At 37.9% G+C, this 116,499-nt stretch overlaps 6 protein-coding genes across 10 annotated transcripts; 3 read left to right on the top strand and 3 right to left on the bottom strand.

Moving 5' to 3' along the window:
- Nucleotides 1-10,492: 10,492 nt before the first annotated feature.
- On the top strand, nt 10,493-14,908 carry asnsd1 (asparagine synthetase domain containing 1). The gene is made up of 4 exons (XM_072396546.1): nt 10,493-10,568; nt 10,695-12,158; nt 12,391-12,572; nt 14,498-14,908. The coding sequence occupies exons 2-4, from the start codon at nt 10,746-10,748 to the stop codon at nt 14,742-14,744; spliced, it is 1,842 nt and encodes a 613-aa protein (XP_072252647.1). The 5' UTR covers nt 10,493-10,568; nt 10,695-10,745; the 3' UTR covers nt 14,745-14,908.
- Nucleotides 14,738-17,910, bottom strand: LOC140319029 (glucose-1-phosphate thymidylyltransferase). Its single transcript, XM_072396547.1, has 8 exons — nt 17,570-17,910; nt 17,292-17,381; nt 16,196-16,275; nt 15,995-16,110; nt 15,769-15,866; nt 15,387-15,455; nt 15,235-15,293; nt 14,738-15,048 (listed from the first exon to the last, which is right to left on the bottom strand). The coding sequence occupies exons 1-8, from the start codon at nt 17,759-17,761 to the stop codon at nt 14,928-14,930; spliced, it is 825 nt and encodes a 274-aa protein (XP_072252648.1). The 5' UTR covers nt 17,762-17,910; the 3' UTR covers nt 14,738-14,927.
- Nucleotides 17,911-19,754: 1,844 nt separating this feature from the next.
- sympk (symplekin) lies at nt 19,755-32,916 on the bottom strand. 3 transcript variants are annotated; one of them, XM_072396545.1, is made up of 27 exons: nt 32,827-32,916; nt 32,304-32,431; nt 31,891-31,956; nt 31,519-31,572; nt 31,330-31,403; nt 31,093-31,219; nt 30,729-30,978; nt 30,426-30,596; nt 30,096-30,335; nt 29,670-29,821; nt 29,442-29,592; nt 28,856-29,078; nt 28,623-28,773; nt 28,295-28,530; nt 28,119-28,200; nt 27,921-28,034; nt 27,692-27,839; nt 27,381-27,541; nt 25,771-25,879; nt 25,489-25,589; nt 25,316-25,406; nt 25,035-25,136; nt 24,761-24,948; nt 24,442-24,618; nt 24,255-24,344; nt 20,223-20,396; nt 19,755-20,121 (listed from the first exon to the last, which is right to left on the bottom strand). In XM_072396545.1, exons 2-27 carry the CDS (start codon nt 32,364-32,366, stop codon nt 19,954-19,956), a joined length of 3,663 nt encoding a protein of 1,220 aa, XP_072252646.1. In that variant the 5' UTR covers nt 32,367-32,431; nt 32,827-32,916; the 3' UTR covers nt 19,755-19,953. The 3 variants fall into 3 exon arrangements, with proteins under 3 accessions (XP_072252646.1, XP_072252644.1, XP_072252645.1); XM_072396543.1 differs by having other exon boundaries at nt 32,304-32,414; nt 32,722-32,894; XM_072396544.1 differs by lacking the exon at nt 32,827-32,916 and adding an exon at nt 32,722-32,748.
- Nucleotides 32,917-33,622: 706 nt separating this feature from the next.
- LOC140319025 (solute carrier family 35 member F5-like) lies at nt 33,623-49,510 on the top strand. 3 transcript variants are annotated; one of them, XM_072396542.1, is made up of 16 exons: nt 33,623-33,783; nt 34,127-34,267; nt 35,252-35,393; nt 36,573-36,722; nt 37,148-37,210; nt 37,291-37,372; nt 37,925-38,115; nt 39,206-39,287; nt 39,499-39,586; nt 41,624-41,688; nt 41,839-41,943; nt 42,118-42,277; nt 42,435-42,525; nt 42,872-43,026; nt 43,888-43,988; nt 47,114-49,510. In XM_072396542.1, exons 3-15 carry the CDS (start codon nt 35,259-35,261, stop codon nt 43,967-43,969), a joined length of 1,449 nt encoding a protein of 482 aa, XP_072252643.1. In that variant the 5' UTR covers nt 33,623-33,783; nt 34,127-34,267; nt 35,252-35,258; the 3' UTR covers nt 43,970-43,988; nt 47,114-49,510. The 3 variants fall into 3 exon arrangements, with proteins under 3 accessions (XP_072252643.1, XP_072252642.1, XP_072252641.1); XM_072396541.1 differs by lacking the exon at nt 34,127-34,267; XM_072396540.1 differs by having other exon boundaries at nt 33,623-34,267.
- A 6,131-nt stretch (nt 49,511-55,641) lies between these two features.
- On the top strand, nt 55,642-93,954 carry gpr39 (G protein-coupled receptor 39). The gene is made up of 3 exons (XM_072396538.1): nt 55,642-55,768; nt 55,972-56,824; nt 93,230-93,954. The coding sequence occupies exons 2-3, from the start codon at nt 56,041-56,043 to the stop codon at nt 93,730-93,732; spliced, it is 1,287 nt and encodes a 428-aa protein (XP_072252639.1). The 5' UTR covers nt 55,642-55,768; nt 55,972-56,040; the 3' UTR covers nt 93,733-93,954.
- Nucleotides 93,955-96,986: 3,032 nt separating this feature from the next.
- On the bottom strand, nt 96,987-113,555 carry LOC140319024 (ly6/PLAUR domain-containing protein 1-like). Its single transcript, XM_072396539.1, has 3 exons — nt 113,507-113,555; nt 111,162-111,293; nt 96,987-97,228 (listed from the first exon to the last, which is right to left on the bottom strand). The coding sequence occupies exons 1-3, from the start codon at nt 113,553-113,555 to the stop codon at nt 96,987-96,989; spliced, it is 423 nt and encodes a 140-aa protein (XP_072252640.1).
- Between the last annotated feature and the right edge of the window lie 2,944 nt (nt 113,556-116,499).

Below are 116,499 nucleotides of genomic sequence, written 5' to 3'. Positions count from 1 at the left end.
TCAGTAAACAAAAAAAATGTTGTGTACAGGATACATTTGGATGACTTGCATTTGTCCACCTATGTCAACAGAACAGAATCAGAGCTATAATTACAGACTGGCTGAGAGCTCTCAGTGAACACATGGATAGATATTTCCTTTTACTGCAGAATCTATGTTGATGCACATTAACTTTATAGAACATCTAATAGCCAAGTGAGACCCCTGCTGTATTATGTCATAATTGAAACCTCATGTCTATTCTCAAGTGGTGAGTTTTGAAATTTATTAGACTGTGATGATTAATGCCTGCACAAATGTTGTAGCATTGTGCTGCACCCAATACTGTCTGATTCTGTGTGGTTTTGATTCTATTGCGAACAAGCTTTTGACTTTAGAAGGATTTGCACACATGGTCTTGTTGTTTTTCAACTATGGTCAAACCCAAAAACATCCCTAACTGGTCCTTCCAGTTTTTACAGGTTATCACACGACAGCTTAAGTATGGCAACAAAAATGCACTCCATCAAGTTCCAGTTCTTGTTCAAACACAAAGACTGTCACAAACAAATTAAACTAAATCCATCAAAATGACATAAATACAAGTGGAGCCTCTTCGTTGTTTTAGAGTTCCACTGAACTCTTGTTGATTCAATGAGTTTTAGTCAAATCTAGCCCCGATGTACCACATGAGGTGAAATCTGAGTTCCGAATCTAAGCCATGGCATTTTAAAATGTTACAATACCAGTTAATATTAAAGAGCACAATGTATAACGCTTTCCAATATTTGATGCAGTCAAAGACATACAGCATACATTACAACACATAGTTTATATGTAAATTGTCTTTTTTGTTGTATTGTTTACAAAGTCAAAACAAATTTGAATATATTTTAAAAATATTTTTTTCTTTAATTGTTAAGTTGCTTTTATGAAGCTGAAAAATTGCTATTACTGGAAAATGCAAACCCCAGCCATCTCGCTGACTTATCAGGAGCTGAATGTCAAATGTTAACAGTGGTTGTGGACTGTATATAGCATCCACCAAAGGTTAGGTCCCTTACTAGACAAAATAAACAACTGCTCTGTCCTAAACCTTCAGGGGGCTTAAAGGCTCAACAAAGACTGAAATTAGGGAGAAACAGCTATGAATGTCTTAAAGATGAATACGTGAGATATGGGTATAGCCACTGTAAAGTGACCCGTTACTTTCAAGTGTTTAACTTCAATTTGCAATAAAACAGCATTTGTTTTTATATCTGCATCTTCATTAATTCACTCTTTATTAATTAATTATTAATTATTGATTTTACAATTACTTACTTGCTTTAGACAAGGCTAAGAGACAGAGCTAGCCCTAGTATTTTATTAAGCTAAGCTACCTACCCTAAGTCTGTTTGCTGTGGTGTCAGTTACAGGTATTATAATGGCATTAGAATTATGCCATATGACCCTGAGGAGAAAGACAGCTACAGTTTCCTAAAATAACAGAAGTTTGCTTTGAAACCTGTATTACTTAAATTGATTATATATTGAGCTTACGGAGCATTTTACTAGACTAATGTTCACCTCATCATTTAAGCACCAAATATACAACAATTTCATTCAAAGGTCACAGAAAGTAGACCAAATAGAAGATCAATGCAGTAATTCAATTGGTTTTGTAACTAATTTAATGTATAATTACTGAATAAAAAATGCAGCATTGTTGACGTATTTTTGTGTTCTTTATAAATTGTCCCGAAAACACCATACTGTATACATATAAATAAAGTGCAAACAGCAGCTTTTTCTTTTTAAGCCAGAGCTGCAACACATAGCAATGTTCTATGCTGTCTCATTGCATGAGGGAGCAAAACTGACTGCATTGAGTATCATAAGCACTTATTTTGAGCCAAGTGATAACAATAGACACGTCTCTCCTTTTGTCATCTATTCAGGGATCATAGAGAGCCTTCAGTCATTTGAAAATCTGCACACATTGAGCTGGCACAAACAGATTAGCAGCCTCACTATTAGTGGGTTGTGTGTCAGCCAGGCTCAGATAGCTGTCATCAGTGGTCAGACGGTTGCTCTGTTATTTTGTGGCCATGTGACCTGTAGGTATGTCTGCCCCTTTTTACAGCCCAGTTGTGGAAAAACATTCTGTGTTTACGTTGGCTAAATTTGTACTTCGAGGATAAAAATATGAGAATGACTTGCCTCCTGTGGCCTCACAAGTCACAGCTAAAGAGGAGATAGGGATGGAGGATCAGAAACTCACCTGAAGTGTTTCATATTTCATTTGTGCACTTCATTGTGCACTTAATGCATGCATGGGCTGAGCTCCTGGATGCTAGAACTGAAAAGAACTGAAAGGTATTTAAGAAAAGTGTTATTTGACATTTCAGGGAAATGAGTTTGAATGCTTCAGGCAAGGTTCCTCAGGTCTCCACAAATGTCATCAGGGTGAACACTGAGGTTACCAACTATATGAGAAACAATGATTATGACAACCTTTATTCATTTTTGGAACATAAAGAGTATTGTGGTCGTATTGTTTCTGTGGATATCTACCACTGCATTGGGGCCTAAGACGTTGATGTGTGCCTACCAACTCCACCAGAGAACAATAAACAGCAAAGGTCACTGTTTGACTGTGACGATGTGGCTACTGTTCCCAAAATAACAGCCTTTGCTGCCAGGAAAAATACAGCAAACATCTGACAGCTGTTTTAGATCAATACAAAATTTTAACAGAATAGGCTGCAGACCAACGTCACACTTCCCACAGGTGTGTTTGTCTGGCAAGTTTGACATGGGTTAGATAGACTGCTGTTGAGCAAAATCAACATTTGTGTAATCTGTGCCAGCTGTTAACTACTGCCAGGCCAGTAAATCTCAAGTGCTGATAAATAACTAAGCATGCTGTACCACCTGCAACTTCATAACTGTGTTTAGTGAAGACAACGAGCAAGTTTTAGTTTAGTGGAATGCACCTGGGCAGAATTCCTGTGTGCTAACTGAGTAAATTTCTCCCCTCTCTGAACAGCTTTTTAGCTAAGCTAGTGCTGTGCATCTGGGGATGGTGATAAAAGCTGACCTGCAATTTTTGTTCAAATTGAATATCTTGAGAAAATCAGTAAATTAAATTATTAATGTGTAAAAGGACCATGATAGGATTCAAATCACAAGCCATAACAACTGGTCTTGTTTTCACATTGTGAACTTGTTGACATGTGTCTGTGGGTGTATTTTGGAAAATATGCTGGAGGCGGTTTTGCGTAATTTGGTAAGTGTTTAAATATCTATCACTGTCAGCAGATAGGTTTGATCAATGCAATAGCATTGCAAATATGTGAGATAGTCAAGAAAATCTGTGTGCAGCTGAGATTAGAATAAAGATTATGTTCAACGATTGGTGTGGTCTGAAGCAGGATCACTTAAGAAAGGGGCTAAGATGGCACAGCACCACAGAGAACAACACTTGTGGTACGACATTTTTTTTACACCGTCAATTCAAAGAAAGCTGGGATGCAGTGCAAAATAAAAAAAGACAAAAAGTCTCAGGAAAAAAGCTGAATATGACAAGGGAGACCCAGGTCTGTTGAGTCGCTACACTTTTATATTATACAAGAATGGAACAACATCGCTAACCCAAAATTTCAGTAACTAGTCCGCTTGATTTTCAGATATTCACAAAATGATGTTAAAAAGAAGGTATGCCACACTGTAGTAAGCATGGCCCTGTTCCATCTTTTTACAGAACACTGCTGCCATCAAATTCAAGATGAACTTATATTTTACTTACTGTTTGGTATGGTTTCCATGCTCTGCTGTGAGTAAAACATTGGTTTATGAGATTTGCAAATCTTTGCATTCTGTTTTTATTTACATTTCACACAATGTCCCAATATGTTTTTGGAAATGAGATTGTAATTTTAAAGCATTTGCTATTCCCTGTATAAAGAATGTTCATTTGGTGTCAAATATAGTTCAGGTATTGGTGTGGTCCAAGATTTCCTGATCACCAGAAGAGGCCACTTAATGATAACTGTAGGCTTTTCTTTTTTTTTAAGTATTTTTATCATCTGAGTCATTTTTCAACTTTTATTTAAACATCATCATAGGGAGTAAATTTATAACTGGTTGTTACTTCAACTCACTGCCAGAAATGGCGTTTCCTTCACTATTCTTTTATGACAGCGTCGTCCCCTGGTGCATAATGAATATTCAAGTGGTGTTGACTTGGTTCTGGTATCTATCAGCTATTTTGTTCAGTGTGCATTTAATAAGAGCGAGACCAAACCAAAGTCTAGGTTATTACCTTTTAATTGCGTCGTGTTATATTTCTTAACAAAAGTTCGGCTTCCGTGACAACAGAAATAGTTTTATCATAAAATGAATGTAAAATGTTGAAAATTCATGTTGCATATCATATATCGCCGACCTCTAGGAGGCAGTAAAACGGGAGACGGGGGATGCTCGCGAGATTTCGGTGCGGCAGGATAGTTTGGTGGAGTGCGGTAAATTCAAAGACAACACGAGAGGAAAAAAGTGAAATAAGGAGTGTTTAACATCATCACTAGAGTGTAGAAGGTAGGTAGAAAAGTAACTTACGGAGAGTAGAGTGGGGGATATCGGCCGACGGCCTGTACAGGTCCGGTAGCGATATCCTAGCGCTACTTTTGGTAAGCGGGTGTAAAATGGAGGGGGATAAAGAGAGCTGTAACAATACGGAGATGAGTGAAGAGGAGTTTGAGATTGATAAAGAGGGTGGTGAGTGGGAGCAAGTAGGGAGAGGAGGAAGGGGTAAAGGGGAAAGTGGGAGAAAGAGAAAGAAAGAAGATAAAGATAGCGTAGAAGACACGGAGAGTGAGGGACAGGAAGATGAGGAAAGGAATAGGAAGAAGGGAAACCTTAATGTTGTAGTGAGATTTGAAGGTGAAGGGGGAGTTAAAAAAATGGATCCATTAAAAATTACAAAAATAATCAGAACACAAGTAGGGGAAGTCAAATACGCTAAAGTGTTAGGAGATGGAAACTTGCTAATCGGGTGCAACACAGATACACAAGTGGAAAAAGCTCGGAAAATGGTGAGTGTAGGAAAAATGAAAGTTACAAAAACGGTGAGAGTTGGAGAGCAGAGAAGTTTTGGATGTAAGGGAGTGATAACAGGGGTTCCCCTTGGAATCAGTATGAAAGTTGTAATAGAAAACATGAGGGTAAGAAATACGACAGTTAAAGATGTTAAAAGAATGACAAGAGGGCCTGAGAAAAAAGAATCAGAAACAGTGGTTATAGAATTCGATGCAAAAACGATCCCAAAAGAAATTTATTTTGGATTTATGAAGTATAGTGTTAGAGAATTTGTCCCAAAACCAATTAGGTGCTTTAACTGTCAAGAGTACGGACATATTGCTAGCAGGTGCACAGGGAAAAGAAGGTGTGCAAGGTGTGGAGGGGATCATGAATATGGGAAATGTGGGACAGGTGTGAAACCAAAATGCTGTAACTGTGGAGGAGAACATAGTGTAGCATACTGGGGATGTGAGGTTATGAAGAAAGAGATAACAGTGCAGCGGATGAAAGTGAATGAGAAAATATCGTATGCTGAAGCTGCCAGGAGAGCGGGAAAGGAGAATGATAAGCAGAAGCATAGAGAGAAACAAGTGGTGACGGATGTTGGGCAAGAAATTGAAAAGAAAATGGTGGAGGAGAAAAAAAGATTGGTGACATTTGTAGCAGGGGTCATAAATGCGACTGCAGATGTTAAATCTAAAACCGAAAGAATACAAATCATAGTCAAAGCAGCAGTGCATCATCTGGGTATGAGAGGGATACGATGGGAAGAAGTGAGAGATGAGTTAAGTGTTCAGGCCAGTCAAGATTCATCATGTATTGGATAGTATTAATAATAATGATAATCCTTCAATGGAATGCAAGAAGTCTAATTGCTAATGGTCAGGAATTTAAACAATTCATATATAGTCAGCAGGAAAAACCAGACATATTGTGCATACAGGAATCATGGTTAAAACCAAATTTAGATTTTATTATCACAGGATACATGGCAGTCAGAAGGGACAGGGAAGAAGGGGTAGGAGGTGGGTGTGTCACGTTTGTTAAAGAGGGCATTCCTTACAGGGTTATCGATATAGGAGTTGAGATGGAGACTATTATAATAGAAATATGGATAGGGAAGAGAAAGTTGGCAATAATAAATTTTTATAACCCATGCAGGAAGTTGGATATAAAGAAACTGGAAGAAATGGGGGGCAAGAGCAATGGAAATACAGTGTGGTGTGGAGATTTTAATGCTCATAATACATTGTGGGGGAGTGAGAAAAATGACAGTAATGGAGAAATAGTAGAAGAAATGTTAGATGGACAGAATCTGGTTTGTGTGAATGATGGAAGAGGGACAAGGATAGATGTAAATACTGGGAAGGAGTCGGCTATAGACCTGACAATAGTGACCAATGTATTAGCACCACTGTGTGACTGGAATGTGTATCAAAAAGGGACCATAGGAAGTGATCACTACCCTATATATAATAAAATAAATATAGAGACAGTACAGGACACGGAGAGAGTAGGGGGAAGATGGCTCTTAGAAAAAGCGAATTGGATAGAGTTTACAAAGGAAAGTGAAAAAAATCTGGATCGGGTTAATGATAATGTGGAGGTGGAAATGATGGAGAGGGACATAAAGCAGGGGATTATATCAGCAGCAGACAGATGTATACCTAAAAGTTCAGGGAGAAAGAAAAACAAGTTAGTACCATGGTGGGATGAAAAATGTAAACAAGCAATAAAAAGTAGAAATAAAACGTTTAAATTAGTTAAAAGGTACCATAACTTTCAACACATGATTCAATATAAGCAAGCACAAGCAATGGTAAGGAAAACAATAAGACAAGCAAAGAGGTCGTATTGGAGGAAATTTTGTGGATCGATTGGGAGCAAAACTAAGATAGGAGAAGTATGGGGAATGTTGAGGAAAATGGGTGGGGATAGGAAGGATTGGACTTATCCAGTCCTGAGTTCTGGAGAGGAAGTGGCTATAACTAATAAAGAAAAGGCGGAATTAATGGTTAAAACTTTTGTTGCGGTGCACAGTTCAAATAATTTAACTGAGGAGGGAAGAAATGGAAGGAAGAAAAAGAGAGACGAATACAGGGAGGTGTTAATAAGAAAAGAAAGTAGAGAAAACGAAATAGATGTACCATTTACAATTAGAGAAATGAAACGAGCAATAGAGAATACAAGAAGGAGTGCGCCAGGCAAAGATGGGATATGTTACACTATGATCAAACATTTAAGTGAGGGGGGATTAACAAAGATATTAACATTATTCAATAAAGTCTGGAAAGAGGGGAAAGTACCACGAAGTTGGAAGGAGGCAATAGTAGTACCAATTAGGAAGCCGGGGAAAGATCATAGTAAGACAATAAATTACAGGCCCATAGCACTAACATCCCATATAGGTAAGATAATGGAAAGAATGATAAATGAAAGAATGATGTATTATATAGAAATAAGGGGATTGGTAACTAGACATCAGAGTGGGTTTAGAAGAGGTCGGAGCACTATTGATCCAGTAGTATGCATTGAAGATGATATAAGAAAAGCACAAGTAAATAGAGAAACAGTGGCAGCAGTGTTTTTTGATGTGGAAAAGGCATATGACATGTTGTGGAGAGAGGGATTGCTAATTAAAATGCATCGAATGGGAATTGAGGGAAACATGTTTAACTGGACTATGGATTTTTTAAATGAAAGAGTTATACAAGTTAAAATAGGGTCGGAGGTGTCAGAGAGCTATGTGGTAGAGAATGGCACACCGCAGGGGAGTGTGATAAGTCCAACGCTATTTACAATAATGATAAACGATATATTCGACAGTATACCAGCAGGAATGGGACGATCTTTGTTTGCAGATGATGGGGCATTATGGAAGAGGGGAGGCAACATAGATCACATAGTTAAGAAACTACAGGAAGGGATAAATCAAGTGGAGAAATGGGGAGAAGAGTGGGGTTTTAAATTTTCAGTGGAGAAAAGTAAAGTAATGTTCTTCTCAAAAAAGAAAATTAGTGAAAATAAAAAGTTAAACTTGTACAGAAAGAACTTAGAGAGAGTAAGCAGCTTTCGATTCTTAGGAATGATAATGGATTCTAGATTAACATGGAGGGAGCATGTGAAGGGAATTGTAGAGAGAAGTAAGAAAGTATTGAATATTATGAGGTGTTTGGCTGGGTTAGAGTGGGGTGCGGATTTTACAGCATTAAAATATATATACATAGCATTAATAAGGTCTAGAATAGATTACGGTTGTGTGGGATATGGATCGGCAGCAAAATCAGTACTCTCGCAAATAGATATAATTCAAGCCAGAGCATTAAGAACTTGTCTCGGAGCAATAAAAACAGCACCAATATGTTCACTACAGGTTGAAGCAGGAGAAATGCCACTAGGGCTCAGAAGAAAACAGCTAATAGCCAACTACTGGATAAATTTAAAAGGACACAAAGAAGAACATCCAGCAAAGAGAGTTCTGGAGATGTGCTGGGAAAAGGGGAAGGAGGAAAAAACGAGTTTTGGGTGGGTCAGTGAGGGTTTAGCAGAACAACTAAAAATACAACATGTGGAATTCAGCCCAACAGTTCTTTGGACAACAATACCAAAATGGATGCTACAAGAAACAAATGTAGACTTAAACATGTGGAACATCAAGGAAAGAAATAAAACAGCAGATCTAGTACAGGAATTTTATAACTATGTGGAGGAAAAATATAGAGAATATGTGTATATATATACAGATGGGTCCAAAGAACAGGCAACAGGAGTAACAGCAGCAGCAATGGTGGTTCCCATTTATAATAAGACAATTTCAAAAAGAACATCAGATCATTTAAGTATATATGCAGTAGAATTATGTGCAATATTGATAGCAATTGAATGGATGGAGGGGGTGAGGGATAGGAGAATAGTTATATGTAGCGATTCATTTTCATCACTCTTAAGTATTAAAAGCGGAACAGCAAAAACACATCAGGAAATTTTATATGAAATACAGTTAAAAACATCCAGGTTAATGCAACAGGGGAGGGAAATAGTGTTCATGTGGGTACCAGCTCATGTAGGAATAAATGGAAATGAAAAAGCAGACAAAGCTGCTAAGGATGCAGTAAAGAAAGAGGTGGTGGAAATTAAAGTAAAATTATCAAAAACAGAAGGGAAAAGTTTAGTATGGAAAGAAATAAACAATCAGTGGAATCTATATTGGAAGAATCAGGAAAAAGGAAGACATTTATATAAATTACAAAGTATAGTAGGCGAGGCAGGGTGTTATGGACAGAACAGAACAGAACAAGTCATTATTAGTAGGATAAGAATAGGTCATTGTAAACTGAATAATACACTTAAGATAATGGGGAAACATCCAACTGGGCAGTGTAGCTGTGGGGAGAAAGAAACAGTGGAACCTGTGTTGATAGCATGTCCCAGATATGGAAGGGAGAGGGAAATAATGAAGATAGGGCTGCAGAGGGCAGGAATAACAGAATATAATTTGAAAAACATAGTAGAATCTGCTAAGTCTAAGGAAGGGAGGAGAATAACAATAAGATTCTTGGTAAATACTGGAATAATTAAAATAATATAGAAAAGAAGAAATAAGAAGGGAAAAAAAGAGAAATTTAGTCCAGTAGATGGCGGCATATGCAACACCAAGGATGCCAGCTGCCATTAAACATCAAAGAAGAAGAAGAAGAAGAGGCAGTAAAACTAGCCAAACCTCCGTTCACCCGGAAAAACTTTTTGCAGTTCCCGAACATGTGTTTACGCTAAAGTTACCGGTGTCAATATTAACAAAACTTGCGACTGTATTTGTGTGCGTCTTTTGTACAAAATGTCTTCGAAAAGCCACGACAGTAATATTGTTTCTGACGAACACTCTGCACTAAAGGAGGAACTGAATAAAAAGGTAGCGTTTTTTCTAATCATGCTCCAGATGGCTAACGTAAGCTAATAGGGCTAAAGCAAGCTAACAGACAAATGTAGATAAAAAGACTGAACGCATGGTAGTTTAACACAGTTGAATGATGATGTTACGCTGCTAACAAATGTATGTTTTGGGGATATGTTTAGACTTTATTTGCTGACAGCAGCTATAAATGGTGATATCTAGTGAAGTAGTTGACAGTGAGATTTGAGATGACGTGTGTTGTTACTTTACAGATTAAGGAACAGAAGGTTATTGTGGACGAGCTCTCCAATCTCAGGAAAAACAGGGTGAGTGGTGATAAAATGGGAAAAACGTAACTGAAAAGTAATTTATGGATTTATTTAAGTTGGTTATGCCATAGTAATTATGATTAGGAACAACGCAGTTGATGCTAATATCTTGTGCAGCCAATAAGATTGGCAACAAAGTAATTTTTTGTAGTCATGTTACATGACTGTACTTTTGTTGGTATTGGTGCACATTTTACAGTCTTTTTTGTTTGTTTGTTTTCTTCATTTGCAGAAAGTCTACATCCAGCAGCATAATAGTAACATATTCTTCCTAGCAGATAGAACTCAGACACTGGGTGCATGCAAAAGTAAGAAGCTGAATTGTAAAATGTATTGTTAATTTTACCATGAGCTATTATCTGTCTAAAATTAATAAAAATGTGCTCGTATCACATCATGTGGCAGATGAACATATCAGAATTTTCTATTTGCAGAGGATCTGGATTACATGAAAAAGGAACTCCAGGACTTGTAAGATTGCAACAATGTGTGGCATCTTTTGTCTGTTGAGTCTGTCGTCTGCTCACTTTGAGTGGGACAAAATGGTTTATGAGTATTTGAGAAGAAGAGGGCCAAACTCGAGCCAGGATCTTACAGTTATAGGCACAGACTCTAACTTTCAGTGTTTATTCTCCGCCCATGTTCTTCACATGAAGGGTCTTCTTACCCCTCAGCCGGTTCAAGACAACACTGGAAACATCCTGGTGTGGAATGGAGAGATTTTTGGAGGGCTGCCAGTGATGCCAGGGGAGAATGACACCGCTGTTATGTCTCAGAGGTTGTCAAGCTGCAACAAGCCTTCAGAGATTCTTACTGTCCTGTCTACTGTAAGAGGACCATGGGGGGTTGTGTACTACCAGAAGGCTGATGATTATCTCTGGTTTGGCAGAGACTTCTTTGGCCGGAGGAGCTTGCTGTGGAAATTTGATGCAGCGATCAGTGCCTTGACCCTGAGTTCTGTGGCGACCCAGATATCTACAACTGATCACTCCAATTGGAAAGAAATCCCAGCAGTTGGTGTGTACAGGGTTGATCTGAAAGCAGTTGCAGAAGCTGGTTCTTTGTCATTTGAGATTTTTCCCTGGGCTCAGGCAGGAAATGATGTCATTCTACCTTGCTGTGAAACGATTGTTGAGTCGATCCCCAGTGGCTGCCGTGGTGTGATGAACCAATCAGGCCTTGTTCTCACCTTACCTGTGTGCCCTCTAAATACGTCCATTCCAAAGTCAGTTAATACAACAGAGATTCATCAAAAATCAAATTTATCTGTCAGTGATCTGGAGGAGCTACTTATGAGTAAAGAGAAAACGGATGAGGTGAACCATCTAATCAGTGTCCTCAGTGAAGCAGTGAGGCGACGAGTTCAGTCTCTGCCCTTTAGGCCAGAGAATTCACCTTTTACTAATGGGCATGCTGCCATTGGTATACTTTTTTCAGGAGGTATTGATTCAATGATATTGGCTGCTTTAGCGAACCAACATGTACCTGCTCATCAGCCAATAGACCTTCTCAATGTAGCATTTAAACTACAGGAGCCAAAACGGCAGAACAAGTCTGCAAAAAACCCCAAGAAGCATAAAAAGGTACCCACAGATTGCAAGACTGATCAGGCTGGTCCCCATACATACAATCCATTTGATGTTCCAGACAGACTCACTGGAAAAGCCGGCCTCAAGGAATTGCAAGACTTGAATCCTGAAAGGCAATGGAATTTTGTTGAAATCAACGTTACACAGGAGGAGCTTAAGAAAATGCGCCAAGAGCGCATTTGTCATTTAGTGCATCCTCTGGATACTGTGTTGGATGATAGCATCGGATGTGCTGTGTGGTTTGCTGCAAGAGGGATGGGAGTCGTCATGCAGGACAATGACCAGAGGCCCTTCACGTCCTCAGCAAAGGTGAAATGCATACATCAGACTGTGCACTCCAGGAATGTAACTTTGTGAGCTGTCTTTAACAAATATAAGATGTGATATCACTGTTGTTAAACTGTGTTGAGTACTAAAGGATAAACAGCAGATTATGTTATATCATTAATGTAAGAAGTATTAGTAATATGTTTTGCATGTCATTCAATAAAAAAAAAATTCCCAGCAGCTCCACTGATGTTCTTTTCTGTTTTTATCGCAGGTAATTCTGACTGGAATCGGAGCAGATGAGCAGCTTGCTGGTTACTCAAGACACAGAGTACGATTTAAGATGTCTGGCCATGAAGGACTCATCCAGGAACTGGCCATGGAGCTGGGCAGAATATCGTCAAGGAATTTAGGCAGAGATGATAGAGTGATAGGAGACCATGGGAAAGAAGCTAGGTAAGTGTTGAAATGACAGAATTTGTTTGTGTAACTTTAGAAACTTGAAAGGAATTTAAGTTCTATTGTTGGTCCTTGTTGGTGTTGCTTCTTGCTTACACTTGATGTGTTTAAGGAAAATGCCATCGTTTTTGGGAACTTACTGCAGTGTTTATGTTGGTCAACAGTATTGCCAAGGCTAAACCTATTCTTTCTTTGGAAGATGTGCCTTCTGTTTTCTTCAGGTTGCCATTTGAATTGACATTACAGAAGACATTTGAACCTGTTGTCGTGGCTGCAGCTCAAATTCATGTTAACAGTTTTTCCATTACTTGGTATGACCAGGCTTGGCACAGGTTGTACACATTTTGTTTTCTATTACAGGACACATCAAAAACACATCCTTTGAACAATTAAATAGCAGCTGCAGGCAGCTTTGCATTTCTTTTTTAAAACTGTGCACACAGGTTGTGGTGTGTATTTTGTAATGTTTCTCATTCCAGTCAGTGGTTCGCAGTCTTTGCATCACCATTTAAAAATGTTTTTTTTAAAACTTGTAACATGTAATGGAAAAATGTTATTCGTTATGACAGCATCAAAATGGCAGCCTCAAGTAGCATGTGGATAATTAAGGTGGCTATGTCCATGTCTTACAGACAGTATGTGTATGTGATAGAAATGGCTCAGAGGGATATAATCTTAACCTGGAGTGGACAGTTGTTAGTACAGGTGTTAATACAACTAAGACACATTAAGATCTAAATGCTGAATGTGTGGTGTAGGCTGCATATGGTTACTTACTTATACAGTGTGTGAATGTGAACATTTCCGGGGTCATTCTCCCAACTGTTGTTATCTGCATAAGTACTTAATGACTGGCTGACTAAGGCTGGGTACAAGGTTTTCATAAATGTGAGGACATAAGGGTTGAAACAACTGCTCGAGTAACTCGATGCAAAACCTTTAATGAAAATGACCTGCTTTCATGCTTTGTTAAATTCACACAAATATGATCTTCTCTGTGGTCACTGTATGTCACATGGACAGTTATTACTGTTACACAATGAGCTTACGCAGCTTGTGCAGCTGTACGTTTGTAGCAGACTCAATTTTGATGAAAACAGTTTTAGACCAAACTGAATTGGTTACTCAATAGTAGTGTCAATGATACTGCATCTCAGCAAGAAGCACTCAGTTCACACATCCGGTCCACAGAGCAAAACAAACACAATGTAGTCCCTGACATTTGCATTTTAATGTAAAGCAGTATGCCTTGTTAGTTGAGATGGACCGTAGTGAAGGACATACATTAGCCAAGGCTTGAGCAGGGGGGGCACAGCGACTTTTTAATTTCTGTCTCATATCTAAAAATATTCTTGTGTTGGGTAAATAGTGCCCCAATTACACTGAAATGTTGTCAGAACTGCCCCATTAGTGCAGGATATCCATAATTTTTTCCTAATCTCCATCAGAGAAGCTTCAGCCTCTACACCGCACACACTACACCGCACACACACACATACACACACATGCACACACTTTTGCCTGGTGGACATCAGTGGTAAGACACTGTACTGGTCTCACGTCTAATGGCTTCGTCCATCATCTATACAACCCTTGCTTTTTCCTTAAAAAAAAAAAGAAAAGAAGTATAGACTGATTCATTGTGATACACTTTTTCCTTTGTGGGTAAGCAGAATTATCGTAAACCTCTTACCAGGGTCCACCTACACAGCTCTTCCCTTTAACGACATCTAGCTTTTAGACTGTTCACAATAGTATGTTTAAAGTGTCATGTTACCAGTTATTTACACAAGTGTATTATTATCTCTACTTGATAAATGATTATGAAAGTGTTATATCCAATATCCAGTAACATTCACAAGTTGAAAATTTCCTCTCATCTGTTGGACTGTATCTGATAAATATCCTCATTGTATATGTAGGTTTCCCTACTTGGATGAGGATGTGGTGAGCTATTTGAATTCGCTACCAGTTTGGGAGAAGGCTGATCTATCGCTTCCGCGAGGTGTCGGGGAGAAGCTCCTCCTAAGACTGACGGCGAAGCAGCTGGGCCTTGGCCAATCAGCTGTGCTGCCCAAGAGAGCCATGCAGTTTGGCTCCCGCATTGCAAAGATGGAAGAAGGCCACGAAAAGGCTTCTGACAAATGTACAAGACTCTTCACTGGGTAAATCATAGAAAATTTATAAGAACATGTTCATTGTAAATGTATATTTTGGTAGCATTTAAAGGCACATTTACAGTCAGTTATTGAGTTACAAACACCTTTGTTTAACTTTGCCCAAGATCTCAAGTTTGATTTTCTTAATTTTGAATAATTTTTTCTGTGTTGGTATAATAAATGTTATTTTCTTCTAAACCATGTAAGACTTTGCATCTTGGAGTTTTTCTTTGAAATAAAGGTCACATTCAATATAAGAGGGCAAGTTTCCGACATCGAAACGTCCAGATATCTGATGAATGTAAACTGGTTTCCTGAAAGAAAGAAAGAAACAGTCAGTATATTCATATATAGTCAATAATTACATGTTTATGAAAAATGTTTTGAACAAATTTGGATTTTAATACTGTTTTTGAACCAGACCAGTTGCTTTATAATAATAAAGGATTTAGGGATTATTTGTATAGATTTTTTAATCTGTCTCTCAAAGCAGAAATAACCTTGGAATGATCCAAGACACAAAGTTTCCTGGGGCATCTCTTTCTTCTATAGGAGCATCCTGGGAAGATAGAAAAAATAGGTATAATTGTAGAACGTACAAAAAGAAAAAAAAGAGGCCCAATCTTAATTCACTCTACACTTTAATATTTACCCTCTTTTCCTCAAGGAAGGCATCCAGTAGAGGAAGGCTTTTCTTTGAAAATATATAGAAGCAAGGACACTGAAATACAAATTGAGATTATTAGCTGGGTGTTAACTGAAGATTTGAGCAAAAGACATGCAGCCTAAATGCACACTATGTCTGTCATTAGATGAATACAGCCAGCCCTCATACTTGAATGCATATCAAAGCACCAAGTTAACATGGAAATGGATAATTTTGGAGATGATGTCCAACATATTTATCTGTTCTTAAGTTTGGTGTCCTGTTTTAAAACTGCTCCACTGCAAAACAATGTGTCCCTGTAAAGCAGCTGTTAAGCCACACATGGATTTGTTCTGGACAACACAGGAAGGCTTTGTGATGAACTTACCGCTCTCCTGGACTTTGTTTCTGAGGGAAGAGGTTTTTCCTTCATACAGAGGACGCGAAGGTCATTGTCTGCTTCAAGTATTCCATATTTCCTGGTTTCTGTAGAGGCACATGCAAACAGAATGAATTACCTCTGAACATTCTGCAAAACCCATATTGTCATATATATAACATAAGCCCTCTTCTCTAAAAGCTCCTTTTCAGTGTGGCTGCTTGAAAGAACTCACCCTCCTCTCTGCACTGGTACGAGAGTACGAGACAGCTGTCTACACACTTTGCTTGCACGTCTGAAAATTTTTCTTTAACTTGGCAGAGGCTGAAGTCCTCTTTGAAGAGGGTGTCACTGTTTAAGAATGACAGATATATATGTCTGAAAAAGGCCTAATATCACCCTTGAACACAGACCATGTTTAAAAACAGAAACTTACCCCCCAATTACTACAACGTGGTCTTCAATATTGAAATGTTTTACTGCAATCTGCAGGCAGGCCACAGCACCCAGCCGCTCCTGGTAAAGTGAAAGGATTATGATGATTTACAAGTTTAATTAGTGAGAATTTCACCACAACTCCTGCTTAAAGTCAAGGAATCGCCACGTTTGCAGGTTCATTCAGCATTTTTATTTGTATGAAAAAGTAACAAAGCACAGATATGACACAAAACATTTTATTTAATAGCTGATAATTCTGGTTTTGTAAAATATACCCATTTGTTCACAATCTTTGTCCCAGATGAAGTAGTAGGGAAAAAATGGAATCATTCCTTTGCAAGGAAAAAGTTATGGAACAAAAAAAACTGCAGTTCTTAGTTGTACCTCATCTGACTTTTATGACAGCTTGAAATCCATGAACCACAGACACGTTTTAAAAACAATATTCTTTATTAATCATGTTGAGATCCAGATGTTTTTCATTTCTCATGCAACATTGCAGCCATGACCTCTTTACTTTGGCCAACCTGTGTTTCCTTTTTCAATTTACCCACTTTGTTTCTATTTGGACCAAATTTTAGACACAACTGACTGGGATCAACCAACATATTTTGGCACAATCTGAGTTGAATTACTCTCTTCAAGAAGTTTTATAATTCTTTCCATTGCTTTCACTGACAGCTCTCCTGCTGGGGCAATGTTTCCTGCCAATCAGCAAGGTGCAACAGCTCTGTTTTAAATGCAGACTCATTTGTATATTTAGACTTTTAGAAATCATAATTTTTTTAAACTGATGATTGATTCCATATTTCTTGATCTGAAAAATTTATATTTTACAAAACTAGAATGTTCAGCTAATTAATAAACTTGTATGGTATATATATATTTTTTTACTAAATAAACAACTTCAAGTGAGCTGATGCCATCATTTTTTCCAAGGGCTGTAATTCTATTTAAAGCATGAAGCGAGAAATGCACAGTTTTTTTGTTGCTGAAAGAGCCGTTATCATGAGATTTATTTGCAAGTTGGTCTGAGGACAAAAAAAAAACCTGTGCTGAAGAGGTTTATCGGTAATGGTTAGGCATGTATTTACGTCATTGGTTCTTGTTTGGTCACTGACAATCTTGACATTTGTGAAATGTGCAGCCCATTCTTTAAATGCAGCCTGGTAAAGATCGTTGGTCTGTGGAGAGGACAAAACGGGAGGTAGTCAGGGTCAGATCTGCAAATTAATGATAGATATTTAAATTTCAGATTTCGACTGTTAACGTTGCGATATGAACGCATTTTTTTCAAACTATAGGACCACATCAAAAACTCATTAACAGTCCCACGAAATATACAGCTATACTGGAGTATATTAGTACTTACAACGACATAAATGCAGTCCACAAAGCTAGAAGTGGTCAAAGCCTGAACCCAGTGAGATATCAAAGCACAATGTCCCACCGGCAGGAGAGGCTTTGCAATACCAGCCAGGTGAGCGAATTTCCCGCTACTGTCGGAAGCAACATCTCTCTGAAGTCTTGTTCCGTACCCGGCGGCAAGGATTACAGCTTTCATTTCAGTTTATAACCAAAAGCGGAGACTCCGTTTAGCTTTAATAATGGTATCAGATGAAGGCATGCTACTGCAGGATTAAGTAGGTCAAATGCCAACACGATTGCGAAGAATCCACAGTATGTTTATGATCCTCAAACCGGATTGTACCACCTCTCGCGATATCCATCAAATAGACCCTGGCAACGCGAGACAAGAACGCTGAGGTAATACTATAGTACACTACGCGAGACCAAAGATCCTTTACTGCATTTCTGGTTGATATTATGTTATAGAGGTGGATTGAATTATAAATTGTTCACGTTTTTATTACATCTGCAAGGAGTAGATTAAATCATTTCAATATTTTAGTAAAAAGTAATTAAAAACAGAGTTAGTCATTTAATTCGTAAAAAGTAGAAGAAAAAGCTTGAACAAAGGAAACTAAACTTCTTGGGTCTTGAAGACGTTTCATCTGTCATCCTGTCCGAAAGGCTTCTTCAGTTCTAAACTAGATGGTGGGGAGTATCAGCTTATAAACAGTGAGGATCGTTACAGTCAGTGTCACTGACCCCTCTGACCAATGTCCATGTAGAAAGCTGTCTTTTTTGGACTGTGCTGACCAGGATGTTAGTCTTAACACTGAGGTTTACAAGAAACCCACACATACAGACCGGTAGTTGCTTTTCAACTCAGATCATCCACTAGAACTCTACATATTACAGCATACAGCTTATTCAGTTGTAAACTACATGGTGGAGAGTATCAGCTTATAAACAGTGAGGATCATTATAGTCACTGAACCCCCTGATCGATGTACATGTTGTTTGAGTCATTATCACTTATTATGAATTGTCTACCTGTCTGAAAGGGTGAGTCTTGGTCTCAGGAACCAAGGTGTTAAGAGAGACAATGCTGCACTGCACTGCATATGCGACCCCACTCAGTTTTTGTTTGGTTGTTTGTCCTTTGGGTCACCCAATCTCTGTGTACTTGGGTTTGAAGTGCACTGGCACGTTATGTTTGGAGAAGATCCTTCTAAATTTCTCTGAGACTCCTACCACATATGGAATTACAATATGTTTGCGACTGTTCTTATTAGCTTTTCTTGCAGCGTGGTTTGGAACAAAAGTCTTTGCTGATTTGACAAAGGCTCAGGATATTCACAGGTTTGAAGAGCTTTGTAGGAGTGCTGTTGTTCCGTTTGTTTTTCCTTAGCCTTAGTAGGTACCGTCTCAGCCCAGTGATGTAGAGTTCTGGTTACAGCCAGTGTTTGTGTTCTAGTGGATGATGTGAGTAAAAAAGCAGGTACTGGTCTGTATGTGTGGGTTTCCTGTAAACGTCAGTATAAAGACTTCCATCCTCTTCAATGTACACAGCACAGTCCAAAAAAAAAAGGCAGCTTTCGACTGTAACATCCCTCTCTGCTTATAAGCTGATATTCCCCACCATCTAGTTTTGAACTGAAGAAGCCTTTCAGATGAGAGGTGAAACATCTTCAAGATCCATCAAGTCCAGTTTCCCTTAGTCAAGCTCTAAGGATTACCATCACCTGGATGACGGAGAATCTTCATCCCCATACAGTAACATACTTGGGAGTGTAAAACCATTTATACAAAACACGAGTAGTTCACCATAAAAACTTTAGGTTTGACAAGTTACCATTAAACGAACTACAACTTTGTGATGACCTAAATACATTTCTTGACTTTGAGCTTTAATAACCGATATTGAAAGCAAGTCCCATAATCAGTGCTATTTGTACAAAAAGCCAGAGCACAATAGCAAGAGCTATAACATAAAGATATGATGTGGTGTGTTAAGTCTTTTGTTTTATGTATATTTTCTTCCTTTTGATGCAAAGCTACATCATAGACAACCCTTCTGGAAGAGTGTCCTGTGGTTAACCAAAAACATTCTGTGCCACTCTGCTGCTGATCACAATGTCTTCGAAACAATCAAAGATTGTCTATAATCGTTGATCAGATTCATGCTATTGGGGATGGATGAAACGGAGTCAGAACCGAAACCAGTTTTTTTATTTATTTGCCAATTCATACTGACTTGAAGGCATATGGAATGCTTTCATTCACAGATTTACTTTGTATTTTCTCTTACAATCTGTTCTAAAAATACAAACACAAGAACTGACTTTTTTGAAATCCTGAAAGTCTGCAGGATATTTGTGGAAATGTTCATTTATTTCGAGTGCTTTCTTAATCTACATCCTCACTGCCACTTCCAGCTTCAGGGCCTGTGATGTCAACTTCAGCTTCTTTGACTGGCTCCTGGTGGTCTGAGGGTTCTGGCTGAGACTCTTTCATGGGTTCTTCAGCTGGCTCTAAATGAGGTGCCAGTATCTCAGCTTCTTTCACTGAATCCACCTGAAGAAAAGTCATGGCATAAATACTTTACATAATTTTTTTTACATATAACATATACGGAGGATCCACTCGATTTTGTTTACACGATTCCAAGAAGTTACCTTTGAAATACTATCAACAATTTCTTCCTGTATCACTGGATCAGCCTCTTCCTGCTCCATTGGTTCCTCCTCATCTTTAGCAATGGCTGGGTCTTGCTGAACGGACATCTCTGGCTCTTTCTGTTTGATGATGGGAGTCTCCTCTACAACTGAGGCAGCTGAAGCAGGTTCCATCTGTTAAATCAGAGAAAAAGCTATGATAGGAACCCTACAAAATTACAGTAAATTATACAATTTAAGCTCATGAAATGCCTGAAAAGAAATGTGCAAGCAGAAACATGACATCCCAGGGTTGAGACCAGGATGCAGAGTTGTAGTCTTACACACTTCTCTGCGGCTTCCCACCTGATGCTGCCCCCCCCTCAATCAAAAAACACAAAAGGAGCAAATCCTCTTGTGCAAAAAAAATTTAAAACAAAAACTTTAACTGAACAAAAACATCAAACTATTAAATGTGGTTTGCTGAATATTAGATCTCTCCCTTTGAAGTCTCTGTTAGTGAATGATTTGATTAGTGATCATCATATTGATATATTTTGTCTTACAGAAACCTGGCTGCAGCAGGAGGATCATGTTAGCATTAATGAATCAACTCCCTCTGACTATTTAAATGTTCATGTTCCTAGAACCACAGGCAGAGGAGGAGGAGTGGCAGCTATCTTCAGATCAGGGTTACTAATCAGTCCTAGACCCAATATTAGTTTTAGCTCTTTTGAATCTCTGATTCTCAGTTTTTCCCACCCAAAGTGGAAATCACAAAAACCTCTTGTGTTTGTTGTTGTGTATCGTCCACCTGGCCCTTATTCTGAGTTTCTATCTGAATTCTCAGAGTTTTTATCCCAGTTAGTGCTGAGTACAGATAAAGTCATTGTAGTGGGTGACTTTAATATTCATGTAGATGTTGAAAATGACAGCCTAAATATTAACTTTAATTCTATATTAGACTCTATTGGATTTTCTCAAAGTGTTCACAGACCTACTCACTGCCTTAATCATACCCTTGACCTTGTGCTGACTTATGGCATTGAGAGTGAACAGTTAACAGTGTTCCCTCATAACCCTGTCTTGTCTGACCATTTTTTAATAACTTTTGAATTTACATTACTTGACTACACGGTTTCTGAGAAGAATTCTACATATAGAAGGTGTCTGTCAGATAATGCTGTAACCAGATTTAAAGAGTTGATTTCATCATCCTTTTCTTCACTGCCATGTGCAGATATGACAGAGGACGGCTACCTAAATTTTACTCCAGTAGAACTTGACTCTCTTGTTGACAGCACTACAGCTTCAATGCGTACAACACTAGACAATGTTGCCCCTCTGAAAAGGAAGGTAATCAGTCAGAAGAGGTTGGCTCCTTGGTATAATTCACAGCTGCGTGCGTTAAAGCAGACGACAAGAAAGCTAGAGAGACAGTGGCGTTCCTCTAATTTAGAAGAGTCTCAATTAGTCTGGAAAGATAGTTTAATAACGTATAAGAAAGCACTTCGTAAAGCTAGAACTGCTTATTACTCATTATTGATAGAAGAGAATAAGAATAATCCCAGGTTTCTTTTCAGCACTGTTGCCAGGCTGACAAAGAGTCCGAGCTCTGTTGAGCCATGTATTCCTTTAACTCTCAGCAGTGATGATTTCACGAGATTCTTCATCAATAAAATTGTTTCTATCAGAGAGAAGATTAATGGAATCCTTCCCATTATTATCACTGATGTATCATCAAGTAGAGCAGCTTTAGAAGTATCTTTGGAACCTGAATTGTATTTAGACAGCTTCTGTCCAGTTGATCTTTCTGAGCTAACAACAGCAATAGTCTCTTCTAAACCATCAACTTGTATGTTAGACCCAATCCCAACCAGACTGTTCAAGGAGGTTTTCCCCTTAATTGACACTTCCATTTTGGATTTGATCAATCGGTCTTTGTTGATAGGATATGTACCTCAGACTTTTAAGGTTGCTGTAATTAAACCTTTACTTAAAAAACCTACTCTTGATTCAGAAGTGTTGGCTAATTATCGACCTATATCCAATCTCCCTTTTTTGTCCAAAGTTCTTGAAAAAAATAGTTGCAGCTCAACTTTGTGATCATTTACATAGAAATAATCTGTTTGAAGAGTTTCAGTCAGGATTCAGAGTGCATCATAGCACAGAAACGGCACTGGTGAAAGTTACCAATGATCTCCTGTTAGCTTCTGATAGCGGACTTGTTTCTGTGCTTGTCCTGTTGGATCTCAGTGCTGCATTTGATACGATCGATCACAGCATTCTGTTACAGAGACTTGAACATGTTATTGGGATTAAATGAACTGCATTAGGCTGGTTTAAGTCATATTTATCTGATAGATTCCAGTTTGTTCTTGTAAATGAAGAATCTTCCTCACACGTTGGAGTAAGTCATGGAGTTCCTCAGGGTTCTGTGCTTGGACCGATTCTTTTTACTTTATACATGCTTCCATTAGGTAACATTATCAGACAGCATGGCATAAATTTCCATTGTTATGCTGATGATACTCAGCTGTACTTATCTATGAAACCAGATGAAACCTACAGGTTGGTCAGACTACAAGCCTGTCTTAAAGACATAAAGACCTGGATGACTCAGACCTGTCTGCTTTTAAATTCAGACAAAACTGAAGTTGTTCTCTTTGGACCTGAGCGCTTCAGGGAGAAATTGTCTAGTTATATAGTTACTCTAGATGGTATTTCCTTGGCTTCTAGTTCTACAGTGAGGAACCTTGGAGTTATTTTTTTACCAGAATTTATCATTTGACGCACATATAAAACAGGTTTGTAGGACTGCCTTCTTTCACCTTCGTAATATTGCCAAAATCAGGAACATCCTGTCTCAAGGTGATGCAGAGAAACTAGTCCATGCATTTGTTACTTCAAGATTCGACTACTGTAATTCCTTATTATTGGGCTGTCCCACATATTCTCTGAAAAGCCTCCAGCTGATCCAAAATGCTGCAGCCAGAGTTCTGATGAGAACTAACAGGAGAGATCATGTTTCTCCAGTTTTAGCTTCTCTTCATTGGCTCCCTGTTAAATTCAGAATAGAATTTAAGATTCTTCTTCTCACTTATAAAGTTCTTAATGACCGAGCTCCATCATATCTTAAAGATTTAATTGTAAGATATTTTCCTAACAGAGCACTTCGCTCCCAAACTGCAGGTTTACTTGTTGTTCCCAGAGTTTCTAAAAGTAGAATGGGAGGTAGAGCCTTCAGTTATCAGGCCCCTCTCTTGTGGAATAAGCTGCCAGTAAATGTCCGGGAAGCAGACACCCTTTCCACTTTTAAGATTAGGCTTAAAACTTTTCTTTTCGATAAAGCTTATAGTTAGGGATGGCTCAGGTAATCCTGAAACATCCCATAGTTAAGCTGCTATAGGCTTAGACTGCTGGGGGACCTCATCTGTCACACCTTTCCTCACTTTGCTCTCTTTTTCCCCCTGATTAATTTCACAATTGATTTTATGTACATGTGACATTATTGTGATTATTAACCCATGTTTCCCTGTTCCAACAGATATCCTTTGAATGGCGTTATGGTGTTTTTCCCCCCTCTTTTCCCTCTTTTCTGTCTTCTCAAACCCCAGCTGGTCGAGGCGGATGGCCACCCTTCCTGAGTCTGGTTCTGCCAGAGGTTTCTTCCTGTTAAAAGGGAGTCGTTCCTTTCCACTGTCACCACAGGCATGCTCAGGATGGGAGATTGGACTGAAGACAAGTTTCGGTGCAATCTGTTGGTTTCCTTAGCTAGGATATAAATTTTTTGAATTGGCTCTATAAGAATTAATTGGATCATGATTACAATGAATTGAATTCCAATTGGCTTGAATTGGACTATATTACTTAAGTGCCTTGAGATGACAATTGTTGTAATCTGGCGCTTTATAAATAAAATTGAATTGAATTGAATTGAATTGAATTTGGAAAGACTAAAATGAAAGTAGACAAAACATACTAAATACATTTCTCCCTGTAAATCATGAATCATACATGGCAAAGAAAAGCATCTGTGCAATCTTTGGTTACCTCATTCTCCACTACTGCCTCAACAGGCGCTGGCTCTGGTTTTTTATTTGCTTCCAGGACTGCCATGATGGAGGCAGGTATGTGAGCTTGCTGTTACAGAGAAAAACAGCAGCTGGTTAATTAGGAAATTCCAAGAGAAACATAATGTTAGAGTACTGGGTGAAGTAAACATAGGAAGAGCTCCAACCTGATGAGGTGTGAAGGAGAGGACGTGCTGCAGAAGAGGTGCTCTCAACTCCGGACAGCGTTCGAACACACTTGTCATTTGTGCAGGTGGCAGCTGTAGGAGCACACTGTAAGACTGAGGCTTCGTCCTTTGGCAGCATTTCACAAATCCTTCCCAAACCTTGGGATACTTCCACACCTAAGACAATGTAACAACCATTGGGTAGTTCAAAAAAGATACAATAGAAAAAAAACCAACATTTTCATTTGCTGAAGTTTTAAACAAGTTAAAGCAGAATACTATTAACTGTATTATCATTTGGATTAAGCTGGGTGCCAACCTGCTTGACAATGAGGCGGGACAGTATACTCATAACAAATCCACCCAGTCGGGGGTACATGGTGAGAGACTGGATAACTGTACGCATGAGCAGTATAGGGAGAGGATTCTGCTCCATCAGCTGCTGCATCACCACCGCCAAAACCTCAGATGTGTACACATTCTTCTCCCCGAAGCAAAGGTTGGTAGCTGTTGTACAAATACAAAGCAAATTCTTATTACCATGACAACTTATTGGAAACTCTAAGGTTTTGGTTGCATCTCTGAATACTGACCTTTTATGATTGACTTCATATCACATTTGGTTGAATCAATATTATGTAAGGCAATGAGCAGATCTCCTGGGGTGAGAGGGGACACGGATGAACTTCCCTCACCTGTAAAAACAGACAGAGGTCAGGATGCATCATTCTTAATATTTATTATTCGTCCACAGAAGCTGACAAAAATTATGTTGATTTAATAAGGACGTGTATGACATAAAGATAACATAAAATAAGGAAACGAATAGGAAAAAAATAAGTATGGAATGAATATAAAAAATAATGACTCGTACTGTGCTGAGTTCCTAATAGTCTGTTGAAGACCTCCTTCACCACAATTGGGTTGAGTTTGATGAGCTTCGGCAGAGCCTGAATGACTTCATTCTAAAGAGAAAAGCAATCAAAATGGTCAGTAAAAACCAGGAGAGGAATCATGCACAATGAATTCAGAGATAAAGACCATTACCTTTTCAAGACCATTTATGACCGGGATCAGGAAGCGAACATCTGGCACTCGTTTGTGATAAAGGTCTCGCACTCTCTCCACCAGCTCCGGTGACGGAGGCACTGAATGGAACAGAGGAAGACTCATCTTACACATCATAAATATGCTTAATTTGACTTTATTCTATTGTGCAGGAGAACTCGGTCATGTGCATGTGAATTCATTCAAAATCTTTATGTTTCTGTTTGGTTAAATTCATGCAGATTGACCTAGATCTTCCTGCCTAGATGAAGTTATTCATACCTTTATCTGTCAAAATATGCAGGCAGCGTGTAACCAAAGTCTCTGCTCCTTTTGGGCAGTTTTCAACCAAGAGTAGCAGCTCAGGAGAGTTCATCCCCATACCTCGAATCTAAAAGAAAAGTTAAGACGACATGTCAGTACTGCTGACAAGGTGCTTTTCTCCATTTATGTGCATTTTTCATCCTTCAGTTTTTCAATTTAGAGAAGCTTTTCATCTGACCTTAAAAACAAAGAACCTTTGTCAATCATGAAAAAACAGAAATGACATGCTGTGAGACTGCAAGTGTGCTTTCTCTATTGTTTGAACAGGTATTTGTAATCAATTTTCTCTTGTTCTCTTGTTTCTCTTGTTAAAACGAGAGATGTACCACAACTGTTTTTTTTTTCTGCCAGTTTAACTACTATCAGGTGAAAACAGCCCTGTCCCTACATCCATGGGGGCTTGTGTGTTTAAATTGATCTCTGTTTCCTTTAATTTTGGCACAGTTTGTGTCGCCTGCATGCAAGGATCACTGGACGTTAATAAACACTAATGAGATAACTGGATTGTCACAAACATTTAGAAGAACCACTTAAATGTGCTTTACTGCAACACTCCATCTTGACAGCATTACTGATGCAGTTAGGTAACTTCAGTAACTTTTTCAGAAGTACTATATACGAATCCCCTAATATGAATCTCTTTCTTTAAAATAAACACAAGTTTGACATTTCTGAAGGCTAAATTTCCAGTTCCATAAAGCATTTATCAGTAATGATCTTAAGATGGCATAAATATTACCGTGTTGCATATCGACTAATTAGGCTAATAAGTGGATGATAACTACGTACAACTTCCAAATGAGCTACTGTTTTGTTTCTGTGTCTGATTCACTTGAATTTTTTTTTTTCTTCATACAATTAAATTGAACTCATGATGTGGTGAACGGCAGCTTTTCTTTTACAGCGTTGTTAAATTTGCTTTATTTTTGCAATTAATTGATTCCTCAGTAAAACTGCTATTGCCAGACACGCTGCAGTTCCATTTGTGCATGTGGTGGATACATAGACGACATGAAACTCTTTTCCTTGCAGTATCTTTACTATATAAACTGTGCAAACGTTTCATGTTAGGAAGTGCAGGTCTTTTCCTTTCAAAAACAAGATCAGCTGCTCATCTATGTCTTATTATCATCTGAAATTTTGGCGGTAATGTGAGAAGAGGTCTAAATTAGTTTTTCTTTTAAACAGAGTTCAACGGGACAATAGACTTTTTATTGGCTCAACAAAAGTAGATGAGAACCTGTGAAGCTCAGACTCGCTTGCTCACTCTTTCTCACACATTTCTATAGCCCTGTAGGAATTCTCCATAGCAACAAAGCACTCCATAGCCCCTTTCCCTAACTCTCATCATCACAGCTCTCACTATAGTTTTGACCCTCAAAAATACCTTTAAACATGAGGGGCCCACTATTTGGTGCCCACAAAACATGTTGGACCACACAAGTGTAGTGGGTTCCTCCTTACTGAACCCACTGAATTTACAGTCTGGAGCCCTGCAATGAATAACTTAAACTGATCTCTACAAGAGGAGGCAGAAAAGGAAAAAAATAAGATGAGGAGCTGCTTACAGGCTGCTCTATGGCTCGGAGCACACTGCGTTTGATGTCAGCTATGGCCTCAGTGTAGACAGAAGCAAGCTCATGGACGAGCCGATGGTTCAGGGGAAGCAGGGACAGGTAGAGGAACAGACACTGTCTCACTGTCTCTTCAGTCCAGGGAGCAGCCACCTCTGTGTACACAAATACACAAAAGCAATGAGGTTACCAGAGTACAGACGTTAACACACTAAGCTACTTTTTAAGGAGAAGCTGCAACAGTAGAGGAGCTATGTGAAAGTAAACTGTATTATTTGAGACGATGATAAAGGTGCAATCTAAACCTGTGTCCTTATCAGCTCCAAATAGCAGAGATGGAGGGTTGGGGTGAACCAGAAGCTGCATGTAGTTTAGTGCAAACTTCTCTATGTAGTCTCTGAGTTGGTCTTTTTCATACATGCGCTTCAGAAAAGCCAGGGCAGTGGTGCGCACCTGAAGAAAACAGCCATTTTAACATTGGACAACAACAAAAAAATCAGTCACTTCAACAGACTGTGAGGACCTGAGCTTCACCTTCTCTTTCTCATGCGAGCTGAGATCCAGAAGTACATGCAGATACTGGAACTGCCTAGAGGGCCGTTTGATAATAAGCTCCTTCAGAGTTGTCATGCCCAGATAAACTCGAGACTGGAAAAAAAAAAAAAAGTAACAGATTAACTGACATGGATATGTCTGGAAATAGCTCCACGTGAGAAGTTGTGCCTTTATTACCTCATCCTCACAGTAACGTCGTATTACTTCTAACGCTGATTCTGTTATAATGGGAGCTTCCAGCACCAGCTTGGTGAAAAGTCTGGAAGAGCCATTACAGGACACACATGGAGAAAAGGCTACAGAAAAATATGCCCTAAAAAAATAAGTGTTGAGTGACGAGTATCTGGTCTCACCCATCCCTCTGCTCGGGTTTCTCCTGCAAGCCTGACAGCAGAGTGAAGAGACAGTGGTCGTAGCTCTCCAGCAATCCTGAAGGCAGTTGGCTGAGGTAGGTGTTGTACTCTTGGTAGAGGAGAGAAAACGCTAGGTCACTCCTCGTCCTGATGTCATCCAGAATAAATGCCAGCACATCGTCTTTCATCATCCCCTCAAACTGTGTCACAAGCCTGGAGAGGAGCTTCACTCTGACCTGCCACACAGATTTTTAATGGAGATACTCGTTTTGTGGTTACCAATCCCAAAGTGCTTCTTGATCATACATGGTGATTCAGATTTACTCACGTGGGACATTCCACTCTGTGCAATTGCCTTCTCTGAATGCAAAATGCGCTTCACCGCTTTTGAAGTTAACGTCTCAATATGGGTGTCTGATAAAGGCTGGACAACATCTGACAGCCTGAACACTTTTTTCCTTCCACTTGCCCCTGTTATCCTGTAAGAAAATTCACATAAAATTAGAAAAAGTTTGGCCTATCAAACTTATTGGGCCATATTGTATGAGTTCCCGAACTTACTTGGTCTGGGTTGTGGGAATGATGGGCTCAGGAAGCCTCTTGACAGTAGAAGGAGCTTCTGTGGTGGCGGGCTTCTCAGTGTAGCCTCCCACCACAGAGATGGCTTGGCCCACCATGACAGCTGGCACCTTGCGTTTGATGAGAATGTCTTTACTAGCAGAGTCATCCTCATTGTGCTCCTCTTTGCCCGTTTCATCCTCTCGTGCTTTACACTGCTCAAGACCTTGATATAATGTATAAAAAAAAATATGTTTTGATTTTGGGCCAAAGTAATATTCGGTACCAGTTTTATTGGACAAAATTTGCACGACTGCTTAATTAATTAGATCCTTTATTTAACAGATACAATTACAATGGAAATTATTTTCGCTGATCAACTTTATCGTGCTTAAAATATAGAAACGCATCGAGTTGTGAGAGACGCAATTAAAGACACCATTTTGGACAATTCTACACTAATGATATCAGAATTGTGAATAAAAGGAGCATTCATCAACAGGACAGTATTTTCAAGCAAGGATGGATCATGTGTTACCACTTTGTACCAAACTGTCTGAGAATCATCAATAAGTTAGCTGTTACCAACCTGGACCAATGCCAGCTGCAGTCATCTGTGTAGCCATCAGTCTGGCCAGATGTTTAATTTGGGCATCAGTACCGGCTGACTCCACAGGTGTATATGTGGCCTGGAACGATGCTGGCATGACATCAGGCAGATACACCATGCTGATGAGCACCTGGGCATTGAGAAATATGATGTGAGTGTAAGGCAGAATGTTTAGAAAAACAAACAGAAAAGGCTGAAGCTGCTCACCAGGTTGGCTACATTCTCAGGGTTGAGCAGCGGGTGTAGGAACTCAGCCGTGAGGTCAATGGCAGACTGTGCGACAGGGACAGCAACTGGCTTAGGGACTGAGAGGGGGGCTGGCTCCTCTTTGTCCTCATCATCTTCAATCAAAGCTGGCTCTGAACTCAGGGAAACAAACCTCATAAATGCCCTGTGTACACAAGGACGGATGACTTTAACCTAAAAATTAGTTTAGACATAGTTAGTATGACGCTGATTTAAAAGTCAGTAGATATGTAATACTGTGTGTTTGGTGGCCCAAGGGTAAAACCCACCAAAATATAGGAGTATGCAAAAAGGTGTAATACTTGCAGGCATAACAAAAATTTCAAGAACCCGGAAAACCATGAAATATTTTCATTAATTTTGCTACATCTGTGTGGTCTGACTCACCCATCTTGATCTTTTTTCCCTCTGTGTATTGTTCATAACGAGGCCTTTTGCGCTGCTCACGCGGTGCAGGAGTGTATCGGGTTATTTCGGTCTGGAGCATTCCCAGGTCCAGCAGCAGTGTGCTGATTTGACCTTGGAACTCCAGGCTGCATGGATGCTTGAGAACAGCCACCAAGTGCAGCTTCAGATTCTTTCGAACACTGCTGACCTGAGACTTAGCCAAAGTGGGAGGCAGGTTTGCTAAAAGAGAAAAAAAAAAAATTATTTGATCAATCACCAGAGACAAAACTCAAAGGAATTTAAAGACTTGACCAACTAAAAAGCACTCACCATGTAATGTCTCATATGCTTGCACCACTTCTGACATGAACATTGGTCTTTGACGGGCAATAGTGGCCAGGGAACCCAATGCTGTAGTGAGGTTAATGCTGGAAATAGCTGGGTGGACCATGAACTTCAACAGCTTCTCCAGAGCAGTCTTTCCCTCTTCACACAAAGTATCTGTTGATTACACAACACAGAAGAGGTATGTTTTAAAAGCTGAACTGTAAAAAAATAAATAAATAAAATAAAAAATAAAAAAATGAAAAGGAAGCCCTATCTCTTCTCAACAGGATTCTCTAAAATTCCTACCATAGCGAATGTAAGAGTGATCTTTGGGAACTTTGTCCAAGCTGATGTCGCCTTCCTGTCGTTTCGGGACATCAGAGTCAGATGTCCGTGGCGAAAGAATGATGATTAATGATTCTGTAAACTTGATGGCATGAGTTCGAACGCCGTCATTCTCAGAGTCCAGCAAGGCCAAGACATCTCCTTTCATCTGTGTGACTAAATCCCAGCATGCCTCCTGCATCTCTGAAACCACTTTGGAGCGCACCAACCACTAAAGCAGGAAAGTAAATATATATGTAAGGGAATTTTTAAAAGATGGAAAAGAAGTTGGAAAAACTTAGTCAAATTCTCCAGCTTCATTTATACAACGATGTACTTAGTATACCTGTAGGGTAACTTTGTATAGCTGAGTGAGTGTGAGGATGGCTTTTTTCACCACATTCACACTATCATCCTTCAGCAACATGTTCAGGTTGGCGATCAATCTGAGGAGGAGCTCATTGTCCCTTTTACTGATTAAGATAAAAAACAGCACAAGTTTGATAAAAATCAGCACAATATATTTCAATTGTCAAAAAATTTACAACTATGAGACACAAGACTTGGATGTCTATGAACGCACCATGCTTCCTCTATAAATCCAATGACAAACTTTCTCACTTCAATAGACTTGTCAGTCTGAAAAGCGATTATCTCCTGCAGAATAAAAAGACCAGTGCCAGGAGAATTATTAATAAAATTTGAATTTACAAAGTTGACATACACTGACAAACTACAAATATCTATGAAAATTGTATGCATGCTTACTTACATCCAAAAAATTGTCAAGGAGAGATGGATCCTTGTTGATGATAAGCTCCTGAACCTTAAGATAACATCAATTTGTTGAGTCAGAACAGTCCTATTCCCCCTTACACTTTTATGTGGTTAAAAGTTAATATAGCATTATACACCACCATATACAGTGCCACACAGAAATCAGGGCAACACCCAAGAAAGATTAAAGAATACTGAATTACAGTTTAATCATTTAAAATCTAGAGAAGAATTTTCCAAATATATCACAGAGAACAGGAATTATGCATCTATAATCAGCTCTATGCGATTTAAAACAGCTTTCATTATTAAGTTTTATTTGGTATTCTTGAGAGTAAACCAGATTTAAAAAGATTAGACAACAAACCTGTTTAAGAACAGTTAGCTTTTCATCTGTGGGTATCAGCGCAGCCTGATTCAGAAGCTCCACAACCTGAAAGGGGAAAGCAATCTCAGTTAACTCCTCCCCATCTTAAGTAAGCTTAATTCAGACTAACATTGTGAATGGATGCTAACTAACCCATGTAGCTGATACTGTTGCAAACATATTAGACATGACATGTTAAATAAATCTAGTTAGACATTTTGGTATATATGATATATTTAGTGGCTCAAAACACAGGTTAAAGTCTTGCATATGAGGAGGATGGCCATGGGGGGGGGGGGGGGGGGGGTGTATATATCTGTATTGCAATGATGGGATACCAATACATCCAATCCCTCAATTTAACTAATGTAACTCTCAGGTCAACATAACCAGGTAAAACAGTAAATACATGCCTTTTCACTGGTGGTCATATCGACAACAATGGGAGTTTCCCCCTCCTTTGACAAAATCTCCATGTTGCTGTTTTCTGTGTCTCACTGTGTGGATAGCATGCTCTCCAGAGTCTATAAACATAGGAATCCTGTAAAAAGGAAACTATAACTATAATCAATCAATCAATATTGATCAAAGTCTACTTGTCAATAAGAATTCAACAAGTCGCCGATAAAACACACAAGCTTAATTGTGATACATTTCTATCACACTGAAGTGTAAACCGCACTATTCATATAGTGTTATTGACAAGCCAGTAAATATAACGATAACCACCGCTTTAATCTCAGCTAATTTGCGCGTTAGCTTAATGCTCAACATTACGCTAACTCGACGAGATGCTTTCTCTTCATTATAACAGACATGTAACAGTTATACCACTTAACACACTCTTCACTTTTGTTTTCCAGCAAAAAAATAAATACACACAGTGCCCCAAATTTTAACACAAACAAATTTTAACTAGTACAAATAACACAATACCTTGGCTAGCCAGCAAGGGAAGCTGCCATGTTTGACTGAAAAAGCGGTGACGTCATTCTTCTTCTACTATTTTAGACACGTGAAAGATGTAGCGGCCGCCTGCTGGAGACACCATCAACGTTTCACAACGGAGGAGAACATTGCTTCTTGCTCATCTACTTCTATAAAGACGAGAAACACTGTCAATTCTACGAGAACAGTAACAAAATAACTACCCTCGTCAAAAATGTTAAGTAATGAGGTTTGTTTGTTTGTCCTCTCAAGATCAGCACCACAGATAGCGACAAAGTGCAAAAAATAAGTTGATGAAGATCATAGTATAATAACCCAGGGCCCCTTTGACACGGGTTTCATATCTAGGAAGAAAATTATTAGTTAATTTTTCTTTGCATATATGTTGAAGTTGAGTTGGAAACATATTTCAAAACATAAAGTAGAATATAACTATTTGAAAATTAAATCTATAGCTACCCTGTTTCGAGACAGATGCTTCAGATATTTTGCTGTAATAATATAATAATATATAATAATATACACTATACTGCAAATGTCTTGAGTCACCCCTCATAATTACTGATAACTTTTCGAGGGAAGTAGTAGTTAGTAACAGTAATTTAGACTAAGTCTTACAGATAATCAGAATTTGTCTTGCACTCCTTTTTGTTAAACTAAAAGTTCAACGAGGGCTTCAAGTGAGGATCTTTAGAAAGCGTCAGGTCAGAACGGTCAGCCAGGAAGGGGAAAAGTATTTCTGTGGCAAAGTACAGTTTATGAAACTCCATATCCCAGAGGTCTTTGCAGCATAAGTGATGTCAGCTGATGACAATGAAGAGGGGAGGTTGTGCTAATGTTTACAACCGTTCCCCGTTTAAACAGTAATTTTTGGGAATATTTCTCGAAAATATTATATGACACTCAAAGCATGGAACACATTGAATGAGCACTTCACGCAGTCAGGTAAAAAGAGTTCTTTTATATAAGCACTGGCTCACTATGCTCAATCAAGCTTGTTAGCACTTAGCTTGATAAACAGAAATCTTAACGTACTATATTGATGATATAGGCAAAGTTAACTTGACAAATTATGTGGACTTGAAACCTCACCTTGTCAGTGAAGTAAAGTAGACGTCAATCCCAGGCACAATTGGCACCATTACGCCATTTGCTGAACTCCAGACTGTAACAGTTTAATAGCTACTATAAATCTACTTCGCGCTGGCTTTACGGAGTTTGAGGAAGCTGGGTTTTTTTACACCTGAAACATTTACGAGATTTTTCTGTAGCTTATTGTTTCTGATAGTGAAATATCCCGTTAACCAAGGCAGTCATGTACAGTCTAGGTCTTTGTTACAATAAATGCACACTGAAATGCATTAGTGACAGCCGACGTGTAGCCAGTTAACTGGCACGAAGACCATTTCCAGTTGGATGTGACGCTTAGGTGAGTCAAACGTGAACATAGTAGCCCGCTTTTAGTTCAATGGTGAAAGTTCCACAAATATTTAGTAGTTTTTCGTTTTCTCTTTGATTTTGGTGGCAATTCTTTAAACTGTGATTCTTCTCGGTGGTCTTGACTCACACCAAGTTACACAGAAGTAGAGCTGAAATATGGCAGTTCAGACTGATGTATCCTCTTTAACTTTTTTTTGTTGCTTACCCCAAGTGTGGTCTTTGTTGAGTTGTTCTTGAATAGCAAACTGCCTCACAGAGTTGCAGTGACTGTTTTCTCCACCCCCCTTGCCTAAAAAGAGCGTAATGATGTAATTTTAAATAGAACTGCCTTGATGTTTAACCTGGTGAATATTTATTTAAAAAAGGTTGTGAGGTAACTCATTAGTCCAATAACCCTGACAGAGTACCACTCTGAAATGCAAATATCTACTATATTTAAAAATAATATGAATTAAAAAAATATTTAGCATCTGTTAATCAATGCAATTAACAATTATACAGTTACCGAGGTGCCCATTTAGGTGGCAGTAGCTCTGTCATAATTAATAGTAGAGCACAACCCCAATTATTTGAAATGATCATGGTAGTAATTTGATCATTAACTTTCACTGTACTTTTGCCCCCTCTTTGGTTTATTTCTTTAAAAAAAACTCAAACTGAGTTTTTAATGCTTTTATGTTCTATGTAAAGCTCTTGTTGTCCATGCTATACAAAAACTGTGTCATTATGATTGTCTTAATTCACCTGAATGAAAACAGCCGAGTGACACAGACAGAAATGTCAGTTTCACCATTGTTTACCACCATTTAAAAGAGTTGACTGACTAAATTATGAAGCTGACACCCTTTGATTTCAATGATGTCAATGCACACCTGTCCTTCCTTTCAAATAAATGGCTATTATCATTTATAAAAGTTATGTGAATGAATGATTAATAGACTTATAAGTAACATGTTTGTATAAAAATTCTCAGCGTCCCAATGGAGTGGGTATTCATCATGAATCGGATGAGCTCTCAGGGCAGCTCTGCAGCACAGCGGAGGCGGATGGCCCTGGGGGTGGTGATACTCTTACTGGTGGATGTTATCTGGGTCGCCTCTTCTGAGCTAACAACAGTAAGGACTTCGTCACTGTTTGTCAGTTTTCCCACCTGCTGTTGCAAGGTGGGTCAAGATGGTGCTACTGAGCATTTTTTACATGACCCTTAAAAAAAAAAAAAAAAGATGTCAGTCCTGTCAATGCCAGGCTTTTAAAATGCATATAAACATATTAGTCCAGCTGAAATTGTACGAAACTGAGCTTCACAAAACCGAACTAAAACTCCCAGATAATTATATTGGGATTCATATCAGTCCTGCATGTATGCACTCAACTACAGCAAAGTTCCATCTTTTTGTATAAATAGTTAAGTGTATGTGTATATAAATACAGATAAATTCCCAATAAAGCTGCTCAGATTTACATATTTTCTGTATACTCATTCAGGTGGCAAAACATGTCAGAAATTGTGACAGAAAATCATCATATTAAAACTCTCAATCATCTCCAGACTGTCGCTCTGATTTTATAAAATCCAATTTTTTTTTAAACTGCTTTTGCATCTGTCAAAATCACTGTTCAAGTAACTTAAAGACAGCATCTGGTAAGTGAATATGGCTATATTTTTCATGGAGGATAATCTTCAATAGAAAAAGTAGTGCCAGCAGAATGCTTTGAACGTTTTTTCACACAGTCTACAGTGTTGGCCAATAACTGGATTCTGCTCCCACGCATGGATATGCATACAAGGACAGTGGTCCAATGAAATCCGGCAAGTCGAACTATAACCGAATATAACTTCTATACTGAAATGTGCATGTAGCTGTACTGACTGACAGAAAGAGAGAGGGGGCACTGGTGTGTCAGTAACCACAATGATTGGAGATGCTGTGGGATGTATTTGTGTTAACTTGATGCATTCATCTTTACAGTGCTGAAGTCTTATTCAGTTTAGACTCATCCTAAACTGGATATGCTTCATTTTTGTTCCCATTTCTTTTGTGGATATGGGAGAACCTTACAGATGGACAGCCATTAAGGCAGTGTTCCACCAATCTGGCCTCTGTGGTGTTTTGCTTGGTTAGCAGTGTTACAAAAAAAATCTCATATAATACTCATATTAATGTGAATTGGGAGTGGAAACCTGTGAATCCAAATCTTGTTATTGGAGGCAAAAAGTGTCTTTCCAGCGACATATGTTAGTCCGTCAATAAAAATGATTTTCCTGATGGCTTTTTACTTGTTTCTCCTCTCAGTACATTTTTAAGCAACAGGAGTACAACAAACCCTTCTTCAGCACATTCACCAAGACGTCCATGTTTGTGTTGTATTTGCTGGGTTTCCTCCTGTGGCGGCCCTGGAGACAGCAGTGTACAGGCACTCTGAAACGCCGGCGCTCTGCATTTGTAAGTAGTCTAAACACTTTTACCTCACAGATACAGCTGCTGAGAAAGTTTTTTTTTCTTTTCTTTTTTCAATCTTATCACAGACTTCTATGTTGGGAAAAAAGGTTTTAATTTGTGGAAATGTTGCTACAGGATTTCACACCAATCTCTCTAACACATTAACTCATTTTGTTTTTCTGTAGCTACACCTGCAGTTAAATCTAAAAGTTTTGATATTTAATATCTAAACACACATTGGTAGAACAGTCTTGTTGTTAATACTATACTACTTTTTTAAATTCATGATTTTTTAAATATGGGTCAGAATACAACAACATTGATGAAACTATGAGCAACTCCTGGGAATTGATTCGTTGTGGCACAAAGCCTAGGGATGAATTCTGGGGTTTATTCTGAGAGTTGCTTTGAATTGCTCCCTTCTGCAGTTTGCTGATGCTGAAGCCTACTTTGCTCCTTGCACCACTGAAACCACTGTGAACAACTGTTTGGTACGTAATTTTCATGTCTGGGTACAATGTATTGTAAGCTATACCTTTAACTGGGCTGAAACCCTGTCATGTTTGTACAGAGTGAACCACTGTATGTGCCAGTGAAGTTTCAGGATGTACCTACCGAGCACTCTGAGTGTTTAATCGGAGACTGTGAATCTTGTGAGTACTAAGCTAATCTTCTTTTTTGTATTAAAAGAAGCTACATGATGCATGTTTATTATCTTGTATCAAGATTGTAAATGTGTGTAACCTAAGAGATTTCATCACTTTGTAACAGCAGAAGGCAGTGATGAGCCATGAAAATGCACAGACATTATTGTAAAATGTGTTTTTTGGAGTTTCTAGTGGAATTCAAGCATTGGTGCTTGTTTTAAGAAGTGATCCATTTGTTCAGTCCAGTCACACATCACAGCCTAATAACATCATCCAATGGGATTGTGGGCTGCATGGTGGTATGGTGGTTAGTACTGTTGCCCCACAGCAATAGGTTCAAATCCTGTCTTGGACCTTTCTGTGTGGAATCGCACGTTTTTCCTGTGTATGCACAGATTCTTTTCGGATACTCCAGCTTCCTCCCGTATTAGATTAGGTTAATTGGTTTCTCTAAACAGACCTAAGGAGTGAGTGTGCATGGTTGTTATCACCCAATGACAGCTGGGATAGGCTCCAGTGCTCCATTCATTCACTCTTCTCTTCATTCCTGCCTCCCAGCTTCCAAAAAACATCGCGTCCGTTTTAGCAATATCATGGAGGTGCGTCAGCTGCCCTCTACTCAAGCTCTGGAGGCCAAGCTGTCCCGCATGTCCTACCCAGCTACTAAGGACCAAGAGGCCATGTTGCGCACGGTGGGAAAGCTAACCATCACTGATGTGGCCAAAATCAGCTTCTTCTTCTGCTTTGTGGTGAGTCATTTGCAGCTGGAATATCAGCTGTGGAGTTTAAATTGTTGTATCAAATTATGAACATGTTTGCTGAATTTAGGAAATAATTGTACTTTTGTAACGACCACAACCTTATAACAGCTTTTGGATCACAGAAATCTGTGATAGTATTCTTATAGATTCCGTAGTAATATCCAAAAATATTAACAGTTGGAGATTGTGCTCTGTGAGGTTCTCAGTTAGCTGAAACAGCCTTGGAAATTTCATAGCATCTTGTCCAACTTCACTTTCGTAGCTCTCCTCCTTTCTCACTGTGAAATAAGGTTAAGTTTACTTGTCTATACCATTTCAATAAGATTGGTTTGCAGTATTTGTGAGAACTGAATATTCACTGTTTTTACAGTGTGATCAGTGTCAGTAAATGCATTTTCACATTACAGTGTGGGCTCATGGTGGACAATGGCATTGGACAAGAGAAGCAAAGTCCTGGCAAATACAGATTGCTGTAGAGTACATTTTACATTTGAAAGCTTCATGTCTCATAGATTTATTTTCTCCATGGGAAAAAAGTTAAATAAATCAGGTAAAGTGGTTGGTTACATGATGACACAAAAAAAAAAAAAAAACAGGGTAAAACCTGTTGTCTCATAGCAAGAGGGTTTCTGGTTCAAAACCCAGCCGTGTTGAGTTTGAAAGTTCTCACCATACATGTGCTTCTCTCCGGATACTCTTGCTTCCTCCCACAGCCTAAAACATGCATGTTAGCTTAATTGGTGATTCTGTGACAATGCCTTTTATGATGTTGTCAACAACAAGGCTGATCTAGGATCCTAGGCTGATCTCCTAAGCCTGACTTAGAACAGGAAAATACCTCCAAAGTAACTCAACACTGCAGTGTACATCTGCTGAGTTTCAGTAGCTGTAGATGAAAGAAATGGTTGTTTAGATGGATGAGGAGCAGACACACACACACACACACAGATTCCTTGATTTATTAGATATGCTATTATTTCGCTTTTTTAATTGGGGATGCGCACAGATCTATTGGCTGGGGCTCGAGATGTTGATCAGTGAGCTGAATTCAAATGTCATGTCGTTATTTGTCTTTCAGTGGTTCCTGGCTAACCTGTCCTACCAAGAAGCCCTGTCTGACACACAGGTTGCCATAGTCAACATTCTGTCATCCACCTCAGGTGACTCTCTTTTCTTTCTCCACCTCTATAGATTTCTTGACAGTAGGTATAATGTAAAGGCAGGACTGATATACCAAGACTTTGATAAAGGAAATGGCCTAATTAGTCTTGATTTGGGAGTTTTAGCTCTGAAACATTCCATAAACATAATTGTCTTCTATAATCCTCAGTTTTTTGATTGAGCTGTGCTGTATCATCTTTCTCTTTACAGGCCTCTTTACGCTCATCTTAGCAGCCATCTTTCCCAGTAACAGCAGCGACCGTTTCACCCTGTCTAAACTGTTAGCAGTGGCTCTGAGGTATGTGAATGATAGAAGAACATGCTAAGAGTTTGTTTTTTACATTTATATTTCTGTTTTGTTTTTTGTTTTTTCAATCAAATATGTCTGGAAAAGTTGTGGGAAGTTGAAATTTGAGAGTTAAACATTTTTTGATGACATATTCTTTAATTAAGAGGATCCCAGCCGGTGTTGACCTCCCTGCATGGTGGTTGTTCAATTATTTCCTCTGAATGTCACACCCATACATGGGTCTACCATATATAGACTTTTTTCTGTTGAGTATTATTATCTACATATTTAAACTAACCATACGGATTGGAGTCTAACTCTATCATACTGATGTCATTTTTTTCCCAGTGACCATTCCTTTATCGCTGAGCGGAATAGCTACTTTGAATATGCACTGGTTTACAAATTAAATTAAATCTAAATCTTTTAATAATGCCTGTACTATAGAATTGGGATATTCCCCTTGTGTCTGGTATAGACCAATATATCTTATCAGCAGCAGTTTTTCCATAAAGCCTGAATATTTTCACAATATGTTAAATTGAGGAATATTAATGTATTAGTTTGACTTTGCCTTGTTGAGTTAGATAAGTATAAAAACTGGAAACATGGGGAAATTACTAGTCTGCTCCTTAGAATATAGAAATCTTCTCACCAGCACCTCTAAATTTCACTAACAAGAGTGTTAGAGTACATCCAGATATGCATGGGTAACATATAATGGGTGCATCTATTCTCCAACTCTTCAAGTTATGAAATTTGAGTGAGGAGTTTTTGCTAACCAACAAACAGCAGTCTCTTAACAACTTTTACACTGATCAGCCATAACATAAAAACCACTGACAGGTAAATGAACTGTTGTGGAAATTAAAGCACACTCTTCAGGGGTGGTGAGTGATGATGCATGATGATAACATGACTGTGGCCGCTGTATACTATTAAAACTGACATTTTATGGCCAATGAGTCATCTTCTCTGTCAAACACTTCTGCTGCCATCATACTTGTAAAGTATTAAAGAAATATTCTTAACATTTGGGTGGACTCTGGGCTGCATGGTGGTTGGCATGATCATCTCAGAGCAAGAGGGTTCCTGGTTCCAATCTCTATTTTATGTGGAATTTTCATGCTCTCATTCTCTCTCGGCACTCCAATTTCCTCCCACCATCCAAAAACATACATTCTTGGTTAACTAGGTTAATTGGTGATTCTAAATTGACCCTGAGAGTGAATGTGAGCGTGGTTGTTTGTCTTGTTTGTCTGGGAGTAGCCCTGTGATAGATTGCCGACCTGTCCAGGGTCTACTCCACATCTCATCCAACAGCATCTAGGATAGGCTCCAGCTCTTTATAGTGGTCATATTTATTTAGAATCATGTGTGGGTTGTTTAGTGGTAGAAGATAGGATGGTGCAAGTTGCAGAAACAAGCAGTGACAAAATATTGGCCTGCATGACAACATTTCTAATTATACAGTATTTACTAATGTAAGATTTTTTTTATACTTTTTAAATTTAAACAAGAAAAAACCCATAAAAGACAGGCAATAAGAAATAAAGACAATAAACATTGGATGGACTTTTCCTGAAATTTTTATTTTCCAAAGCTAAATCACAGGCGCACAGTGGACCATATTGTGGTAAATTTCAAAGTTCTTCCAATCAGCAGGTGGCAGTGATGAAAGCTTTTTTTTTTTAACACAAATTGCTGAAAAGCTTTAGTGTTTCCATCACTTGACGAACTGCCACTGCAGTTTCTTCTCTATGCCCGTTAGTGAAGTAAGAGGCCACAACAACAAATGATCTGCTGTCTGCTTAGATTTATCCAAATTGTCATGTGTTGTGAACTGATCAAACAAAGTCACTGGAAGTAAAGTAATATTGTGTGATTCCATTCAATTGTATTGCGCTGTTGAATATATGAATACTGTGACAGAGATAAACTGTATCTTTTAGTGTATTTTTTCTGGGCAGATCAATTTAGTTCTCCAAACAAATTGGTTCAGCTCTTTAAAAACTCTTGTCTACTTCTAAACACAATTTATTTTAGCATGGGAGGTGTCGCGCTTGTGAGTCTCTCCAGCATGGACAGTCCTGATGAGAAAGGTGTTATAGGTAACCATGGATATGACCTTCTCTTTTTTTAATTTTTTTTTTATTCCTCCACTGTGAAGTTAACATTTATGTTGGGCTCTTGCCTACTAGTGTAAAATTAATACACTTTGAAACTTTCCCTCCAAGGGTAAAAGTGAAATTTTTCTCAAGGTTCTCTGTGGTCACTGGCTGGGGCGATGCTATACGCTGTTTACATTGTGATGATCAAGAGACGAGTGGATCGGGAGGACAAGCTTGATATTCCAATGTTCTTTGGTAAGTTATTGCTCAGTTAAGTTTGTTTTAAGATCAAGATCAGGACGATGTTTTAATATTTTTTTTGTCATTCTGTTGCTATGTACTAACACCATCAGTGGTCATAGAAATATGTAATATGAGAATTTTGACTCCACAAAGTTCTCCAAACTGAGACTGTTATTTATCTCTTAGGGTTTGTGGGTCTGTTCAACCTGTTACTGTTGTGGCCTGGCTTCCTCCTACTTCACTATACAGGCTTTGAGGCCTTTGAGCTTCCCAGCCAGCTGGTGTGGACGTACATCCTGATAAATGGCCTCATCGGAACTGTTCTCTCAGAGTTCCTCTGGCTCTGGTGAGTAGCTGATACGTGATAATTTGATAATCATTTGATAATCTTCTTGAAAAGTTCTCTGTGCTGAATTTTTCCAGTTTTTAATAAAATGCATTTTTGATAATCTATTATTTCTAAAACATGGGATTCTGGGACTGATGTTTGCTTTTGTCCTCAGGGGCTGTTTCCTCACGTCATCTCTAATCGGGACTTTAGCATTGAGCCTCACTATCCCTCTGTCCATTATAGCAGATATTTGCATGCAGAAAGTAAGTTTCCCTCTGTATCTAGTTTCAATCAGAGTCTGTTTATAATAAGATTGTTGAAGATGTTTTTATGTAATCAAACTGAAGAGAAACTGATTTGGAAGATAAAGTGAATTAAAAAGAAAAGTTAGGATTTTTTAAAAATTTTTCATATTTTGTAATTGGGCAGTGAAACAAAATGGATTCTAATTGGTTTTCAATTAGAATTTTGTAATTTGAGCGTCTGGAAAAAAAGAAAGAAAAAGAAAGCCCAATAATTTGCCCAAACTGAAAATAGATCTAAACTAGATTACCAATCTCAAATCAGTTCTTGACTGTAGTTGTAATTGTAATCATTTCTGTGTGACAGGTACGTTTCTCATGGTTATTTTTTGCTGGGGCAGTGCCTGTCTTCCTTTCCTTCTTCATTGCCACCCTGTTATGCCACTACAACAACTGGGACCCCGTCCTGGTGGGGCTGAGGAGGGTATATGCTTTTATTTGCAGGAAACATCGCATTCAGAGGTACACATAGTTTGATTGTACTGTTTGATTGTAACTGACTCAATAATCTGTTTCAGTTTTATTCATGCTTTTTGGCTTAGAAACAGGCTGAACAGCCTTTGATATTTTTCCATTGGTACCTTTAGATTTTCGTTCTTACAACAAGCCACTGATTCTATTTCCAGATTCTATGAAAAAAGCTAGCAGAGATGACACATTTGCAGTTGAGAGCTGCTCAATACAACTGCAGTTGTTTTTTTTTATGGCCATCAGTTGCATCACAAACTTGTTTCTTCAGTATTTATGTCACCGCTGCTGCAATGCCAATCAGCCAATCTCAGAATCATAGCAACTGCAAAAAGCATGGACATAGACATGCATGCATAATGGGTGAAAATTCTGCCTGTGTTATTTAGTCAAACCAATGAGAATATACCTCTGTACATGCATGCACACACAGTTGAGTCCAGGCTGTATGAGAGTTCATTGAAGTCTGTGCAGGAAGTGAGCTGTTGATTAAAATATGAATTTTCAAGTGGCTTTCAGCCCAATCTCTTAGAAAGTTAAAGCTTTTAGTGGTTGAAAATGAAATTAATTACAGTTTTCTTGTATTATAATATGGGTGCTATCAAAAGGAAATTGACTGTTACTCTGACACAGATTTAATATTTTCTTCTCTGATTTTCTTCTTCTTTTGTTGCTCCCAGCTAAGTTAACTCCATAATCAGTTGCGCATGTTTGACTGACTAACTTCTCTGCAGCAGTTACTCGCTCCATTCCTCTGTAAATGTTAGCTTCTGTTTAGTGAAGGATGATTAGAATAATGATGGTTGTCAAGATGATGGCTACGATGATGACTGACTGCCCGCTCCCTTCCCTCAGACTACCAGAAGACAGTGAGCAGTGTGAAAGCCTTATTCCACTACACATAGTCTCCCCCAGTGAAGGAAGCTTCTGTTCATGATCCAACAGTCAAACAAAATGTAAGTGATCACTCAACCTTTCCTGGTCTTTGCTTGTGTGTGGTTGACTGCTGTTTATGCATGATGTGTATGTGTAAATAGAAATTAAGTAAATCAGGGGGGTTGATTAAATGTTACGCCTAACATATAAAAAAGAAAATTGCAGAAAAAATAAGAATGAACTTCTTAACAATTAATCTTTTCACCTTGGATTGTTAAAAGTGTAGTTACACATTAATAAACTTTGCAACAGTTATCTCTTCAATGCTTTACCAAGCAGTTTAGCCTGTGTAGCTTATCATTTTGGGGTTTCACCTCATTGTCTTCAGAATAAAAATTAATGCTAATTTTAACTGATGATGTAAATAGAAAATTTTGATAGTGTCTCAAACTCTAAGATTATCCAACATCTGATAAGCCGTAGGCTTAGTTTGTTGCCTTGAACATGTCTCCAGCGTACAGTATGGTGAATAAAAGAGACTGAGCATGACAGAATGACTGAAGGTGGACCACCCACTTCACAAAGTCTGCATCTCAGTGAAATAACTTGTCTCATCACCATTTGTAAGTTTAGTAAAACTTTTTTCATCTGCCTCCCAGTCCCACAAAGTTATTACCAGCCGGGTAGGGAGGTATTTTGAACTCAGCATGTGGAGAATGAAAATGGTGCAGACTAATGCCTATCTCCTGGGTATGTAGTGTCTAACGGAGGAGGAAATGGTAGAGCAAGTTCATTTGTACACACATTTCTGTGTCCGAAAGAAAGATAGCTAATTTCATAAGTCCAATTTATCTTAAATTGCATTACGGGTTACGCTATTTGGCACTTTTCTCTTGATAAATGGTATATGGAAAGGGCCATTCACTAGACTTGTAACATATTGATGCCTTGAATAATCTTTGCTTTGCTCTATACATACTTGCTGGAATCTCTTGATTACCTTTTAATTACTTTGGATATTTTAATAAATTATCTGAATTGTCAGGGGAAAAAAGCAGGATATGCTCATAGAAATCAATGCAAGATGAATGGCCGTAGCTTCACACTTGTAGCATTATACTGTATCATTTACAGCGATCAGCCACAACATTAAATCCACTGACCGCTAATGTGAGCAACACTCTTGTTACAATGCAATGTTCTGCTAGGAAAACCTGAATTTGCCAGGTTACATTTTGACTGTGACCATTTAAGGAATCAAAGGTACAAATCACTGTGCTATTTATAAGTCAGTAAGTTTTTTACATGAGCTGTTGGACAACAACTGATCTGTTCTTTATCGACTCGAGCTGCTTGCTCTTATTTAAGTGTCCTTTATGAAGTCCTGGTGTCTTAATTTCAGTTTCTTTAGAATTAAAATCATCCATAAATATCCTCTCGGCCAGGATAATACTCCTCTTTTCAACAATCAAACACTGCCATGCTTGTAATGCATTTTAAAATCTCTTCTGTCTTCAGAGGGAGTTGTGTAAAGTTAGTCAAGGTTCTCATCGAAGAGGACAAGTTTGAAAATTAGAAAAAAATTGAGGTGTAGAATTAAAAAAAAAAAAGAAAAAAGAAGGGGTCTCACAGCTACTGCTACCTAGGCATATTCTAAAACATTCATTTAAATGAAGATATCAACTTAGAAGATTTGTTTGAAAAATCTATACTCATTTTGAATTTGCTGTCAGAAATCCATTTCAAAACACAACAGCAAGACTGAAAAATATGCTGAAAAGGATCATACCTCAAGGAAATTTGCATAGCCAAGAGGATTAATTAGAAACAAGAGTAGCCACAAAATGAGCCTCTAAAAGAGAACAGAATTGGTAAGAAAGATTACATGACACTAGGAAAACAAATTACTGTGTTTCTCAGACCAAAATCAGATGTTTAAATGTGTCATTTCAACCAAAATCAAGCTTCTCAAAGCCAGACTAAAAAATTAATCGAATCATTCATTGCTAAATGTAAACGCTCAATTAGACTTAAATGGGCATAAAGGCTCTGCCCATGTTCAAAAGTTCAAATTTTTTGCTCATTTATTTACTTGATTTACTTTCTCTGAAAAATCTTAAAACATATGTGCATATTGTTACAGCTGAATTCCTAATAAAGCTTTTTCAGTTTTTTTTGTCAGACGGCTTCACACATCTTACATTTTGACAGTAAATCAGCTCTACGTTTCTGCTTTTGGTCACTGAAAGCATTCCCAGACTGTCACACTGCTCTAATTAAATTCAGACTTTATCGCCGCATGACTTTGTCATATGGCAAAAATCACCATTCAAGTAACTTAAAGACAACATCTGTACAGTGAATTCAGCTATACTATACATGTACAATGATCTTCCATCTAGAAAGTAAGATGCGGCAGAATGTCATTAACATTGCCTTAAACTGGCTAACATCGCACCATTAGACATATTTCTGTCAATAACTCTATTCCGTTCCTGTGCATGTATGCTGGGACAAGGACGGTGGTCCAGATGAATGGCACAGTTGAAATGTAACTGCAGCTTGAGTAAAAAAAAGTTCTGTCTGCAGATGGTTAATCAGTTTAAGAATAACTTTTGTCAGTGTAAAATACCAATGAGTTGAAAGGTTTCATCCATGCTTCATAATATTAAAAGATTGAGAGAATCTAAAGAAACCTTTATGTATAGGACCAGGCTAAGAACCAATTGTTTGTAGCTGAGATCTGCAGATTGTCAGCATTAAGAAAAACAACAACAACAATTAATGTACGGACAACTCAGCAATATCTCTGACAATCATTGTTAATTTGTCTCTGCTGCCACAAAAGAAAGTTAAAACTCTACCATGCAAAGAAAAATATAAGATTCAGAAATGCTGCGGCCTTCACAGTTCATGAGCAAGCTTCTTTTTCCTAATCATTGTATCCTGTCTCTTCTGTTATGAATAGAAATTTATTGTCATTGTCATCAGATACAATGAAATTCAGTTATATACAGGGTCCTCTTTTTTACATTTTTTTAAATGGTAGAATCATCCATTCATCATAAGTTGCCAGACGTTCAAGGGAAACTCTAAAGAACTAGAAGCATGTTCCAATTCTTACCTGTACAAATTTATTTCACATGTCAACAATGTAAATAAGTTTTTCTTCTCTTTTTTTCACACTGTCTTTCTGTCTCCAAAGGTAGCCACTGTTGGTCTCACTGAGCTGACAATCCGGAAGTTTTCAGTGACATTGTACTTGCCCCAGTGCCTCCTATTAATTTTATTTGTTTACAACAGTTTTGAGACGCATCCCTTACCCTCCATTTTTGCGGATTTTTTTTTTCTTAATTTTTGGATTGCTGCCAGCAAAGACTGAGATTAATTTTGACTTATTTTCAGTGTAAAGAAACTTTATGGTACAAGGTGCTGGTACCAAATGAAATGGTACACGTTGAGCTCGGATCATAACACTAACAGAGAGTTCTGTGTGTATGTAAAGCTGTTTATCGGAGAGGATTTCTGGACGTTGATCTGATTGTCTGAAGCCTTGCTGCTTGTTTTTTAAAGGATCTTTGATGCAGATACAGCAAATCATTACAAATGACAATCTGTTAAACCCATACTACATAGAAACAATTTGCTTTAGAAGTATTACATCTGCTTTTTCATACAAAGAGTATATGTGCAACATTGGCATTAGTTTCAGCCCCTAAACCCTAAGTACTGTTTAAAGTATGTAAAAAAAATTAAAATAATAAAATAAAACAAAAAGAAATAAATAAATAAAAAAATTAAAATAAAAAAAAGAACAAAAAAATGTTTACTGCCACAATGTTTCTGTGTGCTTTATCAGCAGAAATTCCCGGTTTAAAATCATCCAGGTGATACACCTTTTGTGATAAGTTAGTCTACATAACTGTTGTTTTCATGATCAGTAATAAGTAAGGCAGAATATGTGATGATGAGTTTATTGTACCATACTTGGGCTGCTTGGGAGAGGGACCTTGTGGGATACTTTCCATTTCTTTTAAAACACTGTACTGATCCCCCCCCCCCCCCACCAGCGACCAATCTTGACGTTTCTTTTGTCAAAAAACTTTAAAAATATGACATTGGCCTATAACAAAATTAAATGACTACAGCTGAGCAAGAAAGTATTCCTTTCAACAACTTTCTTTGTTTCTCTTGTTCCTCTATCAGTGCTGAATATTGAGAATGAGCTGTGATACACATACCTTTGTTCATTTGTTTGAAAACCTTCTGTTATAAGCTATGAAATGCCTTGCTGCAATAACAGTCCTCTGCTTGAATCAATCGTCACCTTTTTTTTTTTTTAATATATTTTGTACACAATTAAACATGATCATAGTATTGATGTTTTATTTGTGAACTGAAATGACCACTACATAAAATTTAGTTTATGTATGATTTGAATATTAATGTCATATTATATTTAAATCATCACTGCTGCTGGTTTCACTTTATTCATATTGTCTTTTATTAACAATGGAGATTATAGCACATAATTTTGGTTGTTTGTGATTGGTTTTCTTTTCATTAAGAAAAAAAGTTTATTAGCTGTGCTTGATGTTTCATGTGATGACAAGAAGCACTTGTTAGTAGCCTCAGTATCAGACATATAGTCCAGTATGTAAACACTACAGTTGAAGGTGAAATGTCAATGTTATTCCACTCATCCTGTTAAATATAAGATTTGGGTGCATTGTCACAGTTTTGATTGTGCTCATTATTAACTGGCTGTATGAAATATAAGAGGTTATAAAAGGCTGAGAGTAAATTAGTAAATTGAGCATTTTAATTGATAAATAGAAGAAAGTTTGGTTCATTGCACTTACTGTGTTTTTTTTTTGGTTTTTTTTTTTGCCAATCTGTCCTATCTTCTGTCATGATTTCACGTGAAAAAGCTTTGTAATTATGGTTCATTTTTAAGAAGGAAAATTGTCTCATATTGTATATTAGTTTTCATATTTTATCAATGGTGCTTGTGGAATCATAGATGTGATCATTTTCTTTCTCAGGTTCTTTATCTAAATTTTGTTGTCTGAGCATTTTGTTTTCTTTCTTTTTGGTGTTTTGTTTTTTTGAGCCATTAATGAAGATGTACAATCAAAAAGAAGTGACAGTAACTTCCCTTTTATCAACATAAGCTCTTGAATAATGCTATTATTTTTCAAGTCTGTTTTCATACTTCAGTGCACTATTAAAACATATCTTTTGAAATCTCTGTGTTAAATGGTGTATTCAGTGTGTTTAATAAATGTATAAAGATAAAAAGAAAAAAATAATAATCTGTCATCGCTATGTTGGCACTATCATGTTGGGGAGATGAGTTTAAAGCAACAACTGGTGCTGATTTGGTGCACCACAAGGTACCAAGAACTAAACTGATAGACCGTCAGCAGAAACTGTTTATCTTGCCAAGTGAACAAGAATCCTCCTCCTGTTCCCTTAATGAAGATGATGAAGCACTAAATCTTTATGAAAAAACTTGAGATGCAAAAATCGGGGCAAGATTATGAAATCCTTTCTTAAGCTTTGAGCACAGTGGCATCAATAAATATGAAATTTGAAAGCACTTTTCCTAGAAGAGTTGGCCATGTAAACAATGGTTTCAATCTCTGACAAAAATGATGAAATAACCATATTTAGAGGATATTAGTCTGTAAAAAGAATAAAAAACATGATAGACATGAATACAGTTTTATTCAATAGCTCAAAGCAATAGTAGCACTTCTAACATGTTTTAATGTACACTGGCCTTTGTTTTACATGCATCCAGATCTACCTGGCACATACCCCACGGACTGAGATACCATAGTTCACAGCTTTGGTATCTAGCCCAGCACCACAACATTTTTACACTAGGGTACTACATCTCCCACGACAACTGGATAACAAGGCACTTTCGCCGTAAACAATTAGAATAGAAAAATAAAAAAAATGTAACACAAACAACACAGTAGCAGATGCAGCGGAGAGACCCAGGACAAGGCTATAGAAGGAAGTTGGGAAAAGACAAAAAGAGATAAGTGTAAATCTGTAAAAGTTGTAAATATCAACAGCTTATTAACTATGCAGGGACTTTAACTGCAGATTTATTAACATATTTAGATGAGGGCTGGTACTTGTTTTTGGAATTTATCTTAGAATTGAATTATTTTCACATCTACTTTATTTAAAAAAAATACAATTTTGAATATGTTTTACAGATATGTTTAAAAAATAAATAAATAAAAAAGTGGAATGTTTGACAATTCCATATTTTTGTCAGGGGTTGTGGGCCAGAGGGATAAACAATCCCAAAAAGTCACTTAAACCCATTTTACAGTTGCATAAAAAAAACTTACAAACATCAGGGTTTTGAATTTAATGGGAAAAAGTTTAAGTGGCATTCAGTTCTACCACAAATGACTACGGTAATTATGGGTACTTAACAACTTTCATTGGCAATGATGGAAGAACAATTGTTCTTGGGTCAGCAAGAGTTGGCACAACTCACTTTTTCTTTACAGAAACATGTAGCAAGTGTGATGTCTCACAGGAAGGCATTGATATTTGCAGCTCACTCTCAGTGCGGCTCTCAGACTTTAAACATTTCATAGCTCTTTTGAGTAATTGCAATATTGTGGATCTTTACGCATATGTACATATATATATACACATCTTTATCAAGTAAACACTAATTGCTAAAAAAAAAAAAAGAAGCAGATGTACAAGTATGTGTTTTGGTCGTACTCTCTGTAGGGTTTGTGGAAAATCTACAGTGATAAATCATCATCAGTGATCATCACTTTTTCCATATTATTTTCAATGCTATTTCACAGTTTGTTCTGTTTTCATTGGCTCTGTTGTTGTATTTTATTTGTGGATTTTCATTTTCCTTTTTCAAATTTAGACTTTTGGACTGGAATTGGGTACCTACAAAATGACCAGTGATACATAAAGAACATGCCTCAAAAATGTTGATATTTTTAAAATTTCACACCCTGTTTCCTAGAATGTTTTGAAATGTTACATCTATTACACATTTTGATGTGAGATTTGTCTTTTTCTTTTTTTCAATTTTGTCTTTTATTGTAGAAATGAATGGACCTGTGCTAATTTTGGTTTCTGTTCTGCTTTGCTCTCCTGCTTCTCCATGTGTGTTTAATACCTTCATTAGTCTTGAATAGTCCTCCATGTTTTAATACATCTGTTCAGCAACTGCTATTGGTACACTTTAATACTACACAACTGCATGTTTTGTTGTATATATGTAATACGATATTTTTTACTTGAATCTTATTTTGTAATTACTATTTTAAAGGTTGAATTTTATACTTTTATTTATACTACTACTTAATAGTAGGTGTTTTTTTTTTTAAATTCATCTAGGTTGGTTGTGCTTTCTATGTTTATTTAATTGTCTTGGGTGTATATGCTGCTACTGCAAATAAATTTCTCAGTTTGGGATGAATAAAGTATTTCTATTCTATTCTATTCTCAGATTGTCCTCAAACAAATCTCATTCAAGCTTTCTTGCAAACTTTTACACTCCTTGTCTTAGTCGCTGTGTATTTTTTTGTTTGTGTATTTTTATACTGCTTTGAGGAGCTCTTGCTCTGATTTAAAGCTATGGATGTTTCAATATTTTTCTGTCTTTTGTGTTTAGCAGTTGGGCCCTTGGCCCAGATATCCATCACAAGACAATTTATTGATAAGGTTAGTTTACCCCAGTTTCCTTAAAGAATGTTTTGTTATGTAAATATTCACTAAAAACCTAAAGCGCATGTCATTTGTGATAACATGTACTACTAACTTTGTGACATAAAGATGCAAATCAGTTGCACAAACCCTCTGCCACAAAGTTTGTGGCAATAAGAAGATTAACTATAATTTCGAAATGGTATTTTTTTTATTAGTTCTGAGAGTCATGTATAGACTATAAAGAATAAAAGATACAATGTTAAGTCAAAGACATCTTTGCATTGTGTTGGAGCAATACCCACTAATTTTGACCAGCTAGTTTTCCCCATCCATATCCACCTAAATAATGCATGGTACCCTATAGGATGGTGGGTTGGTGGAGAATCCAGTCTGCCTCGTACTAATGTGAGAGGACGTAGAATTGAGATGACCTTTCTGATTCAAGTGCCTGTCATGAAAGGGTGAAAGAAATAATGGAGGCACAGGCCTGTCTCTATCATGATTTCCATGATTTTGAGCACAGGGCTATCTGACTCCTCCAAGACTCATGCATGTGTATATAAACAGGACAATCTCAGTCGTAATTATTTATGTGAGGATCTCTGGGAAATGTGAGCTGGAATGCTTTGCTGGGAAGTATGTGTCATCAGGGCAATAATGTTTTAAAACTACTTAATCTAATTAATTAAAGGAACACAAGAGAAACGTGTGAATCATAAACTACGTGCTTCTAATGTGATTTATAGTACACTAACATTCAATATGTACATTCCTGAGTCTGAAACTACCCTGAAGTACCTTGGGTCTGAGATACCAAAGTTCATACGTTTTGTTCAGGACCCAGCACCACAACATTTTGTCGTATGGTACCATGTCATGCACCAACAACAAGATAACACAGTGGCAGATGCAGTGAAGAAACCCAATAAAATTCTATTTGAGGAAGTGAGGAAAAAAAGAGTGCATGAGCAATAGAGAGGGCAAGTAGAATAAACACTGTTTTTTATTCACTGGAGAGAACTCAGAGGAAAAAACAGAATGCAAGACAGATGCAGACTTAGCTTTGTCGTTGCTTTAAACTCACTCGCTCTTGTTTGGTGTTATGTTTCTTGGCTCCGTTGGTAAAGTTACTGATGTGCAGCTATATAATATTGAAAATAATTAATAATTTTCCCTCTGCTCTGTGTAGGTTGAAGTCAGAGGGGATTGAAGCAACGGTTGATTCCTGTGCAAAATGATTTAATTTATTGCTCTCTTTCACAGCTAATGGGAATTCATAACATTAAAACTGCGGCTTGTTCATCTGTGTTATGTTGAATATCAGATTGAAACATAAGTTAAAACCTTATCATTAATGTTCCTTCTTTACAGATGAAGGCTCTATAAGTCACTTTAGTTTAATCTTCTTTTCATGTAAAAATGTTTGGTCAGTCATCTCTCTCTATATGGCACAATATATTTACAATGCAATTTAGTTGTACATGTATTGATTTCCCACATATGCCACATTTAAACACTTTTCTATCACAAATTTCAATCAGAAAAATCAAACTGTCTTTCAGAAAAACTAGAACATTTAAAAATCTTTGTGTGTGTGATTGTTTACCACTAATATCACAGTTTATAGAAATATGTAGATCTATTCCTGTTTAGGCCATGTAACATTAACCTACATTGTCGCCTCAGCTTTTGGTAGCTTCTCATGGTGTCTTTGTCAGCCTCTTCAGCATGACAACAAATTCCTATGGCTTTGCGTGTGGAATGCTGAAGGAGATCTGTTTTTAACAAAATAGTGTTACATCCCACAACAACAAGGAGAGCCAATAAGTAAAACTCTTTTGTGGTCAGTATTTTGTATTTAGAACTCAACGATGTAGTGAAGCCACTACACAATAACTATTGGTACAGCAAAACCAAACACAACAATAACAAATAATAAAAACTGGTCAGCTTGGAAGCATTGTAGTTCCAATGGTAAATACAGCCTTCGCTGTGCAGTGTTTTATTGGTGCATTTCAGAAGAGAACTCCTACTCAACACATGGTGTTTGTAGTTGTTCTGTTGAACAAGTGAATAATTCAAACACTATTACAGAGAAAGTGTTGGTTTTAAATTAAAGCAGGAAATAAAACATAAACTCCAAATCACATTAGAAATTCAAACAACAGGCTAGACTTACTTATGATTTGAAATATGAGATTATGATAACTTAACAAATGGTGATGTGGCGGTTACTAATGCTTTTACTGCCGTCATTACTACAAACAAATGTACAATGACCAGCTGTGTTTAGGCTAAACATTGGCAATATCTGTCTGTCTAAAGCCCAACTCCTGTTGCCTTTGGGAACAATAAGCAAAGTTGAACTCAAGTTTACTCTACTGTGACTTTATTGTGCAATCTCTTGAGCACAAACACTTACTAACTTAGTTACAACAAATTTCTAGTCTTATACTGTGTAATTGCTTACAGTTATCGGCACACAATAGCAGGTAATTCAAGTCATAAATTAAGAGGCCAAAGTATAATGAACATTCAACCTCGATTTTATTTTCTTCACTTTTGACAGTGAACATATTGCTGACAGTGAGGTCAAATGTGTCTGACAATACTCTTATCAGAGGGTACTCAGCTTTTATCTAATCAGATTCAAACAGTCTTCATCTTCTTGGTTTTGTTGTGTTGAAGAAACTTGTCTGGAACATTTAGACCAGCTTTTTTAAAAAAGGCTTTTAAGACATGAGAAATGCATGCTTTTATGATTAGCATTGAGTGTTTACAGAATTTAATATAAATTACTGGTTTTCTATGACCTTTGGGAAAATCTGTATGAGGACGTTTTTGTCATGTGACCACATCTCAGGCAGGCCTTCTAATGAACTTGATACTCACCTACGCAGCTATGTCTGGTTTATTTCAGCCAAGTTCCTGTTTGTGGAACTTCCCTGCCAGTTTTCTTTATCATCAAAAACTAATGCTCTCTGCCTCACGATCCGGTTGATAACATTCTTCTTTAAGTGAACATTCCCAGCCATGTTTATAGATCTAATTTCTAAAAATTGTAGGTTTAAAAACATATTGAAAATGTGAAACGATTGATTAAAAAAAACATCATCAGAATGTGAAGTAATATCCACTATGATGTTATGTCAAAGATGTATCTTTTATTGCTGTGATATCTACTTAAGACAGCACTCTAACCATACAGGACCAGTCAACATCTTATATTATCTTAACATGAAAACGGAAGCCACTGTAGCATCTATTTTTCCCTCTGTCAACATAAGAGGAAGAAAAAGCGCCCAGAGCTTGTATTTCTATAATTCCAACATCTGTCACTTGTGTTGAAATAGAGGTAGTCTATGAACTGTAGTAAATTCAACAATGGCTCAAACTCTTAGCAAGTGACTATTAGTGAGTGAGTACAGCTAATGATTATCTATCAAGCAGATTGGTTGTTATATAATTTCTGTGCTTTGTAGTATAGATATTTAAACACCCTTTTAATTTCAGTACCTTTTGTGTCCATAGTAGAACACAAATATGTCTACATCATGATAAAAAAGGATTTGGTGTTTCAGGAATAATAACAGAACAAAAGTGACACCTTCTACTACCACAATTCATAATTATAGCACCTTCAGACCAGAGTCACTTTTAGGCTAAGATCCTGAAAGTGACTATGTGAAAAAGTGAAAATTGAAAGTGAAAATTATGAGTTTCACTTTTTGTTCATTTAATCTTAAAAACAATCTCCAAACAAATCTACTTATAGACCTTATACATCTCATCCATAAAGCTTTTACTCTAAATAATGGCGACACATTTTTAACCATCTTAGTAATCTCAGAAGTAAAATATGCGTTTGAAACAGGAGACACATTAGTACTGATAAGAAATTAAACCAAGCCCCACTGCTCACTGCTTGTGGAAGTGTTTAATGTTTAACTGCCCTGCCCTCTTCAGAGGGAGGAGGAAATTTATGTGTGTTAAATGTTGGCTAACACTTTGGTCAGACTGAGATGAAACCAACTGAATCTGCACAAGGGCTTGTAAGGGCAGTGACGGATCTAATGTATTCATCTGGACTGTGAGGAGATGAAGTAGGCTTGGGACCACACACTTGACTTTTTAATTCATTAAGACAGTGAGTATGAAGAACATAACAGAAAGTGTAAAAGAGTCCTAGTATTTTCAACCGTGTGTTCATGCTTATTGTGATTTGTATTTTCCATCTACTGAGATACACTCCTCAGAGAATCTGGATAAATCAAGATATAAAGAGAAGTCTTCTCTACAAGTTGTTATTTTGAAAAAGCTTTCACTTCTGGATCTTGTTTCAAATCACAGGGACTGTGCCCAGCAGAGCTGATAAGCTTATCAATACCTGGAAAAATCTTGGCTCACCACTCTGCAAGCATGAGTGAAGAAACTGGAATAGTAGTAGAAAAAGACTGGAGTAAACTTGAGCCAAACTACCCCATTAAAATCTTCCTGACTATCCTCTATAGCCTCATGCTGGTGACTGGTATTGTGGGTAATTCAGTCACTATCAGAGTAACACAAGTGCTGAAGCGTAATGGTTACCTGCAGAAGAATGTAACTGACCACATGGTTAGCCTTGCATGCTCTGACCTACTGGTGCTCCTTATCGGCATGCCAGTGGAGCTTTACAGCGCTATCTGGTTCCCGTTCACGTCTGCATCAGGTAACATTTCCTGCAAGATCTACAACTTCCTGTTTGAGGCTTGCAGTTATGCCACCATCCTCAATGTTGCCACACTTAGCTTTGAGCGCTATGTTGCCATCTGCCACCCTTTCCGCTTCAGAGCCTTGGTAGGAAAACGTACCTCTGCCCTCATCACATTTGCTTGGCTGGTATCATTACTCGTAGCCCTGCCACTGCTGATTGCTACAGGCACAGAGGGATACATACCCCACCGACAAGACACACCTGTTCAAAATCTGACTTTCTGCACAAATGTTAGGGAGCACTGGGTGATGTACAGGGTCAGTTTGTTATTGGCTTTCATCGTCTACATGATCGTGCTGATCTGCGTGGCCTTCATGTGCCATGCAATGATTTTGGTCCTGCATAAGCCTTTGGGATCCTTGGATAAAGGCATCGACGAAACTCAAAGGGCACGCAAGCATGAAGGTGCAACAGCCAAGACAGCAAGGAAGCAGACAATCCTTTTTCTGGGTAAGTTGTTGGTTTTATATCTTAAAAAGACACCTATTTCCTTACTTACCTTATCTTAATTTAGAGTCATTTTTGTGTATACTTGCATTATGAGTTTATTTTTTTTAATTTTGGGATCTAAACCACTTCAAATTTTTGCACGTAGGTACATTATCTGTGACATTAACTTTTGTTAGTGTTTTTAACATGATGATTAAGGGTGACTGTGAATAGTATATATGACTGTGAATATATAAGTCTGACATAAAGGGAATCTTAAATTTGAAAGAATACCCTAATATATGATGACAAAAGGTAACATGCCCGTTTTTTAACACAGAGGAGACAAAGGACTCCTCCAGAAATCCTGCTGTACAATCCTTCAGAGGATTGAAAATTAAAATGAATCCACACAAAAGACTCTATGGATTAGTCAGGAGTACAATAGTTGCCAAAACTGCCAATAGTTTAAGTCAGATAGAAATTTTACAAGAGAAAGGACTGAGTTGCAGAGGAAGGAGGCCAGCACTTTTGTCTTGATTGACTGGATATTAACCAGCATGAGACAAGGAGTTGGTGAGATACAGGGATTTTGGAGGAGGTCGGTATGTTTCACTGCAAACAGGATGGAATTAAAATATGACTTTACCAATCAATTCAGCAGCCATACTCTGCATGTCCCCAATTCATTCATCAGTTTCACAAGGTGTGAATTAAATTCCACACTGTTGAAGGAACAGAGATTAATAAAACTTATGTTCCATTTACAAAACAACGTTAATGAGCAATAGATTGAAGAGGGGATTTCCTTCCAATACAAAATGTAGGACCAGGTGCGTTATTTCTAACTTGGTGTCGTAACAGAATGAATAATAGCTGTGTTGGTCCACATAGTTAAACATCTCAGTCCCCTGACTTCAGTGCAAGACACCACGGTATTGAGACTCATCTGACATTGTCAGCGGTCTTTTAACTTTTCTATTTTGCTGTCACTTGTGAATTGGTACAGTTAGGAGTTAATAATACATGGTTGGGGTCACAGTTATTATACATTATAAGGTTTAAATGTTACCAAATGCTTGGCTAGGATTAGAATATTGTGCACATTATAACATTCATGGACGATGTTAATCTCACATGGATACACCCCTACACAAACTACAGCCTACATATATGTTACAATCGCACAAACCTGACCACTCCTTTGTAGGGGTTGTCTTGCTAATTGCCTCTCATTTCCACATTGTCTCTTCCATTTGCACAACAGCAGGTGAAACTGATTCACAATCAGTGTTGCTTCTGAACTGGACAGGTTGATTTCACAGAAGTCTGATTGACTTGGAGTTACATTGTGTTGTTTAGGTGTTCCCTTTATTTTTTTGAGCAGTGTATATAGCTTCCAGTTTCTTCCTGAAGTGTTTAAGTCCAAATACAACAACTTCAGTTTTGTCTGAATTTAGGAGCAGAGAATTCAGAGTCATCTAGGTCTTTATGTCTGGGACAAGCTTGTAGTCTAACCAATTGATTGGTTTAATCTGATTTCTATCTGATAAATAAGACCTAAACAAGCCAAATGCAGTTAATCTAATCCCAATAACATGTTCAAGCGTCTGTAATAGAATGCTGTGATCGAGCATATCAAATGCTGCACTGAGATCCAAGAGGACAAGAGCACAGACACGAATCCGTTATCACCGATCATTACTAATTTTCACCTATGCCATGTTTGTGCTGTGATGTGCTTTGAATCCTCACTGTAACTCTTCAAACAGATTATTTCTGTGTAAATGATCACAAAGTTGAGCTGCAATTATTTTTTTTAACGAACTAACGTTTTTTTATGGAATGGTTTAATTTCAGCAACCTTAAAAGTCTGTACATGTCCTTACAACAAAGATAGATTGATCAAATCCAATATAGAAGTGGTGATCAAGGGGGAAATCTCCTTGAATAGTCTGGTTGGGATTGGGTCTAAAATACATGTTGATGTTTTAGATTAAGTTATTGTTGTTGTTAGCATGGAGAACTACAGATCAGGTTCTTAAGATACTTCTAAAGCTTCTGTACTTGATGATACATTAGTGACAATGGTGGTAAGGATTCCATGAATTTTCTCTCTGATGGAAACTATTCTATTGGTGAAGAACCTCAGGTCTTTACTACTGAGAGTTAAAAGAATACATGGCTCAACAGAGCTCTGACTCTTAGTCAGCCTGGCTATAGTGCTGAAAAGAAACCTGGGGTTGTTCTTATTCTCTTCTATCAATGATGAATCATAAGCTGTTTTATATTTTCGAAGCGTTTTTATGTGTTACTAAACTATCTTTCTCGACTAATGGAGATTCTTCTAAATTAGTGGAACGCTAGTTTTCTTGCTTTCTTGCGGTTTACCTTAAAGCACCGAGGTGTGAATAAAAACTAAGGAACCAGCCTCTTCTGACTGATTGCCTCCTTTTCAGAGGGGCAATATTGTCCAGTGTTGTATGTATTGAAGCTCTAGCACTGTTAACAAGACAATCAAGTTGTGTAGGAGTACAGTTTAGGCAGGTGTCCTTTGTTGTATTTGCACAAAGTAGGGAAGAAAATAATAATGGATTTGATTATTTAAATTTTGTTACAACTTTCTTTGATGGACACCATCTACAAATAAATTTCCTCACAGATGCTGTGTGGTCAAGTAATGTAAACTCAAAGGTTATTAAAAAATGGTCAGATAAGGGTTATGAGGAAATACTGTTAATTGTTCACTCTTAATGCCATATGTCAACACAAGATCAAGAGTATGATTAAGAGAATGAGTAGGTCTGTGTACATTTAGAAAAGATCCAATTGAATCTAATATAGAGTTAAAGTTCATATTTAGGCTGTCATTTTCAACATCTACATGTTGCAAAAGCAGGTCTGAAAGGTCCATGTCTAAAAGGAGGATGCAATATATTCTGTCTATAAATGGGTTTAGATCTTTAAATGCTTGGTCATCTGGAAGGACTTTGGATAAAATGCTTCCTTTTCAATGGAAAAGGCAACATTTGCCGCAGAAAAGGGGCTTGCTGAAAAAAAAACAATTGTTGGGGACATCGCAGTGAGGGTAGAAGTGGATTTTATGCTTTCTATCAGGACTTTATCAGAATTACAAGAGTGTGTATTGGGGACATACAATAATAGTCAAACTGGTAGGATTACTGTGATTTGATATTATAAAAGCTATGTGTTTGATACTAAGGTGTGTGCATTTATGAGACACAATGTTTCCATTCTGGAGGTATGAATTTGTTGCAGTGGCACATAGCTAATGTGAAGTAAAATATTACTTAAATTAATAAAGTCATGTTGGATCTGTCTGGCACTCAATGGAAGCCAAATGTATGCTGTAACATGGGTCTGAATCTCTGTACTGGAATTTATTGTGTAATCTTTAACGCTCACTCTCACATTTTTAGGTTATTGATTTTATAACATCATTATTTGCTGATAGGGGCTACACAGTGGTGTAGTGGTTAGCACTGTCGCCTCACAGGAAGAAAGTTCCTGGTTTCGAATCCGGGGCTGGGGCCTTTCTTTGTGGAGTTTGCATGTTCCCATGTATGTGTGGGTAACCAAATTGAACCAAGGAGTGAAATTCCAAATTGACCCATGATTGTTTGTCTTGTGTCTGTGTTGGCCCTGAGATGGACTGGTGATGCACACAGGGCGTACCCTGCTTTTGACAATGGCAGCTGTGACAGTGTCCAGCCTCTCTGTGACTGAATTGGATTAAGCAGGTAGCAAAGTCATGAAAAGATATACATTTTTACTTTTATTACTTCCTTTGTGTGTAGTTCTCTGTAGAATTTTAGACTATAAATGCTCTCAAATACATTCTTAAAACTTTAAAAACAGTATTGTAAACTCAAATGTATTACCGATATCTTGAAGTAGAGCTCGTCAAACTGTGAGAGTTAAATAAAGACTTAAAAGTTGTAATAAAGTGGCTGTGACACACAGCCAATGTATATAATTAAGGCATTTTAAATCTTATAGCACAGGTCCAATCAATTTGTGTCAAGAGTCTCATTCTTTTTTAACAAATATCTAAATCAAAAATTAAAACACAGACATGATTTACATATTTTTAGATTCAGTGTAATCTACACTTTGAAAAAAATGTCCAAAAATATAATTTATGTCAATTTCAATCCCAGAGCTGTAGCTTTCTTCATTATCAAAGTGATCAGATAATACTTGTTTGTAAACCAGAAAGGTTATTAAAAAGAACTTATCTTTCAACAACACTAACTACAGTAACTGACAACATCAAACTAACAACCCAAGTTGACAAATCAGGAAACCAGTCAACCCTTCGTCGTCTATCCCCCAACCCTGTTAACTTCAGTGGCAATAAATCGGTAAAGGAAATTAATTATTTTGATACATCAATGAGTAAATATATGAATAAATTTTTTGTCATAGTCACACACCTCATATTAATCAAGCAAATACAGTACTTTTTTTTGGATATTACTCATTCCAGTGTTACTTAAATCTAAATAGAATCAACAGAACAACAAGACAACATCAACAGAGTAGGATACATTTTCAACCTGTAAGTTTAATGTCCAAGAACAACCCACATCTTTTTACTTTCTAACAACTCCTGAGTTCTCACTGTCCTGTGGCTTTTATTAGTAGGCCTCATTCAGATTTAAGTATTTTATCACAGTTGAAACTGTGTATTGGTAGCTGCAGTTTTGTTTACTATTGCCTCATTAGCCTGATTTCCAAGGTTAAGATGCAGGAGCAGGAAGAGGACTTTGCAGAAGGGAAGTGTAGATTTCCCATTCAAACCGGGATTGTAAGGCATTCTTCAATCACAATTTTGAATCACCAAATATTTGAATTCACATATATGCATGTGCAAAGCTGTTGCAGCTCAGGTTGCCACCAGAAGTGTCACTGCTAGTTGCCACTGCCACAATTTGAGCTTGGCCCTCCCATGCATCCGACGCTTTGCATTGTACTTGGTGATGTATGGCTGGGATGCAGCTGATCCACCATGGAAACCCATTCCATGAAGCTCTCTACGGACTGTTATTGAACTAATCTGAAGGCCACATGAAGTTTGGAGGTCTGTAGCAATTAACTCTGGAGAAAGTTGGCGACCTCTGCGCACTATGCGCCTCAGCATTCATTTTCCCCGCTCTGTCATTTTACGTGGCCAACCACTTTGTGATTGATTTGCTGACGTTTCCAATCACCTACACTTTTTTATAATACCCCTGACAGTTGACTGTGGAATATTTAGTAGCAAGGAAGTTTCGGACTGGACTTGTTGCACAGGTGGCATCCTATCACAGTACCATGCTGGAATTCACTGAGCTCCTGAGAGCGACCCATTCTTTCACAAATGTTTGTAGAAGCAGTCTGCATGCCTTTAATTTATACATCTGTGGGTGACCATGGAAGTGATTGGAACACCTGAATTTAATTATTAGGATTGGTGAGTAAATACTTTTGTTAATATGGTGTATGTATTGTATCAATGGACTGTACAACCATTGATAATTTGTAAAAGTTTGTCTTAACCACCACAACAAAATTAAAACTTTATTCTCTATATAGTGTTGTAAAGACATTATGAAAATAGATTAATAGAAAATGCTATGGCTTCTCCTCAATCCTTTCCTGTAGAAAACCAGTTCTCCTTGCAGTGAAGTTATTGTAAAGAGGAATTTTAGCCTATCCAACAGATTGAAAATGTCCGACTGACAAACGCCCATTTCCATTCTACACTTCTACTTGGTAGGAGTGAAAAATCAGGAAAATGTTATAACCAAAGTCATAGCTAAGGCTGGTGGTCACAAAAAAACAGAGTAAAATGTAACAGGAACAGAATGCATCTTGGACTGAGGAATGACACACTGCAAATAAAAGACGATGATCAAGCAACTGGCAGGGGACACCAAAGAGTATAAATACACTGAAGGAGGCTATGAGAAGTGCAAACTGGTGGGCATAGGGAAATGGAGCAGAGGGTAGATCAACATAACTCAGAATAGATGTGAAACAAACACAGGAAACAAAACTATCTGGAATGCAGAAAGAAGTGTGATGGGGGGGATTTATGTTTTCTTTAATACACAAATAGTAAAGTTAAAGATTGTATGACAACGCCACCTGGAGGTTATGTTTCCACCCCCAAGAAATTAAAGATAAGTATAAGGCACCTAGGTTTGTAAGCATACCCACAGACGTGATTCCAGTGTAATGTCTTTATTTACATAAAATCTTTCATTTGAACTGTTCTTTAGTTCACTGTAGTAAAATGCAAAAGTAGTTACAAAACTTGATGCCAGCTAAATGAACACATGGTCTGAATCAGACAATTAAAAAAGCACTTGAGTCCTGAATTAGGTTAAAGAAATTAAACATGCAACACATTCTCAGAATAAAATTAAACTAATAAACCCAAATACAAGTGAACACCATTTCAGGACTTCATTACTAAGCAATCTAAGTAAAGCTCCTCAGATCGTGTTCATAGCATATGGTTAGGCGTTAGGCATGGACCAACTTCAAAACCTATATTTCAAGCCTGCAGGACAGCACCTACAGATACAGTGCAGGTGGAGACACTCCAAAGAGGAATGCGCAGAGACACCACAATACGCCAAGGAGCTGAGGCACAGCTTCACCACACAGGGGATAAAGGTGAAGCAGTGAACCATGTCCCTACCACTAGGAAGTTGAAGGTGCACAGACACACTCCAGCCCAAATGCTGCAGCCAAAACAACCTGAATTTCAAATGGACATAAGAGCTAATACAAGGCATGCAAAGAGCCATGCTGCTGCAGGCCACCACACCAGCACCTGGAGATCAGGCTCTAGATAGGGACAAAGGCACACTGACAAATGCCAACACCTGCTCATATATGTGCAGGGCCACACCCTGCAATTATATCTACACCTGATGTGTGTTTATAAAGGAGGAGGAGATTCCATCCTGCCACAGAAGGAAGGACTTCAAAATTATACAGGAAATGAGCAGATAATAGGCGCTTCATGGTAACAATAGAAGTACAAGGAAACCCATGTTTAACCTCACTAGGAGAAAATAAAACATGACATCAACTTAAGAACAAAATCCAAGAGGATTACTTCAGTGTACATTATGCTGTTTCTCCTTAGCCAGTCATCATCTTAGAGGATTCTTCACAAACTTCAGAGATGCTTCTCACTAGCAACTTTAGGTACTTGTGGAACTGCTTATTAAAAAGCGTTAACCTACTGTATTTAAAATAAAAAATGAGTTACACTGAAACCCATCAAAGGTGATACATTATGCCTCAATGACAATTTCACACAATTTTCTGAGGTTTTAATGAGATGTACGAGACAGGCTTTGGTCAAAATATCTGACCTTGTCTGACCCCTACTGAAACATTGTGAAACAGCTTTTGGTGACATCAGCATTTACTCCTGACAGAACTGTGGAATTAAATCAGTTTGAACTGGAGTTAAGAACCTGTTGGAGATGTTCAACCATCAGGGCTTCGATGGGATGTTGCTGAATGGTTAGTTTCTGTATGCTATTACATTGGCTAAAGACATATTGTCTTGCTTATCTGTCAGTAAAACCTGGGCAAAATCTGTTGTGTAATTTATTACAGTAAACGCCAACATAATTAAGATATTCCAACAGTCATACCAAAAACACTCCAGCTCATTATAAAGATATTGATAGTCAGCTGTAGATGCTAGTAAACAATGTTTTTTGATCAACTGTAGTGGAAAAACTACAAAAAATTTTTTTTTAAACAGCATAACTTGTAGTTAATGTATGTGTATCGTTCATTACTATGTGTACAGATTTAGTACATATTAATGTCATTAAACAATTTTACTTGGAGACTTCTTCAGAAACATGCCAATAATATAATGTTAACTCACTGAGTGCAGTACGCAACATTCAGTGTAGCAATGATAGTAAGGAGAGGACCGTGTTGGGCTGAAAACACACCTTATCCATACAGCTGTGAGTTATCTGAATTACAGAATGTAACTGTTCAACTCGAAAGCTTTCAGTTCAAAAAGTAACAGCAATAACTCATTAAAAGTTGATGTACTTCATCTTCATTTTCTAAGCTATTGGCGTTACCTAATAATAATGATAATAATACTAATAATTAAAGATTTTATTTATGATACATTTTACGTTATAAAAATCTCAAAGTGCTACAAATGAAAATAATTTTAAAAAAGAGGGCAGAGAGCATAAAATGAAATTCATAAGAGAAAAACCAAGTTGACAAAAGGGATTAAAAACTAACTTTAAAAATCAAAGGTTTTGCTGAAGAGAAGTGTTTCAAGTCCTTTTTTAATACTGTGTTTGAATTGTTGGTGAGAGTAGGGTGGAGTCTTGTGATGTTATGGAGGTCAGGAAAGGAAATATTGCAGAGTTGATTAATATGGGATTTGTAGGTGAGGTAGGGATCCATTTTAACACCAAGTGTGTGAAAAGGAGGATATTGTGTTCATAGAAGAAATGGTTCAGAGAAAGGGATATTGGTTATGGTTGATGACTGGGTCTGTTAAGAGTGCCGACCATGATGACTTCAATTTTGGACCTATTTAGTTCGACAAAATTGTGCTCCATTCACACCTTTATCTCCCCCAGAAAGATAGTGAGTGGAGAATGGGCTGTTGATGATGACAATGAAGTTGTGTCATCAACTACATTCTCCGGTACTTTGAATATAAATGGTAGATTGGAGACAGACCTGTAGTCTGAGAGTACATCTTGGTCAAAAGTGTTTTTTTTTTTAAAATAAGTATGACCATTTCTTTAGCAGTAGGAACATGATCAGCTTTGAGAAAATGGTTGATAACAGTAATGGTCAATCAGACAACTTAATGCAGAGATGTGCAGAGGTGTGCTTTTACTAAGGTGGTGGAAAGGAGTTGAAAGCACAGGTGGCTGGTTTCATCCTTCTGTTGATGTCCTTTACATCCTTCAGGTTAACTTCTGGAGGAAAATTGAGGGGGTGGAAGATGACAGACAGTACATGTGGTGGTGGAATTGTTTGGGACAGAATTGATGATGATAATTAGCAGAGATAAGCCGAGATCGCTGTGCTAGAACATTGACAGGCCGACACTATGGCCTGTTTTGGGACCTTTCTGGAAGTAATTGTAACCAGTGGGACAGATCTTGTTAAGAACTGAAATGGTATCTGGTTGATTCCAGGTCTCTGTGATACACATCAGATCCAGAAACATATTACGAATATAGTCCTGTATGAGGCAAAATTTGACAGTTTTTTGATGAAGTGTTCGAGGAGCGACAGGTTCGCATGACTGACCTGAGAGCCAGGATGGCATGACCTGAGTGGGAGTAGACGAACACTCTACTGTTGAGAAAGAAGTAATTTCATTTTTTTAAAAGGAGAAATTAAAGAAAGAATAAGAGAGAAAATGGAGGAAAGGAAAGAGCTTGAAAAGATACATACCAAGAGCCAAGAACCGGCAACCAACTGCTGCATCTGTGGAGAGAGAAAGCAAACTGCGGCCATGCACAGAATCATCAGGAGCACCTGCAGAAACATAAATGGAAATAAACACACAACAAACAAACAAACTGTTTGTTTTTTGTCCCCAAGTTGTTCTTTGTTAAATAGTCAAAAGTGAGTCTGTCAATGTTTGTTAAATGTGTTAAAGTGTTGTATGATGTTATTTAGTCTGCGTGTGTTAGTGGAAAAATGTCTACCCTTTATAAAAACCTGTTTGGTCAGGATGTATATTAAAGGGGGTTATTTTTTTCTAATCTTCTAGCAAAAACTTTACAGATTATTTTGGGTCTATGTTTAGTAAGGATTTTGGGCGGTAGCTGGATGGGAGTGTGGGGTCTTTGCCTGGCTTCAAAAGTAGTAGGTTGCAGAGTTCATGTTTGGAGGTAGTACTTTATTCCCCTTAATTTGCAATATCATTCTAGAAAATGCTGGAGCCAATGTAGACCCAAATTCTTTGTAGAATTTTGGTGGAAAACCGTCTCGACCTGGGGCATTATTACAAGGCATATGTTAGAGGGCTTCATTGAGTTCTCCTATTGAAAGAGGTGAATCCAAAGCCATAGCCAGTTTGTGACGTAAATTTGGAAGGCTGATGTTACTAAGAAACTGGTAAATGTTGTTGTCTAATGGGTCAATTTGTAAGGAGTATAATTTTTGGTCGAAGTGAAAATATATTTTATTGCATCAGGGTTCATGAGTGATATTTCCTGTTGCTTCCTTAACAGAGGCTATAGTTGTTTTTTCTTTGTTGTTTTTTAATTGGTTAGCTAGATATCTCCCAGACCTGTTGCTATGTTCAAAGTTCTCCAAGCAAAATCTTTGCACCAGGAACTGTGCTTTTTTTTTAAAAAACAATTATTTAATTTAATTCCAGTTTAGCTTTTCTTATTCTGGTTATTGCTTCCCCAGATGTGTTCATCTGGGCACATCTTCTAATGATCTAATTTTTATTTCTAATTCTGATACCTTTGAATTCTCTTTATTTTTCTTATACGATGAAAAAGACATTATTTTGCTCCGCGTTACTGCTTTTCCTGCTTCCCAAAGAACACCTTTTCCTAAATATCTTGTCCTTTCTAAAATAAATTAATAATATCAGGATCTTTAAGTAATGATGAATTAAATCTCCAATTTCTAGATGGTGGTGTGGTGTTTGCTTTTCTAAATCTTCTATTCTGAAATACCGAAGTAATATTGCAGTATCAGACAGAAAAGAAAACAATTCACATTGTTTATAGGAAAAGTCAGAGCATAATATTCTTAAAGACATCAGTATGCATTAAACCTGCTGTACATTATGAACTGTGCTTTATTGCTGTTTTCAGGTCAGTTTATTGGAAGTTTCCACCCTCAAGCAATGCTACCTCTGCATTTACCAGCACATGGAAGGTGACATGGTGTTTTAGTTTGTTAAGCTGGAACCTGCGGCATTCAATCCATTATTTCACCTATATCTTACAGGGTTACTTCAAACTGCATATAGAAAGATTAGATTTTTGAAAAAGTAAGAAGAAGAAGTTTAAGACTGAACATGAAAACACTGACTGATTTTTAATTAGTCAACATGTAATGACTAAGTGTGTGCTACTCTTTTATGCAAACTGTTTGCTTGTTGGTAATCTCAGTAGTAATTACGTGCAATGTTCATACCACATCTCCAAACTCTTATAACTGACAGCATAGAATATTGATGAAGACATGAATATTGATGAGGATGGATAAAACGTGGATTGTGTGTATCTTATGGTAGTCCTGATTTACTTTTCAATATTTCAACATTCATGCTGAAACCCATTTCAAAATTTTGAATTGAGTGCACAATAATCAAGATGTTTTGAGTCTGAATTACTTGCCCTAATTCTCCAAGAGCCAAATGTCAAATTCTAATCACCTCAGTTGTTATCTTCTGAAATATTCGCTGCTTAAAAATTCATAGTTTCTCAAACCCCATAGATGATAATCAGTGCAGCAGTTCACTACAAAATGGACTAGATAATCTTGATAATTAAATATTCCGTTCTTAAATATTCCACTGGATATTACTTAATATTATGAGCGTCATCAACTGTCTCCTAGGATTTGCTCACTAGAAAGTTTGATTTTGAATATGAATTGTATTGTTATTGAGACATGATCAAATTCCACTCCAGACACTCTAAGTACTGATGTCACCCATCTCCTAAGGGACACGATTCCTGTCACTGCAAAACTTTACCTTGAAATAACTTTTAATCCTTGTTGGGCTTTGTGACTTTGGAGAGCAATGAATAGCAGAGAACATACCTGTTCAGTTGCCCACATATCACGTCCAGGACAAAAGGTTAATTGCTTTACATAGTTTTGTTAGTCATTGAGAGCTGACATTTGTGAAATGAATATTAATTCTGTTTTACCACCACCTTCTTTTGGTCTGTGACTTTTGCCAGCCATGTGTGATGTGAACGGTTAGTGAGATGGAGTGGGTGCAAAAAGAAGGAATGGCTTGTCAAAATATCTACTGTTGTTGTTCTTCTTCAACATCTTATCTAAGATATGTAAAATGTTTTTCCCTGTTTTAGCGTGGCTATGTACTAAACAATATTGAGAACAAGTCCCACAGATAGTACAAGCGAACTTGAACCTTGAAGAAATGAAGGACATCACTTATCTGATCCTGAATGACTGCAAAATAGATAAAAGAACATTTAAGCAAAATAAATGTTCAGGCAGCTACACTCAAATGCACAAAAAAGGTGCTTTATTTTCAGAGAATAAATCATGAGTGCACAGTTTGTGATAAAGAAATTAATCCTTTTTTCCCTTTGCAGCATTGAATCTACCTCTCATGAACACGAGTGCCCTTTTGATGTGCCCAGTGAGTCGTTATGACAAAAGATATTCAAACTGTTCTGGATTAAAGGCTACTGTAAACGTATCCAGTGCACATGGTCAGTATGCTATACCTTTCAGTTGTAAGTCACTGGAAAAAAGTCAAATGTGGATCAATACAGTGTAGTAAACGCACACATACAGCAACGTCTTGTCTTTGTTGTTCACAGCCTCATATATGCTGCAACGATACAACTGAACTCGCTCACAGTAATGGACTACTGTCTGTGATGAAAAAGGAAGTGTGGGCTTCATCAGCCAAAGCAGTTCTGTTTTGTTTTAAGAAAAAGAAATAAAGATTACCGTATGACAGTAAATAGAAAATTAATTATTGAAATTATATCACTCACACTGATAAACTCCCTTTTAATAGAGAAGGGGAATTTAATCTTATTATCATTTTTGTAATGAGAAATCAGTCTTAACTGTTCTGATCAGCCACTTCCCATTGCTTTGCCTCAATAAGACCATAGATCATGAGGTACAGCAACAGCCCAATTGCCACCCATGAACTCCTCCTGTTCTTATCAATGAGTTTCCTTATTCAGAATCAGAATCAGAATATAGTTTATTGCCCAGTAGGTTTGCACTTACAAGGAATTTGACTTGGTGTAGTTGGTGCAGAGTATTAAGTATAGATAATCTAGATATATGTACAGAATCTCAAAAAATAAGGAGCTGTAGTTCAAGCTGAACGCTATAAATACTATAAATGTGCAGAAGTGGTCCCAAATGAATAGAGACTGTGTGTTAATGTATTGCGGAAAGTCTGAAGATGCTACGTTAATGTGGCTTGTAGGTCTGGAAGGGGAGAGGGAGAGAGTCAGTGTCAAGAGGGGCTCCGGATCTTGTTGATAAACCTAGTAGCAGATGGGAAGACACTGTTCTTGTGGCATGAGGTTTTGGTCCCGATGGACTGCGACCTCCTTCCAGTGGGAGTGTCTCAAAGAGCTTGTGACCGGGGTAGGAGGAATCAGCTACAATCTTCAAACACCTTCTCTGCAGACCGAATGACACGTTGCAGTCTGCCCTTGTCCCTAGCGGTCGCAGCAGCGTACCAGATGGTGATGGAAGAAGTGAGGATGGACTCAGTGATGGAAGTGTAGAAATGCACCATCATTGTCCTTGGCAGGTTGCATTTCTTCAGCTGCTACAAGAAGTACATCTTCTGCTGGGATTTCTGGATGAGGGAGCTGATGTTCAGCTCCCACTTTAGATCCTGGGAGATGATAGTTCCCAGGAAGCGGAAAGACTCCACAGTGTCAATTGTGGAGTCACAGAGGGTGATCTTTAGAGCGTTGAGCTCCAGGTTGTTTTGGTTGCACCAGGTCACCAGATGGTCAACCTCCCACCTGTAGGCAGACTCGTCACCATCAGAGATAAGTCCAATGAGAGTGGTGTCGTCTGCCAACTTCAAGTGTCTGACAGATTGGTGACTGGAGGTGCACCTGTTGGTGTACAGGGAGAAGAGCAGAGGCGAAAGAACACAGCCTTGGGGGGAACCAGTGCTGAAGGGCTGTGACTTGGACATCTTTGGCTAGAGATCCAAACTCACTGTGGTTGTGTCCAGGCTGCTTTGGTGATGTCTTTTCAACACTTTTAGCATCTAAATCAGGCTTGAGAAACTTTTGACAGAGTCTATGGGCAGGACAGTGAATACACCCAAAAAACAACCTGTTGAATAAACATAAAAAACATTTCCACACAATTATATGTATTGTATTATCACATTTTCTTTTAGCATTAAGTAATTCTGTTGTGTCCACTTATTGTATATAGGGGTTGTGTCAACGTAATCTTCACTGAAACAAAATTTTATTGTATATGAAGGAGTACTTTGTCCATGCATTTCATGGAAGTCTTGTTAAATAAATGAAAACTAACATAAATAAAGCCCATTAAGCCTACACTGGATCATTCAACAAAATAAAATTAGTTCAGCCCACAATCTCTTATCCAGCACTAGGATATAAGTTTAACAAACCCTAACGGATTATGTTGGCCAAATTTAATCATATTAATTTGATGCAACAAAATATGCAAATGGTGAAAGAAAACCATATGTTTGTGAGGAAATTTGCTTTTTATGTTCTTTTTATGTTAATTTCTCATGTTATTATTTTAAAAGCTTGATTCACTTTATTTACTAGTTAATAAAACAGATGCCTTCACAGATTTTCCATGCCTCATCCCTAGTCCTCCAACCTGTCCATTATCTACTCTGGGTGACGGCTGCATAGTTGTATAAAAAGCTCCAGAGCCCCATAGCAACATGGCAACCAAAATAGCTATAGGCAAGCCCTCCTGCAAGTGACAATCTGTGAGCCACCTGGGAGACAATCCTGCAGATGCCTGAGAGGGCAGCTGTGAAGCTGTTTATGTATGTGTTTTAAAGTACCATACTATGACATGACACGCTTCGATATTATAGCTGTAGGTGAATCTAGTCTGATACAATAACGAAGTATTGAAAAATGTAAACTTTGATTTACATGAGGATTGAAACTGTGGCATTCCAAACTGTACAGTGTGCTCTGTATCCTTGAAGTGGACATCCACAAAGGCAAACCATCTCTGCAGCTGTTCAACAACTAGGCCTAAATGATTTTGTAGGATCTTGCAGGAACAAACCCTCGAAAAGTACTGACATAAAAACTGGTCAAATCATTAATAAATCATTAATAAATTGTGTAGTTATTGTGTAATAACTACACAATCAAATTTACAAAAATAGGTCTGAAAATTTCTGAAGAAATCTGTGTTTAGGACCAAACTCAGGAATGTAAAAATAAGCCAAACAAGGAAGTGAGAAAAGGGTTTCAGTAAAGTGTAGTTGTGATATTGATGGAATGCAATTTGGTCTCGCTCTCATAGCACACAAAGGCCCATGGCTGAAAGTGCACTTCTTAGCTACTTCATCCACCCCACCTTCGTCATCTTCATGAGGACTTTATGGCTTCTTAAATGAAAGACTTGATAATGTTGTCCTTTCTGATGTGGAAACAGCCATATGAGTCATATTTCCTATCTGTTGCTGATTGGGGTGGTACTTCACAGGATGCCATTACAAGTCATAGTGAGGGGTATGAAAGAACAACTTATTCTTTGACTATTTTAGTTGATAGACATGTTGTCTTCAAGTGAATTCCAACCATTAGCAACTTCTCCTAAGCCCTCGTCCTCTTGCAACTCTACACAGCCTACTTTATTTGCTTGAAACCAATCAATACAAGTACGTCAAATTAATTTTTTTTTGTGCTTTTCAAAAGATCTCTTAAGATGTGCTTCATGGAAACACAAAATGCAACTTTCAACACCTACAAATGACAAATCAGAATGATAGAAATAGAGCCAAACTGGAACTTGTTCTTGTATCGTGTACCTTGTTCAGGATTCAATCACCGCAAACCAAAAGCTGAAAAAATACTTTCTTCCCTAACAAGAAGCTCTCCTCATTTAGAGTGTTGTTGAGACTGAAGTTGTAGCCACTAGAGTGAGGAGGTAGGTTTGGTGAAGCTTTTTAATGTCCTGTGGGATGCTGTGCTTCAAGAAGCTTTGCTTCAATCTGAGAAAATGTGGCATGTTTTAATTTTTTCAAATACACTGTTTAAAAGCAATTAAAAGCAAGACTGGAGAGCCAGATGTGCCCAAGGTTGACTGATAAATCACACAAACATGCCATTTTTCCAAAGGATTAATTTCCCCTGTTTGAGGAAACGGCTCTTGTGTTGCAGCAATTTTGCAATAACTTATAGTGCTACTAACCCGCATACATTCATACATACAGTAGAGTGTACTCTATAAGAATTTGCACTCTTTAATCCAGTTTTTTTATATTGCCATTTAATATTAATTGAGCCTTTTATCTTTTAACATACAGCTTTTCCACTTACTCATATGAAGATAGGTGAAGAAAAGATTAGATAACAGGAATTTATAAGGCATTGTACACTCACAGAGAGATATCAGCATATATGCAGTTGATAGCTTTACAGATCATTTGTACAGAAGATGAGCATGTTTTTTTAATGCTTTGATTTTCCACCCAGCAAACTGGATAGTCTGCTCATGTCACTTTGATTCTCTGTTGCAATTCAGTTCATGAAGCTCATGTCCGACTTCATGAAGCTTTCTCACAATTCCTAATGACAGCTTGTTGGGTTAACATGCTATTATGTTGAATTGTGAATTTAAGTGTAAAATAATGATGAAACCGTTGACATTTTTGGTTAAGAAAGGCCTGCTACCCAAATCAGTCTTTCAAATTCCAAAGATTAACAAGCTTAACAGACAGCTCCTTCTTAAAACACAATCATAATTCATCCATCTTTTATACCTGCTTAATCCAACTCAATGTTACAAAGGGGCTGGAACCTATACCCAGCTGTCAATGGGCAAGACACAGGGTACACCCTGGACAGGTTGCCAGTCCATCACAGAGCACAATCATAATAAAATAATAAACAGATAAAGTACATTTTTAATATAGCTTTTACGTTAAATAAACTATTGTTTATTTTCTGTAGGATCAGCAGTATTTGAACAAAATGTTTTTCCATCTGTTTTAATCTAAAACACTGCAGAAAATAGAGAACACAAAATAGTGGGCAGAAGGAGGTCGGCTGATAGCTAAAGTGTGAGGAAAGTTTACTAACCAGCACTGTGCTGACATTATCTGTTGTTAAGACTTATGTTTAAATGTTGATATGTGTGTCTGTAGTTCTTGTTGTATTAACTATCCTCAATAGTTTACATTAAAATAAATTAATTTACTTACATTTTCAGTGTAAACGTATGTCACTTCTTAAGTTCACTCTACTTCTCTGCTAAGCCTTGACCTCTAAGCTTGACAGGTGAATCTAGCTTAGCTTGGAAATATTCCTTTGTTAGATGTACTGAGAAGCATTAATCTTACATCTACCACCAGCCTCAGAGGATATATGAGTCCAATAAGTACAATATTTAAGGGAAATGTTTCAGCAAAAGTTAGTAAAAGACGCAAACCACAGTGTCTGTCCCTCAAAACTGCGTGCTCTCAGAAAAGGTGTTTCAGTAGGGGTGAGAGAAGGGCAATAAGACCTCTGATAACTGTGTTAACTTCTTATATCAAACTTACATGCATGATTTTGTACTGTGAGAGGAAGCTGGGGGACACACATAGAACATTCTGCATGGGCAGAAAACTCCACAAAGAATGACCTCAGCCAAGATTTTAACTGGGATCCTTCTTGCTGTGACGAAACAGTGCTAACCATCACACTACCATGCAGCTCCTTAGAGCTGTTGTTGACTAAGATTTTAGAAGCCTTAAAGCTCTTAGAAATTACTGAACACCACCTACCCAGTTGAGAATCATCAACTACTGCATATCATTATATTTTATGTTGTGTGTCATGCTGTTTTTTCCATTGCATTGAACATAGTGATTAAATAGTAGAGTGCATTCAGTCAGAGACTTCAGCTCAAAGAATGGTAAAGCTGGTCATTCCTGGACACAGCAATAGCCCTATGCAAATTTATCTGGAATGACTAAAGACTACACTTTTACTTAACTGCAATAATATTTTTCCCTTTTGGGATTAATAAAATACTAATAAATCTAAATTCTATTCAGTTCAACTAAATGTCCATATTGGAAACCTAAATGAAGCTGCAGGAGAACTTATTTATCAAGTGGCTAAAAACTAAACACCAAATGGATGGCAGTGTTAATCTGTGTCAGCAATGTTTTTAATTAGCACACAAACGTACTTTAAATGATTTTTTTTACATTAATTTGTCATGAAAATGGCTATGCTGTAGTTGCACACCAGTTATTACATTTATCCATTAATTATTTTCAATAAATCATAAAACCTCAGCTGTGTTGATGATCTGACATCAGTTCTAAGTTATGTTTAGATTACTTCTCCCTTTTATGACAACCAAAAAATTACGTGAAACAGAGTCCTTCATAAGAAGCTGAAAGGTATGGTAACATTAACAGATGGACGACTGCAATCATGGGAGAACAAGGCTGAGCCTGATAAATCTCTAATGTGATCCATTGCTAAATAGACCTGGGCACAAACGACACTCGAGGTTGTCCTTGGCATGTTAATTTGTGGCAGAGTATTATGATAATGAGCACTCATTCATTCATTCAAACTTACTGAGGCACTTCATTTCTCAGCCAAAGCCATTTTTTTTGTTAAAAATCAAGTTTTTTTTCTTATGTCCTTAAAATGTTTTTTATTTGTTACAAGGCATAGATACAAAATAAGTCATCAGTGTTATGACTGAGGATTGTTTGCTTTAAATTAGCAGAATATCACTGAAACCCTGAGAAAAGGGAGAGAAGAATATATGTTTGTTTTTTGTAAACTATTTGGAGGAACCAGTGCTAACCAGTGCTGCCTACTTGTTGGGTGGGACTGTACAGCTAATTTGCAGGTGCTATGAGGAACAGATAAAATGAGAGGCTGATAAGTTAGGTGGAGAATACTGGAGAAGTAACACAGAGCAAGGAGGTATACACTTATCCAGTGGTTGGGAGCAGCAAATAGCTTTCTCTCTTGCTTTCAATCAAAGCAAACTAACTGTGAAATCTCCTGGCATCAGGAGCATGGGAATAGATAGAACTGACAATCAAATAAACCCCAAAGCAAGCAAAATCAACTTTTCCCACAGCAGATGCAAGGCCAAACGAGAACCTGTGGCACTAGCAAGCTGATCAGAAATTCACCCACTGCGGAGGTCAGATCTGGAGTAGTCAAGGAGCTAGCAGGGCAAAGCCTCAACTGGGCAGCAAGCTGACTGTAAGCGTACTCAGAGCAGAAGCCTAGTACCTGGAGTGCCAGGCCAGCGAGACTTAAGAAACAAGGTTAATTTCTGGAGCAAGTGGGTGGACTTGGTGGATGAGGTTCCAGTCGGCTCACTCAGGTCACCAAGTGCTGCAACTTCTTGCTTTGCCTTGCTTCTGCTGTGTGTCACTAATCCTGGAAACTAGACTATCTCTGAATGTGCTGGGCTGGTTAGTCAAGGAGAGTCAAGGAGCTCGTAGCACTTGAATTGTTGAAAACATACAATGTGAATACTTCACTATTGTAATTCTTTGATGGGCAAACAGCCATGTAATTTCATAAACTGGATGACTAATTTTTTTTTTTTCAACTGGACTTTATTGAACATACAGTTATAACACATTGGATATATTAATGTATTGCTGAATTACACCATTACTAATATCGATCACTGCCAAGCAGATACATGGAAGACTGATTTTAGCTGCTTGCAGATGAATACGTGAGCAGGGCTATGCAGATTAGCATATTCATAGATCACCTTTCACTGAGTGGAGAAGAGGAGGTAGATCCATGTTCTGAGCAGTTCTAAAGGCAAGAGTGTTTTTTCCCAGCAAGATCTTCTGGCAATCCTGCAAAGAGGAGGATTTTAAGAGAAAAATTGAAACCTTTTTTCTCATGCATCTGGCAATCAGAATAAAAGTGGAGGATGCAGTAAACAAACAAACAAACAAATAGATCATTTAAAATATTTAGGGTGTGGGAATTAAGCGTCATAGGTACCTACATGGAGAAATAGGGGGAAAATACCAAACCACTTAAAGAATTATTTTTTTTCTGAGAGCAGGTAAATCTAGTTTTGACTAAACAATCATACAAGTATTCTTCCTTCTTTGTCAAATGTTGTGTACTGAATCACAAACTGTTAATCTGCATGCTTTGTTCACCAAAGGGAAAGCAAAAGATTGTGAGATAATCTGATTAACAGAGAGACATTGTTAACATGTTGGTTTTCCTACTAAATAATGAAGATGGGACAGTGTGTCCAGTACTTTTTTTTCATAAGTAAAAAGACTGGGCTGTAAATATAGTGATTGAGGATGGAATATTATAAGCACATCATTAAGTTATCACCAACAATCAAAAGGCAACAATGAAAGAATAAATTATTTACACAAAATTCTTCACTGGATGATAGAGTGGACAACGAAATGGGGACATGGGACATTTGTTTGTGTAAAACTAGGAACAAATCTAGGAATACTAGCAACTCTAAGTTTCTGTCAGTGTAGATGAGGCACAACATGTAGGAATTATGAAGGAAGACATTGTTATTTTTGAGAATGCATTATTTGTCCATCATAGTGGTATGTTGGTTGTGTCTATGTACTATAAAAGCATGTAAACTTGTACAGGTGGAAATCAGAACAGTGTTTAATTAATTTTGCAGTGGCAAAAGTGAGTTCAGTGCAACTATTCATTTTAACTTCTCTGAAAGCTGTAAAATCACACGCTGTTAGCAGTTCTACTCAGCTTTTTTCATCAAAATACATATTATGTGTTGTTTGTTATGTTATGTTTATGCATTTGGCAGACACTGTTATCCAAAGCGACTTACACTGGTAAGTGTAGGGTAGGAAGTCTTACCTGAGGACCCCGACTGGAGGTAGTACCTTTTAATGCAAGGGATATGAACCCAGGTCACCCTCATTAAAGGTGGCAATCTTAACAGTAAACTATCCAGTCCCTGTTAGTGTGTGTTGTAGTAGGAGTAGTATAACCTCTGTCTCTTGACATTCTTTGCATACAAATTTGTATAACTGACCTCAAATCAGAGAACTGCAAGCTTACAGTTGGGACAGATGATGGAACAACTTTTCATGCAGATTCAGCTTAAACTGCTTAAATACTAAGTGTGTTATTGCACTGAATGTGGTATTTTTACCAAAGCATGTCAAAGACATTTAATTTAAACCAAAGGCTGTTGTGTTAAGTTGCGAAAAAAGGCATAATAAGTCTCCTTTTAACAGTTTTGGAACTGTGAGAGCTTGGAACAGCTCCTCTCATTTTGCAGTTCTATATATTCTGTCTTTCAGCTTAAGCAAACAATTCATGCCTTTTTCTCAGTCCAAGAAAAGACAATTTCATATTCTAATTCGTATTCTAAGTAGCCTGGTATTATAGCTTAATGTACCTTTAACTACCACAATTATTATTGACTTTATGTACACTTATATTATTCATGTCTAATATGTGTGACATAAGGCTACATTAATGCTTAAGAATTTATAAAGTGACATACACTGTTCTTGATCAAGTGTACGTGTCATGTCCGAAGTGACATCTGTGTGCCCAGTAAATATCTGCCTAAATCTCAACCGCAGTATGTTCTATGTTCCACGAGTCAGTGAGAAAATAATTTCTAAGATGATAAAATAAGTTCCACTTTGAATACTTTTTGCCTGTGATATATTCCAGTTATTATGCTGGTTTAATGACTAAGCTTCTCTGGGTATCCTTCAGATCAATTTCTCTTCCTGTATTTCAGGACCAAATTACTACAAGTCATTCCATTCTCCACTTGAAATATTGGAGAACATCATTCTATCTGAGCTGGACATACTCACACACACAATAATTACTTTAATTTCTTCCATCTTTGAGACTTTTCATGACCAAGATGTAATGACTTCAGTGCTGATGTCAGAGAACTTGATTGACTTTTTGTCCAAAATTATTTGACATAGTATCTCCTTTTGGAATAACTGATAATTTTATGTCTCTGATGAGTGTTAGCTGTGAAGGAAACCCTAATTTATACAAGGAAATCTTAAGAATATTCACACAGACATATACTATTCAGCCTTCGAAATTATTTTTCTTTCTTTTTTTTAAAACTAACTATTGACATTTATTCTTCACTATCTGAGTTGTCCCCTTAGTTAAACTCAACCATCTGTCACCTCAAAACTAATTATCATACAACTGTTATGCTAAAATTCAAATCTAGAAAAGCTCCTTTATACCTTCTGTGGGTGAAAATAATTCTTGGTGCTTCTATCGACTCATCTCTGACAGTGTCTGGCTTCCATGGATATTTGTAGCTAATTGCTGACACAAAGCTTTGATAGTATTTCCCTTGATCTTAGGTTCATTATTATCCACAAGAAAGTTTTGTTGTACAACTACCAGAACCAGATCAATAATTTGGCTGCTGAATTGTTTACTCACTCTGGTGTTGCATGAGACATTGATTTTCTCCTTTATTTTCTTTTCCTTCAGCAGCCTTGACAAGGTTCATGGCAACACTTTTAATCTCACACCAACATCAAGTCACAGACATAGAATATTATTTTCTTTTGGAATCGACCAGAAAACTAAATTAAAATTTAATTTAAATTGCCTCTCCTCATATCTTTTTATTTTTTTTATTTTTTGCTATATATTTAGCCATTTTTAAACCCTGCCCACACCTAATTATGATTTCTTCCTGGCCTTCTCTCTTATCCATGCATATGTCTGACCTGTTTCACATGGTAAAATTTTTGGACTCAAAAGCAACAGTTGTTCAAAGAGGAAAGATGCCCACCTACACTAATCATTGTCACAGTTCATAACCTATGAGAGGCGCAATCACATCTTGCTCAGTCTGTGATGTGGCTAACTCACAAAATGGAGGGATAATTTTGTTTGTAGAAATATTTGAGTATAAAGTATTATTAGAGTATTATTCATTGCCATGTCATGATAGAGTTTGTTCCATGCATGGTTACACTTCACACAGTATACTTTCTGTCAGTTAGGTTCTGGCTCTATATGCAACCATATAACAAATCGTGTTTCCAGAAAAGTTGAGAAATTTTCCAAAATACAAAAAGAAATTTGAATATGTGATCAATTCATTTGTTTTAAGTTTTAGTTTCGCAGACATGAGTCCAAATGAATTATGTTCACTGTCTTCACTGACCACCTTCATCATAGTATAAACAAATGTAAAAGTCAGTGCTAGGAAGACATTCTTCTTTCTAATCATAGTTATTAATCATTTGGGAACTAAAGCGACTAACTGTTGCAGTTTTGCAGAGGACTCAATTATTAACAATATTTTAACAATCTGTACTTTCTCAACCTTGGCATGTAGACCTAGACTATATATTTTTATTATGATCTTTTTGGTAATTCTTTTTAAAGATAATAATAATAATAATAATAATAATAATAATAATAATAATAATAATAATAACGAAAATAAAAAAAAACCTTTTTTTCTAAAAGCAGCTGAAATGTGAAAATATGACCACAGAAAATGTGTCCAACAGTTTCTGTCAATGTGAGAGGAGCTTGTGTCAAAAGAACTCAAAGGTTTTTCTGTGCAAGGGTGTAAGGAAGTGCTAACCTTCTCACTGTATGCTGGGTCGGATTGTAGGTGTGGAGCGGTGTGGTTTGTCACCTGGTCTCTCCAGTCCTGTTTGCATCTGGGCATGGGCTCAAAGAGGGAGCTCGCCTCTATAGGTCTTCCTTTATGGAGACCAGAAAGAGGTGGGGATTGTTGTGATTGGTAGACAAAATGGGTGGAAATATTTTCAGTTAATTAAGTTGAATTATTTATGTTGTACATTTTGTGGATTAGTTTTGAATGCACTATATTTTCTTTCTTTATTTTGCAGGAGTTAATTTGTATTTGTTGGCACAAACAAATTAAGATTTGTATGATTTCATTGTTAATGATGTCTGTCCTCTTATCCCCAGATCTGCTCTGATAGGCTCGTTTGAACTGGAGAGGAGGCCTATCAGAGTATATATGTCTGTTGGGATTTGTTCTGTCAGGTTGGAAGGGGGTATGTTTTATGTGCTATGGGAAGAGTAACACCCCATTTTCCCTTTGTTAAAAGGCTACGTTGGATGAGTTAATAAAAGTAAACTTGTACTCTGTACACCTCCTGACCAGCGTGATGCTTGTGGGGCCCTGCATCTCTCACTTTACTACAAATGGTGTCAGAAGTGGGATCTCATATGTCTGTGAAGAGTCAGCGGCAGACCCCTGGGTAAATGAAAGGTGTAGGACGTGGAAGAGCCCGTTCGGCAAGAAAAGCCACCCTGGCAAACATGGAGGAAAAGACAATGGAATTTGTGCCTCCAACAGATGGAGCCACAGTGGCTGAAGGGGATGAAGAACCAGTGGTACGACCTAAGATGGCTGTGGTCAGTGGTGAAAGTCAAGAACTCTCTGAACTAAGCTTTTTCGAGGAAATGAGAGTTTATGCGTCGATCTAAACGGACTGAAGCAGTACTTTTTTAACAGATTAAGCAACTAAGAATTGACATAGTACCAAGGTCTATGCAGGACTGGTCCTCAGAAGAACAATATGAAGGCCCTGGGCAATTTCCTCTCTCCATGACTGCTGGTCTTCAAAAGCTGCAGACTGGAACTTCCAGACTCCAAAAGACAAGTGTCCAACCTGAAAACGTCACTCCACATCAAACTCAAAGGCCCAACTCCACTTCACAGCAGCTTCCAGTTCAGCATCAAGAACATGCTTCGCCACCCACGAGTGCTACAAGATGCCATGTTGGGGATCCTAAAATACCTCATTTCAAAGAAGGTGAAGACCCAGAGAGTTTCTTTGTTCGGTTTGAACGGATAGCCAGAACATGGGGATGGCAGCCAGTTGAGTGGGCAGCCAGAGTGGTCACTTTGCTGACAGGAAAAGCGCTTGAGGCTTATGCTGGAATGGATGAAGAACAGTCTGAATCTTATGAAGCTATTAAATCTGCAGTTTTAATGAAGTACAATGTAACCGAAGAAACCTATAGGCAGCGTTTCCGAAGCACGACTGTGCCAGTGGGGGAGACGGTCAGAGAAAAGTACAACCGGATTAAGGGACTTTATAAACGATGGATGCGACCGCAAACCCGCACAAAGGAGCAGATTGGGGAAGTAATAATTTTGGAGCAGTACCTCCGTGTGCTCCATCCTGATATTCGCACCTGGGTTAAGGAACACAATCCCCAGACTGGAGAAGAGGCAGCGGACCTGGCAGAACACTACACAGCTGCTCACCGGAACTCCTCGGAGAAAAGAATGACTGTGGGCAAACCAAGGTTTGAAGAAAGCAAACAGTGTAGATTTCCTGATATTGACAGTGTGTACACTGGGGCCGGTAAGAAACCTGCTCATTCCAACTTAAAACCTAACTACTTGGTATGTTTCTACTGTCAGCAACCTGGCCACAAAGCTTCAGTGTGTCCTTTAAAAAAAATCTAAATGTGTTGAATTGTGTGCTGTACCTCGTCCAGACCATGATCAGAGTAATATTCATGATACTGGTATAGTTCCCCATAAACATATAGTGGAGGTGACAGTTAATGGTAATGTGGCAAAGGCTCTCGCTGACACCGGTAGCTCACAAACTTTGGTGAAATCCAGCTTACTGGTAAATGCACATGCTAACTTTGAGCGAATTGTAAATATCACATGTGTTCATGGATGTAAGAAAGATTATCCAACGGCAGATGTGATCATTGAGGTTGAAGGCCAAGCTTTCCTGTTAACTGTTGGAGTCTTAGATTACCTAGCTTATGATGTGATCCTTGGTGAAGATTTGCCCATCTTAGACAACTTGGTCCAACAAAACTCAGTAGCATACTCCTGTGCTGTCGTTACCCGCTCTACTAGTAAGGGGTTAGAACCACTGCCAGACGCAGATGATGGTTTGTTTGAAGAGGTGGGTAGGGTGAAGAAAACAAAACGACAAAGACGTCGGGAGAGGAATAGAAATATTGGCAAAAGCGCGGGTCATGAACCTACTCTCCCGGTAACCCCACTAATAGAACCTTCATGGCAAATCCCAGACAATTTCAAAGAATTTCAGATGAATGATTCTTCTCTGAAACCTCTTTTTGCTAAGGCACATGTACTAGAAGGGAACCAGGAAGCAGGCTCAGGGGGACTGAGTAGTATTATTGGGGATCCCTTCATCATAAAAGAAAATCTTTTGTATTTGGCTGACATTGACAAACCCAGACTTGTTGTTCCAAAAGAGCATCGTCAGTAATTTTACATTTGGGCCATACCATTCCGTGGGCTGGGCATTTAGGACAGGCCAAGACCTATGACCGCATTGCTCAACGCTTCTATTGGCCAGGTTTGTACAAAGAAGTAATGGAATACTGTAAGACCTGCCATGAATGTCAGATAGTAGCACCCACCAAAGTTTCAAACAGAGGCCAGTTACAACCATTACCCATTATGAGTGTGCCATATGAGAGGATAGCAATGGATATAGTTGGTCCCTTGCCAAAAAGTAGTAGTGGACACAAGTTTGCCCTCGTCATGTGACTATGCGACCAGATATCCCGACGTGTATCCTCTGCGCTCCATTCAGGTCAAACATATCATTCGGTGTTTAGTGGAGTTGTTCTCTAGAGTTGGCATCCCAAAAGAGATCTTAACAGACCAGGGTACAAACTTTATGTCACATCTAATGAAGTCACTGTATTCCCAACTTGGTGTAAAAGGGATAAGAACAACCCCATACCACCCTGAAACTGATGGTCTTGTTGAAAGGTTTAATGGTACACTGAAACAAATGTTATGAAAGTTTATTGATGATACTGGTAAAGACTGGGATAAATGGTTGCCTTTTCTTTTGTTTGCATACAGAGAGGTACCCCAGGCTTCAACTGGTTTCTCCCCTTTTGAGTTGTTATATGGCAAACAGGTCAGAGGCCCCTTGGACATGCTGAAGGACAACTGGGTGGCTGGAGAGGCGACATCAAAACCAACCAATATTATCTCCTACATTCTGCAAATAAGAGACAAACTGGAAAGTTACAGAGAAAAAGTCAAAGAACACCTGCAAGAAGCTCAACATAAACAGAAGGTATGGTACGACAAACATGCTCGTGAAAGAGAACTGAAAATTGGTCAACAAGTGTTGCTACTGCTTCCTACAGGGCCTAGTAAGCTACTCGCTAAGTGGCAAGGCCCTTATTCTGTTATCAGAAAGGTGGGACCTGTAACATATGAAGTTTTCTGTCCTGACAAACGTAAACCCAAACAGTTGCTTCATGTAAACCTGTTAAAGGAGTATCAGGATAGAAGCAACCCGAACACAGGTGGGGAGTGTGTTCTGATGGTCCAGGATATCCAGCCAGAAGATGATGAGATGGTGGAAGCTGAAGAAGCTGATATGGTACCCTTAAGGCAGCAGTGTAAACCCCATCTTCCTCCCAAACACCTGAGTGTGGATCAGTGGCGTCAACTGGGTGAGCTCCAACAACTTTTCCCTTCACTATTCTCCGAAAAACCTGGACTTACTGATGTGATAACACACAAAATTGTTCTGAAGGACGCTAAACCTGTCCGCCTAAAGCCTTACAGAGTTCCAGAACGAATGATGGAACCACTGAGAAAGGAGGTTCAGATGATGCTGGACATGGGAGTCATTGAGCTGTCTAGGAGTGAGTGGTCGAATCCTATTGTGCTTGTTCCTAAGAAAAACTCCAATCAACCAAGATTCTGTTCTGACATGAGGAAACTGAACAGTATATCTTGTTTTGACACTTATCCTATGCCACGTATTGATGAGCTGTTGGAAAGACTGGGAAAAGCCAAATATATCACGACCTTGGATCTATGTAAAGGTTACTGGCAAGTGCCTCTTGACCCAGCTTGTAAAGAATACACAGCTTTCCAGGTTCCAGGAATGGGTTTGTACCAGTACACTGTGCTACCTTTTGGACTTCATGGGGCACCGGCAACCTTTCAAAGATTAATGGATATTGTGCTTAACGATTGCTCCAGTTTTGCGGCTGCCTATCTCGATGATGTGGTGATTTACAGTGAATCGTGGGAGGAACACATGCAGCATCTTGACGTTGTCCTGACCAAGATCCAGGGAGCTGGACTGACCCTTAACACGAGCAAGTGCTCTTGGGCCCAAGAGGAGGTGAAATACCTTGGATATTTGGTTGGCCATGGGCAAATAAAACCGCAAGTAGAGAAGATAAAGGCTATACAGCTGATTCCGAGACCGCTGACCAAAAAGCAGGTGAGATCCTTTTTGGGACTTGTGGGATGGTACAGAAGATTTGTTCCACATTTTGCTACACTGGCAACACCCCTCACGGAACTAACAAAAAAATCAGTCTCTAAAATAATTTGGAGTGATGAATGTGAGAATGCCTTCCAGACCTTAAAGAGACAGATCTGTCAAGCTCCTGTGTTACAGACCCCAGACTTCACAAAACAGTTCCTTGTGCAAGTTGATGCCTCTGGTGTGGGATTAGGTGCTGTGTTAGCCCAGGGAAAGCCAGGTGAGGAGAAACCTGTCCTATTCCTAAGTAAGAAGCTGTTTGACCGGGAGAAAAATTATTCGACTGTAGAAAAGGAGGGACTAGCTATAAAATGGGCTATTGATTCATTGAAGTATTATCTTCTGGGAAGAGAATTTGTATTGCAGACGGACCATCGACCCTTGAAGTGGATGCAATCAAAACAGCATCAGAATGCAAGAATCTTGCGTTGGTGTCTAGCTCTTCAGCCATATCAGTTTACCATACAGCATTGTCCAGGTAAGGGAAACCTTATTGCTGATTATCTGTCCCGTTTGCCGGACCTGTGCAAACCAGAGGGGGAGGAGGTGTGAAATGTGAGGAAGTGCTAACCTTCTCACTGTATGCTGGGTCGGATTGTAGGTGTGGAGCGGTGTGGTTTGTCACCTGGTCTCTCCAGTCCTGTTTGCATCTGGGCATGGGCTCAAAGAGGGAGCTCGCCTCTATAGGTCTTCCTTTATGGAGACCAGAAAGAGGTGGGGATTGTTGTGATTGGTAGACAAAATGGGTGGAAATATTTTCAGTTAATTAAGTTGAATTATTTATGTTGTACATTTTGTGGATTAGTTTTGAATGCACTATATTTTCTTTCTTTATTTTGCAGGAGTTAATTTGTATTTGTTGGCACAAACAAATTAAGATTTGTATGATTTCATTGTTAATGATGTCTGTCCTCTTATCCCCAGATCTGCTCTGATAGGCTCGTTTGAACTGGAGAGGAGGCCTATCAGAGTATATATGTCTGTTGGGATTTGTTCTGTCAGGTTGGAAGGGGGTATGTTTTATGTGCTATGGGAAGAGTAACACCCCATTTTCCCTTTGTTAAAAGGCTACGTTGGATGAGTTAATAAAAGTAAACTTGTACTCTGTACACCTCCTGACCAGCGTGATGCTTGTGGGGCCCTGCATCTCTCACTTTACTACAAAGGGTGATATATAGTTTCCTCCTTTGTCAGTTAGATATTTTAATGCAGCTGTGGACTGTGCTGAGTAAAAATGTCTCCAAATATTCCTGTGCCCATGTGGCTATACTGATAACAGTGGCATGACGGTTTCTCATGTACCGTTGCCTGGGGGCTCAAAGGTCACAAATATCCAACACTGGTTTCTGTCCTTGGCCTTTACACTCTTAGATTTTCCTCGACTCCCTGAATCTTTTCACAAGATTATGTACCATAGCTTCAGAAGTAATTTTTAATCCCGATAAATAAATACACAAATACAATAAATATTTTTGTGGAACTTACTGATGTTTCCCTGATAGAGTTTGGGACAAAGTGATCCTTACTTGGAAAAACTGGATGATGCTTTTTTACCCAATCCTGACACCCTCACCTTTATCAAATAAATGGCTGAATATAGTCTTCTAAATTATATAAAAGTTTCAGTCTTTCTTTACCGCCCTCAACTTTTTATTTTTTCTCTCTTTTTATGTGCTTCTGGCATCACATTTTTGTTTGCGTATACGTTCCAAAAACAATGAGGCTCGTCAGTGAACACACTGAAAACATTTCCTTGTACTTATTTGTACTACTTTACGTCTGTTATATAAAGGTTAAAATTAATTATCAAATTATGGATTCAGCATTTCATTACAATTTAAATTACATTGAAATTAGGCTTGTACATCAATAATTATCAGTTATAGAATATGATATTGACTAGTTAATCTCCATTTTTTAAAATTCCATTTTGGATGTTAACTTGTTTTGAGAAGTAGCACAATCAGTATATATTGATCTTCCATATATAAATGCCCAGAAGACAGACATAAATCACTCATGAAGGTATAATTAGCTGCCATAGAGCAAATAAAATGGCAAAACGTGAAGTGGCTCTTTCTTTGACTTTCCTCTTAATATGCCATTCTGAGTAATTTGATTAAATACTTCTCTTTTTCGTGACTAAGACTTTTAGATATTAGTAATATAATAGATTTGACATGCTTTAAGTCAATATGCAATCAAGAGTGCCCATCAGCAGTTGTGGCCACAGGCAAGATTCAGTCCTCATTCAGGCATGGATACCCATTAATGTTAGAGAAAATATTTCACATCTCTCACTCTGCTACATTTGAATGAAAATGAAAGGCACCAATGAAGTATGCCATCTAATTTGCAAAAAGTACCATTCTGAGTTATGAAAGAAATTTTATATTTGTAAACGTGCTGCTAAACTTTCATGGGCAGATTCATGCAGGCTATGGTAATGCAGATGTGCAGTATTTTGGGTGTCTCTAAAACGATTAAATCAAAGAGTCAGATCAGCTGCAGAGATTTCAAAGTGATAAGTTTCCCTTTGCTGTTGAAAATAGTTTTGATTACTGGGGGTAGTCTGGCTTGGTTCCAGACTCCTCAGTACCAGAGACTTCTGCTCTGACTTGTTGGAATGTTTTGGTGATCTGTCTCCTTGGTCTGAAAGGGCATCTATGCAGATGAATTCCATACAGGTAAAATAATATTTTTTAAAACAGATTGCATAATTATACTTACACATCCAAGGTTGAGAGACTGCTGAGGTTGTAGGGTATATAGATAATGCTAGATTGGGAAAATACATAATTCAAACTGCCAAGCAGATACTCATTCACCAGCTACAGCAATAACGTCTTTCAAAATTACCGCATTAGTAATAATCAAATATTGCATTGTACTGTAAGATTGTTCCATATTCAGTACTTTTAAGAATTCTATTTACATTTAGGTAATGTACATACATTACTGAAGTGTCATTTCATTTTCAATGTAGAAACTAATTATAAGCATTGCTATTGTGCATAATTAGCTAGAGATAAACTAAAATCTTCAGTTGAAATGCTGAACCTTATCACTGACAACACTGTTAAACTATTACAATTATTACAATTACTATTGTTACAGTATGAAGTTATACTATGGAGACTAGTTAATACGAAAAAATAAATTCTTTCAATTCCGTAATAAGTTGAAGGTTATAGTTTTGGGAGAGGTAAATTATCCCTTTTAGGGAGAAAGGTTATCTTCAAAGTTTGTTGACCTAAAGATCTTACAGACTAATTCAGTTTCTTCTTGTCAGAAGTAAATTTTGCTTATTTGAAGCAATGACTCAGCCTTCTCTGTTTTCTCATCTTGTGCTGTGCACTAAGGAACTGAACATTTTAATCAAACACTAATTATAGCAATGGCATGTGATAAATTGTTCCAATAACTTGGTTTAATTGCTCTCTAATTAGTAAATACGTTTGTTTTGCCCTTGACAGGGAAACAGTGGTTCAGAGAGTGTGTTTCTGAAAGTGTGTATGAATGAGTTTGAGGACAACCCTAATGAGAGTTAGCTTTGATTGCAGAATCAAAGAAGGCATACTCAGCATGTCAAACCAAGCATTATACTGATATTAAAGATTTAACATATGGGAGCTTGAATATGAATCGGGTCATCTGCTTTTTGCAGATGATGTGGTTCTGTTAGCGTCGTCAGGCCGTGACCTTCAGCTCTCACTGGAGCGATTCGCAGCCGAGTGTGAAGCGGCTGGGATGAGAATCAGCACCTCCAAATCCGAGACTATGGTTCTCAGCCGGAAAAGGGTGGAATGCTCTCTCCGGGTCGGGAATGAGATCCTTCCCCAAGTGGAGGAGTTCAAGTATCTCGGGGTCTTGTTCACGAGTGAGGGACGAATGGAGCGGGAGATTGACGGGCGGATCGGTGCGGCGTCTGCAGTGTTGCGGGCTCTGCACCGACCCGTCGTTGTGAAGAGGGAGCTGAGCCAGAAGGCGAAGCTCTCTACTTACTGGTCAATCTACGTTCCCATCCTCACCTATGGTCACGAGTTGTGGGTAGTGACCGAAAGAACAAGATCGCGAATACAAGCGGCCGAAATGGGTTTCCTCCGCAGGGTGTCTGGGCTCTCCCTTAGAGATAGGGTGAGAAGCTCAGTCATCCGGGAGGGGCTCGGAGTAGAACCGCTGCTCCTCCGCATTGAGAGGAGTCAGATGAGGTGGCTCGGGCATCTGGTTAGGATGCCCCCTGGGCGCCTCCCTGGGGAGGTGTTCCGGGCACGTCCCACTGGGAGGAGACCCCGGGGGAGACCCAGGACACGTTGGAGAGACTATGTCTCTCGGCTGGCCTGGGAACGCCTCGGGGTCCCCCCGGAAGAGCTGGAGGAAGTGGCCGGGGACAGAGACGTCTGGGTTTCTCTGCTCAAGCTGCTGCCCCCGCGACCCGACCCCCGGATAAGCGGCAGATGATGGATGGATGGATGGAGCTTGAATATGCATGAATGAAGTACATTTACCATCACAAGTTCAGCTGCACACAAACTTCTCTGCAGTGACATTACTGATCTGGGCTGACTCAGGATAATTTTCCAGAGGAATGCCTAGATTGTGATCAATAGGCCAAAATGTCAGGTAGAACCAAAAATAAAAACATTTCATACTTGATCTGCTGCCTTGCTCAAAGAATGACCTCATAATACAATCAGCTTTGTTGGCCTTCAACTACAACCTGCATCGTTCCTCTCAGCAACATTTCTAATAGTTCAAAGTTAGAAATGGAGACAGTTTAAACTCCAGGAAAAAAAAAAACACTCTTTACAAAACTTTTATGAAACTTTACCGATAAACCTAAAACTCTCCTTTAACGGAGGCGACTATGAATGGTTACAAAAAAAACCCCCAAAAAAACAAACAAACAAACAAAAAAAAACAAGAAACTTACCGTGTAGTCTATACTTAGTATATTATTGGATTACTTGAGTGTTGATTTTGTCTGATGATGGTAATAAAGTCAAGATTTTATTATGGCAGAGCAATAGTCTTGAAATGCCTTTTGCAACTGCTAGGTAACATAACATCTTAACGGCAAATTTTCATTCACAATTTCTGATGCATTTAGCAGTCTGACAAAAGAAACTGAAAAATATGTGAATGAGAGCAGCTTTATTGGGAATTTTCTTGTACTAATTTAAATATACACTTTTTTCATAAAAATAGGTAAAAAGTTGGAACTTTAGTCTCTGGGTATGCCCATTACTTTATCTTTAGGTCCATTTGATCTAGTTGAATGTATACATGCAGAGGTTATTTGAACCCCAACATCATTATCAGGGTGTGTCAGTCTGGTTTTGAGAAGCTCAGGTTTATACATTTTGGGTCAGACTAACATGTTTACATTGTAAAAGTCTGGTTCTGGTTGCACTAACACAATACTTTTACCAGAGAATGTGCTGATGCTTTTTGCTAAAGACAAACATTTCAAAAGTGCAATTTTCCCATTAGATGTTTTCATCACCTCCTGTTTGCATTGTGTAAAAGCCATTTGGCCAATAACAAACCTGTAATGATGAGATCAGTGACTGTGCTAGGCAACCACATGCTCTGGGGTTAATCTTTCCTTCTAGCTTACAGGCTCAGGTCACATCAGTAGGCAGACAGACCAAAGCGCTTAGTAAAGCCGATAGTAAAACTGTTTACACATGTTGAAAAATGGGTTCTGTAACAACCTGCAAACACTGGAATCTATGTATAAAAAACACATGTTCACGTGTCCATTAAATATTTACAAGAACATCTGCACTCCCGTCTCTGATGAGCTAATAGGACTCTTGTTAGCATTTTCCTTAAAACAGTTTGAACACAATTCATTCATTTAATTATGTGCACAGTTTAATTGCATTTTATCCATAGTTATGACAACATGCTTTTGGGCCAAAATGTTCACTGATTGCACCATCCATTAGGTCACAATAAAAATATATCTCATGTGACTGCTTGTCTTCAACTTGTTCTTTTGGTCTGCAAATATGACAAATTTGCCCATATGGATTAAAAATAACCAAGAGGTTTTTCATAAGGATTTGATGTTTAAGTCAAAATTAATAGATCAGTATTCACACCTTGCCAGTATTTGATGCAATTTAGTGTATTTAGTGTACATGGTGGCCCAAATTTGCAGAAATATTAAAAAACAAACTATGGTCTTGTCCTCTGTGTTATCATTTGTATATGTTCTTGTGAATACGGACTCTTGCATCTTTGATAAAAGAGACAGGGGCAGTAGTGATTAAAATCTGATGCTTAAGATAAGCTTTAGCAACAGTCATTGCTTTCATCTTGTACTTAAGTACTTCAATCTTATCCTTATGTAGTACATGTGCATAAATGGGTGTATTTTGTTTAAACATAAAAAAAATACGATTAGTTTCTTTACCCTTTTTGACAAAAGTTTTTTTTTTTTAGTTTCCTTAAATGACTTTCGGGTTGACAATTCTCACAGCATCTCATGGACATTTGCTTAAAAATTAATATGTTTGTATCTGTGTTTCTTGGCAGGAAGTGTTGTCTCAAGGCAGATAAGGCTGTTTGGTCTAAATGTAATTCCCATTAACAACACTGCAGGAAAACTGATAATCACTGGATAAGAGAATGAGGATGCATTAGAATTTCCAGAGAATAACTATATCACTCAGACGTGAATAACACATACTGGTAGCTTTGGCAGCATTCCGATCATTTACAGGTACTAGTAACACTCTTTTCAAACAAGCATTACTTTCTATTAACCTTATAGCAACCAAACGTGTTGGTGTCATGTTTGAATTAGCATGCTTAATTAATTGGATATGATCTTAATTAATCATATGCTTTTTAAAAACATTTTGCAAAAGCAATCTTACTGGATCAATTCTGTAAATCAACTAGTCAATCTATCGATAACTGTATAGTGGGTAATGCACTGAAACTTCAGCTCCTACTATATATTTCGTTTTACATCTCTTATAACAAAGCCTACTTTGGGTAAAATGAATTTAGTAAATAACCAGCTAATGAACCTGTAAATATAATGTAAAGTGTTTATTTTGAATTGTTTTCATAATAAGAATAACAAATATAGGAATCACAGTTTGCCCTCTCAAATGTTGTGGGGAAAGTAGAGTGCTTGGTTAAATGTGTCAAATTATGTTCTACCACTAAACATGTTTATGTGACTCCAGATATAAACTAATTATTGTCTTAGACTGATCAAATCCAAGCTTTTGAATAGCACTTAAACACGTTTCAACTGACATATGAAATTGCGCTTTGCGCTGTAGTACAAGGATACAAAGTGCACATGTTCATTCAAATGTTAGCAATTAGTAAATATTTCTTATTCTGACCTCATTCGCACGTTTTGTAAATAGAATTTATTCTCTTATGTTCATTTTTCTATTTTTGATCAAACTACTAGTAAAGGTCTGTGTGTTTTCGTATTCGATTTTTCTGCAATTTTTATCTGCTTTTCTTTATATAGATACTTTTTTAAGTCATGGGGAAAAAAATATTATTTTTTTGTATTTTGATGCAACTTCCTGAGGTTTTAGTAAAAAGTCTGTGACCTGCTTTAGTTAAACGGTTAAAATACTTTTTAACTAAAAAGGAACCGTTGTTTACATTGCTTCCATTGGGTGTGCCGCTTGTGTGATCAAAAACACTCAATAACTCTTAAAGCACATTGTTTTTACAATAGTGGAACATACAGCACCTATCTAATACCAGTGAACGCTAAACTGATTACTTCACTAACAATTATTTTCTCAAATATTTATTTTTCCCTTGCCTACAATTTGACCACAGTCAGTTATTATCGATCCCCGTAATAGACTCAGAAGTTCCAAACTAAAAATAAGATAGGATGCAACATATTTTTTAGTTCTACCAATCTAAAAAATGTAGGAGAGGCACTCTGAAAAGTCATGTGAAAACATGTTTGAAAAATAAGATCTACTATCCTTTGGTATTTTAAACAAAGCACATCACAGATATTTCATCAGCACTTTAGGAAGTCATGTTGACATGAGAAAGAGGGCAGAAAAAGTAGATATCTCTTTCTAGGTTTTTTCCATCTTTTTACTTCATGTGTTTCTGTCATTTCTTAGGTCTTATTGTGGGATCCTTGATGGTGTGCTGGCTTCCTAACCAGATTCGTCGTCTTATGATGGCTGCTTTGCCAAAGTCTGAGTGGAGTCCGACCTACTTCAGGAGCTACATCATCCTCCACCCTGTGGCAGACACCTTCTTCTACCTTAGCTCTGTCCTCAACCCATTTCTCTACAACCTCTCCTCCAGACAGTTCAGGGAGGTGTTTGTCCAGGTGCTGCGGTGCCACCTCACCATTGAACACATCAACAAGCGTACTGTACAGCATTCCCATGCTGACTCGGGACACTCCCTCCGGCCATTGTTGCTCAAGTCTCTGCGTCGCAGCAGAGCAAGCCACACCACTGTCGGACAAGAGACAAATTCTCCTACCTTTACAACATTTCAGGTGCAAAGTGACTCAGGAGTGGCTTCAAATTATCAGATGTCAGTCAGCCTCAATAAAGAGTCAGATTCAGTTCTTAAAATACAGACAGATGTACCATCAGAAACCGAAATATAGTGTGTTGTACATTTTAATTCATCACAGTTAGCAACATTTACAAATGGTGTTTTGTGCTTTGTCTTCACAAACAAGTATACGAATATTCCTTATAAACTGGGCACATTAGAAGTTAGGCATTTCCTTCTGATTTCAAGCAGATTATGTAAAGTTGAAAAGTAGGTGCAATAAAGTTTGATGAAAGAGTGTAATTTTTTTATGAAGTCATAAATTGATGATCCTGAAGTCTAAATTTTGAGTTAAGCATTAAAACCTTATAAGCAGGAACAGACTACAGACAGCAATTTTAACCACAAATGATGTGTGGGTCTGTGTAGAGTTGTAACTTGTGTTTCACGAGCAGACTCCCAGTCACATCACAAGGAGTTACTGGTCGAGGCAGATGGTGGCCTTTCCTGAGTCTGGTTCTGCTAGAGGTTTCTTCCTGTTTTTTCTCTCCACCTGTTTTTTCTCTCGCCTCTTACAGGCTCAGGACAGGGGACTGGATCGAAGAGAAGTTTCAGTGCAATTTGTTGGTTTCCTTAGCTAGGCAGCTTTTTAAAAAAATTACTTTGTATGAATTGGACTCATTTGGAATTGAATTCATTGGAATTAATTGGTTTATGGTTGTATTACAATTAATTGGGCAATTAATTAGACATTTTTAAGTGCCTTGAGATGACATTTGTTGTGATTTGGCACTATTGAATTAAAAAACTGAATTGAATTAGTTTTTGTTATAGTGGGCACAGCTAAAATTTTAGATATCATGATAATCACTGGTCCCAAAAATACACTGCTTCATCCCTGTATATAATCATTTTTAAAAAGAGCCACTGTGAAAGGATATTCAAAAAGACATACTGCAAAATTAAGGTAATCATTACCATACTGCCAGGTAAAAAAAATAAATAAATAAATAATCACCACCTGGATTTAACCAAGCAAATAGGTAAGATCCTCCCACTGGAAAATTACTGCAATGATTAACATGTTTCTTCCTCCAACAAGTTATTTTACCCAAACTTATGTAGGAATAAGCTTCTCATTTAGTCATATTAGAATGCTGGACATGTCCTGTTGTTGTGTTTATTATTGGTTATTAATTACAGTCTACATCAAGCAAATAAAACAACCAAGGAAATTACTGAAACGATTATCTTAGAATGATGGTGGTGAACCATCTAAAGAAATTTAGTTGAAGTAAAATCTTCAAGCATCATGATCGAAAATGATGAATGATGAAATGTTTGGCAAAATAAAATCAAGGAAAATCAACAGAAGAACTCATGACACGTTGGAACAGTGAAACCGAGAGCATTTTAAAACTCACACTGCAAAGTAAACTCAGGGTATTGTGACTGAACAGCTGTGTTGCCTTCAGAAAACCATTTAGCCTTTAGAAAACCATGTAGCTTATTGTTAGCTTTGATGTTAGCTGTTTAACAGCTATGAGGCTAACTAAACAAAATTTACTAAGTTTTACAGACCACATCTCCTGGGTTGGACCTCAACTAATGCAGTTGCTAAGTACACATACATCTCTTTTAAACCACAGTAACACATATATGTAGGGTTTATTTATTCTTTCTTATCTTTTTTTCCTAATGTAACCTAGATTTATCAGGTTTGCCTTTGGGAACTTTTTTTATTGGTGCATCATGTCATAAACTTATTGGAAAAAATGGTTTAGTTAACAGTAAAAAAAAAAAAAAAAAACAGCATAGAGGTAAGTGACAATGTACAGAAATTCCTTTTTTGACATCTTTCACTCTCATCAGCTATGTCTGAATGCTGGTCACTCACTACTTGAGCAATGATGGATGGAATTTGGGGCTTACATATCAATGAGTCACAGAACTTATAGATGATAATGACAAGCCTTCAATTTTTAATTGCCTCCATGGCAGCTATTGTTGATAATGGCATTGAACTGGTTAGGGGCTAGGAAAAATCCTAGGAATAATGCTGACTGTACCCTTTTCACTGAAGACAAAATCCAATTAATAAAGGATGTTTGTCTTGGGTGCACGGGATCCGTATAAAGGCATTATTATTCATAGAGCACTGCTCTATTACAGTCCAAATAAAAGGGTTTTCATTACCAGCAGTTATTCTGAGGGCACTTTGATAACTGTCGCTTGGTAAATATCCCACAAATCTTTCAGATTTTATCTCAATAACTAACCATGTCTGCCTACATCCTAGAGAGATGAGTCTTGTTTTTTTTTTTTGTTATTAAGTTATTTTAGTTATTCTTTTGGTTATTTTAGTCGTGACACAATTGATTTGGGCAATTAAAATCATAAAAATTATTTATCTCTGTCAAATCATTTCATGGTTAAGTTTAATAGAGCATTACAAAGCATCTGGACTTTCAGGTCCTTAAATGTAAGAAACCCTGCATTTCAGTAACTCGGTGAACAGAGGCACCACAATCTATTGTATGTTGAATTATTCATCTATCTAATGCACATCTATCTTTCAAAGTCAGATTCTCTGGATTTGGAAAACTTGTAATAGTAATGCTTTGCGACTAACAAATCAATTGACTATATCCCTCCATCCTCAAAAGTTTTGTGTTCTATATTGAGCCCGTTTACTTATTTTCCTGTAGTTAAAAATAAAAAAGAATGGCTTCAGATCTCCAAGGTGGCAACAGAGAGATCTGTTTTTTCTACCTAAAACTGATTTAGTTTTATTTCATCTCAAGATGCTGCATTGAACAGCCAGAAAGAGGGTACATTTGTCAACCTGCTCTCTCAACTCTGTGTGCGGCATCTGCAGAAAGAATGACTGCTGGAGAATTTATTTAGGAAAGTCAACATTAAACATTTGTACACCTGTAAATTAGCTGAAGAATTAGCTATGATTTCAGGTAATTGTATTCATATACCAAAAATTATGTGTTTATTCTGAAGTTCTTTCCTTACAAGAATCGGATTACTTTCTTTTTTCTTGATTTTGCTGTGAGAATGAATATGACTACTGGGGATCAGTATTTCCAGTACATTTGCCACTGTAAAAGCGGTTTCATATCCTATCCTCCACCTCACCTCACTCTGACATGACAAATTTTTTTGTTGGGACTCTGGAGACAAGGTGCAACCGAAAGCCAGAAACTCAAACAGAGGTACTGTTTAAAGCTTGCTCACATATATACATCTCCAAGTATGAATGTCTCAGCTTACAGTGCACAGTTCCAGTTCATATCCTCTCTTCTATCAGTCTGTGAATATTTTCATTTCACATCCTAACCCTGTATACAAAGTCTGTCAGCACAGAATGGAGGACAGCAGGAGGAGAATGTTGACAGAAAACATGGGGAGCTGCAGTGGTTTCAGGGTGATGGCAGCGGATGACTGGGGCCGTTTCTTCTGCCGTGGTCCATTACACAGGGGGGTATTACAGCAGGTGATGCACACTGAGTTGAGTTTGCCAGTGCAAAACTGTTGGTAGCCAGAGGAAGCAATAAGGCAGGCTCCTGATGAGGCACAGGACTTGCGGTAGTGTATCCCTTGAATAAGGAGAGAAATGGTAGGCATTAGGATCACAATGAGATGATTGTTACCTATGTGTGAGAGTGTGTCTTCATGGGAGAAGAGGGAAAAAGGAGAGAAATAGATGAGTGCATGTTTTTGGGGATAAAGAGGATATATTCTGTCATTTTAGGCACTTCAACTAGATGGAAACCATGATTTCAACATCTTATTTAAACAGCTTTAATGCACCCACTGTGGCAAAGTCATTACACTTAACTGTCCTCTTTGTTTTGGAAGAAGACAGTCATTGTAAGTATACAGAGTAACATAACTTGTCGTCACTTCTTGCTATTTGGCAGCTGTTGTTCTCTATGAGCATTTTTTTCAGTTGGTGTTAATGCTAAGCAACAAATGACACAGAGGACAGTAAGTCTAAGACCAGTGAATCGTGCTACAACCAGTAAAAATATACATTAAATGGCTGCTCATTAAAACCAGGACATGCATTAACGTAAAGCAACTTGAAATCAAAGACAAAGCTGGAGAATAACAGGCTGCTTTTAAACAGAAGGGATGATGGTTTGATTTATGGGCCTTCCAACAGAAAATTCTATTATTTTTAGTTCAACATTTAATTAAAACTTATATTTAATGTTGGATGTTGGCTTGTTTATTGTAAAAACATAGACATTAGTAGACAATGATATGGCTTGGATAATAACAACACCTATGAGAGAATGCTGTTCATAGACTTCAGCTCAGCATTCAACACCATCATCCCCTCCAAACTTATCACACAACACCTTCCTCAGTAACTGGATACTGGACGACCTAACTAACAGACCCAATCTGTTCCGGTTAGAGAACCACACCTCCTCAACACTCATTGGTGTTCCACATAGCTGTGTGCTGAGCCCTCTCCTCTACTCCCTCTACCACTGCACACCTGTACATGGCTCTAACATCATTGTCAAGTTTGCAGATGACACATTGGTGATTGGCCTCATCAGCAACAACGATGAGTCAGCCTACAGGAAAGAGGTTCAGCACCTAACTGAGGTGTGTGCCAACAACATCCTGGCCCTCAATACTAAGAAGACCAAGGAGCTCATTGTGGACTTCAGAAGGACCAAAGGTGGCACACACCCCCATTTGTATCAACGGGACAGAGGTCGCCAGCTTTAAGTTCCTGGGTGTCCACATCTCTGAGGACCTCTCTTGGACCCTCAGCACCCCAACCCTGAACAAGAAGGCTTATTAGTGCCTCTTCTTCCTGAGGTGACTGAAGAAGGCCCATTTGTCCCCTCAGATTCTGGTGAACTTCTACCGCTGTAAGAGCATCCTCACCAACTGCATCTCGGTGTGGTATGGCAGTTGCTCTGTCGCTGACCATAAATCACTCAAGAGGGTGGTGAAAACTGCCCAACACATCACCAGTTCTTCACTTCCGACCATTGAGGCCATCGAAAAAAAAAGATGTCTGTGGAGGACCCACAGCATCGTCAAGGACAACTCTCACCCCAGAAACAGACTGTTTGCCCTCCCATCCTCTGGGAGACGATACAGGGCCCTTTGTATCCTGACCAGTAGGTTCAGAAGCAGCTCCTTCATTGGGGCTGTCACCCTGCAACACCTTACACCTTCCACGATAGCCCCCCTGACCCCCCGCATACCTCCAGTACTTCACGCCTGTACCCTGGACAGCCACACACCTTCCACCAGCCACTGAACATTTGCACTAAATGGTTTACTGCTGTATTTCATCTATAGTTTACAAATTTTTACCTATTTATTCACCTTGGGTAGTATATCCATTGTACTATTTATTTACTTTCTCCACTAATCACATCATGCCTCGTATCTCATTCTGCAACTTGTACTATATATATATATATATATATATATATATATATATATATATATATATATATATATATATATATATATATATATATATATATATATATATACTGTACTATGTCATGCTGTTCAGGAAATTAATCTTTGAATATATTGAATGAACCTTGAATATATGGAATGAAACTCTGAATATATTGAATGAACCTTGAATATATGGAATGAAACTCTGAATATATGGAATGAACCTTGAATATATTGAATGAAACTCTGAATATATTGAATGAACCTTGAATATATGGAATGAGACTCTGAATATATTGAATGAAACCTTGAATATATTGAATGAAACTTGACTGACGTCAGACTTCACGGAAGTGCCTGCGGCCATCTTGTCTAAGGTGTGGATACTGTGGCAAAAAGCGAATGACAATGAGTCAGTCCGCTCGGAATCTCGTAGGAGGAATATTAAAGAATGAGGACATCATTAACACACTGGTGAATGCATGTACGGGCCAAAATCCTCCAGATAACCCTGCCCATTCTTCTAATGAAGAAGTTCGCTCGTGGCAGACTTACTACAACAGGCCAGGCAGCTGTTTATCAGGCCAACCTCAGCATAACTATGGTCACTGAATATCATTAAAGCCACAAAGTGACATGGCAACTGTAGAGTGAGTGTGTAAGTGAATGAGCAGGTGTGCATACATGTATGCGTGCCTGTATGTACATGTGTGCATGTGCGTGCAAAATATATGGCAAAGGCTTAAAATTAATTTTGGTTAATGATGGGGGAAGGGTGCCGCAACCACCCCCCACTCCAGAGATCAGGAGCAGACAGGAAGGGCCCCCAGACACAGGCAACCAGCAGTCCCTATTGAGCACAGAACAGAGAAACCAGGCAGCCCATCCCAAGAAAGCCATTCTCCAGCCCAGAGGACAACAGAGGACGGCCCAAGGTAGAGGCCTGCAGCCATGGAGCAAGTGAGCCAGGTAACAAGGGGCGATGGGCCAGGGCCCCGCCAGGCACCGGCCCTGCATACTTTTTTTCTCCTAAGGCGAGGCGCCCCAGGACCCAAGACATGCTCATCCACAAGAGGAGCAGGGAGCAGCGGGAGGGGGCTAAGAAAGGGCGAGCACCCCCCAACAAAGTGCAGCACAGACGAGCCAGACAACAACAAGCCCCAAACCTAGGCCCAACAGTGGACAATCACAACACAAAGACATACTCACACAGGCACGGAGACACACACTGACACAGATACGCAAACATACACTCACAGGTACAAAGACACACACCCTATAAACCTGAGACCTGTCACCACTCCTTGTGCTTGATCATGTTGGCCTTAGCTTTCTTAACTCAAAGTATTTCACTAATCAGATCAAAATCTTTTTTTTTTTTTTTACACCTGCTTAGATGTTTTACATTCTTCAGAATTCTCTTTCTTCAGCTCTTTAACTCTCACATTTAGACTATTAACAGAGCACACACTTCAGGGTCATCTGAGGTTCCAGAAGTGTACAGCTCTCTTTGTCTATTTGTTTGTCTATTCTTTGCAGACCTTGGAAACCTAATTATTGTCATTCATCCAATCTTCCTCACCAGAGAACATGTAATAGGTACATTTGTCCACATGTCTAAAATGTAGCAGTGATTTTACCTATTTTTTTGTACAGGGTAGTGTTCTGGTGATGCCAAACTGTATTATTTTATGTATTCATACACATGTCTAACATCTTTTTTTGTGACTGACAGCAAAGTAGAAATATAAAATACTGGGCACTGTCCAACCAAGATGGAAGTTGGTTGTCTGACATGACAGTGTACAGTGTAATGCCACCTGTCACCCTCTTCTACCTCCTTTCAAACACCTTTTATCATGCAATAGTTGTCCAATAACACATTTACGAGGGTTTCATATAGATAATGATGTAAGTGTGTTAGAAATGTGACGAAAAACTAAGGCATTTGATATTTTTGGAGCCTTGAAAATATTGTAATATACATTTTTTTTAATATGTATGACAATTTCATGTTATGCAAAAGACTACTCGATTACAATTTGAAAAGACCGATGTTGGAAAGTAACAGTTGTATAGCCCAGAGTCTAGTAATTTTACCATTTTTGAGTGCTCATTGTGAAACTGATAGTTTTGCGCAGTGGACACATTCAATCAAACAATCAAATAAGTGTGTGTTGCTGGAGGCCCGAGAACATGAATTAAATTGTCAAGTTTGAAGACATCCAAATGAAGGGAGGTTTCAGTTTGGGTCTTTGACTTTTCTGTTGGGATTGTGGCAGAATTTGTGTTGCCACTGTTGTTAGGCAACATTAAAACCCAATTTATGGTTTCATAGATCAAAGGCATGATTCTCATTGTTCTCATTGTGATGGACACATAGTTATCAAATTAACCTTTATGAAAGATGTATTGAACAAACTAGGGTTGGGGTCCATTCGTGATTTGTGAGTTGTGGTTAGGTTGAAGAGTAAAAGAAGATATATCTTGAAGGTCCAGGAGTGCACAAAACTCTGTAAGGGTACACGTTCAATAAATGTCAGCCTATAGAGGTTGGATTACATCACAACACCAAATTAAATTTATCAGCCCAATGAGGTTTGGTAGAATGGTCTAGCAGAGTTTCTGAAACTTGTACATTTGCATTGATATTTGCTTTAATTACACAGTGATGCCTGTGGTGGATATTCAGGTGTCCCTCTAGTCTAAACTAAGTCCTTAATCCTTGTGAAAAGTAAAGTGCAGCAGATTGCATGGTTGGCTTATAGCAAAAAAGGAACGTAGTTGCATTTATGCATTTGGCAGATGATTTATCCAAAGCAACTTACACTCATATCCCAGTTAGGTAACGTACCCTCACCCTTATACACCTTTTATGCAGGGGTCAGGATTCTAACCATGGTCACCCACATGAAAGGCTGCAACCTTACCACACTGGCCAGTCACTCAAGTTTAGTTTGAACCTGCAAGTCAGGTTTTATAATACATGCTTATTTGAAATAATACCCCTCTAATGAATCTCACACATGCAAGCATTTGTATGTGGAAACTATAAGATTCCCCACATCAGTCTAAATTATACTGTTGAGTTCATTTATGGAAAAAAATTATGAAAAAAACATTTCTTATCTACAAGGGAACACTGGGAGAACAATCAAGTTTCAACAAGAATCAGCATGGTTGGCTACACATGAGTGCAATATGTCCAAGTGTGTGGACAACCTTTGACTACTCCTCTAAATTAACCAAATAAATCAAGCAATCATGACACGGACTGTACCTTTGAAGCTTTCGCAGCAGTACACAACGGTGATAACACAAACACAAATTTAAACATGAACATGCATCTTTCTGTGTTTCCCACACGTTAATGTGGGAAATGCCAATGTTTCCCATCACTGATGGACAGTTGTTAGATATGTAAGAAGCAGGCTTGTGGAGTTTATCATCCATTTAAAAACAAGTTAAGCAGGCTATGAAATTACATAGCAGTTGTTCTATGAGCTGACATAAAGATGTTATTCACATAAATTGGAGCAGGGAAAATGCATTTAACATCAGGTATTTTTGGTGATAAAAAGCTTGAGTCTTTCAACAATCAGCCATAATATTATATCAACTAACATTTGAAGTGAAAAATAGTGATTATCTTGTTACAGTGACAATGAGTGGGATAAATTAGGTTGCAAGTGAACATTTTGTCTTTGAAGTTGATGTGTTGGAAGGAGAAAATTGGGGCAAGAATAATGATTTCAGTGACACGGTTGACATCGTAAAGACTGGACAGCTGAGTCATGGCATCTCTACAACTGCAGCTTTTGTGATATGTTTCTGGTCTGCAATGGTCAGTACTAACCAAAAAGTGGTCAAATGAAGGAAAATAGGTGACCCCGCAGCAGGGTCATGGATAACCAAGTTCAGTGATGAAAGTGGGAAGTGAACACTGGCCCATATTGTCCAATCTGATAGAAGAGCTACTGTAGCTCACATTACTGAAAAATGGAATGCTGGATCCAATAAATACAGTACAATGCAGTCTGTTGTACATGGAGCTACATAGCTGACTGATCAGTGTACCCTTGCTGAACCGTCAACCACCAAAACCCCAAAAATGGGTATGTGAGCATCAGGACTGGACCATGGAGCAATGGAATGGTGAAATAGAAAGAAAGGAAAGTGTTACGATCTGGGTATTTTGTCTTTTTTTTCTGTCTGGTTTCAGTTTAGCCATTTCCTCACTTTTTTCCTCAGCAGGGTACCCCTGCCAGACATCAGCTGCCCTCCCTTCACCTGTGTTCATTTATCCTCAGCTGTGCTTACTCAGTAATTACTCTCCCCACAGTATCTAGTCTCCCGGCTTGTTCTCATCAATTGTCAGATCCTCTGTTTTCCTCAGTTTGTCCACTCGTATTGTTGTTACTGCTTTCTTGTATTTTCCCCAGTTCATTTCGGTTCCTTGTAGTTTTTGTCAGTTCCTGGATTTTGTTTTTTTAGTGTCCTTTTGGTAATTGTATCTGGCTTTGCTACGCCCTTACTTCAAAATAAATAGTTTCAATTCTTTTTTGCCTCCTTGCTCTTGCTCCATGTCTGCACTTGGTGCACACTTTGATCCTCCTTCCTCGCCTCCACCAGCTAAACTTGACAGAAAGGAAACCAGGGCAGTGTGGTATTTTGGGCAACATTCTTTTGGGAAACCATAGGTTCTGTCATTTATGTGGATGTTAAATTGACTTGTACCAACTTCCTAAACATTTTTGCTGACTGTGAACACGCCTTCATGGAAAATATTTTACCTGATGGCAATGGCCTCTTTCAGTAGAATGATGTGCCCTGCCACACTGAAAAGAAATGCTTCAAGAATGGTTTGAGGAAAATGAGTTTAAGGTGTTGACATGGCCCAAAATCTCAAACCAATCAATCATCTGTGGGAGGTGCTGGACAGACAAGTTCTATCCACAGAAGCCCCACTTCACATCTTGAAGGAATTTAAGGATCTGCTGATCTGTTTGGTGCCCGATGCAGCAGCACGTTTTGGCAGAAAACAGGATATCTTCTCAATATTTGGCAGATGGTCATAATATGATGTCTAATTGGTGTTATTAGTTCTGTTTTGTCAGGAAAGGCTTTATTTCTTTTATTCATCATTTTTTAATGGTACTAAGTTCAGCCAAAACAAATTAAGATTTTGACCAGCACCAGTTACTATAACTTCTCTAGCAAAATATAAATTTGATCTCAATAAGCTTTTGCGGTAAAATAAACACAAATTATATAACTAAATTATTTTACTTGTGGTGGTGTGTCTTCTGTCCTCTTGTCTTAAAGCCAACAGACTTAAAGGCCAGAGGACAAGAGCTGCCCATTTTTCTTTCATGAAATGTAGAGTGCCTGTAATTCAAAACAATTCAAAATCAAGGGAAATTCATTGACTACCTCACTTAGAAACCAACAAGAAAAATAAGGTCAACTCTTGTGCTCACTCAAATGGTGGTTGACAATTCCTGTATATAAACGGACACCATATTATCCAAAGCCACAGCACTGATCTTGTAGCAATAATTTATAAAAAGGACGCTCAAACAATTAAACATAAGAAGTCATGAAGACACTTTTCCTGCTGGGACAAATAATGTAATTCAAAATCTAACCATATAGTTTAAATAAACTATGGTCTTTGAAAAGTATCAGCAAAAGTATCAAACATCCCATAAATATAACCTCACAAGCATACAATTCCTTTATTTCACCAACAGAATGTAAATGACTGTGAATAACTACAGTCCAATTTTCTTTTTCCTGATACTTTCCTGATAATTTCAGAAAATTGCAAAAGCTAATTTAGATAAGCCATGAAAATGACTGTTTTCCAGTCTGTGGTATCTTGCTTGAGAGAGCAGTGACTATGAAGGGGTCATCTGTTGTTACATATTCTGAACTGGATTAGTAAATGTGTATTAATCTGATACGACCAGGTTTTAAATTTAAGCTGTTTGGAGTTAACCGGCATGAGCATTCCTTTTGGTTCTAGTAAGTGAACCACTGCCTTTGAAACAGCAAAGATGCCACAATAACTTACTGAGAGATGAGAGGCAGCATTTTCATTTAGTGGGATCAAGCTTTCTACCTCTATGAAAAGTCCTTATAGTCCTTTTTTAATTCAGAGGAAGTCATTATGAGTGTTCATCTTGTCATCACTGGTCACTTGGTCATCACTTAGCATGTGACCTCTGTGGAGACCACCACATGGGGACAACCCATGGGATGGACAAATTGCTAAATAGACAGCAGCTTAGACAAATACATCTGTTTGTAATTTAACACTAGTTTTTAAGCATTTCAGTGCAACTTTGGTGAAAGAGGCAGTTGACATTATGAAAATTAATTATTTGTTGTCATTTACTTCCTTTACTTCTGTGATCGTGTCTGTCATCATTTTGTTGTTGTTGTGGGAAACCTTGACCTGAACACTGTTTTAAGTTTGACAACAATAGCTGGGTTAGGCCTCTACAGCCTGGGGCCTAGGGACAGAAAATAGCTGCTTACCTCCAAATGATGTGCACTATATATACACCAAAACTATTACACTTGAGCTAAAATAAATATTTTTAACAAGTAATCGATTTGTCAGTTTCTGCTACTAAATAACAGATTTAGCTACGATTGCAAACTAAATGAAACAATAGAGTTTTTCCACCTGTTGTTTTGATGTAATTCGTTGTGATAAATTGTCATTTTGAAAATAACTTAATAACTTTAGGGGGTCTATAGCGATCTTTTGGAGCTAGCTTTATTTGACTATTAAGGAACTACAACATTTAGCACTCCAGTATTTGCTTAATTTTCAGTCCAAGAGGTCGCTACTTAATTTTAGTAAGTTGTGTGATTATAGATTTGGTTTGGGTAATGTAACAATTAAAATAATGGCAAACACTTCCAAAACCTATGTTTGCATAGAAACACCTAGTTTCTAAATAGTCTCCGATTTTAATGCACTTTATGTAAAGCTTTAACATTAAGTAGGCTTGACTATGTTTAGTGAAAAGTAGTAGATTTTTTTCGAAAGAGTTTAAACCAAAGAGCTAGAGATAGCCATTTGATTAAAGATTCAGTTAATGTGAATCACAGATGCACCTTGCAAACCACGTTAAATCATCAGCTAATCCTATAACTAGGTAGCACTCAAGTTAATTTTTTTCCACTGATATGTCCAACTGAAAAATGTTAGATGGCGACGTCAACTTGTCAAACTCAAGACATATAAAAACAGCTCTTCGCAATTCAGTAGGTAAAATTACTGTCATTATCTATACAACATTGGCCTTTTAATGGGGTTGTGCATCACATAAATTTAAGTCTAATGTCAGTTCTCCTTTTGGTCTGATTTAGTGATGGCCCTTTTGCAGCCAAACTCTTCACTATGCCCACCAAATACCTGCAGCTGTGAAAATCTGCTGTTTGGTTCTGGACAGGTTTTTTGGTTCAGGAGACAGTTATGACCAAAACATACTAAAGAGCTCATGTGTGGACCAGAAAACAAACAAAAGCTGAAAGATACTAAAATACTTTCAGAAACTGAAGAGTCAGGTCATAATTCTCTGTCAGATGATAAAAGCAGATGATGAACTGTAATGCAAACTATTGTTTAAGTGGAAATCTTTAATACAGTTTTGAAAATTTGCTCTCATATCAGAAATATAAAAAAATATATTTTTTCACAAATATCTCATTCATTAGAAGTGGCCAGTAATTATCTTTACAAGAGTATTCTCTTGAGTGTCCCTGTTTTCAGAATACCCTTTGTAACACTGATAGCTGCTATGTTCGCACTGAAAATGATAGGGTTTGACGAAGATTTGGATAATACAGTGAAGTTAAGGTTTACAAAGAATTTGTTTATTGCGTTTATTGTCAGGGATGTCCTTATATGCTCCTATATACAGGAGCATGGAAATCATCTCTTCTTTAAACACAGAGAAAGAAAAAGGCCCCCTCTAACATAAAAGCCTGCTTTTTTATAATTTCCTAAAAAATATTTAAAGAAGAATGATAATGGTAATAGGCAAAGTTGTAAGTAATAGGCAAAGTTGCAGGCATGTAGAGGCAATCACAGAGCAAGGGTACTTCGTATAAATCATAGAGACTGAATGATTTTTATTCTTATCACTTAAGCAAAATGCACTGAGGTAGCAATATGTGAAAATATCTATTGCACTTGAAACAACGTTAAGGTGTGGTCAGTTGAATTTCTAAGTCGTAGTAGTAATGATAATACTGTGAGATAAAGGCTGGAATGTACATGAGCATTAATGCAGAAATTTTCTTATTAAAGAGCTGTCGACACCGCAGTGGGATGCGCCTGCCCTTTACATTGGGCTCCACATTTCTGAAGACAGGACCTTATTCAGTTTGCTCATCAACAGCAGAAAGAGGGGGGATTAAAAAAACTTCACATTTTCACTGGGTTTTAAAATGAGGGAGACTTAATGCAAAGCATGTGACCTTTAGTGCATGGTTAATAACAAGGTGGAGCAAAGATAGAAATAACCACAGTAGAAATTTGTTGTTAATTACTGTATTAACAAAGCAGCAGTATACTGAAAAACCATAAAAACCTGCGCTCACAGTGACAGTAGAACTCATACTGTTCCCATAGTGTTCAAGATGATTAAAGCAGACTATGTAACAAGCACAGAACATTATTAAAACAGTATTAAAATCTATATAATATGTACTATGTTTTTACAGAATAATGCGAACTGATATGCACAAAATGAGAGAAATGTTAATTAATGAATCTGAAAATACAGAAGGTACAAAACATAACAAATAAAATGGAGAACATCCAAGCTGAAGGCTTCATGAAATAGTCTTTCTGTCACGATTGATGAACTATGAACATATAAACAACATGTCCTCATTTTCATGATTTCAATGGCTGTTTGATATGTCAGTCTTCAACAAGTTTATTTACAGATGTCTCAGTGCACACATGGCAGAAAATAGCCCTTGTGTGCGCAACCAAACTATGTAGCTGATGGCACCCTGATAGCACATCTTTAATTTTTGACCTGAACAGGTAATCATGATCATGATTATGTTTTCTATTTTGTAACAATAAACAAGGTGTATCTGAGTGGTTGGTAAATTACAGGCTGCTGTAAATAGCTCAGCTTGTTTGTGACTTTACACTAATTTATACTGCTCTGGGTAGACTGCTTTTGTCATTACTGAAATGAGCGCCTGTGATCAGCAAAGTTTTAGGATTTGTCCCGCACAACGGGGCACTCCAATTGGTGCTATTTCTGATTTGTGACTTGCCTTGGATAGTATTAATGGGACTTAATAGTGGTTCCAGTCTCATCTCAACCACTGATATTTTAAAATAAATTTACTTGTAATATGATTTTAGGATCCAATCACTGTTTCTGTGCTTTCAGTTGCTGTTTTGCAAATTATAAACTACTTGGTTAAGTTTCAGCATGACAGTATCATTGGTTATGGTCAGGCATCAAAAACTATGCTTAATGAAAATAACATGTTTAAGGTTAGGCATTGAAAACTATGTTTTTCGGGTCTGGAAAACATAGCTTGTGTTAAAACAAACAATGTGCCCTGAAATTATATTAAAATATCCTTGTCACAGATTATTGGCTACACAGTTGCACCTTCTTGGGTCAAAATTACTTTGATACATGAACCACATGTCCTATCATAATGCAGTACTTTGAAAATTGTACTGCAAAAACACAAAAAGAAAACTGCATAATTTGCATTCAACATAATTAATATAAAGCTTTTTGTTTTGTGATTATTTAATATTTTAGTTCAAAACAGATTTGAGGAGTATATATTATTTTCTTTCTGAGTCTCTCCTTCCACATAATACATGTATTATGTGACACATTGTCCTGCTTCTGAATAACCACTGTATTGTTGAATGTTGTTTTGTAGCATTTTCTACAGTGTTTGCTAAAACGGGCAGAAAAAATACTGGTAACTAGGATGCAGGCAAAGTGTCAATTGTACCAAATGTATTGTAAGATTTCTGTTCGCTTTTGAGTAAAGATACAGTCTCCTCATCATTCCACACAGACTTGATGCTTTTGTCTCTTCAGTGGGCTGAGGCTTCACATGATGTTACAGTATTTGATAAATCAGTTTTGCATCTTGTTTTTATTAATAGACCAATGTGTAAAATGTTTTATGCACCTTGTGGATTTCTAAATATTCTCACTTCCATTCCAGTGTGTAAAACTCACTGCTATGCATCAAGCTATCATAAAACAAAACATTAGCCCCAGTGGTTTATCTGTCATACTCGACAATACTGGATTATAATTTGCAGGATATGAGACTTTGGAGAGGTATAGTTTTAAACACTGGACACAGCTGCCACAGCCACTGAGCCATTTTTCCCTCAGATGAAAATAACACAATTTATATCCATGACTGCTATTTCATATGCTGACCTACAGCTGAGACTTTCATACTCTATTGATAGTTAAAGTGCACTGTAAGGGCCCTGGCTCCTCTAACCACAGATCAGTTGATTTCTGCTCAAGGCATAAAGTCGAAATGGCATCTGGGTGAGTATCCCAGAGAGCTCTCTTTCTTTGAGTTAAATAATAAAATAAAAATAATTATAATTTCCTTGGCGTCATCTGAAAACATCCTTTTGTTGATAATATTTCCATTGATTGAGAAAGAATGGTTGTCATTCATATCACATCAATTCAATTCAATTCAATTCAATTCAATTCAATTCAATTCAATTCAATTCAATTCAATTCAATTCAATTCAGTTTTATTTATATAGTGCCAAATAACAATTGTCATCTTAAGGCACTTAAATAATATAGTTAAATTCAAGCCAATTGGAATTCAATTCATTGTAATCATAATCCAATTAAATCCAACATCAGTTTTGAGCTATATTGATTTAGAGTACGTTTACATATTTTAAAGTCCCCAAGTTAAAGGTTAATGCTCTGTGTAATATAGGCTACGTTCACACTGCAGGTTTTAAGGCACAATTCCGATTTACTGCTCAAATCCAATTTTTTTGTTTGGCTGTTCATATTACCTTTTTAAATGTGGCCTGTCTACGGATTGCTGTGTGAACAGCTCACGTTCCTGAAGTGACCCGCATGCGCAGTTGATCATTGATGACATTGCGGCCATAGACCACACCACAATGGTGTTTACTGGAGCGACCATGGGCAACCGGTACTGCAGGACTGTATGGCTTAATGCTAAAAATCAGAGCTCTCAAGTCTGACGAGACACACACATTTCAACAAGTTCTCACACGCCACACATGGTATTTCTCACGCTGAAATAAAGTATAATATAAATTTCTCTGGTGCGCGGCTATCGCTTTGGAAACGGCAGGAAACAAGCACGTCTCCTATGAGTCCGAGCAGACCAACACTAATAATAATCTAAGTATTATCCGCCACTCGGGCGGGATTCTCACTCTTGCCTTCATTCAAAACTTGAGAGCCCTGCTAAAAATAGTGTGTGGCGGCAGCCGGGAAATCTGTGAGATCACGAAGGAGGAAGAAGAGGAAGAAAATTCAGATGTTGGCCTTGGCCAACTTGTTTGGCATCACAAAGTCCTCCATTTGCACTATTGTGCATGACTTCTGTAAAGCTGTGCACCAGGTCCTCATGCCTGACTATATCTAACTATCCCAGGGAGACGATCTCGAGGAGGTACTGCAAGGACAAAGAATACGACTTGGCTGTTCAGACTGCGGCCGCATTAAAAAAAAAAAAATCAGATACGTATCCGATTCAGTACCATATTTAAAAGTGGCCTGATTCCGATTCGAAAAATGTCAGATTCAATGCGACTTGTGCTGTTCACACTGCCAAAAGCAAATTGGATATGGGTCACATATGAGCGAAAAAAATTGGATTCAGGTCACTTGCAACTGCAGTGTGACCGTAGCCATAGACAATTTTATACTTTATTTCAACCAAATTGTCTTGGTTGTGCTCTGAAACAGGCTACTGCATTAAGATTAAACATATTTTCAACAAGTGGAGAGGTGAAATAAGCAGTAATCCAGAGGTTTGCCTTACCATCATCCTTCACGAGAACCTCCTTCTGGCACATGTCCTGCACATTCACTGTGCAGTTGACGATGAACTCCGCCGTGGAACAGTCATGCATCATTTCCTCACACTGGTAACACTGAATCTGAAGAGCCAGTCCTGCAATTCACAAGTCACTAATTCAGTCCAGTCTCATCATGTCACAGTTACCTCCATCATCACCCCTGCCTGTGACCATAAGACTTTTTCCATTTACTTTCTCTAAGAATAAATAATTATTGTGAACGTTTTATCTGAAAGTCAAATTAAATTTTATTTAGAGAAAATTTTTACTTGACTTGCTCAGCTCCAACCACTTCAAATCGACGTGATAGATGTACACAATCTGAAATGGCGGTGCCTTCATTTTAGCAGCATGCTGTTGCAAAATTTCATCATATCTTGCACTGATAGTTCATTTTTGTAAATTTTTATTGTGACACTGACTTGCTTAAAGCGTACTGAGTGTCCTTCAGAGTACTCTTATTTGAAAGGAAAGCTAAACAGTTTTTCATGAACCACAAGAACTGCACTTAGGTGACAAATACACTGAAATCAATCACATGTTCGAGCTGGTTAATCATATTGCATGTACAACACAAAATAGCTTGCTTTCTATGTGCACTGCTGGTCCAGGATCTTTCAGTATTTTCATAACGCATGGTGCCACTATAGTAAATCAGGGTGAGATTTTTAACACATAATCCTCATTTTGCACTTTTGATCAACATCAGTGAGTTTCTCTTGTCATTTACAATTCAAATGCTCAGTTATTACATGTTTATATTCAAGAATGTATAGGTCCAGTTTACACCCTCATAGAGGAAGCTCAGATATGTATATTTGTCTGGTAGCATGTGAAGATTTTGTATTTGATCTTTTTCTTTATATGGCTGTCACATTTTAGAGGGAAATATTGTCTTTGATTCCCTGCACTTATTTAACAATGATCCATTTACATGTCAAAAATGAAGATTCATACATGCATTCATACAAAAGGTACAACAGACAAGATAGAGGCTAGGTGTTAACAAAATCAGAGAAGGGAGAATTTAAATATGACAGGATAAAGGAAATTAGTAGCATCAAACTTCATGAAGACAACATTTGATTGTTAAACAAGCCATAAACTGTATTATTACAACCACAAACTTAATTTGCTATTTGTAGAAATTTGTTGAGTCCTACTGAGAAACTATGGCAGCTGTGGAAATACACAAAAATTCCCATATACACAATGAAGCTGTTACAATAACAACTTTAAGGAAATATTTAAATGCTTTAACCTTTGCAGTGAGGGGATCCAACAGCTGCTAAACTGGAGGGGTCTTTTTGCAAGCTTTGGTTAGGGTCTTCTTGTGTCCTTGAGGAAAGGATCTCCGCAAATCAATGCAAAGTTGGTCCTAGCAATCGCTTTATCTGTTTCTATTGTGGTGGGAGTTCTCTATTCCAGGATGGTCGTGACACCAAGTTGTCACTGAATGGTTTAGAAATTATGAAAGTGATGTCATTGATAAGCTTTAGCCTTTGTAGTCACATAATCTCAGCACAGTTGTACAATGGGAGATTTTACAAAAAGTATTTACCATCAAAATACCAAATGTGGGAATATCTTTTGGAAAGATGTTGCTTTATCCCTCCAGAAGGGTTCCACAGATGTCTAGAATCAGTCCCAAGGTGCTCTAATGTTCTAACACTGGTCATGATAATGGTTGATAAACAGGTATTGTCTGATAAATACTAGTTCTCTGAAAATGCATCAAAGTGAATCTTTGAAGCAGAACTTTTATTAGTAGGTATTACCCCAGGCTAATTCATAATTTTTACTTTAGTTTTGAGGATTTCCTCATCTGGCATTGGTCAAGATCCGTTGACTTCAAGAGACTAAGTCACTAAGAAAAAGAGAAGACACGAAAGAAATATTTGTGAAGGTAAAGTGGAATAAGAGTGGGCTCTCCGTTATTGATTTGCGCGCTCTGTTATGACATCTCTGGTCCGTCTACTGCGCACAGGATCGCAGTGCCACAGTCTTTGGAAATTACAGTCTAAGAATAACAAAGGTGCGGTACCAGTGCTATATATGGTATATGGAAATATGTGTAATTCATCATTACTAAGAGTCAAATTCAAGAAATCTGCTTGCTTCTGTAATCAAGAATGACAACGCTTGATAAGTGCTGATCTCTCCAAACCGTGCGCGTCTCCCGGTCCACCATTAACAAAAAAATACACAGCACCCTCTTTCCTGTTCCACAAACGAATGCGTTTGAAAGTTTGGGTGTCAGCCTATTGAATCCCGAGAAGTGACGGGAATGAAAGCTGTGATTCCATACCTGAGCTGAAGAAGGACAGGAGCAAAGATGAGACAGTTAACAGCCGCATCGTTCGCTGAGTGTGACTCCGAGCAGAAACATGAGAGATGGGTGTGCGCTAACACACACAGCATGCAGCTGTCAGCCTGGCAAGGTGAGCCCCACACACTCCAGCGATGCCTCACTTCCCCCAGCTGACGCACGCGCTCACATGTAAGTCAACATTACGTGTCGTTTGATTTGTGAGACACGCTGAGAAAATCTAACCTGGAAGTTAATGTTATTTCTAATATCATTAACAACAACAATAATAGTAGTAACAAGCATTATTATCAAAAGCAGAATATTTCATTTGTGAATATATTTTTTTAACTTGTTTTAATTTCGGAAAAATTAAAAGCAGATTGAAGTGTTTGCATCAAGATTAAAGAGCAGGAGCAAATCAGAGAGCAAAGACGATTAAGTTAAAACCACTGGTTCCATTGATCATGATTGGGAGTGCAAGATTACTGCCAGATAAAATGGATGAGCTTGAAAAACTGACTTGGACATGGGTGGAAAATCTGTCACGTATCACCACAACTTGACTGCAGGAACACATTCCAGACTCCTGCGCCTGTCTCCATAGGTGGTGGTGGACAGTAGGGCAGACAGAGACAGAGAGGTGTAATGGGATTGCAGTATTTGTTGACGGCAGATGGTGAATGGACTGTACTTGTATATCACTTTTCTAGTGGATCTGACAACTCAGACATGCCCCCCCCCCCCCCCGATAGTAACAAGGACATAACCCTTGAACCCACAATTAGTCTTTGGGGCAGATGGAAATGGTAGTGGAGTGGAACAATAGCAAGACTATAACAAAGAAAAACTTTTTTGATGCCTTAGTGGTAGTGTAATGCAATGATTTCCAATTTCTTTGTTTTAGGGATGTTGTGACTTTGGTTTTCAGTTGCAGTTTGGTTAGGGTTAATCCCATTATTTCTTACTTTCAATCTCTGAAGGTTACTGCAGCTTTTTCATAGCAGCATGAGTGTTGTTGCGTTACCTGGTGTGGGACTCGTCACTCGGGAAATAATCAAGCTGGCCTGACAGACAGATGTGAAATAAACACTTTACTATAAGCACTTTAACTGTGGTGGAGCTGATGCCCAACACTTTTTGAGGCGCTGACACACAATTCTAAAACATTACAAAAAGTCTGACAATCTATATAACCACATGGACAATTTGTTTATACCCTTGAATATGACCCATAACTGCTTTCTGTAAAGTACTGCCTTTACATGCAGCAGGACGAAAATACAAAGCTAGAGAGTCCTCAGATTTAGGAAGGAGGTCAAGTGGATTATATAGTTATACATAATGCTTTGAATCAAACATTTTGTATTTTTGTGTATTACAACTGTTTTTTCACTTTTGACTGTTCAGTATCATGAAAACACTTTACTAAATTACTTTTAGTGCTTTGATTACTTTTGAATAATAATAATAATAATATATTTTTGGAGAGAAAAGTTCGTGTTAGCTTCGCTAGGTTACTTACGTGATTGATGCTAACTTAACAAGGTTGGTTGTTCTGCCTTTGCAAATAGATCAACAAGTTACCATTTCATTTTTACCATTATTGGACTCTAAGCACTGTCAGCACTTACCAATTTTGTGAAATGTCAGCTTTTCCAAGCTACTTTTTATCTTTATTACCAAGTTTAGTTATTTTGAAAGGATATGTATGAGAACCATGGAGATTTTAATATTGAGCCATGTACCAGATCTATGAAACAACCACTAATTATGCTTGATTATGATCAGTCAATAAATCAAACAAATCTATCTCTACAATTCAAACTTGCAATTTATGTTAAAACCGATGGACTGGAATAAGTATGACTGGTACAAACATTGTTAAATAAACAAGATTTTATTGAAAAATGATTGAAACAAGAACAATTGTGTGTGTGTGTGTACAAGATAAAAAAAGAATAGGAATAATAAATAATGTACATTGTTTTTATTACTATAAATAATGATAATAATAAAAAGTAATGGTAACAGTAATAGCAGTAGCATCTTAGTATTAGCAGTAGTATTTTGGTAAAGTTTTAAAACCTATCAATCAAAACAACTTTACATAATGTCACCTGACAAAAAGTTAATGGGAATTATCACGTTAATGTCACGTTAGCATGTGTTAACGTGTTAGCTTCCGTTAACAAGCTTTTCAGTTAGGTCCCTAAATCAATTACATTTTTAACATTAACGTCAACATTTCATGCAAACCAAATGTAAAAATAACGATGTCTAACAGTGTACTTCTGATGTAAAAAAAACTTCTAAAATGCTGTTATTTCATTAACTTACCAGTAATTGTTGCTGACGAGCAATTGAGTTCAACAGAGCTCCGTGCTTAGTGTGGAACTATTGGCATCTCCATAACAGATAACAATGTGTCATTTGCCATTTTTTACGAGAGTCAATGGGAGTGTCGTAACTCTGTATATACTCTATAGCTCTGGAGTCTATGACCCGTGGAGTTTTTCTGTTCAGGTTAGGGTGGCAGGCATAGGCACCGATTACGGAGATTCCAGAGCATCCATGTGTGCCAGGCAGCCTACACTTGTTATTGATTTGCTATTGACCATTCCGCTATAGGTATACCTACTAACGCATTGTTGTGATGTCAGATAAACCGCCAAAAAGGCTGGACAACTTGCTATTAAACTAGCATAGTGGTTGATTTGGCCAACAAAATAGACAAATTTGTCACAAAAATACCAAGTGAGAACTCTACCGTGTCAACGACTGGGGACAGTAGCACAAAAAGGTCGAACTTTACAAGCTAGCTGGAAAGGTAAATACCCATGGATAGACTATGATGCTGCAAAAAAACCAAAGTATTTTGTCAGGTTTGCACTGTTGGATTGTTGATTTTGTTTTTCCTTTATCTTCATCGGAGCCTTTAAAAGTGAGATGAAACAGAGAAGATGTTGTGTGAATCGGCCTAGTGTTACCAC

Source organism: Leuresthes tenuis, unplaced genomic scaffold, assembly GCF_036924035.1.
Source record: "Leuresthes tenuis unplaced genomic scaffold, fLeuTen1.0.hap1 SCAF_12, whole genome shotgun sequence".
In the NCBI taxonomy this organism is placed as follows: domain Eukaryota; kingdom Metazoa; phylum Chordata; class Actinopteri; order Atheriniformes; family Atherinopsidae; genus Leuresthes; species Leuresthes tenuis.
The sequence above is the reverse complement of the archived record's forward strand: the minus strand, read 5'-3'. Positions and strand labels throughout refer to the sequence as shown.

Excerpts from the sequence above, each read along its gene's own strand:
- gpr39 (XM_072396538.1), top strand. The coding sequence starts at position 56,041 with ATGAGTGAAGAAACTGGAATAGTAGTAGAAAAAGACTGGAGTAAACTT. Across the intron at positions 56,825-93,229 it reads GCAGACAATCCTTTTTCTGG|GTCTTATTGTGGGATCCTTG; the intron begins GTAAGTTGTTGG and ends GTCATTTCTTAG.
- sympk (XM_072396545.1), bottom strand. The coding sequence starts at position 32,366 with ATGGAGATTTTGTCAAAGGAGGGGGAAACTCCCATTGTTGTCGATATG. Across the intron at positions 25,137-25,315 it reads ACTATTAGGAACTCAGCACA|GTGAGGGAAGTTCATCCGTG; the intron begins GTACGAGTCATT and ends CTGTTTTTACAG. Across the intron at positions 24,619-24,760 it reads CCCGCCTCATTGTCAAGCAG|GTGTGGAAGTATCCCAAGGT; the intron begins GTTGGCACCCAG and ends ACATTGTCTTAG.
- LOC140319025 (XM_072396541.1), top strand. The coding sequence starts at position 35,259 with ATGGAGTGGGTATTCATCATGAATCGGATGAGCTCTCAGGGCAGCTCT. Across the intron at positions 36,723-37,147 it reads AACGCCGGCGCTCTGCATTT|TTTGCTGATGCTGAAGCCTA; the intron begins GTAAGTAGTCTA and ends TCCCTTCTGCAG. Across the intron at positions 37,211-37,290 it reads CCACTGTGAACAACTGTTTG|AGTGAACCACTGTATGTGCC; the intron begins GTACGTAATTTT and ends ATGTTTGTACAG.
- asnsd1 (XM_072396546.1), top strand. The coding sequence starts at position 10,746 with ATGTGTGGCATCTTTTGTCTGTTGAGTCTGTCGTCTGCTCACTTTGAG. Across the intron at positions 12,159-12,390 it reads CCTTCACGTCCTCAGCAAAG|GTAATTCTGACTGGAATCGG; the intron begins GTGAAATGCATA and ends TTTTTATCGCAG. Across the intron at positions 12,573-14,497 it reads GACCATGGGAAAGAAGCTAG|GTTTCCCTACTTGGATGAGG; the intron begins GTAAGTGTTGAA and ends TTGTATATGTAG.
- LOC140319029 (XM_072396547.1), bottom strand. The coding sequence starts at position 17,761 with ATGAAAGCTGTAATCCTTGCCGCCGGGTACGGAACAAGACTTCAGAGA. Across the intron at positions 16,111-16,195 it reads CACGTTGTAGTAATTGGGGG|TGACACCCTCTTCAAAGAGG; the intron begins GTAAGTTTCTGT and ends ATTCTTAAACAG. Across the intron at positions 15,456-15,768 it reads AAACAAAGTCCAGGAGAGCG|TGTCCTTGCTTCTATATATT; the intron begins GTAAGTTCATCA and ends TTTGTATTTCAG.
- LOC140319024 (XM_072396539.1), bottom strand. The coding sequence starts at position 113,555 with ATGCGGCTGTTAACTGTCTCATCTTTGCTCCTGTCCTTCTTCAGCTCA. Across the intron at positions 111,294-113,506 it reads CCTGTCCTTCTTCAGCTCAG|GACTGGCTCTTCAGATTCAG; the intron begins GTATGGAATCAC and ends TGTGAATTGCAG. Across the intron at positions 97,229-111,161 it reads GGTTCTCGTGAAGGATGATG|GGATACACTACCGCAAGTCC; the intron begins GTAAGGCAAACC and ends TCCTTATTCAAG.